This window comes from Miniopterus schreibersii (assembly GCF_964146895.1).
Source record: "Miniopterus schreibersii genome assembly, chromosome: 9".
Taxonomy (NCBI): Eukaryota; Metazoa; Chordata; class Mammalia; order Chiroptera; family Miniopteridae; genus Miniopterus; species Miniopterus schreibersii.
Genome location: NC_138118.1, coordinates 8,884,389 through 9,002,291, shown reverse-complemented (window position 1 = coordinate 9,002,291; position 117,903 = coordinate 8,884,389). Strand labels below are relative to the sequence as shown.

The window sequence follows — 117,903 nt, the reverse complement described above, 5'->3', positions numbered from 1 at the left end:
GTGGTATATGTCACTTTCTTCTGATATTACGTAATTGTAGACATGTCTTATAACCTATTTTTCCCTGGTCTGTAAAGTCCTTAAGACTAAGGAACATGTGTCATTCATTTTTGTCATCTCTAAAGCACCTGCCACAGTGACTTACACATAGCATTATTCAGTCGGTATTTTGAATGCATGGCTCAGTTCTGCTCACTAGAAGGAGTACAGTCTGAACGGAACTCTTTACAAAGCATTGCCCCATCTAGCATTTATTCAATCGAACAGATCAAAAACTAGAAATGTTTAACATACTTTTCTTTCCCCTACTTTGTTTCATGGCATGGGTATATTATTACTTAAAGATGTTTTGCTAAAAGAAGGAAGCTAAAGGATTAGGATAGGTTGATGTTTTGATTTCTTTTGTTATTACACTATTATATATACAATAAATAACATTTTATAGAAAGAAGATTGAGGCAGAACTGCCTAACAAGGTAAGAAATATTTATTATGGGTTTGAACTCATCTAGACCTAGGTTTTCATCCCACCTTTATAATTTACCAGCTATGTAACCTTGGGCAGGTTAGTTGACTTGAGCTGGTTCCTTCTGTAAAACAAATGCCAACAAGGTAGTAGTAATAAATGAGAATAATGTTTACATAAAACATTTGCACAGTACAAAGGAGTGTCTGGCAAAAAGAAAATCTTATTTTCATCTTTTTACTACAATCACTCTTTCATTGTGAACCCTTCTCTAAGCCCTATTGCCACCAGTCTTCTGGAGTATAGACAGGTTATTATAGTTTAAAAAATTCACTCGGGCCCAGCAGGGCGTGGCTCAGCCGTTGAGTGTTGACCTAGGACCCAGGAGATCGCAATTCAATTCCCCATCAGGGCACATGCCCAAGTTGCGGGCTTGGTCCCCCAGTGAGGGGCATGCGGGAGGCAGTCGATCAGTGACTCTCATCATTGATGTTTCTACCTCTCTCCCTCTCCCTTCCTCTCTCTGAAATCAATAAAGATATATTTAAAAAAAAAATTCAGGCCATTTCTTTCCGAATGTAATCAACCTGTACCTCTTATCAAGGATTAACTGAACTCAGTGTTAGACGGACTTGATTCTGGAACATGAACTGTGTTGGTGATAATCTTTCTAGACTGAGAAGGGCCCAGAACTAGGGAATCCTGAGGTGTTGCCCACTGTGTTAGCTTACTACCCTCGTTTCTGATGTGGTACCTACTTTATCACATTCTTTGACTTTGCTCTTATCTTTTCTCCTTTACCTTCAACTGCTTCCTCTCACTGAATTCTATTAGCATTTAGCGTATATTTAGCATAACTCAAGGTGCTTCCATCTAAAAACAACTTGGCCTCTAACTCAAATGCCTTTCAGCTACCTTCTGTTGTTCCTCTTCACAAATGAATGTATTCAGTGAATTGAATGAGTTATTTCCATTCTCACGTTTTTAAACTTATAACTTGTATTGAGGTATAATTTAGATATAATACTTATACTCATTTTAAGTGTACAGGTCAGTGAATGCACCTGTGTAATAACCACCCCAATAAAGCTATAGAACGTTTTCACTGTCCCCAAAAGTTCTCTTGTACCCCTTGGCAGTCAACCCCCCTTCTCCACACCTGACCCCAGGTAACCACTGACCTGCTTGCTGTCACTATAGGTTAGTTTGGCCTGTTCAAGTATTTCATCCACATACAGTCATATAGTATGTGCTCTTTTGAGTTGGCTTCCTGCATCTCTTCCCTGGACCACTGCCCTCCCTAATTGGTCTCTCTAACTCCAGATTGCTCTCCTCAAGTCAATCCCATTTACCATTCTCTGGTTTACAACCCTTCAAAGTTAAACATTAACAAGGGCCTCCAGGATCTGGCCCTTGCCAAATCTCTCAGGCTCATCTCTCTCCTTTTGTGCGACAGTTTCGCTAAACTGAAATTCAGCTCTAGGGGCCAACCATGGTCTTTCAGCACTTCGCTGTTCCTTATCCATGGAACTCTTTCCCCTCCACATACCCCCTTCTCTAGCGAATTCCTGCTTATTCTTCAGGTCTCAGGTTAATTTCACTTTCTCTTCTTCCTTCAGCAAGCATTTCTGAATGCTTTCTATGTGTTTGACACTCGCCTAGGTATCCTTTCACTCTTAAAAATGGAAAGTGATATTTTTCAAGCAACAGGTTTGTGTATACTTACTGCTTTTAATTCCTCTGTCTTTAATAGACTAGCTCTCAGTTCGGGTTTTGCTGTTTCTCCTCTCCATATACTTCAGATGTTTATACATTTTGACTACTCCTGTTTCTGGCTATATAAGGTACCAAGTTATTAGTACTTTGCTTCTCCCTTGTCTGAGTAAGTGTTAGGGATACAAATACAAACCTGATAAGAATAAAAGGTTCCCATACTAGGATTATGTGTGTGTGTGTGTGGAGGGAATCTAGTTTTGAACTAAAGGTAAGTCAATCTGTGTCTAAGTTTTTAACTCACCCAACTAAAAGATACATCATTTACACAGAATTTTTAAGTCTACATTTAAATTAACAGGAACAATGTTTATAAAATTTAATAGTAGGTATGTACTGATGCCCAAGAAGAACTACAATATTATATTACTATATAGCCTTTAATTATTTACTATATTTAGTTTATAAATTACAGTAATATGAAGAATTATCTGTTCTGGATGCCTAGCAAAATAAGTATTACTTATATCCTAATTTTTAATTACCTAGTTTCTAGCTTGTATAAATTATATACATATATAAGTATAATTCCTATACATCTCTTTTCAAATGTTCAACATACAAAGATAATCAGACACATAAGAGAACAAGACCTTATAAGTAAAAACCAATAGAAACAACAGACAACAGAAACAACCACAAAAAACTTAAGATATTCAATTAGCAACTCAGATTACAAAACAATTATGTTCACTGGGGTCAAAGAAGAGCGAAGTTTGGGAATTTCATCAAGGGACCAGGAACTCTAAAAAATAACATAGCAGAATTGAAAAGAACCTAGTAAAAATTCTACAATTGAAACAATTCAATTGATGAATTTAACAGCAGACTAGATACAGCTGAAGGGACATCAGTTCACAGATTCTAAAAGCCCAATGAATTTCAAGTGCAGTAAGTAAAAATAAATCCACACCCAGATACATTACAGTAAATTGCAGAAAACTAAAGGCAAAAAGTACAAAATTGGAAAGCAGCACACTATCTTCAAAGGAGTGGCAGACCAAAAGCTGGTTTCTTAGGGGGAATGAAAGATAAAAGGCAGCAGGAGAGAGAATCTATGCCAAAAAAAAGTAACTTCCAGCCGAGAATTCTATACCCAATAAAAATACTCATCTGGAATTAAGAAAGGCAAAATAAAGGTCTTTTCAGATCAACAAAAATGGGAGAGTTTCTCACAGGCAAGCACAAAAGCAAACAAGCAAGGCAGGCAAACTTCTGTAAAGAGCCAGGTAGTAAATATTTTAGTCTTGCAAACCATATGGTATGATATCTGTCACAATCACTCAACTCTGCCATTGTAGAGCAAAAGAAACCACAGACAATAGTAAATGAATGAGCCTGGCAGTATTCCAATGAAACCATTCACAAAAATAGGCAGTAGGCTAGATTTGGCCTGTGGACTGTAGATTGCTGACTCCTATCTTAAAGCTTAAACTTCAGACAAAAGGGAAATGATCCCAGGTGGAAAGGCAGAGATTCCACAAGGAACGAAGAGCAAAGAAAGTGGTAAATAAACTTCAGTTATATGAAACTTGGTTTCTAAAAACACAACTAAAATACATGGTAATAAGAGCATATAACAAGAAGTTAAATGGAGTTGGTTTTCTTTTTATAATTTGGTTTTATTGATTTTATTTATTTTTAATCCTCACCTGAGGATATTTTTTTCCATTGCTTTTCAGAGAGAGTGGAAAGGAGAGAGGGAGAGACAGGGGCAGTGGGGGAGAGAGAGAAACATTAGTGTGAGAGAGACACATCCTCTCGTTGCCTCCCGTTTGGCTGCCTGCTGGGACCAGGGATTGAACCTGGACCTTCCAGTCCGAGAGCCAACACTCTAAACACTAAGTCAAACTGGCTAGGGCTGTTTTTGATTGATTTTAAAGAGAGAAAGGGAAAGGAAGAGTGCAACATTGATGAGAGAAACATGGATCTGATTGGCTGCCTCCTGCAGGCCCCCTACTGGGGATTGAGCAGGCAACGTGGGCATGTGCCCTGACTTGGAATCAAACCGGTGACCTCTTGATGCATAGGATGTTGCTCAATCAAATGAACCACACTGGTCAGGGCTGGAGGTGGCTTTCTAGGTTCCTTGTGTTATCTCTCCGGGAAGTGTAAAGGTACTGATGAAATTAAACTTTGATACATTAAACATGCCTGTTATAACTTCTAGGGTAACCATTAAAAGAATAAAAATGGAATAAAACTCCCAAACTACCAGAAAGGAATGATTAAAAGGCAAGCAAGAAAGAGAAAAATTAAATATAAAACATTCGAGACAAATAGACAAAATAAGAGTTTTTAACCCCAAATATAAGTAATTAAATGAATATAAATGATTAAATGTTTCAACTAAAAGACAGTGAGCCCTAGCCGGTTTGTTTGGCTCCATGGTTAGAGTGTTGGCCCAAGGACTGAAGGGTGTCCCGTTCAATTCCGGTCAAGGACACATACCTTGGTTGCCTCAGCTCCGGTCGGGGTGCATGCAGGAGGCAACCATCCATGTGTCTCTTTCACTTGGATGTTTCTCTCTCTCTCTCCCCCCCTCTCCTCCACTCTCTCTGAAAAGCAATGGAAAAAATATCCTTGGGCGAAGATTAAGAAAAAAACAAAACACGGTGAATATCAGATTATTAAAAATAACCCACCTAGATGCTGTTTATAAGAGATGCAACCAGAAAAGTTGAAAGACAAAGTTAAGACTAAAATCTCCTCATTAACATAATTATTCAACATTTTAGTGTTATTTCCCTCCTAAGGATATTACATATATCATAGATCATTCCTCTAGGACATATTAACTTGAACATTTTTCTTGTATTGTAAATAGTTTTCAAAGGATGATACTCCTAGTACTTGGAGTTGTTTGAATTTTGAGTTATCTGAATAACTGAATGGAAAAACTATACTGTCAGTTACTAAAGGCAATGTGATTCTAAAAATTTTATTGGCCCAATATGCATTTAAAGGGATCCAGGGATTACAACTGCAATTTCATGTTAATTTTTTGTGGATCGTGCTAATAAAGTTTAAATTCCAAGGCGATGCATATAAAATTTTAATGGAACACATTTTTAGCATTACTTCCTTTCAAAATATGTAGAAGTACCCATGTCTCATCTTAATGAATTTCTTCATTGAATTTCAGAGGGATGGAGGGAGAGGGAGAGAGAGAAACATCAATGATGGGAGAGTCATTGATGGGCTGCCTTCTCCACGCCCAGGGACTGGGGATCCAGCCTGCCACCCGGGCGTGTGCCCTGACCTGGAATCCAACCGGGATCCCCTGGATCCTAGGTGATGCTCAAAGCTGGGCCACGCCCGGCTGGGCATAATAGATTATTTTAAAAAGTTAAATCATCGGGCAAGGCTTTGGGTTAGGCACTTTGTTAGTTCATTGAGTCCTCACAACAGTGCTTTAAGGAATCTATGAGATTAAGAAATAAATTGCTGAAGGTCCCATCAAGGGTTTTGAGTCTAAGGTGCTGTCAAGCTATGAACCCACAGGCTTTCTTTTCCTTTGCTACTGATACAATAAAAAGAAAGGCCTTACCCTTCAAATTTCCTAAGTAGGAAAAAAATTCTATGCAAGATCACCTCCTCTTTCTCAGAATACTGCTTAATCTTTACAGTTTCGAATTTAGACTAAGGTTCCTGCTGTTATTTTAAGTAATGATGATTAATCCTAAATGGGTTACATCTCCTGTTTCCTAGTTTATTAATTTCAGGTGTTATTTCCTGAATTTGACTTATCCCAGTTCCGGGGGCTTAAAGTCTCTGTAGATGGAGGAAAACGACCGAGACGCCAGGTCCCCAGGGCTCCTTTTGTAGGGGGTGGGGCAGCGGAGAGAAAGGCGAGTCTCCGCGATTCTCAGTGGGCCCCTGGAACCGAGGGGGTCGGTCAGTAAGTACTCATCAGGAATACGCCCATCTTAGCCATTATGACTGCTAACCTCAGTCGAACCGACCCGCAAGGTCTCTACTCACTTTGGACTCGGGATAACCCTCTGACACATTTACTAATTTGGGTCTAGTTCGCCACAAACGGCTCCGCGAGGCCCTGTCCGACCAGCAGCCCGGAGCGTAAGGTTTGGCGCCTCAGGCGGATGCGGCTCCAGGTTCTGGTGAAACACCAGAGTCTCGCGATATCTGGAGGAGGGAGAGGGGGGCGGGCGAACTCGCGTGCACGCGCAGGAGAGCCGTTAGGGTGGAGCCCCTCCCGGGCGGGGCGGGCGGGGCTAGTACAGTTGGACGCCAGTTGGTGGAGGCCCCGCAGAAAACGACTAAGCGCGAGCAGCGTGCGCGCTCACGTCGCAGCGACCGCGGTGGCGAGCGGCGTCAGAGCTGGAAGGGGGGGCTGACGGCTGCTGGCGGGTGGCGGTGTAGAAGGCGAGAGCTTGCTTAGCCCTTATCACTTCTGTCCCAGGACTCGGACAGAGAGTGAGGGAACGGGGGCTACTGCCTTCCGCGTACGCGTCGTCGTCAGGAGCGCAGCCCGGACTCTGCTGTAAACCCTCCGGCTCCTTTTCCGCACGCCTCGAGGCGGCGGCGGCAACCGAGAGAGCGTCTCACCTTCCCTGAGCCCTTCCCCTTGTCCCCCCCGCCCGAAAGGGCCCGGTCTGCGCCCCAATCCCGCCCGTCCGCCCGCCCGCTACGCCGCCGCCATGTCGGCGCAGGCTCAGATGCGCGCGATGCTGGACCAGTTGATGGGCACCTCCCGGGACGGTAAGTCTCTGCCAGGGCCCCGGGGGTGGGGGAGGGGAGGGGGAAAGGCGAGGAGAAGGGGCTCCGCGGGCGCACCTGGGCTTGTGTGTGTGGCTGAGTAAGGGGCTCCCAGATTGGTAACACGAGGTCCCGGCTCCGCTCCCATCCAATCAGAGCCGGGCAGGGGGCGGTGTCCGAGCGGATTGGCGGGAACTCCTGCCAATGGGGTTAGGCGGGGCCTTGGAGGCTGAAAGGAGAGTTTGAGCATTCAATGTTGACTTGGCCAGGACGGGAGAGCCCACGTCTCTCTTGCGTAGTAGGGCGGCCCGTTTTGTGGTCGAATTAGGTACCCGCGGGTCGCTAGCGCCTCCGCCCCCTGAACTAATCCCTAACCCCCAGCTTTGGGATCGTCCCTCGCCGCCGCCCTCCAGAGCATCCCGGGAGAACTGCCCCCACCTCACGCACCCCCTTTCCCTGGGTCCGGAGGAAACCTGTGCTATAGACCGAGTCCCAGAGATGCACTCTCGACCCCCCCAGGAACAACCATTCTTACGGAAATATCTGACCCAAACCATGGTTTCTTGAATGGGTGTATTTGGCCCCATTTTGTGAAAAAAATGTTATGGCCTGTTTTTTTCCGACAGACCTCCATTTTGTTAAACAATTTAATAGAGGCTTTGTTCAGTAAATATTGACAAATCTTGCATGTGCCCCAACTAGGACCATTGGAAAATGTGGTGCCCAGTGAAGTAGAAGTGAGGGAAACGATTCTTTTAGGCGCTTAGGTTAGAATTTGTATAGAAAACCATTAATTGCTGGGTATCTTTTTGTCATAAAGAGAATTTCTAAATAAGAAGATGAAATGCTGTTGCTTTTTTGTGGATGGTAATTAGTAATGTACTCTTTCAAATTAAACTTAAAATCCATGCTAATATGGAGGAAAGGTGTAGTTAATTAATTTGTTAAAAACAAAATAAAACACTTGTTTATTTTCATATGTTGCTTGTCCTGCAAATAGTTTCCTAGCCATTGAAGAAATGCTTTTTTTTCTTAACAAGTTATTTAAATTGCTTGACATAAAAGAAACGACACACTCTTAAATTTTAAGTCGCTCTTACAACTTTCTTGAGTGCTTTGCAGCAAGATATGTGAGTAGATTTTTAAAAATTCATTGAATTCAAATATTTTTGGCAGTGCATATTTAGAATGTCTTTTTAGTATTCACTGTTCAGTTTTAATAAAAACCCATACCGGGAACTTTTCTTTGTAGAACACACAGACAAATAGGTGTAGATGGCGAACCTACTTGTAGTTCTGTAGGGAGGAGGGGAAGATTAGGAAGGAAATGAATTTTATTTGTGTAGTAAACCCTTGAAAGTTAACATTAATTTAAAATGCCACCGGAGAAACTTCCTGTTATCATTTTTCATGTTTAGATAAGAATGTTCATTCCATATCTGCAGCATGTCTTAATACTGCTCCTTTTTTTATTACTAAGACGGATTGTGAAGGGGCTTAACATAGGATTTTTAGCTGACAGAATAACTAACCTTTGTAATAAAATTATAGAAATCATTTAAGATTTACGTTACATGATCTTTTTAACCCTAGATGGATACCATATTTGGTATCTTCTGCATGGATTGAATTTTCTGATTTTATTGGGAGGGTAGTTGGATCAGAGTACACTACTATCACCTGATAAATTTCCAAACTAGGCAGCTAATCTAGTATTGCAAAGTTAAACCAAAAATGTATATATATGTGTGTGTATATATATATATATATTCCTGTGTATGTAGCCAGCAGAAACAGAGATTTGTTAAAATCCATTCTGTTTTGTATACAAATAAATATATACTTTTTTGTGTGTATTACTGGATTTTTTTTTGCCTCCAGACAAAGAGGACTTAACAATGAATTCATGTTTAGGAGTCCACAATATTATTTAGCTGAAATGACTGCATATTCAGTGCTGTGTTGGGCCAGAAGCTAGAAACATACTACTTTCAAGGAAAAGAATTGAATGTTTTTTTAGATATATAAGTTCTTTTATGTGTATAAGATAATCAGAACATTCTTTTCCTTCTTACCAGATACCAGATAGTTAATGAATTTACATATTTTATTTAATGATTCAGGACCTTTAAATAATTAGGATTGTTCTTTTTTAGCATATAGTCAACTTAAGTTATCCAGAGGTAGAGGAACATGGATACGTTCCTCAGTAACACCATGTAATTTGAAACCATATAATGGGAAGCTTTGTATTGGACACAGGAACAGCTTACAGGGACTGCTGTTGGTTGTCTTTGGCACTGAGAGGTGGAATTGGGGATCCAAGAGGTGGGAGAGAGATGGAAAAGGTAGGTAGGAGGTACTTAAGGCAGCCCTGTCCAATTTTTTTTTTTTTTTTAAATTTTAATTCTAGATACTTATTATAAAGCTACCACTGTCTTCTAGGCTAGTGGGACTCAAGGTGGCAGTAACTCCCTCAACCCTTAGTGTCTTGTCTGTGAGGGAATCTGAAGTGGCACAGGGCCCCACCCCAATAAAAGATTTCCTTCTCCCCCTCCCCAGAATCTTTTTAATTAGTTCCTTTTTAAACTCCTTGGAGATTTAAGTTTGTTAAATGTATGTTGCTTTGAATTATTTAAATCAATCATTTAGATTATCTAAACTTCACTGAAATTCTTAGGAATAGGAATTTTAGTGGCAGGGAAATGGAGAGGTAATTTTTGATCACTGGGCACTTCCAGAAAGGACAGTCCTGGGTGAGTGGTGGCAGTGGGGGGCTTTGGACAACCAGAGGGCAGCATGATGGCGCTGGGAGGCTGGGCAGGGGGATGACCAGGAGGTGGGAGAGGAATGTATAAGGGAGGTGGGAGGGCCAAAGACAAACTTTGCCTTCTTTGCAATTTTGCCTAGGGCCCTGGTGGTGGCAACCGCCTGTGTGCCACTGAAAATCGTGCCGATGCCTGGCATACTGCATAAATGGAAGCAGGGTACCGCGTGAGTTGAAACATTGGTCACACTATATAAAGTTTGTATATGTGAATCAGTGTAACTCATACCCATGTAACCGGGGGTCTGACTGTATTTGGATTTTTCTGATAAGGCATCATGGGCTAAGGAAAAGAGCACTGGGCTGAGACTCAGGAGACCTGGTTTCTAGCCCCAGCTGTACCTCTAATTGTAACCTTGGGTAAGTCACTTAACCTTTTTTGCCTCAAGTTAAATCTGTAACTTGTTAAATGGGAAACCGAATAATTTCCTATGTTATACTAAAAAAATGTTGGAAAAATATATTTAAAGTTTTTTTTTAGAAGGAAGGAACCATAAGTAGATATATATCAGTATCATTTTATCTGAAGTGTAAGATATGTTAAATTTTATAAATATCTTTTGTTTTAGTTGTTAGCATTAAAAGAAGGGAGTGGGATAATTTGTTTTCCCGGAACATATTCCATTTGAAAGCAAGGAGCAGAAAAGTAGCCCAGGAAAATGCAAGCAGCAGTTTGATACTTGTCTATGTGGTACTTGGAGGAACCCAGTGTCCTCACACAGACTGTGGTCATTTGTGCTGAGTTGGGTTAATTGCAAGGATGTCCCTTAGCTAAAGCCCCTTTGCCAAAAAATATAGTTTGGTTATGATTAAGTCTCTGGTTCTGATCTCAGATAGGCCTGGCAGGGTGCAGGGATAGGAATTAAAATTGAGGGTGTGAATTTAGATTACATTCGTAGTTTAGTAACTAGGGAAGTTACAGAAGGTAGTTTTGAGAATTCCATATCTTTTTTCTTTTTTTGTTAATCCTCATTAGAGGATGTTTTTTCCATTGCTTTTTCAGAGAGAGTGGGAGGGGGACTGGAGAAGGGAGGGAGGGAAAGAGAGAGAGAGACAGGGAGAGAGAGAGAGAGAAACTAGACATAGGTGTGAGCATCAACTGGTTGTCTCCGGTACTCTGCCTGACCAGAGGAGTTGGGGAGCAAACCCGAAACGCAGGTAGTGCCTTTGACCAAGAATCGAACCCACGACTCTTCCATGCACTGGCTGATGCTCTACCCACTGAGCAACACCAGCCAGGGAGAGGATTCCATAATTCCATAATTCTTTATATATATATATATATATATATATATATATATATATATATATTGATTTCAGAGAGAAGAAAGGAGAGGGAGAGAGAGAGATAGAAACATCAATGATAGAGTCATTGATTGGCTGTCTCCTGCACGCCCCCGACTGGGAATTGAGCCCGCAACCTGGGCGTATGCCCTGACCGGGAATCGAACCCCAATCGCCTGGATCCTAGGTCGATGCTCAACTGCTGAGCCACACCTGGTCGGGCTCCATAACTCTTAATTGCTATAACCTTTAAATGGGATCAGAGGCCATCTCTGAAAGGTTAAAATATCACAGGAATGAAAATGTGCCCTGAGAAGTAACCAGAAGACTAATAGACTGTAGCATGTAGAATAGAATTTTACAACATCATTAGTTGTTGATTGTGGTTAGGGAGTGTTTGGAGCAAGTTGAAGCTTTCAGATAATTTTAGCTATTTTTGATGATCATCTTTGTAAGCATATGATGCTGTACTTTCTCAGTTAATAATACAGTACATTATTCAGATTTTAATATTTTTGTTGATTCGTTATATTGTATGGTAGTTGTAGTTTATGGGATGTAAAATTAAAAGGATACTTATCCTAGGAGATACTCAGGAAAGTACAGTTCAGAAAATAATTTACTTGTTTCTGATATAAATTAGTGATAAATAACTATTGAACCTATAGGACAGTATGACATTAATGCCTTTGTGCAAAACAAATTGTTTAATCAAAGATTGAAGTAGTATTTTCTTCAGTGGATTTTCTTCATAAAATCATCTTTACTGTAATCTGTGTTCCTTGACTTGTCATCAGCATTGAGAGCATTTTATTTTAATTTTTTCATTAACATAATGAGCCATATTTATGTCTTGGTCAGCTGTAAGCTGTTCTGTTCCACTTGTATCGTTCATTTTAAGTGAAGGAGGCACAGCCTTTAATATACAAGCACATTTAAAAAAATAATGGGGCATTTCTTACTTTAGAACTTGTAAATTCTTTAACAGTATGAGAAATTTTAGGAAACATAAGGTTGAACAGTAATTAAACATAAAATGGTTAAACAGTTTTAATAAATACTTGACTTAATCAGAGGTCCGGGCATATCAAAAGACTGAAAGTTTTGTTGAAACCCACATAGTGAATTTATTTTTAAAAAAACTATTAACTCATTTTGCACTTTGAACTCTGAATAATAATTCTATCTACAGAACAGCCCAGAAAACAATAATAGTATCACCTCATATAACCATTGTTCTTGGATTCTTTTTTATTATTTTTTTAATATGTATTTTAAATTGGTTCTAAAGGGAGAGAGAGGTAGAAATATCGATGAGAGAGAAACATTGATCGGCTCCCTCTTGCACGCCCCCCACTGAGGATTGAGCCCACAACCCAGGCATGTGCTCTGGCGGCTTCTTGGTACATGGGACAGTGCTCAACCACTGAGGGCCTCCCCTCCCCCGCAGGGCCCATTGCGGTTGTTTAGCTCTCTTCAAGAGAGCCTTACGGTTTTGAGACATTCTTTTATTTCAATTAAAAGAATTGAAACCAAAGAAAAAATTTTTTGCCTATCATTGCATAAGCTCTATAAAGCAGCAAATGCTTTCTTTGATTTGGTTTGGGTAAAATGTCATATACGTAGAAATGGTAGTGAACTGTATGTTCAAGATGGGTAGCAGGAACTCAAGGTCAAGTAGGTATGGATCAAGGTTAAATTTAGTGAGTCAGATAGTGTTCAGTACCAGGTGGTTCATACAATGCATTAAAGCTTGAAGTTGCTAAGGGTTCAGGCAGGCAGTGGGGTTGCAGAGATAGACAGATGCTCCTCAAGAATGGAATTCCAGAAAGGTGCTTGAAATGGACTGAATCCTAAAAGCCCAGGGCTATTAGTATAGTAGAAACATAAGTGATTCTATTGCTCAATTTAGTCTACTAAGAAACTGTAGACTAAGAAGATGAAAAAAGTTGGAACATTTTGCTGGAGAAAGAATAAGGGAACGAAAGAGAGTACCCTCTCTTTCTGACAGGAGTCTTGTGGATTCAGTACCTGCAGAAAAGTTATTCTATTCCGTTTGGTTTAAATTCTCGTACACTAGCAGCACTAGGGTAGAAATAGATGAGTTCATCAATTTTGTAAGGTTATTGAGGCTGTAGAGGAATGTAGTTTGTGAAAACTCTGAAATTGGCTACAGCTTCAATGTTTTTGTTTTAACTGAATAACTTACTATTATGAAAAGTCAAAGCCACCATAATAAAGTACATGTAGCTCAGTCAACTGAATGTTAGTTTGCTATTTAACATGGGCTAGAGGAGAGGGTCTGTAAATTTTTTTTCTGAAAAAACACTCTCTAGATATTGATCCATACATTCTAATTTAGTTGTGAACCATCTGCAAATGATGTTTGACCTGTGTGATTCAACATGAAAAGAATTTAACCAGCTGCCCTTGCTGAGTCTTTTGTCTCCTGAATGCATGGTAAATTGTTTTGTTTTTATTTTCTTGAGACCTCAGTTTTCTACAGACCTGTCTTCTCTTTCAGAGTTAAACTTTCCAAAGCTTTGCCTTTCAATAAAATAGATTGGATATTTATTGGATGTTATCTACAGTATTTCTAGCTGTTCAGCTGCTTCTGTATTCTGTTCAACTATTAGATTATACAATATACCCTTTATAGTTACTTGAGGGTATGTTTTATTTTTATTATTATTATTATTATTTTAAATATATCTTTATTGATTTCAGAGAGAGGAAAGGAGAGGGAGAGAGAGAGATAGAAATATCAATGATGAGAGAGTCATTGATCAAGCCCGCAACCCGGGCATGTGCCCTGACCGGGAATCGAACCCCGATCGCCTGGATCCTAGGTCGACACTCAACCACTGAGCCACGCCCGGCCAGGCGAGGGTATGTTTTAGATCAGGGCTGGCATTAGCCCACCTGCTTTTGTAAATAAAGTTTTATTGGAATACAACCATGCCCATTTGTGTACATAATGTCTATGGCTGTTTTGCCTTACAACAGCAGAGTTGAGTAGTTACAAAAGACATAGTGGTTGGCACATTTAAAATATTTGCTATCTTGCTCTTAAAGCTTTGTGAATCACTGTTCTAGATCAGTGGTTCTCAAAGTGTAATCCTCAGACCAGCCACCGTAGCATTACCTGGGAACGTGTTAAAAGCAAAAATTCTTGGTCCCACCCTAGGCCCACAGAAATTCTGGGTTTAGCACCAGCATACTCTGAAGAATTCTTTCATATGACTTTGATACACATTAAAATTTTGAGAAACCTTGTTCTAGATAAATGTTTCCCAAAAGTTAGTCACACATAACACCTTTACTATTTTTTATCCTCTTTTGTGTTTAATGTTCTTTATTGTGTCAATTCACTTTCTAAAAATTAAAGTTAATTTTAAAGTTTATGCACCCAGAAATATAAATACAACGAAAACAACGTGGTGTTATAACTAGACTCTGTTGTCACTTACCCTATGCTAAAAATTAGAACTTGCTAGATGTATTAAACACACACTAAGCTCATATGGAAGCTTTTTTCTTGACTTATTATTAATTGAGTGGTGTTTAAAATGTCATGTTGGTGAAATCAACACCTAAAATCATCCTTTGGACAGATCACATACTTGAAAAATACTGGTTATTCATGTGAAAGGAAAGTTACTTGTACTGTATATACTGAAGCCCCTAAGTAGAAATGACTGGCAAAAAAATACACACCTGTGAAATGGAGAGGTCTAGGAGTCCATAGGTCAATCTAGACTTCTCAGGCGAAATTACTTCTTAGCTTGATTTCTCACCTCTCCATTAGTTTGGTGTGGTTAGCAGCTCTGGAGAATTTCACCAACCTGTTTCATAGTAGGACTGTGAAAAGGTGCCTGATTATGGGAAAAGCTGCTTATCAAAGATAACCCCTGGACTAGAAACTGGGGGAGGTGGATGTGGTTGTGATTCTGCATTATGGACAGGGAACAGCAGGGCATGCTTACTAGGAAAACAGTTGATCTACCTCAGATTTTAGAAACCATGTATTCGTATTTTGAGAAGTTACTGTGTTACGGTTTAATTTGCCTCATAGTATTAGAGGGGACACTTCCCCAGACATGTATACTTATTGGCTGCCCTGCCTCAGGGTATTGCGCTTGCTAATAGGAATAGACCTCTTATTTCCTGAATATCCCCAGATTGCTCAGTTATTTTAGTTATTTCTTCTTTTCCTTTTCTTAGAGATTATGGACATATTTGTTTCTATTGTCTTTTGACTCTGCAGTAAAGTAGTGACACAGGACTCTAATCCTAGAAGGACTGAAAGTCTAGTGGGGAGTGAAGAATTTACCCATGAACAATTGTGTTTATTTTTATTGATGTATTCTGTGATACTGATTATAGTCTGATTTTCAAAAAAGTGTTTAAAAAATGCAAAGGCAATCAGACACCTCTAAGAATGAACAAATGTTATTTCATGTATTTTCCCCTCCACAGTATAGGGGACTATGTAGGGGAACATAAGGGACTTAATTTGTAATACTTAATTTGAGAAACATATTTGGTGTATATTTAACACATTATTTCTGTGTTGTTTCAGTAGTTGTAAGGCTCAGTCTCCTTCATGGTAATCTCTGTTTTTCATTTTAACTTCCTTTATCATTGAGTTGTCTGTCACTTCTGTCTTTTGATATTCTCATTTCTTTTCCCATTTTATTTCTTTTTGTCATTGGTCTTAGATTTGGGGAGGCCCTGCTTAGTTTTTATATCTATCATCAACCAGTGAGACCTCATTTTTTATTTTTTTTTTAATGTTTTTATTGATTTTTAGAGAGAGAGGAAGGGAGAGAAAGAGAGAGAGAAAGAAGCATAGATTGGTTGCCTTCCCCATGCACCCCTATCAGAAATCGAGCCTGCAACCTGGGCATGTTTCCTGACCAGGAATCGAACTGGCGACCTTTCGGGACAGGGGACAACACTCAACCAACTGAGCCATACCAGCCAGGGCAGAATTTGTCGTTTTAATAGATACATCAGCCAGTCTCTTTTTCCTTGTTTTTTTTTTTCAGCTATTTCTTCATAGCCAGATATAGCTTTTGCTACTTCTAATTTTGTGTACAGAAAGTTCTGGATGATAGAAGGTGGCACCAGATAACCAGAGTACAAGTGTTAACTAAATCAGAATTACAGCTCTGCAAGCAAGTATCAAAATATAAATTTAGCAGGCTGCAACTTTTTAATGACTGACTTTATGGAATATATCCATAAAAGAAATTCTGTATAATCCACTTTTAGAGCTTAATTTTTAGGAAGCTATTTATTCTCGTTTTTCTAGTGTATATATATATATTTTTAAATATATCTTTATTGATTTCAGAGAGAGAAAAGGAGGGGGAGAGAGAGAGAGAAACATCAATGATGAGAGAGTCATTGATCGGCTGCCTAGCCTGCAACCCGGGCATGTGCCCTGATTGGGAATTGAACCCCTATCTCCTAGATCCTAGGTCGATGCTCAACTGCTGAGCCATGCCCGGCCGGGCTCTAGTATATTTCTTAAGTCTAAGAGGAGAAATATGTAGATAGATGTCCTAAAACTTGTATTCTCCTAGAAATGTGATGGCATTAATTCCTGCCAGTGGCCAAGACTCTGTGCTTGTATAATGAAAGAAGACAGGGTTGTGGCAAGGAGTAGAATAGAGCTCTTGGAATGCAGCTACTTTAGTATTCTTTTTTCACATTTTCATTATCATTCTATTGGCTCTTAAAGACCCTATAAGCTCTTTCTCCTACCACTAAGGCTGTTTCCTCTTCTCATTCCTTATAATTTTGTAATTTGGATTTTCATAGACAAGCTGGTAGATTTAAAAAATTATTTTAGCATCGTTAATGTATGATCGTATTCAGCAAGAATGAACTTGTTTTGGAAATTTCTTCTGCAGTGGGCATTGCATTTTTTAAATGTTTGGCTTGTCATAGGGATTGTGGTGGTGGTGGTGGTGGTGGTATCAGTACCTGTTTGTATTTATAAACCTTTAGGACCATATAAAAGTATTAAGAGGGATAGCCTTTCCGAACTGTATAGTACTTATATTTTTGCATTTTCTGGAGAAAAGAAAAGCTGCTCCTCCTCCTCAGTATGATTGTAAGTTGTGTTAGAAAGAAGTGACTTGCTATTGCATTTGGAAGGGAGAATGCCATAACTGGTGTTTCCCTGCTATCTTTGGTTGAGTACGCTTTCTTTCCTTTCCTTACGTAATAAATATATTCCTGAAAAGTCTGTCATGTATCGAATTATATTAAATGTTTCCAAAACATTTATAATCATTTTAAGTTAAGACATGGTAGTGAGTCCTTTTATAAATGAATCATATACTTTGAACTTTATATGATTCAAATTGCATAAATGTGCAATAAATTAAACTGAATGTATTTATTAACAAGGGTACATGGGGTAATTTTTTTTTTTTGAGGTTAATGACAAAAGGATTCCTATAAGTGAATTTTAGACAGAATTCTAAAGGAACAATCAAGGCAGGTGGGAGAAGTTAGTAGAGCTGGTGAGAAAATTTGAGTAGTGTGTAAAAGTGATCAAGTTGGTTCTGCAGTATAATAGTCACTGTGCGGCAGTAGTCACCTGCTTTTATCTTGGTTCCACATGAAGACATAATTGTTTACTAATACAGAGCAGGTCTTCTGCCCTGCCCTGTACTAGACTAGAAAATGGCCATGAGTCTTTACATAGTTCCCACCTTGTTATGTGGCTCAGTAGCTTATAATGTAAGAAATGCTAATAAGAGGGTGGAACATTTCTCTGCATTTGAGAACTCAAGGGCACAGGGAAATGAGAAGCTTTAAGCTTTTAGTCCTATACCTCTCTTTCTAGCTCTGGCTTTTCTTTCATTGAAGGGTTATGGGTTTTATTTGAGAGGAAATGTGCCTATCCTGTCCCAAGCCAACAGTGATACGTGGCCCCTAACAAGTGTTCCTGTGGGGAGACCTTTGGTTGTCCCATCGGAGAAGATGGGAGGGTTTTCCCCTGTTTATAAACTAGGGGTTGCTTATATTTGCTTTGTGTGCTGTGTCGTTGGGTATTCTCCTCTTTTCCCTAAGCTAAGCTCTAAGCTAACTCTGTACAAAAGAAATACTAATTAGTTGTTTTTATAAATTGCTTGCGATTAATGCCTGATAATATGGAGTAAAGTAAGGTTTCTGCATACCATTATGTATGTCAAATATTACAAACTTTAAGGTTCTTTTGAAATTATACTAAACTCGGTTCACTTTTGCTTAGCCTTCACAGTTGTTGATCACATAGCATGGTCATCCACTCACAGCTTAAAAAAATACAGGGAGCATCGGAGAGAATGGGTAAAGTAAAATTTTGATGTTTTTAAAATAGCACCTAAATCTGTGAAAGTTGATTTGAATTATTGTTTGTATGGGAGGGTTTGGGTGGGTGGCACTGGAGGGACGGGGGTGGATATTGGGAAGATAGCATGCACCATGTAAAATGATGTCAGATACCATCTAGGCTAAGGTTTTAAGTGTTAATACTACAGTTTAAATCTAAGTCAGTTTCAGAAAAGGCAGGACCGTAAAATGGCAGCATTGGGATTTATAGTGTGCTTAAAATTTTCCCTCTTAATAGATTGAAGGGGATTTGGAGAAGAGCAGTATTTGAGTACTGTTTGGGAGCACCCTTCTTTTTAGATAGTGTTCACGTTCCCTGAGTGAAACTGCCTCAGTACCACCTTAGGCTCTTGCATTACTGAAGGACCTCAAGAGGAATAATATGCATTCCAGTTTTTATTGTACACCTGTGACTCAGGTGTTCCCAAATAAAGGTTATATATAATTCATAAAACTCATGAAGGGGTTGAACAAAAATATAGAGGTTAAGAAAGTTGTTACTCTAAAGCAGGGGTGGGGAACCTTTTTCCTGCCAAGGGCCATTTGGATATTTATAACATCATTCGAAGGCCATACAAAATTATCAGCTTAAAAATTAGGTATGACAAAAGCTCCTAGATTTACTGAATTTTGAGTCCTGCCTGCGGGTGCCTTGGTAGGGCCAGACCAAATGATTTCGCTGGCTGTATGTTCCCCACTCCTGCTCTTAACATGTTGCTTGGTAGGAAATATTAATAGAAAAAGTTTGTTGTTTCCATTTAATTGAAGAACACTTTGCCTGTTCTAAATCAAGTTTCTAATTCTAAAAACTTGACATTGTAGTTATGTACAAAGTCTAATGAATTATTATGAAGGTTATAGGGCAGAGAGACATCCATGTTTTTATGGGTAGGACATTTTGTTGTTGTTAACTCAAATAAGTTAGCCTAACCTCTGTCCCATTATTTTTAAACTTTTAATTTTTTTTACTTTGTTTACACACAAAGTCTGGGTTGAAGTAAAAAATGGAAAAATTATTTAAGCAATCAGATTTTACCCCCAAAATTTGCTATTCCATAACTGCTATTCCGCTACATGAAGCCATTTGCCAAAGCCAAATGTGATTTACTTACTATTCCCCAAACCTTCCTGCCTCTGTAAACTTTGTCAAAGGCACTACTTCCGTTTGGAATACTCTTTTTTCTTTTTTCCTTTGATCTAAGTCTCTTTTTCCTTCAAATTTTGGCTTCTACTTATATGAAGCCTTTTCTAACCTCTTCAGTCCTTGGTGGTCATTCTAGTCTTTGAGTTCCCAAGTACTACTATTTAAACATTCATTTGGCACTTGGATCATGCTACATTGTATTCTTTCTACTTCATTTGAATGTCCTATTTCTCTAACAAAATCATGGGCTCCTTGAGGGTAGAGAGCTTGTCTTCTATGTCTCTTTGTAACCCCTTTGTATACCACAGAGGATGCCATCCATTCACTAATAGGTTTGATTCTATGATTTTGATCCTCTTAGTGTAACAGGGCAATTGTTTTTTCTTAACTTAGGTGATTTTTATATGAATATATGCCCAGAAAACCGAAAGATAAAGTACATAGAATGCATAAAATAATTCCTTGTATTATAAGGAGATTTGAATCATATTTGTTCCCTACTGATTGTAGTCCCCCCCCCTTTTTTCCCAAATGGGTGCCGTTTTACCTAGTTTTGAAAAACATGGTTTGGGCCAGATATCTTGACAGAAACCAAAATTACTGATATTTTTATTTTTAAAAATTTTTGATGGTTTAGCCAAATTATACTTTCATGGCATAAACCCAAATTTAGCAAATACTACAGGACATGGTAATGTACCAAATTATTTTACAGTGTTTAAGTCTCAAGTAAAACTTAAAAAATACTAATAAACAGATACTCAGTTGCTAGTCCCTCTCAGGGTATTCCTGTATCTCAAATTATTAGGGGTCTTATTATTTTGTTGTTGTAAAAGTTTTTATAATGTATAGGCCGATTTTTGATAGCTGTGTATATTGTGTTTACTACAGTTATCAAATGTATATAGAGCAACCACTTAAATACAATGAGGAGGTATTTTAAATACTTTTTGGTGTTTATAGAAACTGATTTAAAGTTCATCAGGGATGTTTGCTAAATTGATATTTGGAATTGTTTATATTTTATCTGACAGCTGTGTCTTCAGGGCACATGTGTCTTAATATTAGATTTAATGTGATTTCTGAAGCAAAAACAGTCGCTCTACTTGATGAAATGTTTGATTGGTAAAACTTCTGTGAATCTTGATTTTATCTAAGGCCTGGCTTATCACCTTGAGCCATTAGTTTGACAGAGCACTGAAACAATACTGCTGTTGCATTACTGAAAAGCTTAGATAAATACTTGTAGCAGAAGACTCCTAGCTGTGGAAGGTATATTTTCTCTCTGCTTAAAAAATATATATCATTTTTAAATTTCTTAGGATAATTTGGGTACAGATTTAAAATAAAACATTTTTTTCTTATATGCCAAGAAGCAAAAAGCCTCTAATAGCATTGCCATCCTGGTGTGAGCTTACCATAGTATCATTCTAACAAGAGCTTAAGGCCCTCACTAAAGTCTGAATGAGATGTATGTTTTAAAAAAACATTTTTTAAAACCCCAGTTAGTCCAAGGACCACTTTCGAGAGCTCCAGCCTTGGACTTTTAAAACTATGATTGGTCATATTCTTCCGTAGGGTTACACACTTGTTAAGTCAATATTTAAAAAAATAAAACACCCTGATTTTGTTCACTTTTGTTTTCATATACAAGAATCTTTACAGTCAACATGTACTTCTAGATGCTGTATTGAAATTGCTGGCAGTCTATTCTATACAAACTGAACAATCTGGCCCCTTGTTTTATTTGTAAAGGTTCAATGTATCTATGCCTGCCTACTTCAATCTGCAAAAGGGAGTGTCAGAAAGGCCCCGCATTCGCCGAGCCGTGAGTTATTGCTAACTTTTCAGATGTGTTAATGAATGTGGAACAAAAGCAGTTGTGTTTAAAAGGAAAAAGGATCATCAAAATTATCTTTATTACAGTAGCAGGCGTGGACACTAAATGAATTATTCCAAATTGTGGTGTCAAAAATAACCTACTTAAACTAGAGACTAGCCTCTAGAAAACCTATTGTTGAACTTCTCTGAAGCTATCATTTTAGCTATAAATTACTGTTCTTAAAAATATATATTCCTTGGAATCAGAATGTTCTTTAAGTCTTTTTAACCACATTAAAACAATTTGAACAAAATCTTACCCCACCTAAAAATGACAGTATTTAGTTGACTTTGAGTTAGCTCTTCAAAATAAGACCATGTAAAAGGGGTAAAGTTTTAATCTTTTTATATTCACATGTGAAAGACAGAAATTAATTCAAATAATTGAATCACTTCCTAGGTGAAAGTTTTTAGAGTGCTCCAGGCATCATGTGAAGTACAGCAGTATTTACAACCTATTTTAGCAGCAACAGTTCTCGCTTCAGTAATTCACCAGTAGGTTTTCATTCATCAATGATATCAATTTAAGGCTAAAGTAAAACACTACATTTTTTAGGGCTATCACTCTTCATAAAGGAATCGTCATTAAGAGTTTTTCTTTTTTTTTCCCTAAAGAGATTCTAAGCAAAAAATAATTGTAACTGCCATCTATATTTTGTTATTAGAGTTGGTTACCTCTTTTTTCTCTCAGAGTCTATAAAATTTTTAGTGGATAGGCATCATTAGCAGGTTGAATGCTTCTATTGCTTAGGAAGTGTGTTGTGTTATATGAAGACAGAATGAATTTAAGTGTACCCAGTTAGGCCATATATAGCACAGGCTACATAAAACTTGGAGATGTGGGACCTTTGGAGGCATTACAGTTAACTTTTCATTTAGGCAATGTGCCTTTGTTTGACTGGTGTGTAAGTCCTTCTTCCAGGTTTGTACGCTCTTAAACACGTTATTCTACCCTCTCTAACTCCTCCCAGCAGCAAAAGGGAGACACTTCAGCTGGAACAAAATAGTGGAAGAAATGGCGTCTGGGGTTCAGTGGGGATTCGCAGTGTGTATGCAATGTTTGCAAGATTACTTTTTATGTTTTTTAATTAATTAAATAATTACAAAATAAATCAATGCTTAGTGTCAAGTAGGGGACCTTGTATACCAGTAGAACTCTCCTAGTGGGTCTGCTACAAGTTGCCTAACCTCTCTAGGCCACATTTTCCTCATCTGCAATGTGAAGGAGTTGGACTCATTAATCGTTAAGGTCCATTCCTGCTCTAAATCCTATGCTTTTCTGAATTACTTTGTTTAACAGAATGCATTTCTTTCCCACTTGACTATTTGAATTACACATACTGCAGTACACATACTGCAACTGCATGTTGTCTAAGATAGTTTTTCTATAAGATACTGTATAAGAACTAATCCCTCTTGAGCTGATTTATAAATGTGTGCGTGTCTAGCCACACATTAAAAGCTAGTGATAATAGGGTTTTCAGAAAACAAACATTTTCCAGTTGTCTAACCTTGAATGTTATTAACTTTTCTATATTACAGGAGATACTACTCGTCAACGAATCAAATTCAGTGATGACAGAGTATGCAAGAGCCACCTTCTCAACTGTTGCCCTCACGATGTCCTCTCTGGGACTGTACGTATTTATTAAATCTATTATTTGATAATTTCATACTATAAAAATGAACTACTTGATAAAGTTAATTCCTTGTCAGATTATTACGCAGTGATTTTTTAAAAAACAACAACACACAAAACACTGCTGTTAGGGAAGGGATTTGCATCCCTGTTTATTAGGTTGATGGTTTAATCTGCAGTAGTGGGATTCCTCACAAAATTAATTATTATGCTTTCCTTTATAATTTTTTTCATTCCTCAGAAGTTTTTTAAAAAGCATTTTTTATTTGGAATATAGACACAGTTATTAAATGGTTGCACTTTTAGTTCAAAAATAACAAAAATGATTTAAAAAATAGTTTATTGTTGAGCAGAGTAGACTTTATACAAAATTCCATATATTTTTGTTAAAGTTTGTGCACATTTATATTGTGGGGAAAATATATTAGTAAATACCTAAATTCACACAACTTAATTGCAAGTAGTTTTGTCTACTTAAAAAAATTCATTTATATTGCTGATTTAATATAAAACTCAATTTAGATTCTATGTCTAATGATAATGGTTGATTTTAGAGTATCATCATATTAATTTGGAAGATCGTCCACATGATGATGGACCTATTTAAATGGAACAGAGAATTTGATTCCCTTTGGTTTGGATTTGTTTGAAATTATGGCTCACTGGAAGAGCTTCCCGTAACAGGCTGCATCTGATGGTGGAGGACTAGTGGGGGCTAAGCATTTAGTTGACTTTATTTCTCATTTGCCAGAAGTGACTGAAATGAAGGAAAGATTTCTGACTTTGATTTTCAGAAGTAATGCGTTCCCTTCCTTAAAGATGTACAAATGAGTGGTTTCTTCTTGTTAGGAAGAGTTAAATGCCCCAAACAGATTGGTATCAAAGCATATAAAATAGAAAGCACCTATTTTTCCAGTAGAAAAGACTTGAAACTATATTATGTTAAAATGAAAAAAAAGCATACATTAAAATATGTATATATGTATATAATACTGAGGTTTTTAAAAATATAATGCCACAAGGAAAGAAATCCAGTTTCTGAGCACTTGAGTTGGTGCTATGACAGACAACCCTCAGACCTAGTCTTCAGAATTCCCAGTTATATATTTTTTACTGTGCTGTAATAGAAATCTATAAAGTCTATAATTATCTGTAGAATACTTTGATTCTCCACATTTACTATTAAATTTAACAAAATAATTTTATTTACTGATTAAATTATCACTTCAACTAAATTTTGAGAACAAAATTAGCAAAGTAGCAGAATTTAGTTGTTTTTTTGTTTTTTAATAAAAACCAGCCATAGCAAGACTTTGACATATTATATTCTTCCAGTATGGCATTACTAAAAATGTGATACCAAGTTGTGCTTTACATTTTAGGTGCACATAATGTAGTTATGCTCATTTATTTCTTGAAACAGTTCTGTTACATATATAACCTATAGTTAGCCTTAATGATGGTGACTTATTCAAAAATCATTCAGTTCTGTTGATTTAAAGTAAAACTGGGACCAAACCCAAATTTTCTGTTGTGGTCTTATTCAACATGTTTTCTATTTTGTAGGGAATATTCTTCATCATGTTAAATAAGAAGGGTGAGTGGTTGGTCTTGGACTTTCCTTGTAAAATTCTTGCTGTTGGATTTATAAGATACACATTTTTTCGAACTTTAACATCTCTGAAATATGCATCTCAAAATTGAAAGAAAAATACTATCTTAATTGCTAACATTTTTCTCACAGTACAGAATTTAATGATGAGGCTTCAAATTGATATTTTAGATTACATGAAAAACCATTGTTAAGGAAAGCCCTTCTAAAGGCACTTGCCAGGGAAACTGGACAAGAAATGTCTTCCTTTTGTAAGTGTAATAGAGAAGGTATTGTCTTATGGAAGGATGGGGGTTAGTAGTTGTAAACCTCTTTCAGAATTTAAACAGTTTTAAGGACTGGCTGTGTAGGACTTTGTGAAATTCCTGATTTGTCCTAGCAGGACTTTGTGAAATTCCTGATTTGTCCTAGCATAGTGTCCTTGAGAACTTAAACACCATCCATAGTGTGACTTTCTCATGACCCTTACTACTGAAGGGGCTATTTATAACAGTTCATCCTATGTAGAAATGGTTTGTAGTTACACAGCTGTGACTTCTTTAACAACCAATCTCTGTAGAACAAATGTTTTTCTGGCACAGTTCATACCTCTTTATGTTGAATATGTCTATGCTTTTTTTTACATACTAAGAGATGAAAAGAACTGAATAGTAACTGTTAGTTTTCATGACCGTGTTACTCAGATCTGTTACTTCCAGCAGAATATGATTCGCCAATGTTCTAGACTATCTAGCAGAATAATACATAGAAATGTATTCTCTGGCTTTATTTGTTGTAAGTGGTTGGTGGAGAGTGTGATTTCTAAAAATATTCTTAACCGTGTATTAAAAATCTGGTACTCTGTTATTACTAATTCTGTAGCTAACAAATTATTCATAGGAGGAAAAATGTAGAGCAAAGAATCAAACCAATTGTGTGCGTATGTACATATCTCTGGGTTATGATATTTATAAGAAGCATGAATATTTCTTATAACTTAGGAAGTTACTGTTTTTCAGAGGCTTGGGTGGTTTCCCTATTCATCTAGAATATTTTCTTGTTTTAGTTCTTTCTTCCTCCCCTTCGCAAACTTGGTTTCTCCCTGTTTTGTTCATCCCCTTTCAGATTTAGGCAAAACAAAAACCCAAAGCAGAGTTGTCCTCCCCTCCCCCCCAAACACATTATTTCTGGTACATAGCTTTCCTGAGGAAAGATAAGTATATTAAAGTGCTTTAAAAAAATCTTTCCATCTGGTTCCTAGTGATCTGGGGAAAAGGTATGTGATAGTAATCGTTTAAAGAAGGCATTAAATCTAAAGCAGAGATAGTAACAAAAGCTTGAAATTAAGATCTGCAAAGATGGAAATGTATATTCTCATAGCATGCCTGTCCTAAGTTCAGAAATGGTTACTACTAATTTTATTATAGCCTTCATCACAGTATAATTTTAGTGTTGACAGACCATTATGCCTTCTTGCATAAGGTCATTATTTCATGAATGGGAAAAAATTAAGGTTCAGAAATTGTGCTAGCCAGATGTCTCATAATTAAAGAATCACAATATATTATGCCATATTTGAATCTCAGAGTAATTTAAATCTAAATACTTTTAAAAAATTTTGTTGTTAGTTTTTTAGTTAACACAGTTATCTGGGGTAGTGACTTTTAGATGTTTCTGAAATGTCCTTGGAGGCTTTGCATGTACTAAGGACATGGGGATAGGCCAGCCTATTTCAACCAGAATTTTGCACGTTTTACTTAATTAATTAATTATTTTAATCCTCATCCGAGGATACTTTTTCCATTGCTTTTCAGAAAGAATGGAAGGGTGAGAAAGAGAGAAACATCAATGTGAAAGGAGAGACATCGATCGGTTGCCTTCCGCATGCGCACCAGTCAGGGCACATGCAGCCCGCAACCGAGGCCCGTGCCCTTGTCCAGAACGGAACTGGGACCCTTGAGTTCACAGTCTGACTCTAACCACTGAGCCAAACTGGCCAGGGCTGCACATTTTAAATACAGAAAATTTCCACAAAATTCTGTTCAAATAAAGAAATTCTGCTCAGGAATAGAATTTAAATTTAAAGAACTGATACTGAGAAATACTTAAGGACAGGGATGACGTAAAATTTTATCTGCCTTTTTGAAGTGAAGTGGAGGGGAGTTATTGACTGAGTTGATTTTATGGTGCCCCAATAGGTTGTGGGTTTTATCTGAAGTGCAATTTTTACTAATTGAAACTCCTTTATTGCTTCTCTAACTCTTTCTTTTAAGGCCTGGTCTAAAATCAGTTACTTGGGTGCATACAAACCTGAACTTTAAAACTGCTGAAGTCTCTTTGATAGTACATATGTAAAAGAGCCATGAAAGTATGGAGAAGCAGAATAAGTGATAAGAAGTAAACCTGCACAAAATTTTCTCAACCAGCCACTAGAATGTAAGTTTCATTATAAGGGCAGGGACATTGTGTTGTTCAGTGCTATATCCCCAGCATCTAGAACAGTGTCCCTCCATTGTGTTGAATGACTAATCGATCCACCCAAAAGTAGAATGCTCAATAAATAAAATCTGTTTCAAAAACTAACTTTGAGTTTCAAAAATTGATAATGGTTAGTGGGAAATGTGTTACCTTTTAACAGACAAGGAGCTGGAGAGTTTCTTGGTTTTATTGATTTGCTTATCAAAATATGACAGTGGTTTCACAAGCAGTTGTGAAAATTAGTTTGTAGATGTTCAAACTTTATCTCTTCCTCAGAAATAGTTTGGGGCTACTTTGTTTTTTGTTCTGTTTTTAAATCCTCACCTGAGGACATGTTCATTGATTTTAGAGAGAAAGGAAGGGTCAGACAGACAGAAGAAATATCATTGTGAGCCTGGCTGGTGTGGCTCAGTAGTTGATCGTCAACCTGTGATCCAGGAGATTGCAGTTCAATTCCCGGTCAGGGCACATGCCTGGGTTGCGGCTCGATCCCCTGTAAGGGGGCATGCAGGAGGCAGCCAATCAATGGCTCTCATTATTGATGTTTCTATCTCTCCCTTCCGCTTTCTGAAATCAATAAAGACATTTAAAAATATATATATATTGTGAGGGAGAAACATTGATAAGTTTGTCTCCCTTATGTGCAACTTAGGACTGTCCTGACAAGGAACTGAACCCACAACCTTTTGGTTTACTGGATGAAACTCCAACCAACTGAGCCACACTGGCCAGGGCTACTTTGTTTTTTTGTTGTTGTTGTTTTTAATATGTCTTTGTGATTTCAGAGAGAGGAAGGGAGAAGAAGAGAGAGCTAGAAACATCAATGATGAGTCATTGATGGGCTGCCTCCTGCATGCCCCCTATTGGGGATCGAGTCCTTGCAACCCGGGCATGTTCCCTGACTGGGAATCAAACCCTGATCTCCTGGATCATAGGTCAGTGCTCATCCATTGAGCCACACCAGTGGGGCTACTTTGGTATTTTGTTTAATTTAAAAAATATATATATCTTTATTGATTTCAGAGAGAGGAAAGGAGAGGGAGAGAAAGAGATAGAAACATCAATGATGGCGGGCTACTTTGGTATTTTTTAACAAGCGTTTTTAGCATTAGCGCAAATCACTGACATGATTTTTTTAAATTTATTATATCACAGCTAATACCTAGTTTCCCAAATCTTTCATAAGATTTGACTTTTGAAGTATATTATGTTCTTATATTAAGTAATTTTGCTATTTGTATTTTATTCTTTTCAGTGTGTTACAAAAATACGTATTTCTTTAACAAGCATTTCTAGAGAGTGCCTAAACGAAAGTCACATTTGGTGCCTAGAAAGTCAGGGGCACATTAAAAGCTTCCAAGTGAATAATTACAACTACTTTTACACTTGGAAAGCCAAGTCCTGAATATAGTTTGGGGCATTGTTTGCAAATTGGTACATTAACGCCCTGAACTGTTCAGCTTGTACATATGCTCTTTTGAAATAACCTTTTTCTATCATTATGAATATTCTTGCTATCATTCATTTTATATAGTTAAAATAAATGACTTGGTATAACCTCAGACTTAGAGAAGTGATTTTTTTTTTTTTTTTTTTAAGGTGACCCAGAGACCATATATTCTAGAATCTTGTATGTCTCTAGTTGAGGTTGGTCGGCATATTTGTTCATTATTTGGATTAGTGGTTAAATACAAATGTACATGCATTTAAATATGATGAACTGTAGTGCTGATACCCAGTTTTTATAAATCAAATACAAATTAATTTTACTTTAAATTTTTATTCCATAATACAATATTCTATAGTGTATTTTATTATGCCTTCAGTATCAGTCTGAGGGAAGAATCTTTTTTAACTTTTTTAATGGAAAATTTCAACTATAAATAAAAGTAGAGAGAATTGTATAATGAACTTTGTGTACCCACACACTAACTTTAGTAAATATTTTACACATAGCTACCTTATTTCATTTATAGTTACTTATGTTCTTTTCAGCCTTTTTTTAAGTCCAAGATTTAAGACTTACATCTAAAAACTATCATGTAGGATGACTTGAAATAATATAGAGTAGCAAAGACCAGTTACTCCCAAGCAAGTAGAATGAGGTCTGGAAGTCGCTGCTGAAGCAGATTGCTTTCCATAGTCTGGTACTTGGTTAACATATTTCACTGTCACATTTGTTTTTATGATTTTCAATAAGTACTTGTTACTTGAGAACCAGGAATCATCCTCTTAGTATTCCCTAAACTCATCAGATCTTTTTGAGGGAAATGTACAGTTTTATAAATTACATTTTAACAAGTATGAAGAAACTAGTTGTTCTCTGAGGCGATTCCTTGAAAAAGGAAGGGTCAAGTTATAAATGCCTCAACTGGAAGGTGTAAACTAGGGCTGGGGAACGTCTGGCCCCGACCAAATACAGCCCACAAATTATTTGGTCTGGCCCTGCCCAAGCAACCACAGGCGGGACTTGAAATTCAGTAAATCTAGGAGGTTTTTTCATGGCTAATTTTTAAGTTGATAGTTTTGTACGGCCTGAGAATGATGTTATAAATACCCAAATGGCCCTTGGCAGAATAAAGGTTTCCCATCCCTGAATTGTAGACAAGTCACCACAACAGAAAAGAGCAAACACATGGTAATAAATGAAAACTTGAAACAAATATTTTTTTATTGCACAAGTGATTAGCCACAGACATCAAGGAAAATCATGGATTCTCTGTAACTGGAAGTATTTTTTTTTAATGTGATGAGTTCTACCCTGATGTGTAGGTGTCAAGAGCAAATGACCTAGTACAATCCTCTCTAGTTTAATGATTCTTTCTCATTAAGGGAACTTTTAAAAACATAGGTGTTTTACTTTCACCTATATAAAATGAAACACGAATTATATATCATCCCATAGACATTTTTTTTTTTTTTTAGGTGTGTAACATCAAAAATATAGGTGTTTATATTGATGTGCTTAAATAGTGCAATTTGTAAAATTTCCAAATTTAGATAGGTTTTTGTTCTTTCTCCTTTATGGTATTAGTTTAATAGTGTTTGGAATAATGAAATTTAAGTAATACTGGAATTGAGCAGAGGAAGAAACAGAAAAGGGTGATTGAGAGGTATAGGTTTAATGAGGGTTGGATGGACAAAGTAAAGAGAATTCACAGAAAAAATTGCCCTTCCAGAAGCGATGTATTTTTCATCTCTCTGGGAGTGGTGCTGATTGGTGCCATCAGCATTCATTCACTTAAGTACTTCTCGAGGACTTACTATGTCTTATGTGTTCTGTTGGGGATACAGAAATGGACACAGGTTTGTGCTTTAGCAGTGGGAGCTTACATTCTGATGTGAGAGATACACAACCAGGCGTGAAGAAATAAGGTGATTTTAGTTATGACAGAAAAGCGTGGCTGGGTAATTTAGGTTGTTTGGGACAGTGGGCTAGCAGCTACTTTGGCAGGGTAGTTGGAGAAAACTTTTGATAAAATGATATTTAAATTGATCTAAATGTTAAGAAAAGAAGCCAGTCTTTCCAGAGTAGGAATGAACTTACCTTATGTTACTTCCACACAGAAATTTGTGTTGGTTCCTTATTGTATATATGATCAAAAAATCTAAAACCCTTTGCCCAGTCTACCTCTCCCTTGAATGAATTAATCAGTTTGGTCCCCTCTTTGGACCAAACTGATGTATTCCTTATTGTCTCACTATTTTTTCTTCCCCGGTGTGTTTCTCATTTTTGCCTTTGCCTCTGCCTGGAATACACTTTCTCCTTTACAGATTTCAATCCTGCCTGGCTTACTGCACATAATTGCCTGAGCCTATAGCAGTTTAGCTCCTGAAACCCAGTGTAGCACTTGCTCTTTATAATACTGAATTGGCGCTTGTTACATTATCTTGTTTATGTATATTTTCTCTCTCTTTAGATAGTATAATTTTTGTTGGGTCAGGCTATATTCTTTTTTCCCCTATTTTATTTATTTTGTTAATTAGATTCCACATATAAGCGAAATCATCTGGTAGTTGTCTTTCTCTGACTGACTTATTTCACTTAGTATAATACTCTCCAGGCCCATCCAATCTGTCACAAAAGTAATATTTCCTTTTTTTTTATGTGACAGAGTAGTACTCCATTGTATAAACTTACACAGCTCTTTTATCCACTCATCTACTGATGGGTACTTGGGCTGCTTCTAAGTCATGACAATTGTAAATAACACTGCAATGAACATTGGGGTGCATATTTCTTTTGAATTAGTGTTTTGGATTTCTTCCTGATATATTCCCAGAAGTAGAATTGCTGGGTCATAAGGCAGCTCCATTTTTATTTTTTTGAGGAAACTCCAGACTGTTTTCCACAGCGTTGCACCAGTCTGCATTCCACCAGCAGTGCACAAGGTTTCCTGCTATCTTTTTTTAAAAAAAATATCTTTATTGATTTCAGAGAGAGGAAAGGAGAGGGGGAGAGAGAGAGGTAGAAACATCAATGATGAGAAGGTCATCGATTGAGCCCACAACCCGGGCATGTGCCCTGACCGGGAATCGAACCCCGATTGCCTGGATCCTAGGTCGACGCTCAACCGCTGAGCCACGCCCGGCCGGGCTCCTGCTATCTTAATAAAAAGTAGATGCCTGGCCAGGTATGGCTCAGTGGTTGAGCGTCGACCTAGGATCCAGGCGATCGAGGTTTGATTCCCGGTCAGGGCACATGCCCGGGTTGCAGGCTCGATCCCCAGTCGGGGGCATGCAGGAGGCAGCTGATCAGTGGCTCTCATTGATGTTTCTATCTCTCTCTCTCCCTCTCCTTTCCTGTCTCTGAAATCAATAAAGATATATTTAAAAATAAAGTAGAGCTTTTGTTTTGTTTTTTTTAAGTGAGATAAGTCAGATGGAAAAGGATAAGAATAATATGATTTCACCCATGTGGGATATAAAGCAATAAGTGAACAAACCAACCACCAGCTCGTAGATATAGACAACAGAACGAGGGTTCCCAGAGGGGAATGTGCTGGGAGGGTGAAGAGGCCCGGGGGTGAAGTACAAGGCACAGGAAGGAGACTAGATTTTGGGTGGTGAGTACACAATAGAGTGTACAGGTGTATTACACTGTTATACACCTGAAATTTATATAGTGTTATTAACCAGTGTTCCCTAATTTAATATTTTTTTAAAAAGGTAAAGGGAGGTCGTCTGAGTCAGTGCCCAGCCTTATTTTATTAGGCAGTATAGCCTTTTTTATTTTTATTTTTAATTGATTTGAGAGAGAGAGAGAGAGAAACATCAATGTGTCGTTCCAGTAATTTATGCATTCATTGTTTGACTCTGGTATCTGCCCTGACTGGGGATCAAACCCACAACCTTGGTTTAGTGGGATGATCCTCTAACCAACTGAGCTACCAGGCCAGGGCCTAGACAGTGTAGTCTTCAAGTATAAGAAGATAAAGCATAAACATGAGTATTTCCCATTAACATTGTCCCCCTTCCCAGACCTACACCTTGTCAACAGTCTTTCACTTCTTTGTATGCATTTGCAGGTGTTGGGTGTGTGTGTTTTAACAAATGGAATTCTGTTGTTTGAATTTCTCTCACTTTTCTTAGATAAGTTTCTGTATCATTGGTTTATAATTCTAAAAAAAGCCTGCATAATATTTCATAAATGGATATTTCCTAAATTAGTTATCCAATGATTATTAATGTTAATTTTTTTGCATCTGTTTTTTTGGTGTACAGTGTGGCAGTGAAATTCTTGTGTGTATGTTTTTGTGTACATTTTCAACTATTAATTTAATGTCTTTTTTTATTGAGAATATAAAAATTCTTTGATAAAAGAATTTATATTCTCATACTGTTTTATAATTCCCTTTAGGATTTAGCTTATAGAACGGAGCAAAGGTACTAAGATATAACAAAGCAAGAATATATGCAAATACTTGGAGCTGTTACTATATCTAGTTTCTATCACTGGCATATTCATTGCCATATCACTGCCATTAGTTTATACTTTGCAATACACTCAAACGTGTAAGTCAACTTTTTGATTTGTTCTACTGATATTTTGGTTTTTTTAATGTATAATTTTCCTGTTACTTCAGTATTTTCCTCCAAAGTTAAAGTGGCTTTATTAGCTTTCTGATTGTAAGAATAATACATGCTCATTGCATTTCATTCAACCACTATTAAAAAGTTCATACAGCCCTAGCCAGTTTGGCTCAGTGGTTAGTGCATTGGCCTGCAGACTGAAGGGTCTCAGGTTCGATTCCAGCCAGGGGGGTGTACCTTGGTTGCAGGCTTGATCCCCGGCCTTGGTTGGTGTGTGAGCAGGAGGCAACCAATCGATGTCTCTCTCTCACATTGATGTCTCTCTCTTGGTCTCTTTCCCCTTCCACTCTGAGAAACAGTGGAGAAAATATCCTTGGATGAGGGTTTAAAAAAAAAAAAGTTCATACAACCAACCTCACAAGCAGTGTCTGTATCTGAATTTACAAAAATGGTATTTTACTGTATTTCTCTTTCCCTTTTTCCTCCCACTTAGCATTAAGAACACCTTTTTTTTTTTTTTTTTTATCTATTGATTTCAGAGAGAGGAAGGGAGAGAGAGGGAGAGAGAAACATCAGTGATGAGAGAGTCATTGATCAGCTGCCTCCTGCACGCCCCCGACTGGGGATCGAGCCCACAACCTGGGCCTGTGCCCTGACCTGGAATTGAACCGGGGTCTCCTGGATCCTAGGTCAATGCTCAGCCACTGAGCCCCGCCCGGCCGGGCAAGAACACTTTTCTAATGGCTATGTAATGTGTCATATGGCTATTCCATAATTCAGTTAGTTAAACCCTGTTACTAGGTTCTTAAAATGTTTCTCATTTTTTAGATCAAAAACACCATTGTTAAATTTTGTTCTCTGTTTACCTATATGTACTTATTTTATTGTTTCTTCAAGTTCTTAAAATACAATTCCTTAGTCAAATCATCACATTTGTTTAATAATTATGGGTTGTACAAAACCTGATCTTTTATGTAAGATGGAAAAAGAAAAGAAATAAACCATTTTTCTGAGGAAGCTTAGAGTTCATTTGGGCAGATAACATTCACTTTTGGAATTTCAAAAGAATAATTAAAAAGTACTTAACAGAATCAACTTTGTTAAACAGTAAAACAATAAAATGCTGTAAGGTTAGAAGTTATTAGTATCAGGCATAGCTCTTTAATGGTCAAGACTTCAGGAAATGGATTTATAAAGTAAATTATTTGTTAAGTTTAAAAATACAAAACTCTCTGTGTGGCTTTTATCACAAAGTCATTTTAAGTGAAAATAAATAACCAAGCATTTTATTTTGTTCAGTTTGAAGCTCACTTATTTCAGAAGAGAAGCAGCAGCAAATGTCTGTGCACTTAGTGTTCAAAGCACTGTTGGACATCAGTGATGAAGTCAGGATTGACTTGGCTTTGGAGAGGTCCAGAGTTAGTCATGGTGTGGTTCTATCATAGGTTTCTTCCTGGTGGCTTCTTAATTAGATGACTGGGGTCATGGAGAGAATTAACATAGGCATACTTTCCCTTCACTCATTTCTACAGTGGCAGCTAATTGTTGGGTTTTATTTTGGCTTGCTTGCTTGTTTTTTATTTAATATTCCTCATGTGCATGGCACAGCGCCACAGTAGATGCTTAGTTGTGATGGTATGGATAGCGGAAACTGAATGACTAGTATCTAGAATTCTGAAAATCTGCCTTGCTACGCTTGTCCTGCTAGTTGCGTAAAATAAGCACTGGATCTATTCCGGGCCAAAAAACCAAATCTTTATTATATCTAGGCCCTTTCTTCTAGGGCTTTGGCCCCAAAATTTACTGTGGTGAGCCAGGCTAGACTGTAAAGTTGCAGATGTTCCTAGCCCAGGAAAGTGAAAAGCCCAGGTAGTCTACCCTCCTGGAAGAGAGGAGCACTTAGGAAAAAGAAAGGAGTAGCTGGAAACACTTATGAAGGAAAGTAGTCCAAGCAAAGGAGAGATGAGTTGAGAAGACCTTCCAGAGCTCAGACCAGTTTTGCTGTGGGTGCATCTTGACCACCCTTTCCTGTTAAGACAGGGCCTTCTGTGCAAATGTTTTTCTCTGCCCTCTTTTCCCAGAGGTTCGTTCAACAAGCGTTAAGTATTCCTTCATACCAGGCATAGGTGTGTAGTGGATAAAACAAAAAAATCCTTGTCCTTGTGGAGCTCACACTCTAGTGAGTTAGTAAATCTTTCCCCCTACTGTAAATCCCCCTCGCCCCCCAGGCATATACATTCACTTTAACTCCTCTCACCAAAACTTGACCCTTACTACAGAGGTATAATTTTGTTCTTTTTGGTGGTCATTTTGTTCTTGGTCCACGTAGTTGCTTTTCTTCTTTTGCTTGGTATGTGATGTAAATATAAAGATAAAGTGGAGGAAAGGCTAGTGTGGGTAGGCAACTGATTTTTAGCTTATACACAGTGAGACCATATATATGTTTTTAGTTTTTGTTGAGGACACAGTGGAAATACAGTTAATCACTGAATACAGATAAGGGAGATAGCTGGAGGAAAGGCAATAGACAGCTGCTTTGAATATCTGTTGTGTGTAGAGCTCTTTTAGGGAAATGATTATTATGTAAAAATATTAATAGATGATGAAATAATTGGAATTAGCATGATAAAGTGGAAGAGGGTATCAGACTAGAAGTCAGTCTAACAAGATTTTCTAATAGCACACTGTACATTAAAAACCCCGGGGAGGCTTTTACAATTCAGTCTTTAGGGAAGGTAGGGCTTGGGCCTCTTTTCAGAAGCTTTCATCAATATTATTTAAAAGGGTTTAAGTTAAGAATTACTGCACTGGATCAAAGGCATTTCCAACTGTGACATCTTAACCTTCTGTGAAATAAGTATAGCCTCTCCTGAGCAACTATAGCTTTGGGAATACATACAGAGGCAAAGGGAGTTGTTGGAGTGATTAATGTTAAGATATTAATTAAGAAACCAATTGGCCATTGTAGCAAAGATGGTAACATTCTTTTGCCATTAACTTTCACTGTCCTTTTTCCCTGCATTTTAAAAAGAGTATTTATTTAAAATTTTTTTCTACAGCCTTTTCTCATTAAATGTTGCTTAATAAGCAGCCTTGAGTTTCCACACCTCTATAGAAAGTTTCAGTTGCTATTTACTGTTACTGGAAAATGCCTTGGTTTGTTAACCCATAGACTAATGAATGAAAGTAGGCAGCGGGGCCTGGAAAAACACCAAATGCTCAGCAGCACTGTGGTACTTTAGAGCCATTGCTGTGATGAGGACTTTTTTAATATGGTGAATAGTCCTTATAATTTCCCAGAGGATAACTTTGAGAACATTGTTTACTTATGTTTTCACATTTGTTCCTTTACGGAATTAAGAACTTGAAATAATACAGTTCTACAGAGACACTTTTTTTTAATGCAGTCATAAAATCTCAGAGTTTGAAGAATAAAAGCTACCTGATGGTTGAATTCTTTCCTCAATATCCGAGAAAAATGGTTGTCTAAACCGTGTTTGAATCTCTCATGTATCTGGTAACTCGGTAACTCCTGAGGAAACTTATTTGATCTTTGGATAACTCTTTCTTACATTGAAAGAGTTAAAATCTGACTATAGAGTCCCTTGGGGCCATAATCTGTTTCTATTTCGTACTGAAGAGTTCTTCACATCTTGACTCTCCAGCTAATGATTTTTGTCCTCTGGCTTTCTTGTATAGCTTGGTTTTGAGACATTTTGTGTAGTTTCTTTATATCCCTTTTGAAATGTGTTAGTGCACAGAATGTGTCTTTTGGAGGACAAGGGGTTTGCTTTTAAAACCAGCCTTCAGTAAGACTTGTCACTTTGCTTATACTATATCCTCTAAGTTACTTTATCTCAGTCATGTCACACTGTAACCCTTACTTTTAACAAGTATTTTAATTTGTGTAATTGCCTGCTCATACCTAGTTATTTGTAAATTTGTCTTCTTAGATATAACTATAAGACTTCATATTTCTTTTAAATTTTATTTGGTTTGTCAGTCTTTGTGAATCTTAATCCAGTGAATTCACTATGCTTTTTAACGTAAGTGTTTGCAGAATTGATGATCATATCCTTTGTTAACACACATATTCGTGCTGGTAGGAGCCTTTTTCCCCAGCTTTGTTCAGATTCTGATAGGCTTTTCCTTGTCTGTTTGATCTTAAGTACAAAAATGATTACTGTTCTCACCTTTAGGTAGATAGAATTGTTGCCTTTTTTCTGGCGCCAAGCTTTAGTACTTGTCTATGAAATTTTGTAATTTGAAAGTCCACCAACAAAGAAGCATCTGTATGACTTAATATATATTCTGGAGAATACTATTGTTATGAATGAATTTTTTTTAAATGTGTTTTCTGTTTAAATAATATGTTCCCTTTTTTCCCCCTCTTAGAGAATGGATCTTGGAGAATGTCTGAAAGTCCATGACCTGGCTTTAAGAGCGGATTATGAAATTGCATCCAAAGAACAAGATTTTTTCTTTGAACTTGATGTATGTGATTTTGTTTTAATGGGTTAGATTACCTTTCACAGTAAAATATTTTGAATATGGATTAGTTTCTCTTAATAGGAAAAGGCTCTTAGCAAATTGTCTTCTTTGCAGTTGTATGAAGGGTGGTACTAAAGTAAGATCATGTGCGTCTTGACAACATTTTTAGAAATTATAAGGTAAAGCTGGATATTTTAAGAAAATAGAAATAATGCAATTTATATATTCTTTTGAAAATTGTGCTATTTTTCTCAATAAAATAGTAATGATTAAGAACGTATCAATTTCAATAAACAAACCCATTTCTATTGCATGTAAGGGTTTTTAATCTACTGAATTTTACATTCTTCATATATTTGTATCTAAATATAAACAGAGGGAGGGTATTAAGAACAATATTTTTTATGTAAAACATATTGGAGGAGATATCATTTAGGTGTCTGGAAGGCTCAGAATTGAACTCCATTGGTGTTTTCTTTAATCCTTTTTCTTTTTAAAAATTATGGAACACTTGATGAATTCGTGTGTCATCCTTGCACAGGGGTCATGCTGATCTTCTCTGTATTGTTCCAGTTCTGGTATATATGCTGCCGAAGTGAGCACTATTGTTGTTGTTTTTAATACAAACATGAGAATTGTATAAAAAGGGAAACTTTTTTTTTTTGTATTTACATAAAATATACCAACACACTGATGAGCATAAATTTTATGTTGCTTTTTATCAGTGAGGTAATAGTTGTTTTATTTATTTGGCTTGGGAGATAAAGCAGTAAGTAGGCCCCTTCATCATCATCTCCGAATTTCCAAGAATTTCTGTTAATGGAAATGAAAACCATCTATGTAAAGGGAGCTTAATATGGGGCTGGAACAATTGGGAGAAACACCTGAAAGTAACTGGGTTATGATTTATACACACTGGGCATAAAATACAGCCAAAAATTACCATCATCTGGATGTAAGGGTGTGGATCATTAGGTTATTGTTATTTTCAGTCTTTTTCTGTTATAGTTTGATAATGTATTTTTACATATCAAGTGCATAGAATAAGTTTCTAGAAATAGAATAAGTCAAAGAGTATTTTTGCCAAGTTGCTCTCCATTAGAATTATCAATTTGTATTCCCACCAATAATCTATGAGATTATCTATTTCCTATATGGCCACATAATGTGTTGTCAAGATTTCTTTGCAACTTTGGTAGATGAAATGTGGAATATAAGTAGTTTTAATTTGCATTTCTCTTGAGTGAGTTGGAACATTTCATATATTTAAGTTCGTTTTATATTTCCTTTTCAGTGAACTATCAGTGGTCAGTTATATTTTGGCTATTTGTGGATGTTAACATTTTTCTAGTTGATTTGTACTAACTTTACATATTATGAAAACTAGTTCCTTCCCTCAGATAATACTTTGCAGGTTTTTTCCCTATTTTTCTTTTGGTGGTTATGGGCCTTGAAGAATATTTTTATTGTTGTCTAATTTCTTAATCTTTTAAAAATCTCTATTGGAGTGATTTGAAAGGCCTTCCCTATTCTGAGGTGATGAGTTCTCTCCCATGGTTTCTTCTGGTATTTTTATGGTTTCATTTTATATACTTAAATCTTTGATCCAACTTCAATTTATTCTGGTCTAAGGAATTGAGGTGTAGATCTAGTTTTCTTTTTCTAGTTAGCTACTTATTTGACCCCTTACTATTTCTTTATTGTTATTTTATAAATTAATATCAGAGAGAGGAACGGAGAGGGAAGGGGAGAGAGAGAGAAAGAGATAGAAACATCAATGATGAGCCCTAGCCAGTGATTAGAGCGTTAGCCTGCAGGCTGAAGTTCCAGCCCCTCCCCCCACTCTCTTCAATCTGGCCAAGGGCACGTGCCTTGGTGCAGGCTGTGCAGACTTAATCCTGGGCCCCAGTTGGAGCATGTACAGGAGGTAACCAGTTGATGTGGCTCTCTCACATCGATGTTTCTCTATCTCTCCCTTCCACACTCTGAAAAGCAATGGAAAAAATATTCTCTGGCGAGGATTTAAAAAGGAAAAAATCAATGATAAGAGAGTCATTGATCGGCTGCCTCCTGCACGCCCCCCACTGGGGATCGAGTCCTCAGCTCAGGCTTGTACCCTGCAGGGAGTTGAACCGTGATCTGGATCATAGGTCAGTCAGTGCTCAACCACTGAGCCACGCTGGCTGGGCACCCCTAGTATTATTTATTGATTAGTCCATCTTTTTTCTCTCACCGCTCTGAGATGCCACTTTTATTTTCCCATAAGAAAATTTTAATAGATTTCTGTTGTAATTTTAAAAATAAATTTTAAATTAAAATTTATTATCACAGATGTAAACTTTTAAATGAGCTTTCCTGTTTTTTACTTTCAAGAAATTCTTTGGTTAACCAGCCATCTTTAGAATTCGGTATGATTGGATTTATATTTTTAATTAGAGTACTTATGTTTAAAATTTCATATATATAAATGTATGTGTGTATGTGTATATATATATGTAAATAAAATGGTAATACTAGCCACAGCCGTCAGCTGGGAAGGGAAGGAAGTGAGATTCTTGATCCCTTTGCTTTAAATTCTTCACCCAAGGATGCACCTTACTGATTTTTTAGAGAGAGAAAAGGGAGGGGGTAGAGAGAGAAACAGCGATGTGAGATAGAAACATTGATCGGTTGCCCCCCACCCCAAAGTCACCTGGTCAGGAACTGAATGTGAAACCTTTTGGTGTATGGGGATGATACTCCAAGTAAATGAGCCACCTGTCTAGGGCTAAATTAGCTGTATTTTTATATAGTAAGGTGAAAATCCAAATTACTTGGGAATAAATCTTGTTTACTTTTATTTATATTTTTAATTTCACTTTTAAATGAATTATTATTTAACAACAGACATATTTACATATGCCTGACAAATGTATTTTATATAGATGTTGAACCAGATTTTTGCAATGCAGAAACTGCTGAAATTCTCAGTGGTTTATTTGAAAACAAGCAAATTTTCCTATGACATTTTCATTTTGGAAAATTCAAAAAATTATTAAGTATCCATATATTCAGAAATAATTATTAACATTTTATGTATGCTTTCCCCTTTTTTTTGCTTTATTTTACAAAGTTGGAATCTTACTGCATATAACATTTGTAACTTTTTTTTTTTAAAATATATCTTTATTGATTTCAGAGAGAGGAAGGGAGAGGAGAGAGAGAGAGATAGAAACGTCAGTGATGAGAGTCATTGATTTGCTGCCTCCTGCACACCCCTGACCGGGGATCGAGCCTGCAACCCGGGCATGTGCCCCGACCGGGAATCGAACCCCGATCTCCTGGATCCTAGGTCGACGCTGAACCGCTGAGCAACATTTGTAACTTTTTATTATAAGTGAATCATGAACATTTTCTTGTGGCCTAAAGTGTTTTATTAAAACATTTTTTTAAAGGCTAAAGATTAAAGTTTTTGTGTGTGATCTGGATATTTAGGGTAATTACAACTTTTCACCATTAAAAGTAATACTGAAGAGCATCTTTGAATATTAATTTTTGTATATATCTCTGTTTAGTTTCTTAAGACAAATTTCTGGAAGTAAAATTGCTAAATTGGGGGTCATTTTTAAGGTATTTGATACCAATTACCTTTTTTTAAAATATATTTTTATTGATTTCAAACAGAGGAAGGGAGGGGGGAGAGAGATAGAAACATCAATGATGAGAGAAAGTCATTGATCAGCTGCCTTCTGCACGCCCCTGCTGGGGATCCTGCAACCCAGGCATGTGCTCTGACCGGGAATCGAACCTCCATCTCCTGGATTATAGGTTGACCCTCAACTGCTGAGCCACACCAGCCAGGCCGCTTTGCCTTTCTGTAAAGACTGCTGGTTTGTGCTTCCTTCAGCCAGTATGAGAGAGGCAGTTTCCTTATAGTCTTTCCTTTCTTGGGAATTATTTATGTTTACTCTTTCTTAATTTGATAGATGATGAATAGTATTTTTGATTCATAATTGAACCTGCTTTTGTTATAGTTTTACTTCCATAGTAGCATAATTTTTGAGTAAAGATATTTCTGAAGAAAGCTGATTTTTCTGGCAATAATTGTCTTTTAATTAAACTTTGTAGGCTATGGATCATTTGCAGTCATTCATTGCAGACTGTGATCGAAGAACAGAAGTAGCTAAGAAAAGATTAGCAGAAACTCAAGAAGAGATTAGTGCTGAAGTGGCAGCAAAGGTAAGAATTTCAGTCTTTTCAATAGTACAAAATACAGTTTCAACTTTTAATTTTTACTTTGAAAAATTTCATTCACAGGAGCTTGCAAAGTCATTACAGGGAAATCTATGCATTCTTTCTCTAGTTTCCCCTTACATTAACATATCTTATCAACTATAGTACAGTGTCAAAGCCAAGAAATTAATATTGGTCCAGTCCTTGTATTTTATTCAGATTTCACCATTTATGCATGTATTTATTTTGTGTATGTGGCTCTATGCATTTTTATCACATGTGTAACTTGGATAACTACTACCATAATTACATTAACTAGCATCATCACAAGACTCCCCCATGTTACCCCTTTATAGCCATACACCTGCTTTACCCTAGCCCCTGGCAACCACTAATCTATTTCCTATCTTTATAATTATTTTATTTCACTTATTACATAAATGAAATCATGCAGTATTAAAATCCTTTTAAGATTGCCTTTTTTTACTCAGCACAACTTGAGATTCATACTAGTTGTTTATCAGTAGTTCACTTTTATTTCTGAGTAGTATTCCATGGTATGGATATACTACAGTTTAACCATTCACATATTGAAGGGCACATTTGGGTTGTTTCCAGTTTATTAGCTAATACCAATAAAGCTGCAGTAAACATTTGTGTACAGATTTTTGTGTGGACATAAGTTTGCAATTTTCCAGGATAAATACCCAAGAGTGCAATTGCTATGTCATATGGTAAGGCCATTTTTAGTTTTGAAAGCAAGTCCCAAACTTTTTTCTAGAGTGCTGTACCATTTTACACTCCTACCAGCAATGTGTTAGTGATCCACTTTCTCCACATTTTTGTGCCAGCATTTGATGTCACTTTTATTTTATCCATTCTGAAAGGTGTGTTGTTACATCTCATTGTGGTTTCAGTTTGTATTTCCCTAATGAGTAGTGATTTTGAACATTTTTTTTCACGTGCTTATTTGTATCTGTATATCCTCTTTAGTGAAATTTTTGTGTATGTTTTATTCCCATTTTCCAAATGGAATGTTCATTTTTAAACTTTTTTATTTTTATTTTTGTTTTATTTTTTTTATTTTTAAATATATCTTTATTGATTGCAGAAAGAGGAAGGGAGAGGGAGAGAGAGATAGAAACATCAGTGATGAGAGAGTTGTTATTGATCAGCTGCCTCCTGTACGCCCCTGACTGGGGACCAAGCCTGCAACCCCTGGCATGTGCCCTGATGGGGAATTGAACCAGGATCTCCTGGATCCTAGGTTGATGCTCAAGCACTGAGCCACGCCTCGCTGGGCATGGAATGTTCATTTTTTAAAAAATACGTTTATTGATTTTAGAGAGTAAAGGAGAGGGAAAGAGAGAGAGAAAAACATTTATGTGAGAGAGATACATCGATCTGTTTTCTCCCATTGAACCTGCAACCTGGACATGTGCCCTGACCGGGGATCGAACCTGTGACCTTTTGGTGCATGGGACGACATTCAACCAACTGAGCCACACTGGCTAGGACAAGAATGTTCATTTTTTTAAATATTGAGTTTTGTCTGCTTTTCTCACTATATTTTTTAATCTGTTTTTACTGATTTTTAGAGAGAGGGAGGGAGAGAATAAGGGAGAGAGAGAAAGAGAAACATCAATCGGCTGCCTCCCACACGCACTCTGACCTGGGATTGAACCTACAACTTGGGTATGTACCCTGACAGGGAATCGAACTGGTGACCTTTGGTGCATGGGATGAAGCTCAGCCAACTAAGCCACACCAGCCAGGGCAACTCACTACTTTTTAAAAATGTTCTGTTATGAACTTATACACAAACAGAGAGAAAAATACAATGAATCTCAATGGATTCAAAGCTGTCAGCTTTCTATTTCATTATTTTATAAGCAAATTGTAGATGTCGTATCATTTCACCTCTAAAATATGGTTGGTGTGATATAATCAGAATTCAGAAATGGTCCATATGTTGCATTTTGTTGCTTCGATGAGTTACTACTTGTAACATTCTGTACCATTCATTGTAGTCTGGTTCATTTTATGAAAGTGCAGAATGGTGACCAACAATTGCCGAGATAGAGTTTAAATGGCAACATGAAATACTATAGAGCTTAAGTATGTATGTACACAGGGAAGTGGATACTCTTATTTGAAAAAAGGTTACTTTCAACCAACTTTTTTGAAGATGGGGATTATAAAGATGGGCATCCTAAAGTACAGGGGATCTATTAATCTCATAGTTGAAAGGGATCTGCTAGACCCCAACCTATATTGGTTATCCATCACTACAAAAATGCTGTTTAAAAAAACTACCTCAAAACTCAGGGACTGAGAACAGTATTTATTTGGTTCATGAGTCTACAGTCAGTGATTTAGGCTGAACTGGGCAGTTATTCCTGTCTTAGCTGGGCTCACTCCCGTGTCTTACAGTCAGCTGGAGGCTACTGATCTAAATTCTCATGGTGGCACTAGAGGTGCAAAAGCATCAAACTCAGTCATATAAGCGCTTTTCAAGCCATCCCTTGTATCATGTTTGCTACCATCCTATTAACCAACTCCAGTGAGTTACGTGGCCAAGTTCACGTTCAGAGTATGTTGATACTCGGTAAAATAGCAAAGGGCATTGATACAGGGAAGGGTGAAGAGTTGGCATTAATGCAATCATTCCTTGACAGATATTTAAAGAAAAAACCACTTTGTTAAAGAGGTAATGATAATAGAGTTGGGAATTTCTTTGAGGGGTGAATATCTTGGATTGAGGGTAATTTGAGAAGTAAAGATTATTGGCACACTAGTTTGTTGGGACTGGATATCCGTATCAAATTAGGATCTTCTTTGCTAATATAATTGGCCACATAGGTAAATACTTATTTGTTGCCAAATTAAAGACTCTGTATATGTATCAAGTGCTATTAAAAGAAAAGGAATGAACTAGGTTCCTATGGTGGTGGTGGTAGTGCGGAGGAGGAGGAAGCATATCAGATCCCAAGGCAGGAATTAATCCCAGTGGAAAGACATGGACTAAGGGAAAGGGTTTCCACACTGATAAACTAAAAATCAAGTGTATGTACAAGGCACATTTTCTCATTTCTCAACAGCTTTGTGAGATATGAATCCCTATTTCTCAGATGAGGAAGTAGATTCAGGTGAAGTAATATGGCCAAAATTGTACATCTGGTAACTGATTCGGCTATAAGCCCAATATCTAAAACCATTATCTGCTTGAAAGAGAATTCACCTGTTTATTACTTCAATATTTGAGCTGCTGTTTGTTGGGCATTGGAAATACAAAGATGGGAAATAGTTATCTTTAAAGCAGTGTGATGTATAAAAGTTACAAAAATAGCACAAAAGAGCGTATGGCTTGCTGCTTTTGTGTTTAAGTGGAAGTGAAAAATGGTGATTGATCAAGAACGCTTCACAGAATAGACTCAACTGGGATCTTGTTGAGTGAGTAGACATGGCAGGCAAGGGAGGTAAAGAATAACATCCCAGGAAGAGGAAACAGCATGTGGGAAGTCACAGGCAGAAAGCAACATGGTAAGTTTGGGAAACAAAATATAACTGTAGATCTTGCAAACTGGGGGAACAGCAAGAGATGGATTAGAAAGGTACAGAGGGCCAGATTATGGAAGAAAAGGTATTTTGTGCTTGGAGTACACTGCCAAAGCAGAAGTTGGAAAGTAATAGTTATATAGAGGTCACATGTGTTTCCAGCCTCACCAAAGTGTAAACAGGCAAGCTCAGAACATTCTAATGTCTCATGAATTCATTTATGATGTGCTCAGAAAGCATTATTTATACTCATTGCCTTAGATAACTTGTCTTTTTTGTGCATTTCTAAAATATTTTGAACTTTGAAACTTACTCTGCTTTTTATTCATGATCCTCTTTTCTTTTTCTTTCTAGGCAGAACGTGTTCATGAGTTAAATGAAGAAATTGGTAAATTGTTGGCTAAGGTGGAACAACTAGGAGCTGAAGGTAATGTGGAAGAATCGCAGAAAGTAATGGATGAAGTAGAGAAAGCACGGGCAAAGAAAAGAGAAGCAGAGGTAACTAAATTCTTAATGTTGGTCTATAGAACCTTAGTATCTGTACTTCTTCTTTTTTTTTTTAATATCTTTATTGATTTCAGAGAGAGGAAGGGAGAGAGCGAGCTGAAACATCAGTGATGAGTCATTGATCGGCTGCCTCCTTCACTCCCCAACTGGGGATTGAGCCCACAACCCAGGCATGTGCCCTGACTGGGAATCGAACCTCGATCTCCTGGATCCTAGGTTGATGTTCAACCGCTGAGCCACTCCCAGCCGCGCAGTGTCTGTACTTCTTAAAGAACATGTATTTGACTGGAAATTATTGAAAAGTTATTACTGTTAAGGGGAAATTAAACCAGTTTAAAATATTTAATTAGTCCATGTCTTACTAATGGGTTATATATAAAAATTTGTGATTTTTGGAATTTAGATTCATTGATATGATGAAATATATAACTGGTAAATAAAATTAACTAAACTAGCTAGTCTCTCTCTCTCTCCCCCTCTCTCTCCCTCTCCCCCCCCCGGTATATCTGGTTACTATCGTACCCTATTGTCCATTCTACACCCAGGCAACTATAGCATTCTCTCTTCTCTTCCCATCTCAGTACAATCTGCTAGTACCTTGGGAGCCTCTTCTCTTCCTCCACAGTATAGTTAAAATATGATATCCTGCAGACAGAGTTCTGGTGTTTTTTTTTTTTAGGAAATTGAATGCCTTCATATGGGATTATGTTCTCCACTTTTGCAGAAGTCTCCATTACTTCTAACTTCATCACACCTGTGTTTAATTTGTTGTTATAGCCTTAAGGCAGAAGCTTAGTTAGGTTATCGATTTTTAGCACAACTATCACTGCATCCCACAGATTTTCATGTTGTATTTTCATTTTAATATTAAAGCCTCTCTAGCTTTCTAAGTTAAAGTTGTATACTATGAACCCTAGAGCAGGGGTGAGGAACTTTTACTCTGCCAAGGGCCATTTGGATATTTATAACATCATTTGCAGGCCATACAAAATTATCAACTTAAAAATTAGGTATGAAAAAAGCTGGGTTTGTTGAATTTTGAGTCCTGCCTGCGGTTGCCTTAGCAGGGCCATACCAAATGATTTGGCCAGCTGTATATGTCCCGTGGACCAGATGTTCCCCACCCCTGCCCTAGAGAAACTACTAGAGAAAAAAATAGGTATAACTCATAGTAGAAATAAAGTGGAATTCTAAAAAAATACTTAACCAAAAAGAAGGCAGGAAGAAAGGAACAAACAATGGATTGGACATATAGAAAATAAAGAGAAGGATGGGAAATTTAAACCCCTTGTACCAAAAATTACATTCAATGTAAATGGTCTAAACATTCCATTTAAAAGGCAGAGATTTTGAGACTGAATTTTTTCAAAAAGGACTTAGCTATATACTAGCTACAAGAAATCCACTTCAAATATTAAAACACATATTAAAGGTAATAGGATGTAAAAGATATACCATGTAGCCATTCTCGATCATTTTAATGTCTTAATTTTTAGGATATCTTTAAATGTAATTTTTCAGTCCAGAAATTAAACGTTATGAGTTTTAAAATGCAAAGTATTTTATAGCCAGTTTGTTTCCCCAAATAAACTGGGTAATGAAGCCAGTGAGTGTTACTACTTTTCTTCATATATAGCTGCTTAACAACAGGGATGCTTTCTGAGAAATTTGTTAGCTGAATTCATTGTTGTGTGAACATCATAGAGTGCACTGAAACAAACCTAGATGGTATAGCCTACTACACACCTAGGCTATATGGTATATAGCCTGTTCTGTAGGGGAGGAAAAATAATTTTTCCTCAACCTTTCTGGGTGCTTGGCTGAGACATCCCTGTAGTAAAAAGACAGATTAACCAGAGAAAAACAAACAGCAGTTTAGTAACATGTATACCTCCTGTATATATGGGAGAGATCCAGGAACACTGGGTAACTCAAATGGCTGAAGTTACTGTCTTTTTTTTTTTTTTTTTTAATAAAGCTTTATTTTTCAAAATGTACAGCTGGTGGGACCTTTTGTTCATGCATCTTTTCCAACAGCTGGGGCATCCCCACCTCTGGTGTTTTTGTGTAGATTACTTGAGCTCTGTGCTTTGAAACTAGTTTATTAAGTCCTTTACTAAGGAGCTCCTGAAGGGCTGCCCTGGCCAAAGAGCCGCGGATCTTCAGTCTCTCAGAGACAACAGCTGGGGTTATAAGCTTATAGTTGGGAACTTTTAACAGAGTTTGTCATATGTTGCTTTGTCAAACATGACTAGGTTATTGAGCTTGTCCTGAACTTTGCCTTTGGACCACTTCTTCTTTTTGGCCTTGGCCCCAGATTTATTCACTGGGTCTTTGTCTTTCTTGGCCGACTTTCCAGCATCTTTCTTCTTTTTGTCATCTTTGGGTGGCATGGCAAGATTCCGAGCGCAGGGCCACTCTGCTGCCTCGACAAGATGTCGGACAAAGAGTGAAGCTACTATCCTAAGTACCATCTTTAGCTGAGGACAGAAGATGTTGGACTGGGGGGAGTCAGTTATGGGAAGTTATCAGGAAAAAGCACAGTAAACGGGTAAGGTTGTTATGTAGATTTAAGTCCTCTTTTGCATTGAGTTCTAGATATAAGGTCACTAAGGTTATCCCCCTCTTCCTAGTACACCCTTATAACTGGAGATATCCCTCACAAATAAGTCTTTTAAAAAGGGTAACTTCTAATTGGTTTCAGAGCTTCTCCCATGTCTCCTATTTCTGTAAATTAACCAGCCTGAAATAATCCTTAGGCCAAATACACATATATTAGGATGACAAATTCTGTTCCCCTATAGCTCCTAGGCTACAGACCTGTAAAGCATGTTAACTATACTGAATACTGCAGGAAACTGTAACACAGTGGTATTTGTGTAATATATTAGGCAATAGGAACTTTTTAGCTCCATTATAAGCTTATGGGACCACCATTGTATGTGCGGTCTGTCACTGACCTAAACGTCATGCAGTGCATGACTGTTTTGCAGTTTTCACAAACTTCATATATATGTACTTAAAGATTTACAGTTGACCCTTGAACAATGTATGGACTCCTCTACTCTTGCAGTAAAAAATCTGCTTATAACTTTCGACTCCCCAAAAACTTAATTACTAAATAGCCTACTATTGACTAGAATCCTTACTGATAACATAAACAGTTGATTAAGACAGATTTTGTATGTTATATGTATTATATACAGTATTCTTACAATAAAGAAAGCTAGTGAAAGGAAAATACATTTATAGTAGTATATTGTATTTATTGATATCATAAGTTTGTCATCTGTACCTATATCAAGACTGTCTTATACGATACAAGACACTTGATGTTTAACATATAACCAACACTAGACACCAAAAATGAAGATACTGTGAAAAAGGAATTTATATTTATTTACAGCTATAACAGCAATTCATGCTAAAATAATGAAGAAGCAGTAATATGATTGTTTTATGGTAGCCTCCTAGTGCAGCGATTTTCAACCTTTTTCATCCCGTGGCACACATAAACTAATTACTAAAATTATGCGGCACACCAAAACACGTGTTTTGCCGATCTGACAGAAAAATGGGTATAATTTTGATTCATTCACACTGGATGGTTATTGGTGTGTTGGCTGTTGTCTTTTAGTGATTATTTTAGAGAGAAGAAAGGGGGGGGGGGAGAGAGAGAGAGAGACATGGATTTGAAAGAGAGACATCAATTGGTTGCCTCCCGTGTGCGCTCCAACCCCTGACTGGGGATCTAACCCACAACCTGGATATGTGCCCTGACCAGGAATCAGACCCACCACCTTTGGTGTACAAGACACCATTTCAACTGAGTCACACTGGCCAGTGCTATTGTCATTTTTTTATTTGACAGTCTAGGGAAAAAGTGAGCAGTGCCCCTGACTAAATAATCAGGTATTGCATGTTTTAAAAATTCTTGCAGCACAGCAGTTGAAAATTGCTGGCGTACGGTAATCAATAAGATTGCTTCACAGTACCCTAGCTTATACACTAAGGAATCATTATAAAATTTTAATGGCATACAGTATTCCAGTCATATTTATAATATAGTATTGGAAACATTGTTATATATATATATATATTTAAAACTACTTACCTGTGATGATAGGCTAAAATGCAGTTCCTCCAATTATGAGAGAGACATACGGTATGGTAATGTAATTCCTTAAAAGCAAAGTTATAAAACAGTAGGACAACTATTAACAAAAATTAACATGTTATTTTATGTTAAATATCATAAAATTCCTGTATAACCACAGGCTGTCTCATTCCATACAAGTCTTGCACATGAAATTTTACATGATGACCGCTTAGGCAATGATGATGATCATGACAGAAATTTTTCATGCTTAACCTATTTGCTGTACGCTCACTAGATTTTTCACAGGAAGGCATACACATCACAGCAGAGAAGTTTGTGAACTGTGCGGCAGGAGGTGTCTTCCTGTTCACTGAGTGGAAGTGGGTTATCGTGAAGGGCTCCTCGTCGCCTTCGCGCGAGTGGGCTGAGGGGGAAGCGGAGGCAGGAGAGGGGGGGAGGCGGGAGAGGCAGCACACTCAGCGTAACTCCACGGAGGTACCCCATCGCTCCTGTCTGGCTTTTTTGCTCTTTCATTCCTCTAAAAATGTTTCTATACGGTACCAATCCTCCTTCCGCCGTTCGGCTTAGTTTCAGTCGTGTCGTAGAAGGGTCCATGTCGTATGAGCAGCCAAAAGCCGTCTTGAATAATCGGAACCCTGCGGGACTGTCTAATGTCAGTTTGTCTCCTGGCGCTGCTTCTACATCATCTTCCTCCTCGTCTGGCTCCGGTTCACAAATACTCATCTCCAGCAAGTCATCTTCTGTTAATTCCTGTGGTGTGATTATTACCAGTTTAGACTGTGGGGACCTGGTCCCCAGGCAGTGCCCTCTGTCCTTTTCCCGTTTGATGTCACTGAGCCAAAAACGAAACTGAAGCTGAGCATTCAGCAGCACGAGCTTTATTCAATGGCCAGAGAACGGAGTCAAACTCCGAGATCAACTTCTCCTTTAGAGAAGTCTGGGGAGATTGCTGTGGGGGCAACACAGTGAGGGTCGGTCTCTTCCCAGATTGGAATATTACCTCTTCCTTAATATGGTCCCAGTTACAGGATCTCTTGGAGGGCAGATTCAGGCCATCTTGGTTCAGGCACTCTGGGTGGTTTTTGTTCCCTCTTTTGTGTTTTTACTATAACTGAAATGGGAAGATAAGTACATAAGATTTCAACAGTCGGGGGGAGAGTGGGAGAGGACACAGCTTTGGTGACAAAATGTCTGTTAATTCTTGTATTTCTCCAAGATCCTTATCTTGAAAACCCTTTACATACACACACACACACACACACACACACACACACCCTTTTGCAACAGTGAGGCATCTTCAGTGGTGGAATCCTTCCAGACTTTCATGATGTCCTCTCTATCAGGGTTCTCTTCCATAGCAGGCAGTTCTTTTCAGAGAGTCCCGGGTGTAATGAGCCTTAAAGATCCGTGTGACCCCTGATCTAGAGGCTGAGTTAACACATTGTATGTGGGAAACGTATTTATACGTTTTACGTTGACTGGTAGTAGAGCGCGCGCTAAAAACTACCCGCAAACAATGTGTTAAGAGACATTGTGTTCTTGGGCAAGTAGACGACTTCAACACCTTCACTGTTGAACTGATGGGGTTCTGGGTGGCCAGGGGCATTGTCCAATATCAAAAGAACTCTAAAAGGCAGTCCCTTACTGGCAAGGTACTTCCTGGCTTCAGGGACAAAGCATCAATGGAGCCAATCAAGAAAAGGGTTCTCAGTGTACAACTGATGACTGACAGCTAGTGTTTCTCTTTCCCGGGGGCTAGCAGCTTTGTAGATAAGGGCATTCTTGATCATAGACCCACCTGCATTTGTACAAAATGGTGGAATTAGCCTATCACTTCCTACTTTAAATCCTGGTGCTTGCTTCTCTGCCTTAATAGTAAATGTCTCTTGTATTTTTTCTCCTCCCAGAATAGGGCACTTTCATCTGTATTAAAAACCTGTTCTGGCAGATACACTTTTTCCTCAATGATTTTCTTACTGGCATCTGGGAACTTGTCTGCTGCCTTTTGGTCAGCAGAGCTGCTTCTCATTATCTCGACTCTTTTTTTTTTTTTAAGCTAAACCTCTTTTTAAAATTACCATACCATCCTTTGCTGGCATTAAATTCTCCAGCTTTACCTCCTCCACCTTCCGTTTGCTTTAAGTTGTCATATAATGATTGCTTTTTTCTTAACTAGTATTGGAGTCTGTTGGTATGCCTTTCTTATAGCAGTCCTATACCCACATAAAAGCTGCGTTTTCAATATTAGATAAAAAGATATTTCATAAAAAGCAAAAGGACTTTGCACCCTGCAGTGACAGCCTCATGAATTTCTTTAAAAAAAAAAAAGATACTGGTTCTTACACTGGATTCATTTATATCAAAATGGCCGGCTACCGCAGCTGCAGAACTCAGTCTGCAACACGTGTCAAGCACTTCACCTTTTTCTTGTAAAGACGTGACTTTTCTCTGCTTAGGGGCACTGCCAGCATCACTAGGCACTTAGTATGGGTGCCATGCTGTTAATTAAGGTTTACACTATTGCACCAAACACGATGAAAAATACGTGAGGACCTCAAGAGATCACTTTTTACTGTCAAACCCATGTACTGGAGAGACAACTGCTCACACATTTGTTTTGTAAAATGGTCTCCAGTTTGGGTTTGTTTGATTTTTGTCAGGAATACCACTGAAGTAATGTTATATCCTGTCTGAAGGCACACATTAGTGGTCTTTTCCCATAACTGTGACGTTACTGTGTTAATAAGTACTTTGGTATTGACACTTTTGAAACTGAATATTCTGTTTCCCATCACTTTTTGATTCACAGGTTATTGGTGACTTTTTTCTGAATCTATTGATTCCCTTTTAAAGAACTTTCCTATAGATTATATCCAGTAAACGTTCACTTATATCTATATATCCTTAGCCAAAGCTACACAGAAGCTTGGAAACGTCATGTTTTAAGCTGTGAAAAACAATACCAGAATTCTGTCAGTAGGGAAAACAGGATACAGTGGGTACACAAACCCACTAACAATATTTCATTAATGAACTAAATATAGATTAAATGGTTGAATACAAGACAACTAAATCTCAGTAAGGCACCTTTCATCTCTTCTCTTACAGAACTACTACTTTCAGTAGGAAGTTTATTATTTGTATGCCCTGTCCACATTTCCAAAGGGGAGAAATGATCTGTAGGAAAGAAGGCAGTGGAAGGACATTGTAACAGTATAGAGCTCGCGCATTCCTCCTCTGCAAGTTGGGCAGCTCTACTTCCTTGATCCTTCACTGACATACAGTTTTGGGGTTGCTGTATCTCATTTTTAACAAAAATTATAGAAAACAGAACATTAGGGAAAACCTTTTCTGAAAGTTGTGTTCTGTATCATGATAGATATATGGCAGTTATTGGCAAAAAGTATTTGGGGCTCTAATTATTTTATCTCCATTGGAGAGGTCCTGAGATAGAGGATGGGGGGTAATGGGGAATCTATAATTTTTATGACAAAATAGCCATGCTTTTGTGTATTCATTAGAAAACATTCTCTTCATTAGAAAAGTGTCTTTTAATTGTATGACGTTCAATGACGTTTATATGAACATTGTTTTTCACATTTGTCTAGGAAGTTTATCGGAATTCTATGCCAGCTTCCAGTTTCCAGCAGCAGAAACTTCGAGTCTGTGAAGTCTGCTCTGCCTATTTAGGTCTTCATGATAATGACAGACGACTGGCTGATCATTTTGGGGGTAAACTGCACCTGGGATTTATTGAAATAAGAGAGAAGCTTGAAGAATTAAAGGTATATTGGTAAATTAATATCTTTCACTTTATCCAATTTACCTCCTCATTCTTTTGACCTGTAGTAGTTGCCTTTTTATATAGCATTATTGACTGTGATTCCTTTTTTAAAAAAAAATACGTTTATTGATTTCAGAGAGAGGAAGGGAGAGGGAGAGAGAGAGATAGAAACATCAATGATGAGAGAGGCATCAGTCGGCTGCCTTGTGCACGCCCCTTACTGGGGATCGAGCCAGCAACCTGGGCATGTGCCCTGACCAGGAATTGAACCTCGATCTCCTGGATCTTTGGTCAATTCTCAACCACTGCGCCATGCTGTCTGGGCTTGACTGTGATTCTCTTAGTAATTGATACTGAATAGGGTAGGATTTTAAATGAAGATACCAGCTGGTTTAATGGATGATGTTTGAGAGATAGACCTTTAAATACTATCCCCTTATTCTTTTTTTAAATATATATTTGTTGATTTCAGAGAGAGGAAGGGAGAAGGAGAGAGATAGAAACATTAATGATGAGAGAGTCATTGATCGGCTGCCTCCTGCACGCTCCCGACTGGGGATTGAGCCTGCAACCCAGGCATGTGCCCTGACCGGGAATTGAACCCCAATCACCTGGATCCTAGGTCGACGCTCAACCGCTGAGCCACGCCTGGCTAGGTGGTTCGTTTTTGTTGTTTTTTTTTGTTTTTTGTTTTTTAAAAATCCTCATTGCTTTTCAGAGAGAGAGTGGAAGGGAGGGAGGGAGTAGATGGGGGAGAGAGAAACATCAGTGTGAGAGAAACTGGTTTCTACTGGCTGCCTCTCACACACCCCTCTGACTGACCAGAGGCAGAGAGGTTTGGAACCTGAAACCCGGGTATATGCCCCTGACTGGGAATCGAACCTGCGACCCTTTGGTTCACAGGCTGATGCTTTAATCACTGAGCCACACAGGCCAGGGCTTACTGGTGTTTTTTAAAGTAGCAGCATTAGGATGGTAATTGGAAGTGGCAGAAGACATTTCTATATTAGAAATCATAGAGCATGGGAACTTGTGATTTATAATGGTTGATTTCTCTTAAAAATACAAAATAATGCCAGAAAACATTTAGAGGAGAAAAATTTTATAGAAATGATTTTGAAATATTAAGTCATGAAGGCCCTGGCCAGGTAGCTCAGTTGGTTAGAGTGTTGTTGAGATATGCCAAGGTTTTGGGTTCGATCCCCAGTCAGGGCACATATAGGAAGCAACCAGTGAATGCACAAATAAGTGCATTCTCTCCCCTCCTCCAAAAAATCGATAAATAAATTTTAAAAAAATAGAAGTAGTTATGGAGGACCATGAAATTTTACAAATTTTGAAAAAGAGGAAAGATTTTGTAAACCAGACTTGTAAGCCTAATGATTTTATCAAAATTGAATTGTTATTGGCAGATTTTGATGTACAATATTGGAAACCAGATATGGTAAAGTTTAGGGTAATGCTCATTAAAAATGGACCCAATAAATAATGCTCCTCATTTATTACTATTTAAACTGTCATTGTCTTTTGTTTTTTAAGAGAGTTGTAGCTGAGAAGCAAGAGAAAAGAAACCAGGAACGCCTGAAGCGAAGAGAAGAAAGGGAGAGAGAAGAAAGGGAAAAGTTGAGGAGGTATGGAGTAATGAATGAGTGGTCTGAAGTTGAACAGCCCCAGTTCTGCTGTGAGATGTGATTGTTACAAGATTTTAGATGTTAATGTGGACATGAACATGGGAAATTTTTGTTTACTCTTTAAAATGTTACTGTGCAAAACAGTGTTTATGCAAATATGTTAACTTCATGGCCATTAAAGTCAAGGTTTTTTCCTTCAAAATGTATCGAAGAGGTAATAAAGAGTGCCTCGCTATCTCTGTTCTCTTTTGTGTACACTGAGATGTTGATATTGTCCAATATTGTAATATTTAAAACAATATAAATGGCATTAGACGTCTCAGTTTAAGTTAAAATTCAACTGGATGTAGTGCCACTAATATAAATGATTAAACTGAGGTGAATCAAATGAGAAAAATTATTATTTGGAGGACTACGTTTTCACATTCGTAGATGACAAAGTACATGCCATCTTTCTTCGTTAACAGCCGTGTGGCAAAATTTTTTTTTTTTAATTTTTTTTTTTTAATCCTCACCAGAGGATGTTTTTTTCCATTGCTTTTTCAGAGAGAGTAGAAGGGAGAAAGTGAAACATCAGTGTGAGAGAGACACATTGATTGGTTGCCTCCCACACTCGCCCTGACCAGGGACAGGGATTGAGCCTGCAACCAAGGTACGTGCCCTTGGCCAGAATCGAACCTGGGACCCTTCAGTCTGCGGGCTGACGCTCTTACCAGTGAGCCAAACCGGCTAAAGCTGGCAAATTTTTTTTTTTTTAACGATTACAAAATGTAATGTATTTCAGTAATGTTTAAAAAAATTATTTTTAATCTATATATGAACTTGAAATATTGTAATTAAGCATAGAAGATGAGGAAATTATGAGTTCAGAATTAGACAGGATAGGATTCCAGCTATAGTATTGAAAAGGGTGATAAAAATTATTGAGGGCTCTTTCCCAGGCACTGTGCTAAGGATTTACCTCTAGTAGTTCATCTAATCCTTACACCTTGTGAAATTTATATTACTATCCCTCTTTTACAAATGACAAACTAATCTGAGCAGGAATATATATGATCTGCTGAGGTCACACAGATGGTGAGTGGTGGAACCAGAGTTGAAACCTAATCAGACTGAGTCCAAAGCCATGCTTCAACCATCTGTATAGCTTCCACAGAACACATCCCTGTGACTTCCTAGTAACCATAATATTGGCTATTACTGTTTATAGAATATTGTGTGCTAGGAAATGTAAAGAGTGTCTTATGTAAGTGTCATGTGTCATGTTAAGAAACATGTTGTGCCCTGGCCAGGTGGCTCAGTTGGCTGAAGTGTCCTGTACACCAAAAGGTTGTGGGTTCAGTCCCTGGTCGGGGTGCGTGTAGGGGGCAGCCAATCAGCGTTTCTCTCTCACATTGATGTTTCTCTCCCTCTCCTCCTCCTCCCTCCCTCTCTGTCTAAAAAATCAACAAAACATATTCTTGGGTAAGGATTAAGAAAAGGAAAGAAACAAATGTAAGATTGATTTTGGTGTAAGCATGTTGTAATATTGATTTGGGTGTTCTAGGGATTTTAGTATGAAAATACTAAAACTACACTTTGGTTGTAGAGCCAAAGTGTATGCATCTCAGATCATAGAAATTTTACTTTGTTCTCAGAGGGAAAGAAGGAATGACAGATATAAATAACAAAGTATTTTTTTCCAGGGTTGGAAAGAGGCTTCTGGAGAATTAGTGAGTTGTGATGTATACCGTTTTTAAGAGCCAGATCTCCTAGTTAAGAGAGTTCATAAGCTAGGTGGGGAGGTATGTAGACTTTGTGGTGCACTTTGAAAAATTTTGTGTTCATACACACATGTCTTATATTTACAAAATTAGCATAAAAATTAGAAATCAGGAAGTATGTTATTTTAAGAATACAGTGTACTTATTCTCATTTATAGTTACTTTTCTAAAAATAGATTTTTTTTTTTCTTTTTTAGGTCTCGATCACATAGCAAGAATCCTAAAAGGTAGGTATAATACAAGTTAAGTATAAGTAGTAAAGCTGTGTTTTTCAAGGTAGTTGTTACAGATTAAGTATCTTTTTTAAATGAATGAGAAATAATTAGTACACGTAATTTTTTGTAGTTCAAGTTTGAGCACAGTATCTTTTGAGAAGAAACTGGTCCGTAGATACTCATGCACTATAATTTAGTTTTATCAGAGTAAAATTATATACAGTGCCTTGAGTTAGAGGGGAAGCTTAAAATATTTCAGAATATTTCTTTAAAATCTTTAGAAGCTCAGAGTAAATATGTGACAGGATTTATTTTTTAAAAAAACACAATTTGGTGATACATCTAAAACATTCTAAGAGGTGTGTACCTGTTGAAAATGTAAATAGTTTAAATAGTTGGATACATTTTTGAATGAGGAGTTCAGGAGGTTAGTAAGGGAAACTAAAATGTTTAGTTTAGCCCTGGCTAGTGTGACTCAGTTTGTCGGGCCTGGTCCCATGCACCAGAAGGTCACCGTTTCGATTCCCGGTCAGGGCACGTACCCATCCATCCTATTGGGGCTCCTGTGGGAAGCAGCTGATCAATGTTTCTCTCTGTCTCTCTCGCTCATTCGCTCTCTCCCTCCTCCCTCCCCCTTTCTCTCTCTCAAAAAGTAAATAAAAACATATTAAAAATAAGTAAAATAAATTGTTTAGTTTATACCTCCATGGTGACGTTATATGAGCTATTACTTTGTGACTGATCACCAAAGGTTTTATATTAAGGGGCACTTAAGCCTTCAAGAGGAAGAGGACAGGATACCCCTTTTCTTTGACTTTTGGATTTCATATTTGGGGGCTTTTTGAAGCCTTTCTTTACAATTTTTACTTAGCTACTGGTAATTTTTTTTACCTGAGAAAGGTGGGAAAACATGGTTTATTTCATCACCCTTGATCCTTCACTTGCCATCCTTCTCCTTGTCCTTGGACCGTCCACACGCACGTACTCCCGCCCAGAATGCCGTTCTCATTGCTCAAGTCCTGCTGTTCCTCTTGTTTCGATCACATCTTTTTGAAACGTTCCAAATACCCTTAACTCTAAAGAGTAACTGTTTCCCAAGAACTTTTCCCTGTAAACTGGAGCATTTGTCAGTATAAAAGAGAAACCTTACGTTTCTGTTAGATGCCCCTTAGTACTTTTTAGAATCTTTTGGTCATTTTTTTGCTTAAAACACTAAAAAACTAAGACATTAATAAACAGGACCAATTGGGTTAGCTAATTTATGTTGTTGTGAGCTTCTCAAATCCAGAAGGAGAAGTATGAACATCAAATGATGATATTCTGTTTACTGGTTGATTAATCCAAGTTGGTTACCTTTATTGAAAAAAATAAACTATTTGTATATAATACAGTTTTAGATATTCAGGCCAGAAATTTAATTCTTACCACTCTAGTCCAAGCCACTTCTTACCTTGGTATGGTAGCATCTTAACTGGTCTCTAACGTCTGTGCTTGCCCACTCTCCCTCTCTACCTCAGTCTTTTTTTCACACATCAAACAGAATAAGCTTTTTTTTTTTTTTAATCCTCACCTGAGGATGTTTTTTCCCCACTGCTTTTCGGGGTGAGGGGAGAACATTGATGTGAGAGAGACAAATCAATTGGTTGCCTCCCACTCATCCACTGACGGGGCTAGAGATGGAGCCTGCAACCAAGGTACATGCCCTTGACTGGAATCAAACCCAAGACCCTTCCGTCCAAGGGTCAATGCTCTAACCACTGAGCCAAACTAGCTAGGGCCAGAATGAGCTTTTTAAAAAGTGAAATAAATCATATCAGCTCTGGTCAAGTCCTCCAAAGGTACTCCATTTCTTTTTTTTACTACCTGACCTATTTTAATTTACTGCCCACATATCTGTGTAGACATCTTTCTGGAGTATGTGATGTAGGCAAAAGTAGGTTTGCAATTGTTCCTATGGATAATACAATAATTAATAAATATTAATACAAGAATAACCTCTGTGTTCCCCATACTCAAAACTAAACCTACTTTTGGCCACCCCTGTCTGCTCCACGAGGTTAATGACTTTAATTGCTGCTCAATCTCTCTAGTTACAAGAATGGTGTAGTAGGCACCTAGTAAATTTTTTTTGAGTGAATGGATTACTCTAAAAAGATAAGTAGATTTATTGTAATAGCTCAAAATGAGTGATTAAACAAAATGTCATTTGGTAAAACTGGTATTGAATGAATTTTATATTCTTTTCCCCCTGCTGCTTATCAGAAATATGTTTTTTTAATAGTGGAAATATTATATTCAACTGTGGTTGATGTTATGTCCACAGTATGTGCCTTTCTTTGACTGTTACGTTGACATACACTGAATGCTTTTAAACTTAACAAAATAATCATTTGAAAATAAGCTCAGTTTGTAAATTGTGACACTGAATAACATGCTTTTGAACTATATCAGATTAAGTGACTCTTTTAACAAAGTTTCGTGCCTTTCTTTCTCATTGTTTTCTTTTTTTAAAAAATATATCTGTATTGATTTCCGAGAAAGGAAGGGAGAGAGAGAGATAGAAACATCAATGATGAGAGCGTCATCATTGATTGGCTGCCTCCTGCGCGCCCCAACGGGGCATTGAGCCCACAACCCGGGCATGTGCCCTGACGGGGAATCGAACCGAAATCTCCTGGATCCTAGGTTGATGCTCAGCCGCTGAGCCACGCCTGGCCAGGCTCATTGTTTTCTTTTAGTAGTTCTGTCTTCTGCATGTGTCATCCCCACCCTTCCCATATACAGTACACAAGTTAGTTTTGTGACTCAGTGGAGGCTACGGAAGTGTTTTTCCTTCTAACTTCTTCAAAATGTTTTTTCCTTCTCCAGACTCACATGCTTGTTATAAATTTTTTTTTTTTCAATTTTAAGTAAAGTGTCTAAAATGATTTATGCATGTTAGTTTTTTTCTTCCTCTTAAATCATATATTACTTGAATAGAGAGCTTACTGTGTTTCGATTGCACTGTGACTAGCCATATTTGGACATTCAAACTTATTTTGATGGTCATATGAAACCTGTCTAACTCAGAGAGTTGTAAGTTATTCTAAACAATATTCTTTTTCATGCCATTCCTCCCTTCTATCCATGTCCATCAGGTACATACTTTGTCTAAAGTATACTAAAAGTCTTAGAAGTTTAAATGAAATTAATTCTATAAAGCATCTGGATAATATAATCCCTGGCGAGTAGTAGTGGTATAGATTGTTTTCTTCCTTTCTTATATTCCTGATGTAAATTTATACAATATTGATTGACCTCTGAGAGCTAGTGTTAATATTTGTTTTGAAATCCTAGTATGTAGTTATTTAATAAACTGGCAATTTATTTTAGTGTAGATTTAGCTGACTTGAAATAGAATTGGCATTAAGCAGCGCTACTGAGGGATAGCTTTTGTTTAAAAAAGAGTCTTTAGTGAATGAGCAATGTAGTGTTGACAAAACTAAAAACTAAATTAAATGTTTTTTTTGTAGATCCAGGTCCAGAGAGCATCGCCGACATCGATCTCGCTCCATGTCACGGGAACGGAAGAGGAGAACTCGATCCAAATCCCGGGAGAAACGCCATCGCCACAGATCTCGCTCTAGCAGCCGAAGCCGCAGCCGCAGCCACCAGAGAAGTGGGCACAGTTCTAGAGACAGGAGCAGAGAGCGATCCAGGAGGAGGTACTGAGGTGTCCGTAAGAGGACATGGAACTGCCTTTATGGTTTAGAATTGGAATTCTATTGGTTTGAAACTTGCATCTGGTAATATGTACACATTTGTGTGTGGGTGTGTAACAGTTTTATCCCTGATTGTATGGGTAGTTCAGAAAGAATATACTTATGAGCCAGAGTAAGAAATTTGGAACAAATATGTGCAGAGGTTATTGCTTTCCTGAGTAGTGTGTCTTGGGGGGAAAAAGTACTTTATGGGCAAATAATTTTAGGTACCAATAGTCTTAGAGTTTTTTCTGTATGTATTGATGAATTAGGGGCTCTGAGAAGTCCTTGCATTAAGAGTTGTTCAGTTTTGTTCAACATTGTTTTCCATACTTCTTTGAGCTGGTGCACTTCTTCAGAGCAGACACATTCTAGTATATTCTTGTTTAATCTGCACAGTAGGTATGCGTTGTTATATACAGTTCACTTGACGGCAGATTCGGAATCTTAAGGAAGTTAGACTTCCTTGGCATGAAAATTCAAGAAGATAAGAGGCATGCAGACCCAGGGTGAAGTAAGCTCAAGGACCTGGATATTTAATGGGGACAAAGGATTAGAACGTGATGGAGCCTTAGCACTCACAGTCTATGTAGTCCAAATTCCCAAAGTGTCTCAGGTCACATGATGGCCCTTAAGCTAGTTCATTTCTGTGGAACATAAACCATGCTTGAAGTTGCTTTTTTCTTGACAGCTCTTAAGCATATGTAATATTTTTTGAGTTCCTAGTCCCTACTAGTCTTAAATTGTCTGTGGATTACCCCACATAAAGCCCATGATAGAATCCACAGAAAGCTGTTTAAACTTTCTGGGTGTTTTTTACCAGCCATTCCCTGAAACCACTCACAAGCTGAGTTAATTAATGGGTTGTCAATCAATATTTATTATATTCTTGCCTTGTTCCAAGTAGGTCTTTTTACCCCTAACTCTATTGAGGTATAATTGACAAATAAAATTCTAAGGTATTTAAAGTGTACACTGTGGTGATTTGATGTACGTATACATTACGAAAGGATTTCCACCATTAGTTAATACTCATCACCTCAAATATTTCTCTCTCTCTCTCTTTTTTTGTGGGGGTGAGAACATTTAAGTTGTACTCTCTAAGCAAACCAATCAGTTCTTTAGGTGACTTTAATCAGGAAGAATTGTATACTTCCTACTGTAGGTCTAATAAAAAATAACAATTATAATGTAGTTGAGCAACTTCATTCAAGTGAGTTAGAACACAGGACTAACATCTTTGGCAATAGACTGATATAAAACTTAACATTATAAAGTGCTAAACTGTGTATCATAGAGTAACTAATATGGGCGTGTAGATGTGGGAAGTTCCAGAGCAATAAAAAATGGCTTCAGGTAGTAGATACAACTCGAATAAAGTACATATCATTTGAATAGGTAAAACCAGGCAGGAAAAAGATATTATAGAGTGACTATCAGGCAAATGCAGAGAACAAGCCGGGAACTTACAAGGGCCAATTCCTGACAGTGTGATTTATAGGCCACTTGTCTCAAATTCTTAAAACTGTAGTACAGTGCCCAGAAAAGTGCATTTAAAAAATTTCTACATGAATCTTACTGCACTGTCAATTTTGGGAATCATTCTGCAGGTTGATGGAAGGTCTAGACAATTTCTTTGGAGAGCCTGCCCACCTTTTATTGTTTCTGGTGTCTAGCACCTCTTAAGTGTCTACTGGTGGTGGGATGGAAGGGATACTCATCTGAGATTGTGTTGTCCTAGTCCCTAATGCTTCCTGCATTTATGAAGTTGTATAGGACATTTTCTCACCATACACATGGTACCTCTTCTGAGTGTTCAGTATGTTCCTAAAGAGGATTATTTTTGTAAAGCTTTCAAAAGTATTGCTTTTCTCTAGAGCACTTCTAATCTTGATATTCAGATTACTCTCTTTCAAAGCAGCAGTCCTTGTTTTTACCAAAAATCGTCAGACAGTTGCTATTAAAACCTACATGTTATTACATATACAATAACGAAGTTATTGCTACATATTTGAGTTTAATTTTCAAGGGAAGAGGTCTCAGTTAAGAAGAGTCTTTAACTATTTGCTGTTCTCCTGCCCCAGCTGAAGTACTGGTCTCTGATATAAGTAGATTCCACTTGTCACCTTTCCTTTGCAACAGTTTCCCTTTGTAAATGAGGGCCATTTGCATTTTCCTACTTCCTGCTCTGTTCAAACACATAGTGCAGACCCCGGAGTCAGACTACTTGGACTTGGTGGCCTGGGCTGAGTAATCATTACCCAACCTTTCTTTCCCCGTCTCCTAGGTAGAGATAGTAAGAGTACCTGCTTCATTAGGATTGTTGGTAGCTTGAGTGAAATAGTGAGTGGAAACTGCTTGTGTATAGACATTGTAACCCCTCACAGAGCATTGGGTGATGCCCATCTCATAGTTGATTTTCATTTCTCACTGGCCTCTTAGCCATCATCTCTCTTCATATTCATTCTCACGAAGATTTATGGGTAGGGTTAGTGTAATCAGATGTGCACTGTGTGTGTTTTTTATTTCTTTTTACACAGCACTTTTAAATTACGCTTATTAAAACCTTAAGCAGAATGCTTGAAGTTGACGTTACTTTATCTTTCAACCTTTTTGGTTTAATCCTCCTTAACTGAGTATAGTGGTAGTTTTTCCCCCGCCTTAGAAGTTGAAAGTATTACTTAATCAGGCCTCAGATCCAAATTTTGAACATGAGTTAAGTGAGATAATTATGTAAAAGTATCATGTCACCTGTAAAGAATGAAATGAACGTAGTATGTGTTACTGATTCATTCTAGATGTTGAAAGTATAGAAGATTCCATATGAATTTTGATCCCATAATATCCTTTGGTTTTCCTACTGATTGAATCTTTGATATGAGCTTGTTTTGTTATTATTTACCTTATTGAAGTTGGGTGTGGGAACAGAGAGGCGATATTAAGAAACAGTTTTGGTTAATGAAGATTTATTAAGTGTGATTATCTTCCTCTGTCTTCCATTCTGATTTTTTTCTGTTGGTTAAATGAGCTAACTCAGGAGGAGTAAAGCAGATTTTTCAAATAATAAATGGTTACCATGTCATTAAATGAGTAGTTCTCTTATGTAAGTTGCCTGCAGGTCAATTCTGGCCCCCTAGCCTGTTTTTATATAGGCAGCAAGCTATGGATGGTTTTTACATTGTTAAAGGGTTGGTAAAAAGAAACAGAAGAAGAATACCACAGAGACTGTATGTGAACTCAACGCCTAAAATATTTACTCCGACCAGACAGCAAAAAAAAGTTTGCAGACCCCCTATTTAAGACATTGATTTCCATCCTATTTGGAATCTACATTCTATTATATATTTTAAAATTAGATAATACCTTTTGCTTTTTTAACGTGTTGTCTATAATTCTTACATTAAACGCATTTGCTATGAATTGGAGAAGCTTTTTTTGCTGCCTCTGAGACAATGAGAATGTCCTATAAATCATCATTCTAGCATATGGTTTTTGACCCTTAGCTATTTGTTTTCACCCATGTCTTTGTTTTAGACCCTAATCAAATATGGTAGTGCTCTTTTCTGTCAGAAAACTGACTCCTGTCTTTCTTGGATGTATTCTGTATATCTTCAGCTATCAATACCTTAATATTTATCCGATTCTTTCACTTGGATTTTGGGTTTCCCAACACATTTTGCTCCTCAAATTAATATTTTTCAGATCCTCAAAAGAAAGATTCAGAGACCAAGACTTAGCATCACGTGACAGAGACAGGAATTCAAGAGACAGATCACCTCGTGACAGAGATCGAAAAGATAAGAAGCGGTCCTATGAGAGCGCTAATGGCAGATCAGAAGACAGGAGGAGCTCTGAAGAGCGCGAAGCAGGGGAGATATAATTTAGCTGTGTACATATCCTCAATCCTTAAGCTTCCTATGGAGTTACATACTATTGTTTAGTTTACAGCTGTTCGGGGTGACGCAGGGAGCAGTTCCAGGCACCGATCCAGCTAGGCTAGATCTAACTGCAGTATCTAACTGATCTGAACTGAACTTGTGTTCCTTGATGAAGCCTAAACTACATCCATAGTTTCTGGTGAACCTGTAATACAATTCTGAAAGTACAGTTTTCTATAAGACATGAACATCTTTATTCTTTCTAGTAGGTGTGACAGTGAACGAATTGTGTAACTTGCCTTGGAATTTTTTGAACATTTGTAAAAATGCTGTCTTCCTTTCTAGTCCAAACAGCGCAGCTTTGGGAATTTTCCTTTTTAATTCTTCTTCCTCTGACTGTATCCCCTAATACATCCCACCCTCTCATTATAAGAGAAAGGGGGGTAGGGAAGCAATATAACTTCTGTTCTAAGGTTCTGTTCTAAGTTTCTGTTCCCGTTACTTACTAGCTGATTACAGTTCAGAGCATTTATCCTGGAATGTGTGCTGGAGAAATTTAAATACTGGGAGGTTTTGGGGTTTTTTTAGAGTTGAAAGTTGAACAGCTGTTGCATTACATACTTTGCTTTTTTATTGACAATTTGAAATCAAACAAGTCTTGATTTTTCTGTTGTATTGACTTGCTTCGTTCGGGTGTTTTTGAAAAGGGGGTGGGGGCAGGGACTTTTTCATAAGCACTTCTTGTTTTATTTTGTGTGTGTGGAATATAAAGGCTACACCCTTATTGTAAAAAATAATAATAAAATGAAAGAAACAATCGCCACCACCATCATTAAACTGTAACTTGTCTAGTAAATTGTCACTAGAACTATTTGCTGTGGGCATTTCTTCTATTCTGTTATGTCATTTATAGTGCCTTACTGTGCAAGGCACCAAAGGAAATCAACATATACTTGCGAAGATTCAAGATGAACTGTTCCACCTGGGTCTTTGCCAACTGTATTCTAGCTGCTTCGGGGCTGTGTGTAACAACCGCTATGAGACGGACTGGACCTGCAGAAGAAATTGGGGTTTTCATTTGTTTCTGTTTTGTATTTCTCCTCATTCAGCAAACTGAAATAAAAACATGGTATAACCAATGTAATGAGACTGTTTCTGCATTGAAAAGCTATATATATATACACACACACACACACACTGAGTTTAAACAGGTATCACTTAAAGTCTGAGGAACAAAAATACGTTAAATAATGAAATTAGTGTCTGAGTATAGTTAACTGAGACCACCTTTCAAGAATTTTTTTTTTTTTTTAATATATCTTTATTGATTGCAGAGAGAGGAAAGGAGAGGGAGAGAGAGAGATAGAAACATCAATGATGAGAGAGTCATTGATGGAGCCCGCAACCCGGGCATGTGCCCTGACCGGGAATCGAACCCTGATTGCGTGGATCCCAGGTCGACACTCAACCGCTGAGCCACGCTCGGCCGGGCTCAAGAACTATTTTTGATTTGTCCCCCTAAGTGTGACAAATTGGATGTTACAGAGGAATGCAGGTCTTACATTGAATTAATAGTGTAAATCTGAAACCCGTCTGCATCATTGGTTGATGAGGACTTGTTTTGTATCTACTTTGTTCCTAGTGGTCTTAAACTGTTCTCTTAAACCCTTATAAGCACTTTGGGTTTAGTACCTTAGGTTGTGGAGTAATATCAATCAAGAAGTTTAAGTTGGTAGGTTCAAGGAAGACTGGGGCCCGATCCATAATGGTTAGTGATATATTATTTGGAGTTAGATACCAAACTCCAAAATGTGATCGGAAACTGTTTTAGCGTTATGTTTGTATACTTGGAATTTAATACTTGTGCTCTGTCTAATTGTACAAATATCTGTACCATTACCTGTTACTGCAGTTGTGATTCATAGGTGGTACAAGCTGCTAAACCGCCACCAGGTCAGTGATGGCCAGTAAAGGACAGTAGTCCTAAGCTGGACACCGTGGTGGAGCACTTCAGCTGCATGCTGCTTTAAGTGAATGGTCCCTTTTTTAAAAACCTAGAACAATCTTGTTGCTTAGATACCGCTACTAGTGTTTAGGCTTGGGGTAAATAGTCTACATTTTAAATAATCATTCTTAGGCCAGGGCAGCCACTCAGAATAACCCTAAAATCTCAGTATTTCTGTTTTTCATACACAGTTTTTGGTACTTCTGTGTCATTTGGTGACTAATAGAAAGTATATGTCTAGTCACATATTTGCAAAATCATTTGATCCTCTGGGATGTCATGCATAGTGTCCTTCAGTAGGGTTTTCATTTTGCTTACATCAGGCATCCCCCTGAAGCTGCTTTGCTGAGATGTATCAGCAGCAGCAGCTGAAACTAAAGGAAAAAACCATTTTCAGTAGACTTGTTTTTTCAAGACTTTCTTACCTCTCTTGTAATTATCCTGACACTAATGTTTAACTTTTCTTAATCTTCCCCAAGTTGTTTTTTTCTCCAAGTTTCATTTTAAGAGTCTCATAAACTAATAATCGTTTTCAAAATTAGCCCTTTGAACCATAGCCAAGCCTATATTACAGTTAAACACTCATGTCACTCAATGTGGTAATTTCTCATTCAATGTGGTACCTTCCAAAGTGGTAGTTTATATACATTTCTATAAATAAATGTTGGTGACAGTTTTAAAAACCAGAAATGTTTGTAGGGTTTTCATTAAAAATCCAAGTAAATAATACTTTTTTTTCATGTGTACATGTCCAACGTGGATATTCAGCTGCTATGTACTGGGATAACTGTTCTATTAAACCATTGAAACCTGTCCCTTCCATCGGTAATGAACTGCTGCCCTGAGCCTGAATGCCTTCCCTTACCTGGGACCATCCTCAGTTCTCTCGAGGTTGATGGCTGGCACACCTGAGAACCTTCAGAGCCTTGGTCCATCATTGCATGCTGTAAACTGACTTAAATATTTTTAAAAACATTGTCTCTTTTTCCTACCTAAAAAAACAAAGCCATTTACATCATGATTTTATTATACTCTGACTTGATATTTAAGTTTCCCCAGGGTATAAATAAGAATATAAAGTTGTCCTGTTTTTCTTTCCATTGCCTGTTGTAATTGGGAAAAGTAATCCCAACCTCAGGGGAGTTAGGGACGGCGGAGGGAACAGAGTTTTGATGGCAGAGGCTGGCTCAGGGACTAGGTAGGGGTCTACCAGCAGAAAGGTCCTGGAGCCGCAGGTGAGCAGGGCTTTGTGGGGTACTGGGGCCAACAGATGTTTGGTGTGTCTGCATGATTTTCAGGTACCAGGAGGGACCAGGATGTCGGAGGTTCTGGTTCCACAAGCACACCTGGGGATCAGGCCAAACCAATGCTGGCCAGCTCAGTAGGGCTTAGGCCGAGAGCAAGGCGTTCAGACTCTCAGAACTGGGCTCCCAGTCGGGCCCAGCAAGGAGGTGAGGCCTTCCAGAAGTCAGAGTGGCTCTCCAAGTCCCAACCATAGTGCCCTCCTGTATCTGGATACTGTTGGCTGCCTGTAACAGAAGATCCAACTCAGATGGGCTTGGACAGTGAAGGGTCCCTTGGGTCCCATGGTTGAGTTCCATGTGACAGCCCCCTTCTGAGCCTTATATCCAGACGAAACTATTCCTTTGTGTCCAAAGAGCAAGGCAGCTTTGTCCAGAGGCCTCAGGCAATCTTCCTCACATCTCTGTGACCCAGATTTGGTTCATGTTCCCATTTGGGAACCAACCAAAGTGGGCAGAAGAATGACATTCCTGGTTGGCTCAGGCCTGGGCCCCTGAACCAAACATTGACCAGGAGGCTGGGATGGCAAGGTTGGTATGATTTGTCAGGTGCTCGTCCTCAGCCCCAAACTGGGTCACTGCCAGACCACGGGGCTGCCCCGAGGGTGGGAGCAGGAGGGTGGGGCAGGTGAGGGGGAGCACCCCAGTGTCCCCAGGGATTCCTTTGCCTGGATACACTTGAATGTTGGCAGCCGGGTGGAGCGCAGGGGCAGAGAACGAGCCTTGTTTTCGGCATCCTCCGAGCCTGGCGTGGAAACAGCCGATGCCCAGCGTGTGGGATGAGTTATTGAAGTGCCTCGTTGCCTACTTGCATTAGCCCACGTGCTCTCATTTGATTCATGCATCGGTGGGCCTGGCAGCATCGTGTCCCACCGTCACGCCCATTTCACAGAGGAGGGAACCAGGTAGTGCCAAGTGACTAATCAAACTTGCAACCGAGTCTGCCAACATCTTTTTGATTCTGAGCCTGAGGCTCTGGCACATTATGACAGGTGTGTCCTGGGCTGGGAGAGGCAAGGTAGGACCAACAGGAATGTCCCAAGAGGGAACAGAAAAGGCCCAAATCATTGAAGGTGGGATAATAGCTGTAGTATTGTACCATACAGTCTCACTTTTACACTGCCTCTGAAGCAGAGAACATGAAAAGCCCATGCTTCTCCAAATTGGGATATATGGATTACATGTTTTAGTGCCCTGATTTATTTATTTTTTAGAAAGTTTGGTACAACTTCCTTGAAAACAATGTTAAAAGCTATCAGGTGATAAAATATGAAGTACCCAGTATGAAGATGTATTCCTGTCAAGAATGTTTATGTTGAATCAAGTCTGACTTCCAGTTTATAGGAGATGAGACAAATCCAGCATAGCTGTCCCTCTACAAGACAGCTGTCCTGGCCCCTTCAAAAAGGAAATGCAAGAGCCCGTCCGGTGGGGCTCAGCAGTTGAGCATCGACCTGTGATCCAGGAGATCGAGGTTCAATCCCCCGTCAGGGCACATGCCTGGGTTGCAGGCTTGATCCCCAGTAGGGGATGTGCAGGAGGCAGCCAATCAGTGACTCTAACCATTGATGTTTCTATCTCTCCCTCTCCTTTCCACTCCCTGAAATCAATAAGAACATAGTGAGAAAAAAAAAAAAAAAAGCTACAGCTTTTCAGAAGGTGGCGGGTCCGACTTCCAGTTAGGGCACATTCCTGTGTTGGGGGTTAGATCCTTGGTCAGGGTGCATAGGGGAGGCAACAGATCGATGTTTCTCTCTCTGTCTTCCCCCTGCCCCCTTCTCAAACCAATAAAAACATCCTCGGACAAGGATCAAAAAAAAAAAGATGTTACAGAAAAAAGTTCTAGATTAAAAGAGTAGAGAAATGACCGATAACAATGCTTAAACCCTGATTTTTGTTTAAAATAGTGGAACTGGGGAAATTGGAACATGGATTGAATATGAACTTTACACTAATTTACTAAGTAATGGAATTGCAGTTACACAGAAGAATTTCCTTATTTCAAGGAGCTGCATGCTGAAGTATTTACGGGTGAAGTGTCTTTAACATTTTCAAATGGTTCAGTTTTCCATATACACATAAACAGTAAATGGCAAAATGTTAACAGTTGTTAGCTCTAGGTAGAGAGCATATGGGTATTCATGTCACCTTTAAAATTCTACATACTGAGACACCCTATTTCACACCAAGTTGGGAGATAACTTAGATTTTCCATTTAAATCATCACTTAAAAAATTGTCCTGTGGGCATGGGTGTTTTAGGTGGGGTTTCTCTAAATACGGAATCTGGACCATCGGTATCGGAATCACAGAAGGAAATATACCAGATAGCCCATGAGTTCATGAAGGAAGCTCAATATTACCAAAGTGTAAAAAGACTGGCAACACCACGTGTCGTTGAGGACATGGAGCAACCAGAACTCGTGTTCTGGCGGGACTGTAAAACGGGACAGCTGCTTTGGAAAACAGTTTGGCAGTTTGTTATAAATTAAACGTATCTTTACCAAGTACAACCCCCAGGTAATCCTACCCCTCAGGCACCCAAGAGAAATGAAAACCTGTGCCCACACACAGACTCGTATTCAAATGTTCACAGCAGCTGTATTCGTAACAGCCCCAAACTGGAGATAACTAGTATCACCCACTAGAGAGGAGATAACCAGTCCTGATACAGTCCCACAAAGCAAAGATCTGCTAGTAAATGCCAGCAACGTGAGTCTTTAAAACCTTATACTCAGCTGAAAAAGCGGACACCGAACAGTACGTACTGTGCGGTTCTCTTTTATATGAAATCCTAGAACAAGCTTAACTTTAAATCTGTAGAGACAGCAGATTTGCTTGGAGCGGAAGGTCTGGGAGGAGAGAGGGTTGACTGCCAAGGGACACGAGGGAACTTTCTAGAGTGTTAGCACTATTCCATATCTTGATTGGCAGTGGTTACACAAGTGCCTACATTTGTCAACAGCTACTCCTGAGATGGATGCATTTTCTTTGGTGCAAATCATACCTCAAAATTGATTTAAAAAAAATAAATATATATGTGTGTGTGTGTTTTTTCCTGGTAGCAAGATGGGCTCTTTTAGACAGGGTTTCTCAAAACGTGGTTTCTGGCCCCTCTGCATGAGAATCACCGAGAAAGCAGGCAGAAACCTCACGTGGGGGCCCTGACCCACTGAATCAGAAACTCAGTACTTGGGGGACAGTGAGTTCCGTGTGCTTAACACAGGCGACTGACTGTTCAACAGACGATACCCAGAGCGGCTCTGGGAGGCCGCAGCGCGTCGGAGGCTGGTCTCCAAAGCTGCACGGCCCGAGCCCAGGCTGGTGCGACGTTCCTAGCTGTGAATTTTGAACGCGAGCAGCTGGCACTGCCCGGTGGGCAGAGAGACTAGAGGAATTACTCAGAGGAATTCCATGCGGGCCAACCGGCTGAGTGGCTTGCCCAGCTTCTGTTTCGCAGGAGGGGAAAGATGCTCTGAAGGTGAGGCCGAAACTTGCGTGTCCCACCGCGCCGGCCAGTGACAGGCTGGAAGGGGAGGCAGCGTCGGAGCCATTTCTGAAGCTGGTCGCTCTCGAGTCAGAATCTCGTGGACCTTTTAAAAAAGCCTAATTTTTTTTTTTTATCAAAGTAGTCCATGGATATGGGTGCATTTTTAAATGTGCATATGGTTTTAAGTTAGTACTACTAAAAGATGTATGTTTTAGAAAAATCAGTCCCACACGATGAAGTTAAGGGTGAAGCTTTTGAACTGGACTCGGCTGCATTGATGACATGAAATTATTCCAAAAGGTACAAGGGAAGAGGCAGAGAAATATGCTAAGGGGCCTTTTTAAAAAATGTGTTTTTATTGATTTTTTTAGACAGGAAGAGAGAGAGACATCAACCAGCTGCTTCCCGCAGGCACCCCAACCAGAGATCCAGCCCCAAACCCGGGTCTGTCCCCTGACCAGGAACCCAACCAGTGACCTTTTGGTGCAGAAGATGCTCAACCAACTGAGCCACCCTAGCCAGGGTGCTAAGGAATCTTTCAAGGGAGAAGATAAATCAGATGATGGATAATATACAACATTTACTTCAGCATTTATTGTAAATTTCTAAATATAGTCCCCAGGTAACTATTTAGCCCCTTGGGCTATTACATACCCAGTGACCAATTTTCATTAAAAAAAAAAAAATCAGTCTCCTGGTAACTTTATTCCTGTTCTTTGGGGACAGATGTTACTTTTTAACCTTAAGTATAATAGCTCCATGACATTTTACGTGGGTGTACCCAGCCCGGCCCAAATCAAGATCTAGACCATTTCCGGCACCCTAGAATTTCCCCTGATGCCCCTCCCCAGTTATTAGCCACTGTTCTGACTTCTGTCACCGTCTATTAGTTTTAAGGCAACCGTTTATAATTTTTTTGCTGTTTTTTTCTAGTACTTGTCTCCATCTCTTAATAATAAGCTTACACTTTGATTTCTTGGTTTGCCTACTCTGGACAGTAACTAGTGACATCCTAACAAGTTCACCTTCTCATTCCCCTTCTTCACCAAGGGAAGCTAAGTAACTTTCAGACTTCCAGCCCTCAGCACCACACTCTGGGCACCTCCACAGCTGATTCTAAGTGGCACCTGTGCCCCGGGATCCCCAAAGTCACGGTACTCGGCCCTGAAGCTGGGAGGAGCCCAAGGGCTGATGTTAAACCAGCCTGACGCACCAGGCACAGGACATCTGCCGAGAAGGGCTTTGAAGTGAGTTACAATGGAACACGTTACCAAGCTCTGGGGTTATTTTGCAGTTGGAATGAGAAAGCCATGAGACCAGAGTGCTTCCAAGACTTTTATTGCTTGTAAGGGTGCCCTTTAGGACTCTCCATCTCTTTCTCCCGGATGCCCGTATGTTCCACACAAGCTACTGGCTTAAATGGACCAACACAGGTTTCTCCGAGGGGAATTTGGATGCGTGGCCTGAGTTTAGAAAGGAAAGTTGGTTCGTAAAGGACCGTTGCGTTAAATGCTCAGCACCAAGGTGAGAGACGCAGGTACGCCTCCTGTCCATGGAGAGGTCTGCACAGGCGGGGGAGACCAAACAAGCCCTCCTACCCACCCGGCGCCACCCCCGCTGGCCTGGCACCCCCACAGCCGTGGAAGAGCTGCCTCCAACCCCCCACATTTCTCCAATGTCCTTTCTCACTCGGACCCCATGCTTTGCAGGACCTCCGCCCACCAAGGTGGCGCTCTCGGCCTCATCCCAGATGTGGCCGTCAGCGTGCAACCTCCGGCTTCCTCCTCCAGGGGCCACCCCTTCTCACTTGCTGTGACACTGGCTGTCAGCTGTCTTATCTGTGTTGGCTGGGTGCCCAGCTGTCTGGAAATGGCACTTACAGCAATGATGTCACTGCTGACAAACCCTGTAGCCACAAACAGTGGATGCTCATTCCATGGCTCGATGAGAATGCAGGTGGGGCTCCCCTGTGATCACTAATCCTTTCCATTCCTCTAGGACTGAAGGGGGTGCGTCGTGATTGTGCAGGTAAGGGAGAGGATGGGAGTGGCCATTTTAATGAGGGGAAGACTGAGGCTCAGAAATGCTAAAAAAAGGAAAACCATCTCAAGGTCTCTGAACAAATCCTCTTCGGCAGCTGGAAATGAAAATGGGCCACAGAGAGCCTCTCCCGGAGGCGATGTTCCTGCAAGAGGGCCAGCTCCCCGGTTCCCTCAGGGGAGCCCCTTGAGCATGGAGCAAGGAGCAGTGGAAGCCTAGGTCCCGGGAAGAGGCGCCCCAGCTCCCCACTTGGCCTATCCTGGGGGGCGGGCTGCATGGCCCCAACAGGCTCGGAATGGGCGGAATCCAAGTCACTTGGTCCCCTTGGCACAGATCCAGGGTCTTGAAGAGGTGCAGTCCAGAGCCACGAGCTTGCCTCCCTCCAGGCTCCCGCACTTGAGAGCCGGCTGGTCATCATTTTCCTCCGGGAGTCTGGGGAAGGATGAGAGGGAGGAGGGTGCTCAGGGCGACCGGGCCTCCTGCCAGGCACACCTACTGCCAGGTTGGGGTGGGAGTCCTGAGGACGCCCTGGTGGCACATCCCTTATCTGTAGAACAGGGTGACAGTCCTGCTTGGGTGAATGTGCTGGGGTCCCAAACAAGGGACGGGGTGACCGGGACTAAAGGCCTTGAGCATGGGGTGGGGTCGGCCTCCTGGAGGCGCGCAGGCTGGGGTGGAGCGGGGGACTGGGTCTGGGGAGATGGCGGATCCAGAACAGCAGTGGGGGGGGAGGTGTCTGCAGAAGGGGAAGGCCCCCAGCCCCGCTTTGATGCCTGCTGTGATGTCACTCTGGTCACACTGGGGAGCCCACCCTAGTGCAGTGGGGACAGAGAGGGAGCCCCCCACCCAGGCCCATAGTCACTCACCGCTGGGTGGTCCCGTTGATCCAGTGCCAGCCCTCGGGGCCCATCACGGCCCCCACCCAGGAGTTCTTGATGACAGCGTATCTGGCCAGGAAGCCCTGAGGGAGAGAAGCAGCTGGTCACTCTTCTCTGGACGCTGGCTCACCTGGCCAGGCCAGAGAAGCTACTCAGCTTTACCCAACTCGCCTAAACGCGAGGAATCGGAAAGCTGCGTCAGATGCTTGCTGGTTGCGAGACCAGAGGTGGGGGCGATCCCATCTCTGCCCTCAAGGGGGGGGATGTGAATGCCAATCCCCACCCAGCAACCAGCGATGGTTATTTGTATTGACGGAGGAACAAGGAGGAGGTGGGGGAGGCAGGAGCAAAGCTGGGAGGCTGCGCAGCGTGCAGGTAACAGCGGGCGGCCTCCCTGGAGAGGAGGTGGGAGGTGGGGTGAATCAGGCTGCGGGGGCCGCCTGGGGCAGATGGGCAACAACCCGATGCCAGCAAGAGCATCGATTACATTGTATCAGTTCGGTGCAGTATTATTAAGGCCATTAAATAAAAGCATGAAGCCCACAGAGCACTATGGGGAGAGATGCAGCAGGTGAAAGGCTGTAGTAGGTGAAAAAGCCGAGTCACAGGTGTGGTTTGATTATAATAATGAAAACGTCTACGTACGTGGACCCCACATGAGGAACAACAAGAATGAAAACAAGTGTGTTAGCCACTAGGTGATTTCTTTTACATTTATCCTCGATGTCATTTTTAACAATGAAGTAAAGCAAAACATGGTATTTCAAAAATCTCAGCTTGTTTTTAAACTGCAGTGTAATTGTATCTGTAAGGCGTTTCGACGCTGCAGCTCCCGCTGCGATGCTCCGGTCCACACCCGCCCCGTCTCGCTGGAGCATAACTCCGGGCCCCCTAACGATAGCGGTTACACAGCTCCTGTCGCTCGGGTGGGTGATTCCACTTTGGGGAGTAAATCCAAGAGCATAAAAGGGAGAAAATGAATTTATCCAAAGGTAACACAGTACCATTTATAAAGAAAAAGTGGAAGCCATCCAAATGCCAAGCAATCGGGAAACAACTAGACCAATTACGGGATATCCACAGGACGGAAAATTGCAGTGTTGTTAAAGATGACGACTACATAGAAAATGTAGTTATGCAAGGAAATGTAAACACGGAATCAGGGCAAGTGGAAAAGGCTGGCACCCCGGCAAGCTCGCCTCGCTCACGGTGCCAACAAGCATACATTCACGTTAGTGAAGCGGGTGGAATAAATGAGTTTAAAGTTATATTCAGCTCCTCCCCCGAAAATGGTTTGACAGAGATGAAACCTCTGTATTTAACCCTGGGAATTAGCAAGTAAGTGCTGGAGTGATGGCCGTCCCTTGGTGGTACTCCCTTTCATCCTTCAGGTCTCAGCCCAAAGGTCCTTTCCTGTAGGTACACCGTGAACTTGGTGAGGACTGGGGGCCAGTCTTACCATGGACCACGAGCACCCAGCACACAGTTGGCCAGCTCAGCAAAACTCCCTCCCTGTGATCCTGCCAGTAACCACCAAGGGCCCCAGGTAGCACCGGGGCCACCAGCCGGTCAAGAGCCGAGAGGAGCCAGAAGCGACTTGCAGGTAACCTTGCTAACCTTACCCATCTGAGATCCCGAAGATCAGACTGCGTATGAAAGTGGAGGGTGGTGGCGAGAACGGGCCAGGCACGCACAGCCCTGCCTTGGCTGGCAGCTTCCACTCTGGCTCCACACCACCGCCTGGGCCCGGGGCAGAGCTGGGCGGGGAGCTCTGCCGAGGATGAGAAGGAACCTGGGCTGGCCCAGAGGTGTGACTCAGAAGGCAGAGCAGCCCAAGCACCTCGCTGCATAGCTGTACAGATCCGGACAGCACAGTCCTCCTGGGAGCCACCAGCTGCTGGCTGGGGAAGGCGCACCGGGGCTCAGAGAGGGGCTGTCACAGCTGGGAGTAGAGCTTTGGGGCCCGGCTGTCCCATATTTAAATTCTGGTTCTGTGACTTGTAAGGTCTGTGACCTAAGGCAGGTTGCCCAGCCTTTCAGAGCTTCACCATGGTCCCCTGTAAAACGGGGACGTTTGTAATGAGGCCTGAGATCGTATGTATAAAGCCAAGGACACATAGTACTCACTCATTAAACGTCCCCTCTGCTGAGGAAGCCCGTCTCTGCTGGATGGTGTGCAAAGCTGTATGCCCGGCCCCCACACAACCTCATCTGATGCTTATGGCAATGCCAAGAGGACCCTGTCCTTTCTGTTCCTAGCCCTCCGGGCCTCCCGGTGACAGGAGCCATGGCCTATCCCCACCCAGCAACACTGACTTCATTCGGCTCTACTTTTCCTTGAAGCTCAGACTCCATTAACCTGTTCTCACTGTTAGCAAAAATTATGGTGTGGGAAAAGCATTGTCTAGAGTTATAAAGAAATTCCAGCAACTTCCAGTTCAAAGGACTGCTCTGTAATGATGGCACAGTGATCCCGGGGCCTCACCACTTCCCGCTGGTGGGACTCCAGCTTTCCCACCAATGTGGAGAGGGAAACTTTGGTCCTGAGAAGAATTTACTTGAAATTTCATATTTTACATCCTGAAATTCATATAAGTTACTTTCCTATTTCCTCCAGCCCGCAAAACAAAGCTGTTATTCGGCCAATGGTAAGTGACTCGGAGATGGCATAGGTGGCCCTTAAAACTTTCTTCTTTTTGCTGTGAGCAAAACCAGCTCGGGGGAGGACAAGCCATGTTTATCCTGGAGCTGTGTGCACCCGCTGGCACCAAGGCATGTCCCTGGTTTGTGCATCCCAGCTCAGGAACCTTGGCCTTTTCTAGCCTGTCCTCTCCACTCTGGCTCGGCACCTCCTGGAGCTACTGGCCCTTGTCCAGATCTGAGGAGGATTCCAGAGCTCCATAGTCATCAGGCGCTGAATTTTAACTGTCTAGGACCCAAATCTTAGTTTGGGTCTTTCTGCAAGGAGCTTTTAATTTTTTAAATTTTTTTAAAATTTAGCTTTATTGTTGAGAGTATTACAGGTGTCCCATTTCCGCCCCCAACTGACCCCCTCCACTTCGCTCCCATCCCCTCCCCAGGCCTTCACCCCATTACTGACTGTGTCCATGGGTTATGCATATATGCACATAACTTCTTTGGTTAATCTCTTCCTGCCCTCCACCCCCTTCCCTCGTCCCTCTGAAATATGATCGTCTGTTGCCTGCTCAATGTCTCTGGATCTATTTAGTTCATCAGATTCTTTTGTTCATTAGCTGCTTCTTAAAGAAGACCCTTCAACATTTCCTGCAGTGCTGGTCTGGTGGTGATGAACTCCTTTAGCTTTTCCTTTATCTGACCTTCAGTTCTAAATGATAGCTTTGCTGGGTAGAGCAATCTTGGTTGTAGTTCCATGTTTTTCATCACTTTGAATATTTCTTGCCACTCCCTTCTGGCCTGCAAGGTTTCTGTTGAGAAATCAGCTGACATTCGTATGGGGGCTCCCTTGTAGGTAACTAATTGATTTTCTCTTGCTGTTTTTAAGATTCTCTCTCTGTTTTAACCTTTGGCATTTTAATAATGATGTCTCTTGCTGTGGGCCTCTTTGGGTTCCTCTTGTTTGGGACCCTCTGTGCTTCCTGGACTTGTAAGTCGATTTCTTTCCCCAGGTAGGGGAAGTTTTCTGCAATTATTTTTTCAAATAGGTTTTCAATTTGTTGGTCTCTTTCTCCCCTTTCTGGCACCCCAATAAGATGAATGTTGGGCCTCGTGAAGTTGTCCCAGAGGCTCCTTATACTATCTTCATATTTCTGGATTCTTTTTTCTTTTTGCTCTTCTGGTTGGGTGTTTTTTGTTTCCTCATGTTCCAAATTGCTGATTTGATTCTCAGTGTCCTGTACTCTACTGTTGACTCCCTGTAAATTATTCTTCATTTTAGTTCATGTAGCCTTCATTTCAAATTGGTACTTTATTATGTTATCAATTTTCTCAGTTATTTCCCTAATAGTCTGCTTAAATATCCTTATAAACAAAATTCTGAACTCTGTATCTTTTAGCTTGCTTGGATCTATTTAATTTAGTTCCTCTCCTAGAGATTTCTTCTGTTCTTTCCTTTGTGACATGTTTCTTTGCCTCCACATTTTGGCTGCTTCCAGGTGTTTGTTTCTATGTATTAGGTAGAGCTGCTGTGTGTCCTGGAATTTGTAGAGTGGCTTTGTGTAGTAGGTGTCCTGTAGGGTCCAGTGGCTCAGCCTCCCCAGTCCCCTGAGCTGGGCCTTCCAGGTGCTCCCCTGTGTGGGCTGTGTGCTCTGACCTGTTGTAGTTGAGCCTTGGTTGCTGTTGGCGTCACTGGGAGGAATTGACCCCCAGGCCAATCGGCTGTGAGGACCAGCTGCAGCTACAGCCAAAGAGCTGCTGTGCTGGAGACACCCCTGTGGAGCAGGATTTACTTCAGTGGGGCTTTGGTGTTCACCAAATGCGCCCCTTGAGTGTGTCACTCGTGGATGTGGTAGGGTTGTAATCCAGCATGGTCGAGCCTGACCACCAGGTGCACTGTCTCTGGGGCCTCCCTGGAGGTGCACAGTCAGCCTGTGCCAGTGCCTTGCCCAGGGCCACCCAGCATGAGCTACTCAGCAAACCGTAGTTGGCTGCTCCTTGTGCTGGGCTTGGAGGTGCCCAGGAGAGGCCCAGCTATGAGCCAATGCAGCTGCCGCTAGTGCCAGGCCTGGGGCCGCTTATCAAGCCGTGTGGGGCAGCTGCTGCTTGTTTGAGAGATTTTAGGAAAGTCCTAAGCATGAGGCTCGAGAGGCCCCTTGCACAGAAAAGCCCCTGGGAATGGCCTGGATGAGCTGCAGGTGGGGGGGGCGGGGCCTCCGGGAATCACGGGGCGGGGCCAAAGGTGTGAGTCACGTGCTGGCGACTCAAACATGGCGCCTGCCTGCCGGCTGTGCGGGGAGGACTTGCCACAGGAGCCATGGCCTCCGCCAGCCCTTCTGCCCGGGAGGAAGCCGCCCTCCGCCTCTCGCCCGGATCTCAGGCAGGTTAGTTCCCCCCGAGTGTCCCGGGTCCTTTCCGGCTGCTCCCGGCGCAGGGCTCAGAGGGAGCGTCCGAGTGAGTCCGCGCCGGGCCCTTTAGAGGAGCTGCTGGGGCTCCCGCAGCCTCCCGACCCTCAGGGACAGTCCCCGCTGGTTTCACAGCCCGGAGTTGTGGGGACGTCTCTTCCTGGCCCTGGAGCCCTGGGCTGGGGGCCTGCTGTGGGGCTGGGACCCCTCACTCCTCTGGGAAACCTCCATCGCTGGGATCCCCTTCTGGGTTTAAACTGGGGCACCGGGTGTGGGCCGGCGGCCGCGGCTCCACCCCTCCTGGTCTTGGTGCTTCCTCAGCTCCCTGGCTGTGGGGCTTCTGTTCAGCCAGGTCTCAGGAGGCTCTGAGTGATGGTGGTTCTGTATTTTAGTTGTGGTTTTGATGTGGTTGCAGGAGGCGGCGGGTGCAGCTGTTACCTACGCCGCCAGCTTGTTTCTCCTGCAAGGAGCTTTTTAGCTCTTTTTTGGAAGGAGCTTATCCAGGCTCTGTGATATCTTTTCTGAATATTTACTTGTGTTTCAATTGATTGATCCTGTGTGCTTAGGTTTTGTGTGTGTGTTTTTCATCTTCATCTCAAGCTCCATTTGCAATTTGAATAGTTAAACCTGGCTCCCCGTTTGAGGACCCACCAGCCAGGAGGCCATTTGCTTAGCCAAGGTCCAAGGTCATTTGGGATTAAACCTATCTGATGAGGGGCTGGAGGGCAGGGACCCTTTATGGGTTGCCAGTGGCTTTATGATGACCTTTGCTGTGCTCAGTGTGTCTCAGGAAATGGAAAAGTGCTGGGCTGCTAAGTCCCTCCCTAGCTTCAAGCATGCTTTAGGGACCCACCTAGTTCCTGCTGGCCTTCAATTTGCAGAGGTCGACTGGGCTGGGTCCTTTGATGTCTGGGCCTGGGAAGATTTCCTCTGCCCAGCCTGATCTCTTCCCACAATGACACGAACTCAGGGCCAGCCCAGGCCCAGGTGGGGAACTGTTATATACCCATCTCTTGCCTCCATGGGCTACCATTCCTCTAGCATTTCCCCCTAATCCTAGCTCACAGTATTTATAGCATGTTTAGAAGAATTTTAAAAAGCTTTAAAGAAGAAAAAAAGATCACTCGAAATCTTGCCCCTCCACGTGGTAACCACCATTAAAATACTAGTAATGTGTTTTCTTCGCATGTATATTTACCATATTGGGACCACAGATTTGATTTCCTTGAGTCTATGCTGTAATTTCTTCATTTCCCCATATTTTTTGAAAAATAAATGTCATTCCTCCTAATATAATAATCCATGTTCCCTGTAAAACATTTTCTCCAGCAGATTTTTAAATCTACTTCCAGGGCCTTTTCCAGAGAGAAGAGCAGGACAGAAGTTGCCTTCCCCGTTGTATGGGGCAGAACTCTTTTATTTCAGGACTGGGCAGGAGCAATCCAAGAAAAAATTTCACGCATGCGGGATCTTAAGTAAAGTTTCTTGATTAAGATCTGCCTCGCTCACTGATCACCTGGCCATCAAAGGTGGCGGCTGTGCTATTTGGGCTCATTACTGAATCCTCACCCCGCCCATCAAAAAAAAACACACATAGAGAAAGTGCTCAATAAAGACGGGTTAAAGCACGGTGAAGGAATGCTGCATCTTCATGCATAGAGGACAGCCTCTTCTGCAGCCACTCTCAAGCCCATTGGCTGGATTATTATTCAGCAAATAGCTACTCCTCTCTGCGCCCGCCCCCCTCCCCTGGAGATGGAGAATACTACCCTGTCCTCTGGATGTTGGGCTTGGCTGTGTTATTTGCTTTGGCCAACGGAGCGTTAGCAGATCTAACATCAGCAGAACCCTTAAATGGTGCTTGGTTCTTGCCCTTCTGCCAGCTTTCTTATGAAGACTCTCTCTCAGGTAGAAGGACCAGAGGCTCACGGAGTAAATCCGGCCCATAGGCTCAAGCCCAGCCCAACCAGTCTTGCACCCTGAGGCTGAGCTGTCTGCCAAACCCAGCCAAGGTCAGCCCATCAGCAGCCCTCCCACAGAACAAGAAAGAAATGCTTGTGGTCTTTTAAGTCAATGACTTTAGCCATGAATTGTCACCCTGCATTATTACAGCAAGACCTGGATAGCATACCCACTAACAGTAATTTATCTTCCATACAATCTCCCAAGAGTATGCATGTGTCTCCCCACAGATCTGCCAGCACAGACTGGTTCCTGAGCTCCGTTAACTGCGTGGCCACCAGGCTGGATGGGAGTAGCCCTGCTCTGGCCATTCAGCTCCACCTCTACTTCTTAGAATGAAGAGGAAATCGAAGACCTAGGATACCTGAAGTCTAGTCCCCCTGCATGTCACTTTCTTTCTCCAAGCCTCAGTGACTTTCTGTAAGGTGGAGTTGGACTAGATCTTTGCTGTTCCTTCCAGGACTAGTCATCTGTAACCTGTAACAATATGCACACCCCTCCACTGCCCACCCTCCCTCCCTTCTCACCTGGGTGTGGCTCAGCAGGGGGAGGGTAGCTTGGTGGGCTGAGCAGAAAGCCTGGCTGGCCTCCCAGGCTTGAGCTTCAGTAGAGAAGTAGTAACAATGCTCTCCGGACCACAGCCAGCCCTGGGTGCACGGCCGTTGCCACCCGGCCCCTGCAAACAGAGACCACAGGTGAGCCTCAGGACTAAACTGTAATGAGCTGAATGAATGTTCATTAAAAAATCAAACCCTGGCCACTACCTTGACTGAGGGGCAAATCTGGGGGGAATGGAACTGGCAAGCCTTTGAGCAGCAAGCAGGGTGGGCAGGGACCCTGGAAGGCTGTACATTTTATGCAAGACACAAAACCCCCCAGGTGGAGGCTGATACCAGATCACTTGTCAGGATGTAGCTGGGAAGAGGCACCATACCTGTTCTCGAGGCCAGGACCACATTGGCGACTGCTGACACCGCCAGGAGCACGGCCATGACCACCAGGGCCCAGTGCAGGCACTTTATGTACATGGGCAGCCCTGGGGAGGGGAGGGGAGGGGAGGGGAGAACCAGGAGAGACAGGTTAGAACCACTGACTTATACACCAGCATCACACGTATGTGAGCACCTGCCCCTCGGCCCAGACACGAGGATAAACCACTTGATTTAGGTCAGAATTTCCTATTTGGGAGAAAAATGCTAGATGTTTTACTTCTTAAATAACTAGAAGACCTAAGATTTTATTCAAGAAAGAGAACATGCCCTGGCCGGGGTAGCTTGGTTGGTTAGAGTGTTGTCCCAATACGCCAAAGCCAAGGTTGCGGGTTCCGTCCCTGGTCAGGGTACAGTAGTCAACCAATAAATGCACAAATAAGTGAAATGACAAATTGATGTTTCTCTCCTTATTTCTCTAAAATCAATAAATAAAAAATTTAAAAAAGAGAACAAATAATTGGCTAACAAGCATTTACTGTGTACCTAATGTGCCTTAGACACAGGGTACAAATATGCTAAGAACAGGGCAAGGCCCCTGCATGCAAGCAGCTAAAAGACTGGGCAAAGGTACCAGGAGATAAAACTGCAAACAAGAGAGGAGCAAGGGCTGGATTTGGAGTTCCACAGACCTGGGTTCAAGTTCTGACTCTTGTTCTTGGTGTTTTCCAGTTTTAACACTGAAATCACACCTGCCTCTTTTATCTCTCTAGGCCTAGAGTCCACCAAGGAAGCATCCTGGGGACCAGAGAGAGCACTTTGTAGGCTGTGGAGCATTAGACAGCTGTGAGTTATCAGCAGCTCGAGGACCCAGGGGACCAGATGGCTGGAATGAGGTTGCAGAGGGGAAAGGAGCTCCAGAGACAGGAGGAATTAAGTACTGACACATGCTACATCATGGATGATCTTGAAGACACTATGCTAAGTGAAAGGAGTCAGACACAAAAGGACATGTAGTATGAGTCCATTTTAATGAAATATCCAGGGTAGGCAAACCCAAAGAGACAGAAAGTCGACTAGTGGCTATCTGGGGCTGGGGAGTGATAGCTGAAAGGTACAGGATTTCCTTTTGGAGTGATGAAACTATCCTAAATTGACTGGTGAGCCTGGCTGATGTGACCTATGAACCAGGAAGTCACGGTTCAATTCCCTGTCAGGGCACATGCCCAGGTTGTGGGGGGCATGCAGGAGGCAGCTGATTAATGACTCTCTCATGATTGATGTTTCTCTCTCTCCTTCTCCCTGAAATTAAAAAAAAAAACACAAAAAATGACAGATTAAAAAATAAATAAAATTGGTGATGGTCACACAACTCTGTGAATATACTAAAGGCTATTGTTTGTTTTAAATGGGCGAATTGTGCAGTATGTAAATTATAGCTCAATGAAGGTGTTACCTAAATAAGCGATTTGAAAATGCTTGGGATAAAAGATACATAAATTGACAGTCTTAAAATAACAAAAGCAGAACTAAAAAGCCTGGAGAAGAAAAGAAAAACCCACCAGTCTCCTCGGGAAATATAACTATTTTAACACAACAGTAAATTCAGCTCTGACCTTTCAGAAAACACAGCAGTACAGAGATACAGCAAGTTACAAAAGTCTCACACATCTTCCACACTCAGGGCTGCAAGGCTGGCCTGGGAAACGGCCCCCCACACAGCCATTTGTCTCCCCAACTTCCAGGCAAAGAAAAAGTCCCCACCCACCCCCTTTATTTATTTTTAATTTTTAAAAAATATATGTCTTTATTGATTTCAGAGAGAGGAAGGGAGAGGGAGAGAAAGAGAGAGAAACATCAATGATGAGAGAGTGTCCCTGATTGGCTGCCTCCTGCAAGCCTGCACCCACCCGCCCCCTTTAGAAAGCAGTTGTTAGTCACGCAAGTAACAAATACGCTCTTCTTGTAACAAAAATGAAAATACAGAGGAAGCTACCCCCGCCCCCATCTGCTACTTTTCTTTCAAAGTTTAGCTCCAGGGAGCTTTCCCCTGCCAAGTCCACCAGCCCCCCTCCCTCCCGGTACCCTCTCTAGGATTGCTTAATTGTTTATATATTTTTCAGGCTCCTCTTCTTCCCTCACAATTGCCCCCCCGCCCAAGCCCAGTCTGGCCCGTGGTGCTCACGCAGAAGCTGCTGAATGGGTGAGTGTGGGACCCATGTTTCTCAATATATAGTAGAGGGGCGGTCCCCGCCGGCCCGGGCCAGAAGTCCCGAGAAGTCTCCCCGCCCCTGGGCGGCGCCAGTCCCGTGAGCCCGAAAGCCTTTCCCTCCCCGGGAATTCCATCTCAAATTTGCACACACGCGACGAGGGCGTGTGAAAGGTGTCGGCAGAGCGGAGGGGGAAGAATTTATTCTTGTAGCGCAAACCGTTTGAATTATAACTGCGTAGACCAAAATGCTACTAGTTCCAAGCCAGAGGGCGCGCAGGTGGGGCCGGACGTGGGGATAGTTGTCCGGGTTTCCCAGCTTCTCCAGAGCAGCAGCCCGGGGCTGGGTGGATGTTCACGGGTGGGGGAGGGGAGGGGAACGACACCTCCGGCTGCCTGGCCCTGGCCCCGACCCCGACCCCGACCCCGACCCCGACCCCGACCCCGACCCCGCGGCGCGCGCTTACCCATGAGCTTTATGGCCCGGTGCAGCTTCTCGTCGCCGGCCAGCTCCTCGCAGTGCAGAAGCACGGTGTGCTCCTCTCGCTCCTGCTCCTTGCAGCGGCACGTGGGGGAGCCCGGGGACTCCTTGCCCCCCTCGGCGCCGAGGCCGTGCTCCGCCCCGGCTGCAGCCAGCGGCGAGCCGCGGCTCCACGTGCTGCCCGAGGACGCGGTGCGCAGGAGCGGGTGCACCGGGGAGCCACGCCGGGAGAAGGCTGGGGACTCAGGAACCCGCACGGTGATGAAGCGCCTGGAGGGCGCGGGCGACGGCGCGCAGCTGCCACCGGCCGCGGTCACGGGCTTCACGCGCACGTCCACCTGCAGTTCCATGGGCGCCCAGGTGCCGGGCGCGGGCTCCCCCGGCGCGGCCCAGGGCACCAGCTCGGCCCCCGCCGCCTCGCCGTCCCGGGGCTGCTCGACCGAAGCGGGGCTCGGCGACGGCGGATCCGGGCCGGTGGATAGCTGGCGGCGGAAGGCGCCGTAGCCCAGGCTGGGTGGCAGCACCCGCAGGCGCGCGGGGCGAGGCGAGGGCAGCTTCTTTTCGCCCGACTGGTCCTGGCCCGCGCCGGTCGCCTCCGTGCTCTCGGAACTTTCCAATGGTCGCTCCTCCGCGGGGGCTTGTGACTGCTCCGGCCCCGGGACCTGGTTCTCCAAGGGCTCCACCGGCAACTCGGCCCCGCCCTGGTCTCCTCTGGATGCTGCCCGGGCCCTCTCCATCCCGAGTGCGGAGCAGCCGACAGATGCCAGTGGAGCTCTCCTGGGCCCTGGTAGCGACTCAGTTTCACCGCTCCGGTCTGGGTCGGTCTCGCCCCGCAGCCGTAGCCTAGGACATTCCACTCCAAGGTGCCACGCCCGCAGCCAGGTTTCCGAGGTGGAGCCATGCCCCTCAAGCTGCCCCGCCCTTCCCCACTCCGTCTTTTGGACGGCGGAAAAGGGCATACTTCTTCCAGCATACTTCCAGCATACTTCGTCTAAGTAAAGGGCGTGTAGTGGCTAAAAAGGGAAGCACACCGGGAGGATTCTTCCCTTCTGCAGAAAGCCTTAGCTCTAGCCTCAGCTATTCTCCGAGGCTGACTCATAACTTGCCTGCTCTAGCTCATTAGAGACAGCAATGAAAAAGCATGACAATGTCTCATTTCCTGGTGACAGGAGCCTGGTCCCCCACCAGCCCCGCGTGCTGGAATGCAGGTTTCTCAGCCCTGGCCAGTGAGCTGAATGCCATTAAAAGAAAATACAAATTCCTGGCTGGGCTCCACCCGGACCTACTGAATCTCATAAGGTGATGAGGTCAATGGTATTTTTATCAAGTGCCCCAGGGTAGAATTGGCAGATAAAACACAGGCCAATCAGTTAAACGTGAATTTCAGATAAGCAAGGGTTGGGTTGTTGTCTGGTCATTTTCGTTTTTTTTTCCATGAAGTGTTTGATTTCTTCCTTGATCTCATTGGTAACCCATTCATTGTTTAATAACGTGCTATTTAGCCTCCATGTGTTTGAATATTTTTGAGGGTTTTTTTTATAGTGGTGGATTTCTAGTTTCATGGCGTTGTGATCTGAGAAGATGCTTGATATGATTTCAGTCTTCTTGAATTTGTAGAGACTTGCCCTATGCCCTAACATGTGGTCTATTTTTGAGAATGTTACATGTGCACTTGAGAAGAATGTGTATTCTGCTGCTTTGGGATGAAATGTTTTGTAAGTGTCAATTAAATCCATTAGGTCTAGTGAGTCATTTAAGGTCTGTGTTTCCCTGTTGATTTTTTGTCTTGATGATCTGTCCAGTGCTGACAGTGGGGTAAGGTCCCCCACTATGATTGTGTTGCTGTCCATCTCCTCCTTAAAGTCCACCAAGAAGTTTTTTTATATACTTAGGTGCTCCTATATTGGGTGCATAAATGTTTATAAGGGTTATTGCCTCCAGTTGGATTGATCCCTTTAGCATTATGTAGTGACCATCTTTGTCTCTTGTTATGGTCTTTATTTTGAAGTCTATTTTGTCAGAAGTAAGTATTGCTACTCCAGCTTTTTTTCCCTTTCCATTTGCATGGAATACTTTATTCCATCCCTTCACTTTTAGCCTGTGTGAATCTTTTGCTCTCAAGTGGGTCTCTTATACACAGCATATATTTGGGTCCTGTTTTCTTATCCATTCAGCTACTCTATGTCTTTTGATTGGACCATTTATTTCATTTACATTTAAGGTTATTATTGATATATACTTATTTAATGCCATTTCCCCCTTTATGCTGATGTACCTTTCTCTCACTATCCTTCTTTGTTTTAGAGCAGTCCTTTTAGTATTTCTTTTTTTTTAAATATATCTTTATTGATTTCAGAGAGAGGATAGGAGAGGGAGAGAGAGAAATAGAAACATCAATGATGAGAGAGAGTCATTGATCGGCTGACTCCTGCACGCCCCTGACTGGGGTTGGAGCCTGCAACCTGGGCATGTGCCCTGACAGGGAATCGAACCCCGATCGCCTGGATCCTAGGTCAATGCTCAACCGCTAAGCCACGCCCAGTTGGGCCTTTTAGCATTTCTTTCAGTGCTGGTTTGGTGGTACTGAACTCCTTTCGCCTTTTTTTTGGTCTGGGCAGCTCTTTATTTCATCTTCAATTTTAAAATATGTTTTTATTGATTTTAATGTTTCTTTTTTTCCCCCTAAATATATCTTTATTGATTTCAGAGAGAGGAAGAGAGAGAGGGAGAGAGAGAGATAGAAACATCAGTGATGAGAGAGTCTTCATTGATCAGCTGCCTCTTGCACCAGCTGCCTTCATGCAGGAGGAACCCGCAACCCAGGCATGTGCCCTGACCGGGAGTCGAACCCCAATCTCCTGGATGTCAGCCTTATGGGGGTTTCCTTGTAGTCACTGCTTGTCTCTCCCTTGCAGCCCTTAATATTCTCTCTTGACATTTGCCATTTTAATTATGATGTGTCTTATAGTGGGTCTCTTTGGGTCCCTCTTGTTTGGAACCTTCTGTGCTTCCTGAACTTGTCTGGCTTTCTCCCTTGCCAGCATAGGGAGTTTTCTGTCGTTATTGCTTCTACCAAGTTCTCTATCCCTTGCTCTCTTTCCTCCCCCTCTGGCACCGCTATAATGCAAATGTTGTTTTGCTTCATGCTGTCCCATAGCTCCCTTAGACTGTCCTCATGCTTTTTAAGTGTTTTTTCTTTTTGCTGCTCCGATTGAATAATTTTTTTCTATCTTGTCTTCTAAGTCACTTATTCTATTCTTTGCTTCATTGAGCCTGCTTTTAATTCCTTCCAGTGTATTCTTGATATCAGATACAGCATTCTTTATTTCTGTCTGATTTTTGTTTATGGTATGTATCTCTTTTTTCATGTTTTCACTAAGTTCCTCGACCTTATCATCTAGTGCCTTGTTCTCATTAATTTCCTTGAGCATCTTTATAATCATTGCTGTGAAATCTGTTTCCGATAACTTGCTTAACTCCATCTCCTCAAAGTCTTTTTCTGGCGATTTTTCCTTCTCTTTAATTTGGGGGTTGTTTCTTTGGTGGTTCTGTGTTTGTATCTATATATTAGATATATTTGTTGTCTCCCAGTCTTGTGGGGAGGGATTTTTTATTGTGAGTCCAGTGGAGCCCAGAGGTGTGTTTTCCTTATACTTCTGAGCTCTCTGATTTGATTTTAGAGAGAGAGGAAGAGAGGAATGGAAGGAGAGAAAGAGAGAAAGAGAGGGAGACATCGATTTGTTGTTTCACTTATTTATGCATTCATTGGTTGATTCTTGTATGTGCCCTGACCAGGAATGGAACCTGCAATCTTGGCATATCAGGATGAATACTCTAACCAACTGAGCCACCTGGCCAGAGCTTTTTTTGTTTTAAGTTAGCATAACATTCACCACTCTAATTGCTAATGGGAAGAAACCCAAGTCCAACCACTGGCTTCCTTGGGCTCCCTGGGGCTCTCTTAGGATGAGCACCAGGCTTTGGAGCAGTCTCCATCCATCGTTCCTTCCATGGCACAGCCACAGTGGCCCTGGCATCAAAAGGCAATTTACAACTTCCATGGTGGAAACCCCTACAGCAGGTGAATTAACCAGATGTTTCCAGGGGGGTTCAGATCCTGGCTAGCAGGAATCACACAAGTATCTACTGCTGTCCTTTCTTCCATCCTCTCTCACTTTAAAGTCCCATTTTTCTACTTAGAACAGCAATACATGCTTGTGATACAAAATTTAAATATTACAGAAATGTACACTGTAGAAGGTGAAAGTCCCCAGTATTTCATACCCCAGAGATCTCCATTATTAATGTTTAGGTGTATACTCCTCTTGCTTTTTTTCTATGCATACCCTAAACTTTATTGTTATGATATGTATATATTTTTTATTTCCAAAACTTCATGCATGATTAAATGTAACCTATCCCTAATTTATTTAAGCTGTCTCCTTCTGGTGCACATTCAGGTTGTGTGCATTTGGGTGACATAATTACTGTAATGCTGCCAATACCACAATTATAATTCAATGACCATCCGTGCACATTGTTTTTTTTTAAAAAAAAAATCACATCTCTGATGATATTTGCAAAATAGGTTCATTAAAATGGAACTGCTGAGCCAATGGTGCTCTGATGGACAATGCCACGGTGACCCAATTACTCACAAGAGGCTGAATGAGCCATGGACAAGAGAGGGTTGTTCCCCAAGACCTCATCAGCACTTGAAATGATCGATCTCTTAGTCTTTAGCAATCTGGTAGGTGAAACCGTGAAATTTCAACTTGCATTTTTTTAGTTATAAATGACTTTGAGCATCTTTTCACTTGTTAACGGTGTTATGAGAAGGGTTTCTGCCATTCTCAGGGCCTGTGTAAAGGGCCAGTGCAACTCCCTCCAAGGCCAGCTTCAGGTCACCAACTAGCCCCAGGAAGTGGCTGAGTAGGAACCAGGGTTCACTGGTTCAGGGAGGCTGATGGTATCTGGCCTGTCTAAACAGGCCAAAGAGTTCTAAGAGCATAAACTACACCATGGCTGGTTGCTCCAAAGAGGAAACAAACATGCTTGCCCCTGGCTCTCTGCTGGTCACTCCTTGTGGCATCTTGGGCCCCTGGACACACAGATGAGGGGAGGAGGGGGGTTACTGCATGGCCAGCTCCCTGGCACAGTTGGTCCATCCTCAGCTCACATTCCACCTGCTCAGAGGCTCAGGGGCACCCAAGCCAGGGTGGTACTCTTAACCCCCAGGTCCCCGTCCCTCACCTGTGGACTGTCTTTATAGCACTCAGCGTTCACATAGTTGTCTTGTTTAATGTCTGTCTCTAGCCCTCTAGAAGTCATTAACAGAATGGCATCTGGCATGCCCATCCTTGGCTCTTGGCTGATGTTACCCCCAGTGTGTTAGTGAATGTTTATGAAATAAAAACTGCTGAACAGGGCACTGTGGGGGTGCTTGACATACCTTGTCTTTATTATTTTTCTTCCTTAGTTTTTATTTGACAGATTTTAAGCATTAAGAAAAATGAGAAAAAAGTAAAATAAAAATAAAATAAATAAGCCCAGCCAGTGTGGCTTGGTGGTCACTGGTTTGATTCCAGGTTGGGGCACATGCCCAGGTTGCAGTCTGGGAAGCAGCCTATCGATGTTTCTCTTTCATCCATGTTTCTCTCTCTCTATCCCTCTCCCTTACTATTTCTAAAATAAATAAAAATATTTTTAAAACTTTTTGTTAAAAAAACACAAAATAAGGTTTTAAAAATGAAAAGAATAGAGAATACTTGAATACCCTCCACCTAGGTTTCAACAGTTAGCATCTCACCATATCTGCTTTGTCCTCATCTCCACGCAAACATACTTTTGTGGCTACCTCCACGAAACATTCGCGTGGACTGCAGACCTGTAGAAACTTCACTCTTAAATACTCAGTATATATGTCCTATGAGTACATGTATCTACCTAAGTACAGTGTCATTCTCACACCGAGAAATGAAGTCTACGCCACACTCGATGATATATAGAGGTTATATTTAAAGTTTCCCAATTTTTTCAAACCAGGATCCAATCAAATCTCATACATTGCATTTGGCTGTCATGTCTATTTCCTCTTCTTAATAACTTTGAGGAAGGCATGAAAATGCCTGCTTACAGGGTAGGAAAGTGAGAGAGAGGTGGAGGAACCTGCCAGATCACACGACTTCCAAAGTGGGGAAGTCAAGGTGCCTTCATTTGTCTCTGACTCCCAAACACGTCTTTTTCTCCCCCTTTCCTGCATTTTGCTCTCCTGCATCTTGGTTTCCTGGAGGTTTCATTCCCAGATTTTGGCTAGTCTGGTCCATGCAAGTAATGGGCTGGGGCCAAGGTGGAGGTGCCAACCTAGTTACCCAGCCAACTAGGCTTCACTTTCAAGTTCCTCCAGCCACATCCCCCACTCCTTACCCCCACCAGTCTCTTATGCTCCCTGAGACGTTAGCCATGGGTTGGGAGCGACCTGGAATTCTGTTTCTGCCTCATTTAGTGGGGGATCCACTTGCAGCTAGGGGAGAAAGAAGGTGGCTTTCGGTCAGGGGTGTAGGTAAGGCTGCAACAGGGATGGAGAAAACATTCCACCTGGGTGTGTTCACAGTCGCCCAAGCAGACTTAAGGAAGAGGCCTGAAAGGACAGAAAAACCTCTCCCTGAGTCACCCAGCTGCTTGCTCTCTGCAAGTCAAAACACAGATCCTCCCTTGCTGGGAGTTCCCTTCGTAGAGCTCATTTCCAGTAGAGAGCAGTACACTATATGGCTGTGAGTGCAACTAAGGTGTGTGAACAGTTGGCCAACCCACACAGTAGCATGGGCTATCCCCCAGCTTCCTGTGGATGATTATTTCTTGAGTCTAGGCTTTTGAAAAATGACACTGAACTCTCTCCAGGGGTGAGAAACCAGCAAAAACTATTTTTTTGGTAATGAGCTTACAGGAAAGAAGGATGGTTAACTTCATTTTTACTTGTTTCTATATTTGAAAAGTGTGCTCCTTCCTCCAGGCAGACACAGTCCCTTGCCACGTGGCATGGCTTTGTGATCAGGTAAGGGCTGAATTCCAGATCCCAGTGGCCCCCCAGGCCAGGCACCCTGTGCAGTGAGCAACTTACATGAAATATACATGGCAGCTCTGATTGCTCTCTCAGTTTTCAGATCGCATCTGCTTCTGCTTCTATTAACACTCTTTTCCCACATGGGTGGGGGATTCGCCCTGTTGCCCAAGGATGGCAGAGAAAGCCCAGAGCTGTGGATAGGGTGCTAAGTGCTCCACATTCTCAGTGCAAGGAGGGGGCTTGCAAGCCAAGCCCAGCCAAGGGTTTATTGATGGTGCCTATTGAGAAAATTCTTTCCCTCTCCCCCCACCTCAGTATCAGATCACAGGAAGGAAGAGGTCATCAGCCTTTGGGAGCATAGTGCTTGTGGGGAGACGTTGTCCCCTTAGCAGGAGTAGATGCTTTCCCTCCATGAAGTTAATCTGGGGGCTTCCAGAAAACTCCTAGTAGTTGCCCTGGCCGGTTTTACTCAGTGGTTAGAGCATCGGCCTGCGGACTGAAGGGTCCCAGGTTCAATCCCGGCCAAGGGCACCTACCTCGGTTGTAGGCTCAATCCCCAGCCCCAGTCGGGACATGTGCGGGAGGCAGCCAATTGATGTGTCTCTCTCACATCGATGTTTCCCTCTCTCTCTCTCTCTCCTTTCCACTCTCTCTGAAAAGCAATGGAAAACATATCCTCAGGCGAGGATTAAAAAAAAATAATGGCCTGGCCAGGTGTGGCTCAGCGGTTGAGCATCGACCTAGGATCCAGGCGATTGGGGTTCGATTTCCGGTCAGGACACATGCCTGGGTTGCGGGCTCAATCCCCAGTGACTCTCTCATCATTGATGTTTCTGTCTCTCTCTCTCTCTCTCCTTTTCTCTCTCTGAAATCAATAAAGATATATTAAAACAATAATAATAATAATAATACTCTAGAAAAGGCTAGGGGTGTCTAAAATAAGAGGGTGGAGTCTCGCCCCGCCTGAGTGTTTGCTAAACTGCAGAATATACCTGCTCCTTGGCTCTGTGCCTGGAGCAAGTGGGAATGTGAGAATGTGTGTGTGTGTGTGGGGGGGGGGATAGCTCTTGGGGGACTGTTCCAGGAACCTAGAAGTCTGCCCTTCCCTTCCTGCTTCCAGAGCCTATGACAGGTGCACCTGGAGAGGGCAGGAGGCAGGCCCTGCTGGGTTCTCATGGTGGAGCTCTTTCTGGCACCCTTATCTCCCAGAACACCTATCTGACCCCCAACAAATAGTGGGGTTTCCTAAGCCAGCACTCCTTCCAGACAGGCCTTATGCCTGGGGCTCCCAGAACCAACGTCAGTGAGGCCCGCAGGCCTCTCCCTTTGAAAGAACAAGGGTACTGTCCACAGGAGGCCTAACTCAAAGTTTGGACCAGAACACCCTTCCTCTGTGGCGATGGCCCCAAGGGAGCGGAGGGTCACCAATACCCCTCCACCAACAGAGTCTGGACTTGGGTCCACTCCCCACCATAGAGCTTCGCCCCCCACACAAACCAGAGCCTTCCAAAGCTGCGGCGTTAGATGTCTTCACGCCAGAACGTAGCAGTCTATCCTTCCTGTCACTAGATGGCAGCCCAGTTCATCACCCAACCGCAGTTCAGTGTCTTGAAAAAAACAACAACCCCGAAGTGTCTCTGTGGTCACAACTGTACTATTTAACAGTAGCAACGCCATTAGACCTCAGGCTGATGTCAATTCTGTCTGCCCCGGAGACCTGTGGGCTTCAGGGAGGAGGCGCTGCAGGGTCATCGGTGTCACCTGTTGGTTATCAACAGAGAAACTTTCTCCTCTCGTTTCCAAAGCCAAACCGAGGGGACATAAGGATGTTTAAAACGCTGTATTTTTATTCCATTCAATATGAAAATAGTTTTAGCTCCACAAGAAACAGTGCATATTCTTACAACATCAGACACTTACTTAATTCAATGTAGTAATTCCACTTTTGTTTAAAAAAATAATTACTTAGCCTGGCCAGTGGAGGCTCAGTGGTTGAGCATCGACCTAGGATCCAGGAGAGATCGCGGTTGGATTCCAGGTCAGGGCACATGCCGGGGTTGCAGGCTCGATCCCCAGCAGGGGGCATGCAGGAGGCAGCCGGTCAATGACTGTCATCATTGATGTTTCTGTCTCTCCCCCTCTCCCTTCCTCTCTCTGAAATCAATAAAGACATATTAAAAAAAAAAAAAATCTGAGGTGGAATTTTCTATCACCTCTGTAGGATGGTGACCTAAAGTTAAAATTAAGTTCATTTAAAAGAAGAAAAGGAAATGTTGGTATTTTTCTTTCAATGAATGCATTCCTATTATCTAACTCTAAGAAACAGGGATTGAGTCAATATCCTGTGACACAGGGTCATACCAGTTTACCTGGGATGGAGCCATCTAGAGACAGAGACATGCAGTGTGTCAGAAAGTGGTTAAAAACACTGTCCAGGGGACAGAAAGAAGGGCAGGCTGGCCAGGGAGGAGATGAGATATTCCCAGACCTTTGCTTCTTATGCTGGGTGAGCTCACTCCAATTCTGATCAAGTGCCTGTTAAGCCTCCTTAACGTATATGATGTGGGGGTTCCCCTGGGGAAGTTTTGGTGTTTTGTGTAAGAACCAAGAGGATTTGGTAGCAGACGGTTTGGTTCCTACTCCACCCTTGTCAGATGACACTGCGTGTCCCCTAGGTGGGCAGCATGCACCCTACTTGCTCCTAGGGTACAGCAGCCACAGCCCCGGCCACCCACTTCCCCGAGGAGGGCCAGCTCAAAAACTCCGTGCTCCCTCAGCACCAGGGCAGGGGGTCTGGGTGGGTTTTATCTCACGAGCCTCTCTTGGTGACTGCAGCCGTCCCTGCAGAGGACTCCAGTTCAGACAGCCCCAGTTGTCACTGTCTTAGTTCGGATTTCACCAGAGCAGACCCTGACACGGGGATTGAGTGCAATTAGTTTATTTGGGATGTGACCCCAGGAAGCTTTGGTGAGGAGAAGGGAAGCCAATAAGGGCAGGTGAGGACTCTGGGAGACTGAATCCTTACCTCTGATCAGGTCCTCGGGGCTGCTGATCAGCCACTGGAATGGTGCGGAGGTCAGGGCCACGGCCAGGGCTTTGGTGCCATGCCATCGTTACTGTTTCTCTCCGCTGTTTATTACAGGAGCTTCCTCACTGATCCTGCTGCTCCCAGCCTTGCACCTGATGCCAAGGCTGCTGTTCTGGAAGCATGTTGCGATCATGATATGTCCCTGCTCAAATGATAAACAGTCACTGGGTTTCCAGAAAAGCTCTGTAAAGGAGCCCGATTCAACAATAGACATGCTCTTCCCCCTTTCATTCTTCCTCCTTCCTGCAGTCTGGTACCAGGTGCGATGGCTGGAACTGCAGTGGCCATATTGTGACTATGAGGGAATCCTGAAGATGGTGTACATGCTACGGAGCAGGAAGAGAGAAGGAGCCTGAGTCTCTGAAGGCCTTGGAGCACTCAATCCAGCCCTGGACCGACCACCTCCAGACTTCTTTTAGGAAAGTAAAAGTAAACTTTCTATTTTAAGCCATGGTTATTGGGGTTTTCTCTTATTGTCTGCTGACCCTAATCTGAATGAATACAGTGTCCTAGAGGATATGCAATCTGAAGCATTAGCAGAAGTTTGATAGGCAAACTGGTATTCCAGGGGCTGCAGGGAGGGGTTGAAAGACCGAGGAGGAGACGTATTTCTGGCAGAGGGGAGAGAAAACGCAAAGGCCTGGAGGAAAGGAAGAACAGAGTCAGGTGTGTCTGGGGCCACAGAGAGGGGGTAGAGGAGATGAAGCCTGAAATAAGTGCAGGGCTAAGACCATGAAGGACTTTGTAGCCTGGTGAAAAAGTTGAACTTAATCCACAGGCAGAGGGAACCAGGAACGACTGGTGAGGTTTTCACTTTAGGGAGATCCCTCTGGTGCTGAGACAGAGGGGCTGGATTGACTGGAAGCAGAGTTAACAGGACCCTTATGAGGCTGCCCCTGTGGTCAGACAAGAGATGAAATTGTTTTGCCCTTGGCCAGTGACTGCAAGAACAGAGAGAAATGGGCAGACCCAGACTTTGAAAGAGAATTCCTGTCCAGCAGGCCTGGCTCAGCGGTTGAGCATTGACCTAGGATCCAGGAGATGCAGGTTCAATTACGGGTCAGGGCACAGGCCAGGGGTTGCGGGCTCGATCCCCAGTCCTGGGCGTGCAGGAGGCAGCTGATCAACGACTCTCCCATCACTGATGTTTCTCTCTCTCTCCCCCTCTCCCTTTCTCTCTTTGAAATCAATAAAGGCATATTTTTAAAAAAAAAAGGGGGGGAGAATTCCTAAGAGTTGATGGGTGACTGGATGGGGGGTGGCGTGGGGGGAGCAGGAGGAGCTGAGGATGAGGCGCCATAGATGAGACTGGAAACAGGTGAGAAGTTCAGGGCCGGAGGCGTGGAGCCCGAGGTGAGGCTCAGCTGGGGAAGAGCGCCGGCAGGTGCAGCCTCCGCAGAGCCCTGGCGCGGGAGTGGAAAAGCGGCCGACCACACCCTTAACCTCTTGAATTGCAATTCTCAGCCTAAACTGTTGTCAGCTGATACATCAAAGTCCCTGGCGCTCAGATGTGCAGTGTTCACTGAATCTGAAACGTTGCTCCACGTGCCCCCTGAGGCCCCTGCGCTCTCGGTGGTCTCGCTTCTGTCCTTTTATCTGTCAAAAGTCGGGGCGCTCTGCTCAGGCGCCGGGAGAGCCCAGAGGAAAGCCCCTCACCGTCCTGAGCCGCGCAGCTCCGGCCCCCTAAACTTTTTTTCCAGTTTAACGGACGGACCGGAGGCGGGGAGGCGGGGCTGGCTTCGAAGCCAGGCGCCCTGGGTTCAGGATCCGCGCTCCCCGCTCGGCAGCATCGGCCTCCGGCCGAGGGCGCGGCGGCAGGCGGGGGGCTGGGAGCACGGGGGTGTCGCCGCTCCCGCGCGCCTCCTCCGGCCCCGCCCGCCCCGCTCCCGCGCGCCTCCGCAGCTCCTCCCCCCGCTGTGCGCCGAGGCTGCGGCGCGGGGCAGGCGTGGCGCGCAGGGCGGCGGGTCGGCGCGGGGAGCGGGCGCGGAGCCGGGCGCGGGGAGCCGGGCGCAGCCCCTGCCTGCGCGAGCCGCGGCCCCAGCCCACCCGAGGTCGGCCTGGGGGGCCCGCAGGGCGCGCGGAGCGCCGAGTGCGCGTGGGGCTGGGCCCCGCACCCCGGCCGAGGAGCGCGGGAGCGGCGCGGCGGAGCGCGGGGCATGGAGCCGGCCCGAGAAGCCCCCTCGCGCGCGCGGCCGCCGCCGCCCCCGGCCGCCCGCCCCGCGCCCGCGCCCGCCGCGCCCAGGCCGCGCTCGCCCGCCGAGGCGGAGGCCCGCGGCCCCGAGGGGCAGCTGCGGCGGTCGGGCTCGGGCTACGAGGGCAGCACCAGCTGGAAGGCGGCCTTGGAAGGTAAGCGGAGCGCCCCCACCCCCTGGCCCGGGCCGGGAAGGCGGGTCAGAGTCACCTTGGCCGGCCTCCCGGAGGGGCGCGGGGCGCACGGCTCTGGAATCCCGAGGACTGACTTCAGGGCAGTTAGGTGACACACTGGGATGTGAGAGGGATGTCACTGGGGACCGCCTGTGGTTACAGCCTTGACCCTGCCCCGGCAGCTCATTCGCTCTGACCTTGGGCTCGAGCAGGCTCCACGCTCTGAGCCTCAGTTTCCTCATGAGTGACTGAGGACAGTTCCTGTCCGGTACTCACCCGACGGGTGTGTTGAGGGGGTGGCTTGACTGTGCAGTTGGAAAAGCGTTGGGCAAAGCGAGGAGAGCTGGAGACCCCAGAGATGCTGCCCTTGTCCAGTGGGAAGGGGGTGGGAGCACCTGGTGGTGATGGGGCCACTTGGGGAGGGGCGAGGTTGCCGGCCCCTGGCTGGCCAAGGGGCCATTTAGCCAAGCGGGACAGATTTCAAGTTCGTGAGTTGTAGAAAACTTGTGTTGGCCACTGGTGGTGTGTGGTGTGGGAGATGCTGGAGTTGGCAGCACTGAGGGCCAGCCCTCTGGAGGCTTCTTCGTACTCCTGACACCCTCAGTCCAAAGGCCGAGGACCTGGGTAGCGTTACCTAGGGAAGCCCAGGGTCTGGATCACCCAAACCTTAGGGAGGGCGTGTTAGAAAAGGAGGGCTTCCTGGAGTAGGTTACCTCTTAGGAGACTTGGAGAGAAGGAAGGATGCAACAGGCTCAAGGAGTGACATGTTCAGGGACCAAGTGGCCAGAGCCAGCCTGTCCCTTGTGGGGAACTGAACTCCAGGATACCAGGATAGGGGGAGGGGCGAGAAGAGATGAGTCTGGGGGGCCCCAGACGGGAGTGGCCACTCGGGCAGTGCCAAAGAGTTTGGACTTCGTCCGAAGGAGCCATAGAGAGATTTAAGGCATGGAGCGAGACAGTGGGTTTGTCCTTGAAAAGTGGTGGTGTCCAGAGGGGTCAGACCAGGGCCAGGATAGTGAGAAAGGTGGGACAGTGGCCAGAGGAGGGACGTAACCAGCACCTGGCAGGGTAGGTGCCTTGCGGAGGAGGGAGGGGTGGGGACGGTCAGGTCAGTATTTGGCCCGAAGGCCGGTGGGCCAGGGGACGTGGGCTGCCTGAAGAGGCCTGTGCGCGGACTCTAGAGGGGACGTCGGATGCCTCGGTGGTGATTTGGGACAAAGGAGGCAAAGATGTTGGATTTGGAGCAGAGAGCCGCTGCCGGGGAGCCTCAGGCTGAGAAGAGTTGAGTGGACAGAGGCAGACAAACCCCTCTCTGTGATATTGTCTGCAGGTGCGTTGCATGGCAGGATTTGCCTGACCCTTCCCCCTCCCGCCTCCTTTCTGCCTGGTTATTTCCTGAAGTTCACGCCTCTTGCCTGTATTTCTTCATTCATTTGTAAGGTTTCTGCAGGGTCTGCCCTAAGCTAACTCTAACCCTGGTGGTTAGGGCCACATCAGGGTGGTGTGGTCTCTTTCAATGCCTCCAGCTTATTTCTGTTTCCTACCCAACTGCTGGGCCAACCACCTGGGAGTGAGGCAGGAAATGGCCCAGGGTCTCTTGGGACACTGAGTCTCCCAGCCCCTGGGGAGTCCACTCCCTGCCTGGTGCCTTACCTTCAGTCCAGCTTTTTCTTGATGTCCTGGCCTGTCTCTGTGTCTCATCCTGGGCTGCCTCCTCCAGTGTGTCCACCTGGCATCAGCCCCACCCTTGATGCCTGTGGTCCTCGGGGCTCAGCGTCTGGGGCCTGTGGACTTTCCCGCAGGTGTTTTAGGATCTGTAGTCTGAGTCCCTGTGAGGGGCCTCTCCTCTGCCAGTCCCCTGAGGGTCTCCTGGGTGTTCTCTGGGTTCCCCCGTCTCCTGTCAGAAGAGGGGAACTCGGGGACCAGCAGGACGGGTGCTCTCTAGGGTGCTGCGGTGTGGGCTGCGGGTAGGTGACTCCCCTCCCCAGCTCCCTTGACGTGGGCTCCTGCAGCCCTGATGGGGGCGCTGAGTTGAAATCCTTTGACTGCTGGTCTGCCTACCTTGAGTCCACTCCCCACCCCAAACTGGAGTCCGTGGAATGGGCCCAGTTCGCAGACACTACTGACAACACTGATGGATGAGTAGTCTGCCACTGCTGGGGGCCAAGGGTTTTGCAGCCTCTGCTTGGCCAGGCATGTCTGGAGAGAAACAGGAGACTTCTTGACTTGACCAAGCTGAACAGGCAGGGGGCCTGTGCTCCTTTATTATCACAAGCTGAATATTTATCAAACACCTACTACGTGCCAGACCCTGTCCCGGGGGCTTTCCCAACAGCTGTCTCATTCAACTCTCACGTCTACCCTTGCAGGGGGTTGATGAGTGTTACATCTGGTTTATAGAGGGGGAAACTGAGACTCAGAGAGGCCAGTGTCTTGCCCAAGGACACACGTTGGTGGCTCACACATGCAACCCCCTGTCAGGTTTGCCACAGGGCCCTCTGACCCAGTGAAAGCTCTTACACTGTCCTGTGGGGACCAAGGACCTCGGGCTTGGTGAGGCGAGTTGCACAGAATCAAACTGTGTTCCGGACGTCAGTCAGTCTCCTCGTGCCCCTCAGACGACCCTGCCACCTCCAGCACAGTGAAAGGAGAGGTTCTTAAGTCACGTGGTTGGGAAGAGAGCCCAGGTCTTCAAGACTTTCCTTAGACCAACGATTAGCTTTATAAATAGAAAGCCAGTCGGAACTTCTCCTTGACTAAGTCTTCTCTCCTGTGGATGTTAACCTTTCCTTCCACCCCAGCCCCTGGGGAGAGGCGGGGAAAGGTGACCCAGGGCTCCCGCCTGGGTTCTAGGAAGACTGGAGGTGATCTGAGATGCAGATGTTTCTGGCATTGGGGGTGGGAGTTGGGGAAGGGGGCTGGGGGCACAGGAGGGGGACAGTGTGATTCTGCATATCTCAGGCTATAGATTTTTCAGTGCCCGCCGATTCTGAATTTTTAATGTTGAAAGTTCCTTAATGAGGCATAATCCCACAACTTCCTGATCCAAACCACACATGCATTTAGCAAAGCCTCTTAAAAACTTAAAAATTACCAAACTCTCCATTGGATGGTTTTGAACAGTCAAGATTGTGCTCACCAGCCCTTGGCCCTGACAACTCCGAGGCATCTGCTGCGAGTCTTTGGGGCTGTGGGTATGAGGGTGATAGGATAGTGGTCTGGGCTTAGGAGCCAGCTTTTTCAGCTGTCCCTTCTAACATGAGGCTAAGTCATATATATTCATAAACATAAATAAACTGCACCCTAATAAAGGCCATTTCATAGAAAGAGGGATTGCTGAGTTAGACGTTTGTTTATGGCTTGAACTGTGTCCCCTCAAAGAAATGTGTTGAAGTCCTAATTCCCCCGAACCTCAGAATAGGACTTGATTTGGAAATACGGTCTTTGGAGATGTAATTAGTTGAGATGAGGGCATACTGTGGTGGGGTGGTCTCCTAATCCATTGTGACTGGTGTCCTTATAAGAAGACAGTCACATGAGGACAAAGATAAAATTGGAGAAGGCCGTGTGACAATGGAGGCAGAGATTAGAGTGATCCATCTGCAAGCCCAGGAACCCCAGAGACCGCCAGCCACCCACCAGAAGCTAGGACAAAGCAAGGAAAGGTTCCCTACAGGTTACAGAGGGAGCACGGCCCTGCTGACACCTGGACTGTGGCCTTCTGGCCTCCAGAGCTGTGCAACAATACATTCCTGGTGTTTCAAGCCACCTAGTTTGCGGTACTTGGTCACATCAGCCGTAGGAAATGAGTACAATGTTGTTTGGATTGTCCGGCCCACAGCCGTCCTGTGAGAGCAGGCAGTGGACAGTGGCTTGGTTCCCTAGCATGACCTCTCTGTGTCCCCAGTGCAGCGTCCAGAGCGGTTATCCCCATGCGAGAACAAAGAGACTCCGCAGTTCTGGTGATGTTGGAGCCGCACGTAGGTGCCCCTTTCCCTGGAGAGCACGTGTCCCTGAGAGCCCTTTCCACAAACTCAATTGAGTTGAAGGCCGACCAAGGACATTGTTTTTAGTGCCAGTGGGTGCTCTGTGACATGCAGGCAGTGGCTTGGCCCTGTTACAGGGACTCCAAAGGGGAGCAGAGCACAGCTCTTCCCCTAAAGGAGCCTGTGGGCTTATTACCACCATCATCACCATCATATCACTTAGCGCTGAAGTAGAGCTTCCATACCAGACACGGTTCTAAGTACCATATGTTGAATTCTCATAAAATCCTAAGAGGAAGATACTACTATTGCTTCATTTTAAAGATGAGGAAAATGAAATAAAATAGAAGCTGAGTCACTTTGCCAAGTTACTAAGTCATCTAGAAAGTGGCAGAGCTGGGATTTGAACCCCGGTGAGGTGGGTGGGTGAAGACACCGCGCTCTCGTGCTCCCTGCGCGAAGGGCTGCAGAGCCAGCGTCACAGAAGAGAATGGGGGGCGTGGGCAGGAAGGACAGGCGGGGACCGCCCTGCGGTCCGGGGATCTGCCTGAGGACAGACTGCCCGTGGGGACAGCAGAGTAGACACAGAAAGAGCCCAGCCCTGGAGGAAAGGTGTGAGCCTCCACTCTTACCGAGCCTGGAGCCACCTGCCTCTGGACCCCTGGTCACCTGCCAGCACCAACCTTGCTCAGAGGAGGGACTCCAAAATTTTTGTTGGACTTTCAGGGAAAGATGGCAGACTGAAGGCTTGTGTTTATTTTCTTTCCCTTCTGAAGCCCAAATACAGCGATGAAGGAGTTTTTAAAAGGCCACAAGGACCACATAAGAACAGGAGAGGTGACAAGAGCAATGAAATTGGGAGCTAGGGAGCAAATTAGGAGAGAGAATGGGCTCCACTGGCAGAGGACCCACCTGAGTGACTCTGGGATGTGGGGGCGGTCGTCACGGCAGGAGGACAGGTTAAGTCTAAGGAAGACTTAGACCCCCAGGTCCTCACCCCTTCTGTACAGCTTCTTCCCAGCCCAGCAGGTGCCTGAGGGCAAGTCTGGGGGAGAGGGTCTCTAGACACCAGCACTTTAAGAGAACAAGCTGTTAAGGCGATGTTTACATATCAAATGCAGAGGGTGGCCTCCCAGTTGCTTCTCCTGGCTAAGCCCCTCCAGGAGAGAGAACAGAAGAGCCTTCTCCAGGGACTGATCCGCTCAAGAGAAAAAACCCACAGAGGTCAACGCGCAGAGCCTTGAAGTTCAGCCCAGTTGGATCAGCCGGCTGTGACATCCCCCCAAAGTTAATAATACCCTCCCATGGTCTCAGAGACACCAGTGAACTCTGGTCCTCCTGCCTTAATCAGGAAGGTCTCCAGACATCCGAGGAAAGGCTCTAATATAGAAATTAGAGACCAAAACAAATGAACAGCAAAAAAGCTAGAGACTATACGAGGAGGGATAAACTTTCTGCCCCTCCACTCTCCAAACCCCTCTCAGTAATACCCTTAGGGAGAGGAGAGGAAGGATTGCATTATTAAAATAAGAACAGGATATTTTAAGGGGGAATATTCAGAGAACAGTAGCCACTAAGCCAAAAAACAAACAAACAAACAACCCCTTGGAGATTAAAAATAATAGGAGAGAGAAAATTCAACAGAATGGTAGGAAGGTAAAGTTGAAAAAAATCTTCCAGGATAAAGCAAGAAGGCAAAAAGATACTGGATGAGAAGGGGGTAGGGAGAGAGCAAGAGAAACTCGGGACCAGTCTAAGAGGTGCAGCTGTTCCCAATCCTTTGTAGAGGACAAGACGGATGAGTTACTAGAAACACGATCGTGCCTTGGATGTCACAGCATGTTAAATTGCTATAAAAGTTTCTAGATACTTCTCAGTTTTGGTGTTCATCTCATCATGGAGGAGTAATGGTGTACAGACCAGCACAGGCCTATGGAGGTGCTGCTTCCATCTGTGTTCGTGTATAACTTTGTTTTTAAAAAGGGACTTAAAAATAAGAAGGGTGTGCTCACTACTAGGATGGCTATAATAAAAAAATGGAAACTAAAAAGTGTTGGCAAGGTGGTGGAGAAATTAGAAGAGTTGTGCATTGCTGGTGGCAATGTAAAATGGTGCAGCTGCTGTGGAAAACAGTATGGAGGTTCCTCAAAAAGTTAACCATAAAATTACCATAGGATCAAGCAATTCCGCTCCTAGGTATTTACCCAAAAGAATTGAAAACAGGGACTCAAGCGGATATTTGTATGCCGATGTTTATTGCAGGATTACTCACAATAGCCAAAAAGTGGAAGCAGCCCAAGCGAAAATCAGCAAATAAATGGATAAACAAAGTGTATGTAGTCATATGATAGAATATTACTCAGCCACAAATAGGAATGAAATTCTGATACATTCTACGACATGGATGAGCCTTGAAAACATTATATCAAGTGAAATAAGTCAGACCCAAAAGGACAAATATTGTATGTTTCCACTTATATGAAATATCTAGAATAGGCAAATTCATAGAGATGGAAAATAGGTTAGAAGGTACCTGGGGCTGGGGAGAGGTGGGAACAGAGAGTTAATGCTTTATCAGTGCAGCGTTTCTGTTTGGGGTGATGAACACATTTTGCAAATAGATAGCAGGGATGGTTAGATGATATTGTGTGTGTAATAAATGCCACTAATAATACACTTAACATGGTTAAAATGACAATTTTTATGTTATGTATATTTTATCACAATAAGAAACTTTAAAAGACCCTATATCTAACGTCTAAAATGGTTCTTTTATTTTTTTAACTTATCTTTATTGTTGAGAGTATTACAGGTGTCCCATTTTTCCCCCCCAATTGACCCCCTCCACCTCGCTCCCACCCCCTCCCCAGTCCTTCACCCCGTTATTAACTGTGTCCATGGGTTACGCATATATATATGCATATAACTTCTTTGGTTAATCTCTTCCCACCCTCCACCCTCCTTCCCTCTTTCCTCTGAAATATGATCGCCTGTTGCATGTGTCAGTGTCTCTGGCTCTATTTAGTTCGTCAGATTGTTTTGTTCATTAGCTTCCTCTTAAAGAAGCCCCTTCAACATTTCCTGCAGTGCTGGTCTGGTGGTGATGAACTCCTTTAGCTTTTCCTTTATCTGACCTTCAATTCTAAATGATAGCTTTGCTGGGTAGAGCAATGTTGGTTGTAGTTCCATGTTTTTCATCACTTTGAATATTTCTTGCCACTCCCTTCTGGCCTGCAAGGTTTCTGTTGAGAAATCAGCTGACAGTCGTATGGGGGCTCCCTTGTAGGTAACTAATTGATTTTCTCTTGCTGCTTTTAAGGTTCTCTCTCTGTTTTAACCTTTGGCATTTTAATGATGATGTGTCTTGCTGTGGGCCTCTTTGGGTTCCTTTGTTTGGGACCCTCTGTGCTTCCTGGACTTGTAAGTCGATTTCTTTCCCCAGGTAGGGGAAGTTTTCTGCAATTATTTTTTCAAATAGGTTTTCAATTTGTTGGTCTCTTTCTCCCCCTTCTGGCACCCCAATAAGATGAATGTTGGGCCTCTTGAAGTTGTCCCAGAGGCTCCTTATACTATTTTCATATTTCTGGATTCTTTTTCTTTTTGCTCTTCTGGTTGGGTGTTTTTTGTTTCCTCATGTTCCAAATTGCTGATTTGATTTTCAGTGTCCGCTACTCTACTGTTGATTCTCTGTAAATTATTCTTCATTTTAGTTCGTGTACCCTTCATTTTAAATTGGTATTTTATTATGTTATCGATTTTCTCAGTTATTTCCCAATACTATGCTTAAATATCCTTATAAACAAAATTCTGAACTCTGTATCTGTTAGCTTGCTTGGATCTATTTCATTTAGTTCCTCTCCTAGAGATTTCTTCTGTTCTTTCCTTTGTGACATGTTTCTTTGCCTCCACATTTTGGCTGCTTCCAGGTGTTTGTTTCTATGTATTAGGTAGAGCTGCTATGTCTCCTGGAATTGGTAGAGTGGCTTTGTGTAGTAGGTGTCCTGTAGGGTCCAGTGGCTCAGCCTCCCCAGTCACCTGAGCTGGGCCTTCCAGGTGCTCCCGTGTGGGCCGTGTGCTCTGACCTGTTGTAGTTGAGCCTTGGTTGCTGTTGGCGTCACTGAGAGGAATTGACCCCCAGGCCAATTGGCTGTGAGGACCAGCTGCAGCTACAGCCAAAGAGCTGCTGTGCTGGAGACACCCCTGTGGAGCAGGATTTACTTCAGTGGGGCTTTGGTGTTCACCAAGTGCGCCCCTCGAGTGTGTCCCTCGTGGATGTGGTAGGGTTGTAATCCAGCGTGGTTGAGTCTGACCACCAGGTGCACTGTCTCTGGGGCCTCCCGGGAGGTGCACAGTCAGCCTCTGCCAGTGCCTTGCCCAGGGCCACCCAGCATGAGCTACGCAGCAAACCGTAGTTGGCTGCTCCTTGTGCTGGGCTTGGAGGTGCCCAGGAGAGGCCCAGCTATGAGCCAATGCAGCTGCCGCTAGTGCCAGGCCTGGGGCCGCTTATCAAGCCGTGTGGGGCAGCTGCTGCTTGTTTGAGAGATTTTAGGAAAGTCCTAAGCATGAGGCTCGAGAGGCCACTTGCATGGAAAAACCTCTGGAAATGGCCTGGATGAGCTGCAGGTGGGGGGGCGGGGCCAAAGGTGAGTCAGGTGCTGGGGATTCAAACATGGCGCCTGCCTGCCGGCTGTGTGCGGGGAGGACTCGCCACAGGAGCCGTGGCCTCCGCCAGCCCTTCTGCCCGGGAGGAAGCCGCCCTCCGCCTCTCGCCCGGATCTCAGGCAGGTTAGTTCCCCCCGAGTGTCCCGGGTCCTTTCCGGCTGCTCCCGGCGCTGGGCTCAGAGGGAGCGTCCGAGTGAGTCCGTGCCGGGCCCTTTGGAGGAGCTGCTGGGGCTCCCGCAGCCTCCGCGACCCTCAGGGACAATCCCCGCTGGTTTCACAGCCTGGAGTTGTGGGGACATCTGTTCCCGGCCCTGGAGCCCTGGGCTGGGGGTCTGCGACCCCTCACTCCTCCGGGAAACCCCACCGCCGAGATGCCCTCCTGGGTTTCAACAGCGGGACCGGGTGTGGGCCCGCAGCTGAGTCTCTGAGATTCAGCCCCAATCCGCCTGCGTCTCTGCCCCTCCTTCTGTTCTCGGTGCTGCTTCAGCTCCCTGGTTGTGGGGCTTCTGTTCAGCCAGATTTCAGGAGGCTCTGAGTGATGGTTGTTCTGTATTTTATTTGTAATTTTGATGTGGTTGCGGGAGGCAGTGGGCACAACTGTTCCCTACACCACCAGCTTGTTTCTCTAAAATGGTTCTTTTCATTAAATATAAAAATGTTAAGGGGTAACAGAAAAATTTTCAAAAAGGGAGAAGACAGGATCAGGGAGGTTTTGTCAAGAGGCTGGAGGGTAAGACGAGGGCAGATTTCAAGAGGTCGCCCTGGGGCAGCAGAGTTTTGGGAGCAAAGACCCAGCCGGAAGGCTCGGAGGGTGGGCTGCGGTGTTTCAAGGGGTCTGTGCGGCTGAACCAGGACCAGGGGGAGAGGCAGCGGGAGATTAAAGAATGGGCCGCTCTGCCCGGCTGGCATGGCTCAGCGGTTGAGCATCGACCTAGGATCCAGGAGATCGAGGTTCGATTCCCAGTCAGGGCACATGGCCGGGTTGTGGGCTCGATCCCCAGCAGGGGGCGTGCAGGAGGCAGCTGGTCAATGAAGATATATTTAAAAAAAAAAAGAAAAAGAATGGAAAGCTCTGCCGGCTGCAGGAGGAGTTCAAGTGTGTAGCAGCCCTGGGGGGAGGGTGAATAAGCAGGGGAACCTGGGAGTCAGGACTGCTCTGGAACAGCGACTCTCAGCCCGCAGTGAGATCAGAATCACCTGGAGCCCTTGTTACACCCCAGATGGCCGGCCTCACCCCCAGAGTTCCTCACTATTTGGACGTTGGGCTGGCCTTGGCCATTGGGGGTGGGTGGGTGGGTGGGTGTCCTGGAATTGAACCCTTTCTCTTCTCCTCAGACACCACCACCCGTCTCCTGCTCGGGGCCATAGCCGTCCTTCTGTTCGCCATCCTGGTGGTGATGAGCATCTTGGGTAAGCGTGATGTCAGAGCATTTATGCAATGCAGTGGGGACCACCTTGTCAGAAGTGTGTCTGATTAGGTCAAGAGAAGTTCCAGGCAAACCAGGAATTCTGTGGGGGACAAAGTAAATAGAAAAACCGAGTATTAGTTTTGGAGATTTTAGCTTAACAATCTTTTCACACATCGACTCTACACGTTCCTTTTACTGAGCCATGCGTGGAAAGTGGAAATGGGACTTTGGGCCTCTTACATAGATGCCGTGAGAACTCAAACTCGAGGTGGGTTAGGCAGGCAGTGCTTCTTGGAGGTGAGTTTGGAATAAGGGCCTTTAAAGATCACATTCATTCAGTCAGTGAACATGCATTGAGCCCTGCTGCGTATTAGTCCCTGGGCTGAGTACTAGGGATTAAAAAATAAAAAACGATGGGTATGACATCTCCCTTGTGCATGTACAGAGGTGCTGTTGCCCTGGGGGGATTCCCAGAGGGGGAAACATGGGTGCTAGACCCTGAAGAACGAATGGGGGCTTCCTGGAGACCAGGAGGTAGAGGGAACAGAACAGCCCACCGGGTGGGGCCTGAGCAACAAGGAGTGCTGCATGGGACTGAAAGGGGGGAGGAAGGAAAACGGAGGGCACTGTTACTATGGACCATCACCAGGAAATTTGGCTGCTTTTAATAGCTTCAAGGCAAGGTATGTCATGGGATCTGAAGGGCTTGCAAAGTGCTTTCAGAGCCTTTGTCTTTAATCTTTGAGAAGCACCACAAGACCAGAGGTAGGTACCTCCAAATGGGCAAAAATCCACTGATAATATCAATCCCGACCAGATCCTCGCCTACAGGGTGTGCACCACCAGCAGGGAGTTGTGTTTAGAAAAGAGCCTGGTGACCCTTCACGCCAGCTTGGGTTCACCTAGAACAATTATTACTCATTAAGCCGGTTCCTTTTGTGTTTTTGTAAGGTTGGGAGGTCAGGGCGATGTGTAAAGGTAGTATATTGTGATTTTAAGTGAAAGACAGCAGTCTTCTCAGAGATACTTGTGGAAAAGCAGTTTAGATGTAGCCACACTGTGGTCGATTCTCCCCAGTGGACCTGTAGCTCACTAAGCAGACATGCGGCGTGTCCACTAATTAGTCGGTGTCAGCGTGGCTGGGATCCCCATGGGCTGGAGTACCCAGGGCCCGTTCTTGGCTCTGTCCTGGTCTACATTTAATCAATCACTTGCATGAAAACAAAAAATATGCTTATAGCATTTGTAGGTGATATAATCCAAAGAGGGATGTTTAATATGACAGATGAGTAAAAAAAAAATCAAGATTAAATCTAAGATCCTTCATTTGGATTTGAAATTGATTTATACATGTTCTGGCCACTGGGGAGACCTGGCGTGGAGAGAGATCATATGAAAACAATCACAGTATGGCTTAATTCCTTTTGGCAAGAAGGCCCTTTGAGAATCTGATGGATGCTCTGGGCTTCCTTCCCAGGAAAGTGCACGTATGCACATACCCACAGACTCTTCTCTCTGAACAGTGTGCAGGCTGGGGAGCCCAGTGCAGCTGGAAGGCAGCGTGGTGATTACTATTGCTGGTGGCAGCACTGTGATAGTGTGGGCACCCTGCAGACAGAATGGAGAAGGGTCTGTATAGCAACCCCCGTTAGGAGTCGTGGAAGAGACCTTATCTGTTTAAGCCTGGATAAGGGAGGCTGCTGTACTTCAAGTGGGTGCTACAGGGAGATCTGGACAGCAGGTCTTGGATCACAGGAAGGCAGGTTGGAACTCAGAGCTGAAAAGGAACTTCCGGCAGTTCAGTGGTGGAATGGGCTGCCTTGTTAGCTAGTGGGGCCATGGCCAGTGAGGGTGGGGCCGGCGAGGGCGGGCGCATTGAGCCTGCAGATGGTACCCCCCCTGGCTGGAGAAAGAGCACATGTTACGTGGCCTCCAAGTCCCTTCCAAATCTGAGTTTCTGGAGTTCCATTGCCTTGAAGAGTTGGGGGAGAGAGGTCTTAAGCCAAGGGCTAACCTGTCACGTCCCCTCATGGTGCCCCCACAAGCCTCCCAAATTCCTCTTCGTGTGGCACCTAGTCACCCACCTTCTCCCTGCCAGGTACTGTGAGGTGCTCACCTGAGAAGGCGGCACCGGAGCCGCGTCAGTGAAGGGCACCAAAGCCGAGGCCGGTGGAGGGAGCCCCTGGAGCACGCGGGGTTACTGGGGCCGGGCGGGCTGTGGTGCTGAGCCCCTCTTCCCTGCAGCTTCCAAGGGCTGCATCAAGTGCGAGGCGCCCTGCCCCGAGGACTGGCTGCTCTACGGAAGGAAATGCTACTACTTCTCCGAGGAGCCGAGGGACTGGAACACGGGCAGGCAGTATTGCCACACCCACGAGGCCGCACTGGCTGTGATTCAGAGCCCAAAGGAGCTGGTGAGTGCTGGGGAAGGGCCCCCCAGGGGATCCCACCCCTAGGCCTCGGTGTCCCCATGACACGTTCCCGAGCACCCCCGGCCACCGCCTAGCCTTGCGTGTGCAGGTGGGCCCCCCAGGCTCCGAGCAGGCCCACGAGTGGCTGTGTCCACTGCTGTGGTGAAGGCCAACTGTGTCATCTAGGCTGGTTTGCTGAGCTCAGTTCGTATTGTACTGTAAAAATTACAAATGAATTATAAACACTTGTGAAATATAAACACTTCACTTCTTCCCTTAGCCCCAGTCAGGCTGTGAGCTCTCATGTAACCTCCAGCACGGCCTCACCCACAGAAATGTGAAAGAAACGCGGTCAATGAGTCTGTTGGCTGTTTGGGAGTTTGAAGGCTGCAGTGTGTTGCAATAAGAAATAGCAGAGACCCTAAAACTCACCTGTTTGTCTGTGATATGCAGTATAATAGCCCCCTTCAGAGAAAGACCCAGAAGGATGGAGGTAGAGGGACAGTCGACCTACGCGTCGAGGTTTGTCCCAGGTGTCTATCGAGTGGGCGAGCCCAGGCTTCCTGTGAATGGGGGCTGCTGAGCCAGGGGTACAAACCTTGTGCCAGGCTTCCTGGGCCGGGTCCCTTGGGGGCCATTACAGGCGACTGCTGGGAGGTCAGTGTGAGTGCAGGGCATTCTGGGACCCCAGCGCTTCGTTTTTGGGGTGCAGTGAGGCATGTCCCTCTCGGCGTATGTATGTCTTGGGAGTGTCTTCCGTGCTGAGGTCAGTCTTGGGAAGCGTGAGCAGTCAGGAGCCCACGTCTGACTCTGCCTTCCCTCTTTCCTTGGTGCAGGAATTTATGTTCAAGTTCACGCGGAGGGAGCCCTGGATTGGCCTACGCAGAGTGGGAGATGAATTCCACTGGGTCAACGGGGAACCGTTTGACCCGGACACGTGAGCTGAGGCTTCGGCTTCTGGCCACCAGGCTTAGCTCGGGCAAGGCCTAGCTGCCTGGGCACCCCTGGTTTTGTGCTAGCTAGAGCTGCAGCCCCTAGCTTCAGTGGGTGTGAGAGACCAACGCACGACAATGGGTTTTGTCTCTCGCCCATGAAGTCAGCATGGTTTGGTGGCTCTGCTCCGTGTCATTGGAGTTTTCTGCCACCAGGTCCCAGCCTCTGCCATCCTGTGACTACCCTGTCCGTGCGGTGGCCTGTCTGCCTGGCTCAGTGTGGCTCAGTCCCAGGGGGAAAGAGAAGGGCCCTGTGCCTTGGCCAGAACACACCTACACGACAACACCTGGCCGCAAGGGGGTGGAGATGGGGCCTCTAGTCTGGGCAGCCACGTGCCACCTAAACACTCATACTATACAGGAAAGGGGATCCGAGCCTTGGCACTGTGAGCATGAGAGAAAACCCCTCCTGGGGGCATGGAGGTGTGTGCATGGTGGTATTGTTTGTGAGTGTGAGGAGGGGGTGGTGGGTTTGTGGTGTGGTGTGGGGTGATGGTGGCAGTGGTTAGGGGTGGTGCCAGGTGTGGGGGCAGTCTAGGTCAGGGAAGTGCAGGGAGTAAGGGAATGAACCCTAGCTTTCAGTCCAGACCCTATGGCTGGAGGCGTAGACCATGAGGAGGTGGGCAGGGTACCTCCGCTGACCTGACGAGGACCGTGCCTATCCCTAGGGTCCCCAGCAGCCTACAGGGGCAAGCAGCCTGGTTGGCATTCCTTCCCTTCCCCCCCTCTCCTGTCCATTTTTGCCCCTCTCCTCACTGCCTTTTCCTCTCTCCCCCTTTCCTGCTCCCATCTCAGATCAGCTCAGCGCTGCTGAGGGAGTCTTGCCCTTTCTCTCCCCTTATCCCGCCTCTGGAAGCTTCCTCCTCTCTGAGCTGGGGAGAGCCCTGAAAACTGGTCCCCACCGTGCTGACCACCTGGCACCCAAGGGCCTTGGGACTGCATTTTCTGACACTGAGGTGGCCCTGCTCCCATACTCACTCTTGGGGTCATTCTGATGCCAACTCTTGTGAGACCCCAGCTCTGGCCTTGGCAGGGGGCTCTAAGTTCACCAGGGTGAACTAAGAAACCTTGAGACTCAAAAGGACCGACTTTAGGCAAGGAGAACCCTGCCCCCACAGGTCCCTGAGTGATGTGACTTCCTGGGCTGCACAGCCCCCGTGTTAAACACGGGTCATTCAGGTGCACCCCTAACCTGTGAGGTCATTCAGTTCAGCTCTTCCCATGCCCGACACTGTGCCATGGGGAACCCACTGTTCAGGAGCTGACTGTCTAGGGGCTGGGGGACAGACAGACAGACACAGGTACCTGTTGGGGGGCTGGAGGAATGTCCTGGAAGGTGACCCAGAGGGAGGGGCAGATACCACGGGGCCTCTGGCCACCCAGGTCCTGAGTGCCTGGTCTCTTCTGGCCCCAGGTTCTCCATCGCGGGCCCAGGGGAGTGCGTCTTCGTGGAGCCCACCAGGCTGGTGTCGACGGAGTGTCTGATGACTCGGCCCTGGGTGTGCAGCAAGACGGCCTACACGTGAGGTGGGTCGGCCAGCCCAGCCCAGGCTCCTCTCCAAGGCCAAGCAGTGAGGAGGGTCACCGCGGCCCCATGCCCCTCTCCCAGACCCTGAGCCCTGGGTCCTGGTCTCCTTGGCCGCAGGCAGGTCCTGTGGCTCAGCAGTTGAATTCCACATGCTCAGTAGGGTATGCGCCTGTCCCCCCAGCACACACAAGCACACAGTGTCCACCTGTAGCCACCTAACAAGTCCCCCTGGCCCATTCTGGAACATTCCTTCCTCACATGGCCCTGGTACTGACACTGCATTACTGTGGGCACATTGCCCCTCCCCCTGTCATTTCTCTCCTGGTTGCTGGGGGACAGGGAGGGAAGGCTCCCCCTCACCTGGGTCCCCCACAGCCGCCTCCTTGCCTTGCCCGGGTTCTCCACCAGGCCCCTGCCATGTCTGCGGTGCTGTTGTGTTGGTCACTGACGGAATAAAGAGATGACTGGCATCCAGAGAAGTCGGCTGCCATTTGTTCCAGGGTCATGGCTTGGGGGAGGGGCAGAGGGGCACAGCTCTGGGTTCCTGTCTGTGGGAGGCACTGCCAAGCTGTGCTTGAGCTAGCTTGGCAGGTGGTGGTGTGCAGGAACCAGGGACAGAAACACATTCTGTGGCCTCAGGGCACCATTTCACTTTGCTTGGCCCCTGAGTTATTCTCAGGTGTCTAGGGGGCGTGCTCCTTCATTACTACTCAACTCAACCAGACAAACGTTTACTCACACCTACCATGTGCCAGACACCACGCCAGGCATGGGGATCAACAGCTTTATCCCCCAAGGAGCACATAGGGAGCAGAGGAACCAGCTTGGAAAGTACCAGAATGTTCTGGAACATAATTCTGAAACATAGCTGAGGAATGGTTTATTCTGCCTCAGAGGACGGTTAGCCACGGGGAAGAGATGATGTTTGATAGTTTGTACAGGTCCTAAGGCCCTGGTCTGCCTGGGGGTGGCGGCGTTGGTAAGAGGGGACATGAGGAGGGTGGCAGTTCTGCACCTGAGGAGCTCCAGTGCCCCAGCCCCATCAACACACACACCTGGACCTGCAGAGCAGGTGGCGTTGGGGCCCAGGCCTCCCCAGCCTCCTCTGGGTGTCATGCGGATGGCCTGCCTGGGAGCTGCCTGTGTGAATTTGGGTCCTGGCCCATTTTCAGAAAATAGCTCGTAGGGAAACCAGGTCCAGCTCTGCTCTGCTCAGTCCTTCATTGTTGGGTTTCAGACAAAACTGTAACTTGATTTTTTTGATCTTTTTGCATGCTTTCTAGAGTTTTAGTAAAATGTGGGTATTTTGCGGTTTTGTATCTTGTTATTGGGGAGCCAGAGGGGGGTGGTAAAGAAGTTAAGGGAATTCAGTGTGGTGGTGGGCCTGTGGGGGTGGCAGGAAGCCCGCCACCCTCCCAGCACCTGCGGGAAGTGTTGAGGGGCTGCAGGCTGAGGAAGGGACCGGCTGCTCCTGCTGCTGGGGGGGGGGCTCCTCTCACTCACACCTGTTCTCAGGCTCGCACAGGGTCCTCCCCTCAAAGACAGCAAGGCTCCAAAGCCTAGTGCCCTGCTTTACATTCAATTCTCACAGAAACGCCCTGAGGCACGTAATGCTCCACGGGGGACAAAGCTGTACCCTGGCAGGGTCCCAGGGCAGGAGGAACAGTGAGCTGAGCTCTTGTCCTGCCCTGGGGCTTCCGGCAGGAGAAACCAGCAACAGGTGGGCCGGGGAGGAAGCAGTGTGACAGGGACCCCAACCCACACCACCTGGATCTTATTTTTTCATCCAGCCATCCAACCTGCTGCCTGAAGCTTTCAGGCACACTGGCGACTTCTGCTTTCCTAACCTTGGGTTCGTCCTGGGACCACACGCAGTCTAATCTGTTTAGTAAAAGGAACTCTGACTCGGGGTCACCCATGTCCTAAGAGTTTTTCTATCTTAGTTCCTACAGACGGAAGGAAACACAACACAGAAACGAAACAAAACTACTGGCGCGCCAATCCTCAGAAATGTAGAAAATCCTGCCGAAGCTTATAAACCAGCCACGCGCCCTCTCCCCCCTACGTGGGCCCCAGTCCCCAGGGTTTGCTGGGCGGCGGAGCCCGGTGCAGTGCTCCTGGCGGCCACAGGGGGGCAGCACCGAGCACACTGAGCTCGGAGCCGGCTACGGCTCCCTCCCAGGGCACATTTGAACTCCAAGCCCAGCCCTGCTCTCCTGCAACTCTTGGAGCCCGCAGGCTGCCTGGCAAAGACTGAAGCACGCAGACGTCCTTTGGGAAGATGGAGGGTGACAGGGAGGACTCTTTAAGGGAGGACACATTGGGGTGGTAGCATCTGGTGCTGTGCTAGTGAGTTAGTGTTTGCTTAGCTAATCCACAATCCTGCAAGGTGGGCACCATCCCTGTCCTTACAGATGAGGAAACAGGCTCAGAGAGGTTAAGCGACTTACTCCATGTTACACAGCTTGGAGGTGGTGGAGGCAGGGTTTGAACCCAGACCCATCCCCACAGGGCCCTGGGGGAGATACTTATGTGGCACAGGTGTGTGTCCCCCTCCTCCCCCAAGCCAGCCAGCCAGCTCTGAAGAGGGACGGGAGGGTGTGTGTGTGTGCCTGTGACGGGGAAGGGGCTACCCGGGGAAGGACGTCTGCCTGCGTGCTCACAGGCGATTCTTTTTCTGCACACTGTAAATTACCCCCGAGTAGGCATTGCTAGTGACGACTTCTTTCTCTTTGTTCAGGGCCCAGCTCCAGCCTCCCTGCGATGCCTTCAGGACAGCACAGCCCTGTGACCATGCCCTTTCCCCAGCACCTCCAGCACTTAACACTGAGCCTTTCACATGGCCCGTCTGTCACCTTGTCACCTGCGACTCTCTTTGCGTCACCTGACCACTCCTGTCATCTGATTATAAACCCTTGGGGAGCAGGACTGTGTTGTTGGCCTCTTGGGCACACATGACACACAAAGATCGTTGTACATGACAATAGGACTGTACGCAGCGTCATTAACCGTTTGCCACGGTGGGAGAGAGCGGTGGCTGCCGGCCTCAGAAGACTTGTGATTTTGGCTCTGGTGGGCATGGCATGATTTTTAGAGGCACAGCAAAGATGAACTCTTGAATCTGTTCTGCTTCAGCCGAATGAGCTCATGCACATACTGGGTGGGCCGGGTGGGAGTGACCGGAAGTACAGGGGCGGTGAGGGAGAGCTGCTCAGTCTCCAGTGGCCTTTGCATTATACCCGCAGCCCAGCTGATGGGAGGCGGCTGTGAGTGGGACCCAGGCCGGGGAGGGTTTCCATCAGCGAATGGGGCTGGCTGCTGAAGGTTCCTGGGATGCCCGGGATATCGTGCTAATGTCACTGCTGTGACCTGGTTGCCAGAAGTGCCCACTGCCTGCTGAGTGCTTACAGCAGGAGGGGTGGAGGCCAAGGACATAGCTGCCTCTTTCCTCTGTCTATAGCCAGCTCCACGCTGGGAGCAAGGATGAGATTGAAAGGGGGCATCCAGGAAGCCTTCTGCCACACCCATCCGAGCCCCCACCTCTGCTAAGGCAGCCGGGAGTGGACGTGCACTAGGCCTGGCTCCAAAGACCTGCCCTGGTCTAGTCGGGGCGCTAGCTCTTCCCCACAAGCTCAGGCTGCTGTGCTGAACCTCTCTGACCCTGGGCTTCACCCCTATAAAGAAATCATGCCTGCCCCGCCTACCTAATAGGGTTTTGAGAATTTAGATGTCAGGGATTTCAGGGCTTAGAAATGATCGACCCTACTCTCACTATCCATGAGGCCCAGAGAGGTTAAGTAACATGTCCAAGGTCACACAGCTAGTGGCAGAACTAGAACAGGTCTTACGGCGCTCCTATTTCCTGTGGATTCTCTTACTGCACAGATCATGCTTTGTGTATTGTTTACTTGTTTGCCACCCATGTGGAAATTAAGCTCCTAGAGGGCAGGGATCCCCCTCGCATACTTGTTTCTCTAGCACCTGGTACATACAGAAGGTGCTCAATAAATGTGTGTTGAACTAAGCTGATCTCGGCTGCTGGTTTGAGTGCTGTTTCCTCTACACCATGCTCTCTCTGGTCCTGGAATCTGCATTTCCATTCAGCTGTCCACAAACTGTGAAAACCTTCAGGTGTTTTTGAGAAAAAAAATAAGATACCAGCCTTGTGACATCCATTCTGGACCTTATAGTCAAGAGCACAGGACCCATTTGAGCAAATGCATACACTTCTAAGGCAAAATGAAATAACAATGACAACACTAATCAAGAGCCTGTCGGGGCCGAACACCGCTATGCGGTTCGCACACAAAGTGCTCACTTAGCACAGTGCCTAGTCCACAGTAAGAGCTCAATAAAAAACCATATCCTCAGAGGCATTATTTTATCTCCCGCTTACACAGTGCGGTGCGCTGGAGATTCAGACAGGGCTCCGGGAACCTGCCTGCCCCGTAGGCTTCAGCAGTCCAGGATGCTCTCCTCCAAAGCCACCGGTCCACACGGGGAAGCGGGCGGCGCTTCTCAAACGCTTCCTCCTGGAAAGGACTTGTGCCATCTTCCTTGGCCAAAGCAAGTCACTGAACAGCTAACTTCAAAGAGGCCAGGAAATGCAGTAATTCCAGGCGCCAGGAGAAAAAGTAAAAAAATCTTGGTGCCCAGCTGGGTGTGGCTCAGTGGTTGAGCTTCGACCCACAAACTAAGAGGGCACTGGCTGGATTCCCCCTCAGGGCACATGCCCTGGTTGTGGGCTCGATCCCCAGTAGGGGGCGTCCGCGGCCGATCAATGTTTCTCACAGAGATGTTTCAGAAATCTATCACTTTCCCTTTCTCTCTCTAAAATCAATAAAATATGTGTGTATATATACACACACACACATATATATTTAAAATTTTTAAATAAAAAAAATTTCCCCCCCAAAATATTACAGATGCCCCCTTTTCTCCCCA

The 117,903-nt window shown here is 43.5% G+C and overlaps 3 protein-coding genes and 1 pseudogene across 25 annotated transcripts; 2 read left to right on the top strand and 2 right to left on the bottom strand.

The window, feature by feature from the left end:
• Window positions 1-6,461: 6,461 nt before the first annotated feature.
• Window positions 6,462-66,270, top strand: LOC308561357 (putative RNA-binding protein Luc7-like 2). 21 transcript variants are annotated; one of them, XM_081146311.1, is made up of 15 exons: window positions 6,550-6,961; window positions 9,869-9,952; window positions 10,059-10,145; window positions 18,343-18,419; window positions 21,361-21,433; window positions 22,458-22,531; window positions 23,029-23,123; window positions 37,623-37,721; window positions 41,826-41,936; window positions 45,843-45,986; window positions 53,724-53,900; window positions 55,439-55,530; window positions 57,491-57,520; window positions 61,021-61,212; window positions 64,951-66,270. In XM_081146311.1, exons 4-15 carry the CDS (start codon window positions 18,368-18,370, stop codon window positions 65,126-65,128), a joined length of 1,317 nt encoding a protein of 438 aa, XP_081002437.1. In that variant the 5' UTR covers window positions 6,550-6,961; window positions 9,869-9,952; window positions 10,059-10,145; window positions 18,343-18,367; the 3' UTR covers window positions 65,129-66,270. The 21 variants fall into 21 exon arrangements, with proteins under 21 accessions (XP_081002429.1, XP_081002439.1, XP_081002431.1 ...); XM_081146305.1 differs by lacking the exons at window positions 18,343-18,419; window positions 21,361-21,433; window positions 22,458-22,531 and adding exons at window positions 13,432-13,529; window positions 26,990-27,152 and having other exon boundaries at window positions 6,500-6,961; XM_081146302.1 differs by lacking the exon at window positions 22,458-22,531 and having other exon boundaries at window positions 6,532-6,961.
• On the bottom strand, window positions 47,964-48,485 carry LOC308561651 (small ribosomal subunit protein eS25 pseudogene; annotated as a pseudogene). The gene has a single exon. The product of its transcript is annotated as a small ribosomal subunit protein eS25 pseudogene (transcript).
• A 6,972-nt stretch (window positions 66,271-73,242) lies between the features above and the next one.
• KLRG2 (killer cell lectin like receptor G2) lies at window positions 73,243-86,379 on the bottom strand. Its single transcript, XM_081147144.1, has 5 exons — window positions 85,446-86,379; window positions 82,775-82,876; window positions 82,368-82,516; window positions 74,828-74,922; window positions 73,243-74,393 (listed from the first exon to the last, which is right to left on the bottom strand). The coding sequence occupies exons 1-5, from the start codon at window positions 86,194-86,196 to the stop codon at window positions 74,273-74,275; spliced, it is 1,218 nt and encodes a 405-aa protein (XP_081003270.1). The 5' UTR covers window positions 86,197-86,379; the 3' UTR covers window positions 73,243-74,272.
• An 11,387-nt stretch (window positions 86,380-97,766) lies between these two features.
• On the top strand, window positions 97,767-116,985 carry CLEC2L (C-type lectin domain family 2 member L; the record flags this gene model as incomplete). 2 transcript variants are annotated; one of them, XM_081147394.1, is made up of 6 exons in its annotated part: window positions 97,767-97,956; window positions 107,958-108,032; window positions 110,276-110,442; window positions 111,276-111,376; window positions 112,846-112,958; window positions 115,700-116,985. In XM_081147394.1, the coding sequence occupies 5 exons, from the start codon at window positions 97,767-97,769 to the stop codon at window positions 112,955-112,957; spliced, it is 645 nt and encodes a 214-aa protein (XP_081003520.1). In that variant the 3' UTR covers window position 112,958; window positions 115,700-116,985. The 2 variants fall into 2 exon arrangements, with proteins under 2 accessions (XP_081003520.1, XP_081003521.1); XM_081147395.1 differs by lacking the exons at window positions 112,846-112,958; window positions 115,700-116,985 and adding an exon at window positions 112,227-112,558.
• Between the last annotated feature and the right edge of the window lie 918 nt (window positions 116,986-117,903).

Coding starts and splice junctions, on each gene's coding strand:
- LOC308561357 (XM_081146310.1), top strand. CDS start 6,901: ATGTCGGCGCAGGCTCAGATGCGCGCGATGCTGGACCAGTTGATGGGC. Junction 41,937..45,842: donor GTGCTGAAGTGGCAGCAAAG/GTAAGAATTTCA, acceptor TTTTCTTTCTAG/GCAGAACGTGTTCATGAGTT. Junction 61,213..64,950: donor AGAGAGCGATCCAGGAGGAG/GTACTGAGGTGT, acceptor AATATTTTTCAG/ATCCTCAAAAGAAAGATTCA.
- KLRG2 (XM_081147144.1), bottom strand. CDS start 86,196: ATGGAGAGGGCCCGGGCAGCATCCAGAGGAGACCAGGGCGGGGCCGAG. Junction 82,517..82,774: donor GGTCCTGGCCTCGAGAACAG/GTATGGTGCCTC, acceptor CTCTGTTTGCAG/GGGCCGGGTGGCAACGGCCG. Junction 74,394..74,827: donor ATCAACGGGACCACCCAGCG/GTGAGTGACTAT, acceptor ATCCTTCCCCAG/ACTCCCGGAGGAAAATGATG.